Source organism: Triturus cristatus, chromosome 2_1, assembly GCF_964204655.1.
Source record: "Triturus cristatus chromosome 2_1, aTriCri1.1, whole genome shotgun sequence".
Lineage (NCBI taxonomy): Eukaryota > Metazoa > Chordata > Amphibia > Caudata > Salamandridae > Triturus > Triturus cristatus.
In genome coordinates, this window is record NC_140581.1 from 803,300,593 (window position 1) to 803,444,771 (window position 144,179).

A 144,179-nucleotide genomic window follows, 5' to 3' on the forward strand; every position below is an offset into this window, starting at 1 on the left:
AATAGTGTGTTCTGTGGCCCCAGGGCAAAAGCATGTCCAGTGTGCAGAAATATGACATTTTTTGACTTAATCAGTGAAAATGGGATTCAGAAAATACTTTGTGCCCTGTGGGGGGGATATGGGGGAGGTGAGGTGTGGGGGGAAGGATGGGGGAGAGTGGGGAGGTGAGGTGTGGGGGTAGGATGGAGGGGAGGGAGAGGAGAGTGGGGGTATGGAGGGGGTAGATACAGGGGGGAAGATAGGGCAGGTGAGAAAGGGGATGGGAGGAAGAGGGGGGGTTGGTGCTGGTTTTAGATTTTATTTGGGTTTCGGTTTCACTTTATTACTCTTTGTGTGCTGGATAAAAACTGTACACATTGCCTCTAAGTGAAACCTGGCTGCTTAATGACAGTTTAATTCGGGGTTTGTTTGTGTTTCACCCTAATAGGAAGTGTGGTTGCTGCGTGAGCAGGGTTTCACCCCCCAACCAGGGACCCAATTTCCTACAGCACCCATTTCTGAGACTTTTCTTTCAATTTATCCAAGCATTCTTGTAATGTGCCTAGATTGGCTTTTGTGCCAAGCTTCCACAGGGTTAAGCATAGGTTAATTTAGTGACTTGTTGTGGTTCACCCTAACAAGGATTTTGGTTGTTGCTTGAGCAGGGATTACACTCCCATCAGACAACAACCCAAATTCTTACGCTACCCATTTCACCATCTGCGACATAATTTGTAGATTTCAACCACCTTTCTAGGTCAAATAAATCAAAAGTTGATATAAGAAACTGCACTTCTGGTTCAAGTTTTGCATACACTTTGCTAAAGGTAACAAATTGAGAGCAAGTGGCAGTGGCAATATAGACCAGGTCAGCGCCTCCACGGTGTCTTCCAATGAGTTTAGGTATGCAAGTAAAAACGTGCTCAATGTAAAACACTGTGCCACTTAACCAGTGTTATCCTGTATAGAAAAAGACCTTCTCTATATATTTACAACCAAAACATATAATATAGAGCACAGCAACAAATTAGTTTAGCAACCGACCTTGTTGTCAGTTGGTTTTAATGAACATAGTACCATGCAATATGTACAATAGATCATAAGACAGTCTTAATACAGTAAACAAGAATATTTTTGGCTGTTTTGGCGCAAAGTGTGTAGCGTAGACGCAGACAGCCGACACGTGTTTCGTCGTGTGGATGTCAGTTGTGCAATGTTTACCTCAACGTTATTTAACAATTTGGAACTAGTGTTTTTTATAACCAGCTAAAAAGAAAGAGATAAGCACTGTGAAAAACCAAAAAGTATCAAAAAGTGCATGATAGAGATAACACTAACTTCATATGCAAAGATTTAAAGTAAACACCCCTGACTGTATTGGAAAAGGGGAAAAAACCACCAAAAATCACAACAGAGGAAGAAGATGGAGTACATGCTCAGAGATTTAAGCTTAGTAGTAAAGTAGTAAAGACGCTGGGTAATTTCAAAGATTCCCTTTATGGTATGGGAATTTACAACAGCAATGGCGGTATTCCAGACTTCCAATTTTTATATTGGAACAATGATGTCAGTATACGAATAAGATATGTTAGTTATATTTGCAACATCATAACTCGATAAAACCTCAAACAATCCATGTGTTTATCAAAAATAGGAATAAGTTGGGGGGGCGTGGCTAGCTGCCAGGCAAGATGGACGCAGCCTGAAGGAGCTCCGAGGGTGAGGCCGACACCCCTTTCATCCGGACACTAATCCGTCACACAAACTGTCCCCAAGCAACATGGGCTGTGAGCCTGAAAGTAGCGACACCGCCTGAGGTGTCTTGGTGGCTCCTCCGTGCTCCGGAGCTCGTTCGGTGCCGACCTGACATTTGCGGCCTGGGCTGCCGGCTGCGACCGGGGCGTCGATTTGGCTGGGGGCCCGGGCGCGGTGTAGAGGGCGTCCGGCCCGCCCGACGGAGGGCACAGTGAGATCGCACCACAGGCGTCAGGAGGTGGCCCTGGCGGGGGGCTGGCGCCGGCAAAATCTGGGTGAGAAATACTTGCCCTACCTTGGGGTCATGGTACACGAAGAGAGTGGATGAAGCACAATCAGTGGTCTCGCCAGCTGAAGAGGTCCTTCGCCCCATGCGCTGACGCCCTCATGTGGGCCACGTGGGTCGCGCGCCGCGATCGGAGTTTTTGAGAGGATACGCGCAGCGGCGAGCGGGAGTTTGGGGCCCCAACTGACCTGAAGGTGAGCCTGCAGCTGGACTACTGGTAAGGGAGGAGTGCTGCCGGTCGAGGGCTGCGATGTCGCTGCAATCTGATCTGTGTGGTGAACGAGGGTGTCTGCCTGGGGCCTCCTGCTCCCCCAACCTACCAGTAAGGCACAGAAGAAACTCGGAACGGCATCCACCTGCCCAGAAATGAGTGGCAGAGGGACTCGTACGCACCAGCAGGGTAAACTGAACAAATTTGCTTATAATAAAGACGCATCCACAATGTCGGAGAAAAATGGGCGAGCGGACAAGGCCGGAGAGGAGGCCGGGACGCCTAAAGTGACGCTGGAGGACATTATGGCAGCTCTTACTAAAGTGCAGACCACAGTGGGGTCCATCTCCATGGATGTGTCCCTCCTCAGAGCGTATCTCCAGAAAATGACGACCAGGGTCACAGAAGTGGAGCAAGCGACAGCCGCTCTGACAAAAGACACGAATTTCCTGCTCCACAAAGTGTCCCAACTAGAGGCAGAAAACAAGCGCATGGCAATAAAGATGGACGTTCAGGAGGGGCGCTCCCGATGCAATAACGTACGAATCACGGGAATTCCCGCTCCGTTACACACAAGTAATGTTCGGGGTTTGGGCTTTGAGCACTCTGCTGAGTTGGGGTGGCGGGCAGTTCAGAGTCCGTATGGCAGGGAGGCAGGGAGGGGGTGGGGTGGTATGGGGTTGTTCAAAGGTTTTTTACGAAAGTTCACGTTAATGATGCAAATGGTATTTCAACAAACAGTACGAGCACCAAACATAGCATGCACGATCTGCACTGATACATCCATAATGCCAGTTCTCCACTACCCCAGCTGCTGTGATAGCTGATATAGCGCAAGGGCAGTCTGATAAGATCCCTCTAACTCCAACACAGCCTCTCTCCCTGCTCACGTGGTACGTGCGCGGTTTAGGAGACAAAATTAAAAGGGGTCTGGTCCTGCAGAGTCTCAAGAGGTGCTCCCCAGCGGTGGTCTTGCTGCAAGAGACCCACCTTAAGAGGTGTGGCGCCGCAGCCAGGGCGACTGACTCCGGAATCTGGGGATCACGGTTCGCTCCCTGGCACCGGCGGCAGATTAGCCCAGCACCATGTGACTCTGGGCAATAGCTTGCTTAATCTTCCCGACGGCCCCCAGCGCCTAGAGACCCTTACGGGTGATTGTTCGCGCTTTACAAACGTGGATTATTATTATTATTATTTTTACCTTACAGGCACTACTAGTAAAGCAATGGACAGGTGGGGATATAAGATGGTAGCACACTCTGAATTTTCCTCCGGTTCCCGAGGGGTGGGCATAATGGTGAAAAAACAGTCCCCATTAATCATACACAAAGTTAAAACTGATGGCTCAGGGAGATTTGCAGCGATCCTCACCCAAGGGCGACCCTTAAATATTGTCTCGGTCTACATTCCCCCTGCACTACATGCCACCGCGCTCCCTGCGCTGAGCGGATTCCTGCTTGATCTGCCGGAGGGGGGAGCTCGTAGTGGGCGGAGACTTTAATGCGGTTATAGACGACCTAATTGATCGCTACCCGGCACGGGTTGGTGGCACGGGAACATCCCGCCTCGGGAGCTTCTTCGAAGCACTCTGGCTAACGGATATATGGAGGCTACATCACCCAACATTACATCAGTACATGTATCACTCTGGGGTGCATAATAGTTTAACAAGGATAGATTACTTCCTAGGTTCGGCTGGCGGTCTCCAGAATATAGATAGAGTGGAAATCAGGACCAGGGGCATATCGGATCACTCCCCAATACTCCTACAGTATACACACTATCACCTGACTAGACGCCGTATTTATTCAATCCACCCAGGTCATCTCCAGGTCCCCGCAATCCATAACACAACCGGGAAGGCGACAAGCCTTTACATTCAGCAAAATGCCTCTTCTGTTGACTCCCCAACTACCCTCTGGGAGGCATAGAAAACAGCCCTGAGAGGGCAAGCTATAGCCTCCATTGCAGCGCACAAACGCGAGAAACACCTTGAACTGCAGTCGTTAGAAATAGACCTAAATGCGGCAGAGACACAACAGGCCACAACACCGACTCCTGAGACTTCCCGCAGCTTGCGAGCGGCGCAGGCAAGGTATAAGGAGCACCTCGCGGAACGTACCAGACAGCAGTTGGAAGCCACACTGCACAAAATCTATGATGTCGGGGACAAAACTGGGAAGCTGTTGGCATGGTTAGATAGAAGGGAAAGAGGCACTAGGTGGATAGCAGAGATTAGCTCTGAGGGAGGGCAGGTAACAACTGACCAGCGCGAAATAGTGCACATCCTTGCAGGACACTTTCAAGCGGTCTACTCCTCCGCCTCCTCCATGACGGTGGAGGAGGCACTGACATATATTGCAGATCTGGATATGCCCAGACTTGCCCCTGAAGCAATGACGGCCCTGGAAGCCAATCTCACAGTGGAAGAAATACAGCTGCGGTGGGAGCGCTGCAGTCGGGTAAAGCGTCAGGTCCAAATGGCATACCGGTCGAGCTGTACAAGAGGGCGGTGGGGACACTTGCTCCTCACTTGCTCAACATGTTTTTGGACAGTCTGCAAAGAGGCGAACTCCCGCCTGATCAGCGCACAGCCACCATAGTGGTGATACCAAAGCCGGGCAGGCCGGCCGGCGGATAAGTGTACTTCTTCCCGCCCCATCTCATTACTCAATCGTGAGGCAAAGATCCTGGCAAAACTACTGGCGGCTAGGCTAACACCGCACCTGTCGGAAATCATACATCCAGATCAGTCTGGTTTTATGCCCGGCAGAAGTACGTCCCATAACCTGAGGTGGTTACACAGCGCGCTGGCTCGGGCGGATCGTGTGGGGGAACCAGCGGTGATTCTATTGCTGGACGCACAAATGGCGTTCGACATGGTCGAATGGCCCTTTCTATTTGCAGTGCTACAACACCTGGGATTTGGGCCAAAATTCTGTGCCTGGACTCAGCTTCTATATACCAAGCCAGTGGCTCATTTTATTGCCAATGGGGATATGTCTGAAGATTTCCCCTTGACGCAGGGCACGCGTCAGGGTTGTCCCCTATCGCAGTTGTTATTTGCCCTGGTGCTTGAGCCTCTGGCGGCGTGGATACGTTGGGAACCCATGATACGGGGACTCAAATGGTCGGACGATTGGGAAGACCGAGTTTCTCTTTACGCGGATGATGTACTGCTGTATCTGGCCTCCCCGCGACGCTCCATACTAACGCTGCTCAACATCTGTGAGGTCTTTGGCAAAGCATCGGGGTACACGATAAACTGGTCCAAGTCTGTCATGTATGTGTTGCGCGGCCCTCCACCGCAATTACCGGCAGACTGCCTGCTCAGGTTGGCAGAAGGGTCATTTAAATATCTGGGTATATACATCACTGTAGACCAGGCGGATTTTTTCCCAAAAAATCTTCGGCCCCCATTGGATCGTCTTAAGCGAGATGTACGTCATTGGGGAGCGCTACCGCTGACCCTGTTGGTGAAAGCGGCGCTCTTTAAGATGATGGCCTTGCCTCGCTTCGTCTACGTGCTGGAAAACACACCGTACCAAATACCGCCGGAGTATTTTTGCACAATTGCGGCATAGGTGACTGGCCTCCTGTGGAATAACGGGCCGGCACGTATTGCGCAGTCCAAACTGACCCGCGGTTGGTACGACGGAGGGATAGCGCTTCCCGACATCCAGCTTTATTATTGGGCAGCACAGCTGAAGGTTATCAACCACTGGCTCCATGTCTCACAATCCGACCCAGCATTTAAGGCGGACAGGGACATACTGGGCGCAAGGGGTATGTTATCGCCCTTGTACGACGGGAGGCTAACCTCAGAATGAATTGGCCCTCTGAGGCAGACTGTGGCCATATGGCATGCAGCCCAGGCTAGGCTGGGGTGGAGAGAAGTTTTGACCCAGCTCATGCCTCTGTGGGATACGAAGTGGCTTGGGAGGCTTAGGAACAGCAAGGGCTTCGATAATTGGGACGACATCGGAATTTCCACGGTGGGCGACATGTGGCATGGGGGTGCAGTAGTTTCCTTCACACGCCTGCAACAACAATATGAACTGGCGCCTTCGGAATGGTTCCGGTGCACGCAAATCAAACACGCCTTACTTTCAAAACTAGAGCCCGGCACTGCGGTTCCAGAGGCATCGCCAATGGAGGACAGGTTGCTGACAGATTATATGCCAAAAAAGGCCACATCACTCACGTATCGTGAGCTAATAAACAACCTGCCGGACCCTATGGGACCCTTGCGAGAGAAATGGTCCAGCGATGTAGGAGAATTCGATGACCCGGAATGGCGGGAGGCATTGGCGTCGCCACGGGAGGCGGGGATACCTTCTAGGCTCAGGCTGGTACAGCTCCGGATTCTGCATCGTTCATATTACACCAGGTACACTCTACATAGAATGGTAGGGCACCGCACCCATTCTGCTTACGTGGTTGCGGCGAGGAGGGTACCTTCTTTCACACCATATGGGAGTGCCCCATAATCCAAGAATACTGGAGGCGGGTGATGCAGACGCTATCCCAGTCGGGAGGAGTGTCACTGGTGCCGGAGCCTAGGCGCTGCCTGCTAAATGTGTGGGAACCCAATGACCTTAGCCGCCAGGCTCAGAGCTGGGCTACGCTGGGGATTGTGATAGCTAAACGGAACATAGCCCAAAAATGGGGGACGGGGGAGGCGCCGTTGCTGTCCACATGGGGAAGGGACATGGATATGGCTATGCTGGCTGAACGATCAGTGTTCATCAGGCGGGGGTGCCCCTGAAAATGGGATAAAGTGTGGGGGGCATGGAATAAATATAGAGGGGACATATGCGAACTACCACCAATGCAAGAAGATGAAGCCTCTGACACTGACTGATGAGAGGGATTCTGAGGCGAACATTTGGGGCGTGGATGTCAGAAGTGGAAAACTGTGCAGAAGTGCTGGATGTAGGGTCAAGTACGAAACTGTTATATGATGTGGAACAATTATGTACTTGAATACTAATGTAATGTACTGTTACAAACGAAAATAATAAAATTCTTTAAAAAAAAATAGGAATAAGTTGCTACTCAATGTGTGAGAGCAGAACAATCAGACCTCATTTGCTAAAAACCAAGTTAAAATCCAATTACATAATAATCAATAAATAACGAATAAGGCCGTAACTCGATTATCAATTTCTATATGTAGTGTCGGTAATCAAGCTAGTTCCTAAACTTCTTACAACTATATAAGTTTTTCTATTAAAATACTAAAGTGCTTAGTGCTACAATACACCGGGTGATTCCACTATACTATTAGATAAAGTGCAAAAAAGTGCAAAAGTGCTATAGTGCTTTTTAAATGTGCTTTTTCGGCACATAAAAAGTGCATCGTGCTAAACCGTCAAAGTAGTATAGTGAAAGAACTATAACATTTCTAGTCACGCCATAGTTTCTAAATTCTTAAAAAATTTCCAGACAGCCTCAAATTTTCCTGTAGCTCCTACCCTCATAGCATATGCTTCTTCAAATCCCATAGTGCATTTCATTTTATTTATCCACTTCAAGTGGGAGTGGACATCCTTCGACCTCCAACTCTGGAGGATTAAGGAGCGGGCAAGCAAATAACTGATCACAATAAAAGTCTAATTCTGAACACGTGAAAAAAGTATGGAGCCAGTCCCCTCTCCCCTCATATTGGCAATAGAAACGTTTATTTTTTACTTCCGAATATCTTTTACTAAGGGATTGGGGGGTGTAATATGCCAACCAACGGGAAAGGAAGGCCACCCTTTAAAAGTTGTCAGCTCTTAATGCCTTACTGCCCAGCTGAGATATTAACTGTCACTCCTGACTAGACAGCGTACAATTAGTTTCACGTGCTACTCTTCCTAAAAATTTCTCGACCACAGGGGACACATTGAGTTTTGTCAGCTGCGAATACCAGTTACCTACCCCCTTTAATTTGGCTTAGAAAAGGGCGCATACCTGGCTTGCTCGGGAGCCACTTGATGTGAGATTATATTTTTTTATAATGTTTGTAATCTGTAGATATAAAAAAAACCCAGCTTCTTATGATCACCATATCTACTTAGCACCTCTAGCCCGGTAATTATTTTATTATTCGTTAAAAAATGTTCCAACTCCTCTAATCCACAATCTTTCCAGTTTTTCAGGTGACTAGAAATAATTTGGAGACCCAGACTTTTACATTATATCAACTTTAAATAGTGGAAACCAGAGGAGCCAGCTTTTTAAAAAAAAGATTTCAATCTAAAAGCAAACTCCTGAAGCGTCTTATATCTAGCTCTTTTCGGCAGTTTAGCTATTTTTAAGAATGTTGGTATCTGCAAGCCTGATTCTTGTACCATTTTGTCAAAGAAAAAATGATATATAAATCCCTTTGGGGAGGAGCCTAGCGCGCAACCAAGATGGCGCGTAGGCTTGTGGCTCCCGAGGGCCTCCGCAACCTCCCACGTCTATCCTGTCATAATCCTGATTTTTTCGATGGGCTTTTGTTTATGATCTTGCGCTAAGGTGCCACTCGTTTTCCAAATCGAAATTGGACTCCGGGAACGTGTTTTTTGGCGATCTGAAGTTTGCAGCCTTCTCCGGCCTTGGTGCCGAACTCGGGTTGGTGAGGTGTCCGGCTGCGAATTGAACAACAGCGGCATGCCAGGCTGGGCCTGCCCCGGACCCCGCGCTTTCACTTTTGGTTTCGAGTTGAGCTACCGAGACTGATGCGTGGGACATTGGGAGAGCTGCGCGGAGTACGGAGTGCAAGGCCTAGTCTTGAACTGTAAACGGGCCTCTTTCAGTTAGCGGCCCGGATCTCCTGGCCTTCCTCCGGGTGCTGGAGGGTGCTGACCTTGCTGATCGCTGACGATGACGACGAGAGTGGACGGCGACAAACTGAAACCCAAATCTACCCGGAGGGGAGCCTATTCCCAGGCCAACAATATGGACCGCTATGCACAGCCAAAGGGATCCCCTAGTGGGTCGCGTAAATCGCCTGAGCCGCCCAGGGAGGCCTCGGGCGCATCATCCGAATTGACCCTGTTGGATGTCATGGGGGCCATTGAGGAGATGAAGGTGACTGTGAACCAGCAATTGGATACTCTGGCTAACAAATTGGACTCGGTGCTGATTGATGTCACCTTGGTCAGAGCGGACCTGTCGAAAACCAACGACCGGGTCGACTCATTGACCCAAGCAGCGTCGAGCCTAACGGTAGATGTGGCCGCCTTGCAGACGACGGTGCGGAGGTTGCAGCTCGCCAGTGACCTGACCGAGCGTCGCCTTGAGGACTCCGAAGGCAGGGCCAGACGGAACAACGTCCGCATTATCGGCGTGCCCGAACGGTCGGAGGAGTCTGCTGTGGATCTTTTTGTGGAGGATCTAGTGGTGACTCATCTAGCACCCAAAGGGCTGAGCAAGTTCTTCGCTGTGGAACGGGCCCACAGGATTCCGGGGGGTGCGCCCAAGGTGGGTGCCCCCCCGCGGCCTATCATTGCCCGACTTTTTAATTTTTGGGACAGGGACGCTATCCTGCAGGCGTCGAGGGTGGCTGGGCCATTACGACTTGAGAACTCTAATGTTAGCTTTTACCCAGACTTTACACAAGCGGTTCAAAAGCAACGGATGGGATTCTCGGCCATCAAACGGCGCTTGAGAGACATGGAATTCAAGTATGCGATGCTGTTCCCGGCTAGGCTGCGGGTCGAGCTGGATGGTCGCTCCCACTTCTTCGACCGGCTGGAGGCGGTGGGAGAGTGGCTGGATGCCCTGCCCAAGAGTCGGGATCGGGAGGGTCGGATGGCGGAGAGCAGAGAGGGTTTGACGGAGTAGGAATGGAACTGTGATCCTGGTTATGGACTGTATTGGTAACGTTTTGCACCTGTGGCTGCACTGGACTCCAGTTTGTAACGCTTTGCCCCGTGGTATTTGGAGGTTGCGGGGGGCTTGCTGGGGCCCTTTCCTCCTTCTGGGGTTTTTTCTTGTCCTTTCTTCATATTGGGGCGACAGGCACACTGCATGTTGGGGGGGCTGTTTGGGCGCACGCAGGGGTGCAGGGAGGGGGGAGTTTTGTTGGGGTCGATGGGGGGGGTTGGGGTTTGTTTGTTTGTTTCACCAGGCTGGGTAATATTTTTTGCTGTGCTATTATGATTGTGCTCCCCGGGAGGGGGATATTTTGTGCTGGGAGGGATGGGGGGTAGGGGACTGAGACTTCTTTCCTGGAATGTGAATGGGCTGGGGGACAGGATAAAGCGGGGGTAGTCCTGCAGTTCTTGAAACGTATTTCGCCTGACATTGTGTTCTTGCAGGAAACGCACCTCATAGGGAACTCTTTTCATGCCATGAACAGACGAGGATATCGCCTCCTGGCCCATTCTGGTTTCACCTCTGGCTCGAGGGGAGTGGGCATCTTAGTCAGGACCTCTCTCCCGCTGGTGGTGGATGAGGTGCTCCACGACGACAGAGGGCGCTACACTGCGCTGGTGGGGAGGTGGGAGGGTAGATTGTTTTCGCTGGTCGCGGTCTACGTGCCGCCGGGCCTGCAGACGGCCACCTACGCTGATTTGGGGCGCCTGCTGCTTAGGCTCCCGGGGGGGTGTTGGTACTGGGGGGGGACTTTAATGCGGTGGTTTCCGGTGTTGAGGATCGATACCCCCCTAGGGACCTCCCTCGGGCCCAGAACTGGCTGGGGGGCTTTCTGGATACCCTAGGACTGATAGATTGCTGGCGGTTGAAACACCCTGGACAAGCGCAATATACCTTCCACTCCGGGGCCCACGGTAGTCTTTCGAGGCTTGACTATATGCTAGTGCCTGCGGCCCAGGCAGGGATGATCGGAGAGGTGCGACACTTGGCGCGCGGTATATCTGATCACTCCCCCCTTTTGCTGCACCTAGATATCGCCCTGGGGGCTGAGGGGAGGGTGGCTCCGATCAACCCCTGGTACCTCCGGAACCCCACGATTCGTGCAGACCTGGTTAAGTCTTTGGAACACTATTTTAATGATAACGTGGGGTCGGTGTCGTCCGCCGTCTCCCTTTGGGAGGCCTTTAAGACGGTGCTCCGGGGCCAGGCCCTATCTCTCATTTCCCACACCAAAAAATGCGAGGCGCAGGAGGTTGTTCGGCTAGAAAATGAGATCACCGAGTTGGAGAGTGATTTGGAGCAAGGTGTTACGGATGACAGATTGCATGTGCTGGAGCTTAAGCAGGCCGACTATAAGGCGCTGGTTACTGAATCTGCTACGAGTATGAGCAGGGAGCAACAGGGGCGATTGTACGATATGGGTGATAAGGCAGGGAAGTTGATTGCCTGCTTGGATAAGAAGGAGAGAGCGAGTCGAGTGGTGCCGGAGATTGAGAGGGTGGATGGTGTGCGTGTGACGGACCCCGGTGACATTGTTGATTGCTTTGCGGAGTATTTTCACGGGGTCTACTCTCCGGTCTCAGAGCGATCGGAGGAAGACTCTCGACTGCTGCTTCGAGACATTACTCTGCCTTCCCTATCTGATGAGGATAAAGTATTGATGGATGCGGCCCTATCGCAAGATGAGATTGCTTTGGCCATTCGCTCCATTGCCCCGGGTAAGGCCATGGGTCCTAATGGACTTCCCATCGAATTGTATAAGCTGCGCCCAGATGCGATTGCCCCGTATCTCCGGGACATGTTCCTTGAGGCTCAGGCGGCGGGCTCCCTCCCTTCTGACCAACGTCTTGCTACTATTGTTGTTATCCGTAAGGAAGGGAAGCCGCGGGATCGGTGTACTTCTTACAGGCCTATCTCTTTGTTAAACGCGGAGCCCAAAATCCTCGCCAAGGTACTGGCCAATCGTCTGATCCGGGTTGTGGGCGACCTGATTCATCAGGATCAATCCGGTTTTATACCCCATCGCAATACCGCTCTGAACCTGCGGCGACTGCATGGCATCCTTGCTCGCGCCCCGTTCATTCGTGAGCCGGCCATCTTGGCGTCCTTGGACGCTACCATGGCGTTCGACACCTTGGAATGGCCATACATCTGGGCGGCGTTGGCGAAGTTTGGGTTTGGCCCGGGGTTTATCGGTTGGGTGAAATTGCTTTATGACAACCCACTGGCACAGGTAGTGGTCAATGGACGGGTGTCGGCTCCCTTTGTTTTGGGTAGGGGCACCCGACAGGGATGTCCACTGTCGCCTCTTCTCTTTGCGCTTTGCTTGGAGCCCCTTGCGGAATGGTTGCGGTGGCACCCCTCGATACGTGGCCTTAGATGGACGCCGGAATACGAGGATCGTGTTTCCCTGTATGCGGACGATATCCTCTTGTATCTCGCATCTCCGCGTAAATCGCTCATTGTATTGGTGGACGTGTTGGGCTCCTTTGGTCGCAACTCCGGATTGGTAATTAACTGGGCTAAGTCTTGTGTATACGTTCTCTCCGGGGAGGCCCCCCCCCCTTCCGCGGGGGTGCCCTATCCAGATTGCGGAGTCGGGATTCACGTATTTGGGTATCTTTATAACCCTGGATCCGGTGGCCCGGTATGAACGGAATCTTCTCCCCCCCCTTCAGCGCCTAAGGGCGGATGTGGAGGGTTGGCGGCGGCTGCCGCTCTCGCCGCTCGGCCAGGCAGCATTGTTCAAAATGATGTCGCTACCACGTTTTTTGTACGCCCTGCAGAACACTATGGACGTAGTGCCGGCCCGTTATTTTCGGGAGGTGGAGTGTCTCCAGCGTCGATTGTTTTGGGATGGGCGGCCGCGGATTGCTCTTGCCAAACTGACCCTACCGTGGTATGACGGGGGGATCGCCCTCCCTGACATTAAGCGATATTACTGGGCTTCCCAGTTGGCTGCCGTCAATCATGGGATGTATGGCCCTGCTTTGAACCCGGCTTTTGAGATGAAAAAATTGCTACTGCCAGGCGGAGACTATAATCGAGCACTATACTCGGGGTCCCTTGATGCGCGGTTGACGGGCCCGACGCGGGTCGTGGTGCAGGTGTGGCATGCAGCAAATGCGGCGATGGGGAGGAGGGATCGCTTGACTCGGGCTACGCCATTGTACGCGTCCCAGCGTTTGGGTTGTCTGTATACTACGAAAGGCTTCGAGAAGTGGGATACGATCTCTGGACGAAAGGGAAATTTAAGACGTTCGACATGCTGAAAACGGAATACCAGTTGAATGATAGGGAATACTATCGGTATGTTCAAGTTCATCATTAGGCCTGGGCGAAGCACTACGCTACGCTCGCGTAGTTTGCGAAGTTCGCGCTACTTCCCGCTACGCGAACTGCACGTAGCACAGTGCGAACACGCGTAGCGTAGTGTTGCGTAGTGCTGCGGTCATTTTTTGCTTGCTCGCGGTCCTCAACGTCAAGTTGGCGACCGCGAGCAAGCAAAATGACATCCTGGCGAGACTTTTTCCTTGTTCGCGATCGCGAGCATGGAAAATAAACCTCCCGGCGAGATTCCCAACGCGAGAAGGTCAGGTTTCTCATTGCGAGGGGTCGCGTATGCTCGCGACCGCTCGCGATGAGAAACTACCAGTTCGCGTTGAGAAAGCTGCAGCTCGAGTAAAAATCTACTCGAGCAGCAGAAAACTACAGCTCGCACTGTGCAAGATGCCATTTTCAATGATTGCACAGTGCCGGTTGCTTGTCCGCACTGTGCAATCATTGAAAACAACATCTTGCACAGTGCGAACATGTTACTTCGCAGTTCGCGAAGTGCTACGCGTAGCTCGCGTAGTGCGAACTTCACTTTGCGTAGCTTCGCGAAGTGCTACTTCGCGAACTACGCCCACCCTTATTCATCATGCCTTGTGTTCCGTGTTTTCAGACGTGGCGGCTATTCCGGAGCATTCCCCGTTGGAAGACAGAGTATTGGACGGCTATGTGCCGGATAGCACCATTTCGTTGATTTATAAAAAGTTTATCAATGATCGAATGGGTTTGCTGGCCTCATTGCGGGAGACATGGATTGCAGACGGTATAGAACTGGACGACGAGGATTGGGTGTCAGCGGTGGCCTCCCCGAAAGAGGTGGCTATCCCGGCCCGATTGCGGTTCGTCCAGCTTAAGATACTGCATAGAGTGTACGTCACGGGGCCTGGCCTGATGCGTATGGGGTATTCGGTGGATGGTTTGTGTAAGCGAGGCTGTGGGCTACTGGGGACTTTTCTCCATATCTTGTGGGAGTGTCCGGAGGTGACTCGGTTTTGGTGCAGAGTGCATGCGGTGTTAGAAGAAGTCACGCATGTTGCCTTGTTGCCAGAGGCACGTAGATGCTTGCTGAATGTCTGGGAGCCGACTGATTACAATGTGACGCAGATGCAATGGGTGACTCTAGGATAGCGAAGCGTGACATCGCACAATTGTGGGGCTCCCAGAGGCCGCCAACGGTCTCCGAGTGGAAGGAACACATGGACTGGTGTATGTTTAGAGAGAAAACGGTGTATGTGGCGAGAGGCAAGCCTGGGAAGTGGATTAAGGTGTGGGGTCCCTGGAACTCCTATCGTGGAGGTATTTGCGCCCCGCCCCAGACGCGTGAGATGGATGCCGCTCTGTCTCCCTAGCCCCCGCATTCCTTTATGCTCCTGCGACATGCGACTTTGTCGCTTCTGCCTTGCCCCCCTCACCCCCCCCTCTGTCTACCCGGGTTGGTTTACTCCCTCGATACGAGGAGCACATGTTTCTGCCATTGACCTCCTCTGCCTTGTGAGTTTGATGTTTTCTGTTTTTCAAAAATACGAAACCTTTCCTCCTTGTTTTGGGACTGCGGCTATGGCTGACTGCTATGATTAGCACTTTAGTAACTCTTTTGCTGCTTCATTGATGTGCATGTTAAGTCGTGCCTAGGTTTACACTGCATTTAGCGGCCGGCCTGTTGGTTGTAGGCCCATACTTGTATCTTTTCGAAATTGTAATAAAGGTTTTTAAAAAAATAAATAAATAAATAAATCCCTTTGGTTCCAGTAATCTCGCGCTGCGAGATTTAAAATCTCTGCTTCGTAATAAGTTTGCATTCTAGGCAATGCTAGTCCACCCTGTTTAATGTCTAACTGGAGTATTGACTGCTTAACCCTGGAGGCCTTTTTACTCCAGACAAATTCTCTAAACATTGATTCCAGCTCTTTAAAAAATTTAGCATTAATTTTCAAGGGTACGTTAATATAAAGGAAATACTAATAACGCAAATATGGACATTGTTATAAGGGCTACACGGTCTATTAGCATTAAAGGTCAAATTGACCATTTATCAAGCAATATTTAGATTTTATTCTGCATTGCTAGGTAGTTTAGCCTAAATAGTTGTTCATACTGACTAGAGACAAATACTCCCAGGTAACGTATTGGTTCCATACTTAACGCCTAGGATTTAAGGTTTGAGGGGAGAAACCCCAAGTCCGTATTTCACACTAAAATCTCAGTTTTATTTTGATTTATTTTGTAGCCCCCTATCCTTTCAAATTGACTAAATTCTAATAACACCCGGTACAGATTCGGTCTCTCAGGACTTAAATATAGAATAATATCGTCAGCGAATAGTTTTAGCTTCGTCATATCTGGTATTGGGGCTCTAATTTCCTCATTGTCACACATGCTCACCGCTAAGGGCTCAATAAAAAAGGTGAACAACAGGGGGGACATCGGGCACCCATTTCTGGTCCCAAGATTAATGTTTACTGTCCGTATTTGATTTGCATTATTGACTACCTGGGCCTGGGCACCCTGATAGATGTTTTTACACATATCTATCACCTGGCCGGGAACCCCAAATTTGCCCAGACCAAAAAAAGAGCATCCCAACTGACCAGGTCAAACGCCTTTTCGGCATCTACCATCATAATAAATGAGGGGGTTGAATTATTCTTAAAAAGTCAAGCACTTGAATTACAAATCCGGTATTCGAGGACATTGACATTCCAGAAACAAATCCTGACTGATCTTTATGTATCAGTTCCTGCACGAGTGGAATAAAACGTTGGGCCCAAACCTTCATAAGAATTTTATAGTTGACATTTAGGAGGCTAATCGACCTATAAGAATTTACGTCTTTATGGTTTTTGCCCTACTTAACAATGCTTTCAACCACAGATTCTTTAAAACTAACGGGGACACCGCCCCCCTTCTTAATTTGATTAAACAGCCTCGTCAAGAAGGGAATCAGTTCCCTAGAGAAGGACTTATAAAATTCTATGGGGTGCCCGTCGATAAAACACGCTTTTGCACAAGGAATTGATTTTAGAGCGATTAAAGTTTCCTCTTCTGATATGTCAACTTGAATTTATTGCCTAAGGACCTCAGACAAGCTGGAGATACTTATCTTCTCAGAGTATTCCTGGATTAAGTCCAGTTCAACTTCATAGCGATTGGTATAGAGATGTTGATAGCGCTTCATCAAAATTTGAGATCTATAATTTTCAGAAATAAGGGGTGCTTCCTGTTTGTTTTTAATGGCCCCAGCTAGCAGTTTCCCAACCATTTGACTGTCCTCGTATACCCGCTGTTGATAGGTCCTAGAGCTATTTATCTCTTTTAATAAAAATAATTCCCTTAATGCCTGTTTTGCCTTTTCAATCTGCCCCCCACCTTCCCTCTCCCACGGGATAGGGATATTTCGTAGCCTCAGGGCCCAATCCACTTCCTGCTGAAGGTTCTTAATTTTAGGACGTTGTTTTTTGGACTGGCCAGCGGAAAAAGCAATCAACTGCCCCCGTAATGTAGCCTTGAATCCCCCCACACAGAGAATAAATCTGCCGTTCCTTCATTAATCCTAAAATACTCCTCAATCCATTCCCATGTCTTTGCTATCCACTGGGCATCCTTTAGGAGATCTTTTCCTCCTTCCCTCCTCTATTGCCAGCTCAAGTTTCATAAAAGAGTGGTCCGAGAATGTATTCGCCCCTATTTCAGTACCCATATAATTCAGTGATCGAGAAGCAAGAAAATAATCAATACGAGAGGCCGATTTAAATTGGCAAGAGTAATATGTATATTTACTGGCTAACTGATTACTTTTACGCTGGGGGTCTAATAAATGGAACTCACGTTTTATAGTTTCCAGGACTTTTTTGGTCTTTGGATTTAATTGTTTTTTGCTTTTATTAGAAGTGTCTTTCCTTAAATCTTGAATAAAATGAAAATAACCGCCCAGAATAATAAACCCCAGTGTTCCCCTAAGTAATTCACTGACTTTCACTAATGGTAAGAGATCATCTACTACCGGACCATAGTAATTTACAAAATGTAATGTAGTCCCATTTAATTTTATCTCAACTCAAATCCATCTACCCAATGGGTCTCTCCAGATTTGACCAAATTCCCAAGGCACACCTCTACCAAAATAAATAGCTACGCCTCTTTTGGCCAGCCCAGCGGAGGCATAGAAAGCATGGAAAAAAGCTCCTGGAAGAAAAAGGTTTGGGTAATTAGTTTTTAAATGAGTTTCCTGTAGAAATACCACTTGCGGCGCAAAAGAAGCCAACCACCTTTTAAGCCCTCCATACTTTTGTTTGTTTAGAATTCCGTTTACAATAACCGAAATGGTGCAGCACTCACTGATCATATCTAAAATGTTTCATAGCAGAAAAAAACTCAATATCCTGCTTGCTTTACTCCATTTGCTGTTGCTCTTTTTACCGCTATACTCATCCCGACAGCTCACCCCCACCCCAGGACCACCTCCCTTGAGATATGTGGACAACCACACTAGCCACCTCTCACTCCCCCTGAATCTCTATTGGGTGTCATGGAATGACACCTTTGGTGACCCCTTCCCCCCAGCAATGGGAACATCAACAGTATAGGTGTAGGTCCCTTCAATTTGAGGGTGAAATTTCCCTCAAAAGATCCTGCGCATCTTCTAAATTTGTAAACATATGGAAATTGCCCTTGACCAACACACAAAGCTTTGGATGTTGAGCTATTGATGCCTGAGTTCCCTGCACTTTAAAAAGGTACAGAAGCTTAACAAATTGTTTACGCCTTCGCACAGCTACTGCTGACATATCCAAAAATATACGTTTGTGGTTTCATTTATGGGAAACTGCCTCTGTTGTATTGATTTTGCCAATATTTTTTCTTTAATCCGGAAGTCGGCAAAATTGACCAGAAGTGTACGTGGTATTTCTGAGTTAGGAAGAGGATGTGAGGAAACTCTATGTGCCCTTGTTATTGTCAGATCTTCTGTATATTCAGGCAGAACCTTCTGCTAGATAAAAGACTCCACCCACTGAAGTGTTTGAGATCCCTCACTTCCCTCGGGAACCTGTACTAGTCGTAGATTTGACTGTTGTGAGGGATTTTTGAGTTCCTCCAGCTTATTCTCTAAGTTCCTCTTGTCCTTGTGACTTCATTAGCTTTCACAAGCATAGAGTTCATTTGGTCCTCCACCTGAGAAATCATGGTCTCTGCCTCTTGGATTCTCTCAGGGCAGCAGGCCACTGCTTCTTCAATCTTACCGAGGTGCTAATGGAGAGAGGCAATCTCCTTTTCTTGAGATCGCTTTATCTCTCTTATTTCTTCTAGAATCAGGTTTAACATAATTTTAATATCTATTTGTTTAATGAGGGCTCCATCCACAGGGTCTGATATCTCCTGTTGTGCCTTCTCTTCTCCTTTCTGTTCCCCCAAGAGCATTCCGTTATGGCATTTAGCATTTAGCCGCTTTAACCGGCTTCGTGTTTTCTGTGCTTTGTTTGTTTTTTGTCTTCCGCTTCTGCAGGGGCCGCTGTCCTGACCTCCGCGCCTACACCGCTCGGAGATGACGACACTCCATTGCTTGGGGGCGGGCCGGCATCACCTTTGGCTAACCGGAGGCGTGGTACTCCGCAACCATCCCAAATATTTATTGACTATTATGTGATTGGATTTTAACTTGGTTTTTAGCAAATGAGTTCTAATTGTTCTGCTCCTCACACATCACATTGAGTAGCAACTTATTCCTATTTTTGATAAACATGTGAATTGTTTGAGGTTTTATCGAATTATGATGTTGCAAATAGAACTAACATAGCTTATTCTTATACTGACAGCATTGTTCCTATATAAAAATTGGAAGTCTGGACTACCGCCATTGCTGTTGTAATTTCACGTACCATAAAGGGAATCTTTGAATTTATCCAGCGTCTTTACTACTTTACTGATAAGGTATTCACCAACTCACTTTTTACTTCTTGCACATCCTTAAATCTCTGAGCACGTCCTCCGTCTTCTTCCTCTGTTGTCAGTTTTGGTGGTTTTACCCCCTTTTCCAATACAGTCACAGGTATTTGCTTTAAATCTTTGCATATGGAGTTAGTGTTATCTCTATCATGCACTTTTTGATACCTTTTGGTTTTTCACAGTGCTTATCTCTGTCTTTGTAGCTGGTTATAAAAACACTAGTTTCAAATTGTTAAATAACATTGAGATAAACATTGCACAACTGACATCTACTATTTAATGCTTAGTGTTGGACTGAATATTTCTGTCAACAGCCTTGAAAAAGTTGTCTACACGATGAAACATGTCGACTGTCTGCGTCTAGGCTACACACATCGCGTCAACGCAATCAAGATATTTTTTGTTTACTGTATTAGGACTGTTTTATGATCTATTGTACATATTGCATGGTGCTATGTTCATTAAAACCAACTGACAACAAGGTCAGTTGCTAAACTAATATGTTGCTGCGCTCTGTATTATATACTTTGCTAAAGGTAGTTGGTCACATTTCAGGTGGTAAAAGATTGCTGCTTTCAAGTAGTTAACTAGTTTTAATGACATGAAACAGTTGCCCAGACAATATAAATGTTCACAGTGAAGGAAGGAGTATGGGCATGTTGTTTGCATTATGAAGACGTCCTAACATATTTAATAGCAACTCAATAAGTTAGCAAAAAAAGATTTATTCTTTGACATAAAAATGTTTATTACTATTATTTTTTTTAATTCATGCTACACTAAAGATGCTGCTCATACGACTACAATTCACCAAAATGCCAGGGGTAAAAGAATTTACATCAAAGGTTCTCTATTCCCAGATGTCATCAGAGGAAATTACATCACAAAACCTTTGACCTGATGACATTACATTTGAGAGAACCAATAGCTCACCGAACATCTAGAATGCAACCACCTACTCAACATATCACAGTTAGGATTCTGCTTCAAGCTCAGCACCAAGACCACACTAATCGCTGCCACAGAATACATCAGAACCCTACTCAACCTCAGAGAAAGTGTTGCCCAAATCCTTCTCAACCTCTCGGCGGCCTTTGACACCGTATCCCACCACACCCTGATTGACAGACTCCACAGCATGGGCATCCAGCAGAATTCCCTCAATTGGATCGCCTAATTCCTTACAAGATGCACACAGAGCATCCGACTGCCTCCCTTTACCTTCATTCCCAAGAACCTCATCTGCAGCGTCCCCGAAGGTTCATCCCTCATCCTCACCCTCTTCAACATCTACATCACCCCCTCGCAGACTTGGTCATATCCCAAGGACTCATCATAAGCTCCTACGATGACGACACCCATCTAATCGTCTCATTCACCGAAGACCCGCCAACACCAGAACCAGCTTTCACTACACAATGAACAATGTAGCCAACTGGATGTGAGACAACTGCCTAAATCTCAGCTTGTCAAAACAGAAGTGCTGATATTCTGGAAGAACACTACTGCATGGGACCACACCTGGTGGGCAGAAGACCTCGGACCAAACACCCATGCCAACAGACCATGCACACAACCTGGGCATCATCACCGACAGCCAACTCACCATGAAACGCCAAATAAATACAGTCGCCTACTCCTGCTTTGACACCCTCTGCATGCTCCACAGAATTTTCAGATGGATCCCACTCAACAAGAGAAAGACCATTACTCAGGCACTCTTCACCAGCCACAAAAAACACAAACAACTTCTCGGGTCTAAACAAGCTTCAAACATAAGCATGGAAAGGAAGAATGCAATGGTCAATCTGTGTCTAGAATAACAATACCCTAATGAGGAAAGAATCCCTTTCAAGGATGAATGCCCTCACTCACCAAAAGGTGACATGCTTTATTATTTGGGCTTTCTTCTCTCAGTGGGAAATCCTAGTCCCACTGAGGGCTACAACCACCTCACTGAGAGGTGGGAGCTTAGGGATGTTTTCAATTGTGTGGAGAAATAGGATGCTAAGATCCCAAAGAGTAGCAATTATGTGATGTGAGGGTGCAGCGCAAAAAAAAATATATTTTTTTTATATGAATCAGTGAATGTGATCTAAAACTGGCTAGTGCTAGTGAAAAATAATTTTTATTGGCTCATTAACCCTGCCAGGAATAAAAAACAGTGCAAAGCAGTAACTATTGAAAACTGCTTGATGAAAAAGGTCAACATGTTTCAGCCAACAACCATCTAGAAAGTATGTCTGGCTTTCGTCAGGACCAAAACAAAGCTGCTGCAATGAAGTGTAAAAATATAACAGTCAGTCAGTCAAAAAAGTCTTTATTCGATTTGCATCATAAAAGACATACTACACATATTAGGCAATTCGACTAAAATTGAATTCATATACAAAACAAGACAGACTATAAAACCTTTAAAATGTTACATAAAATGGTAGATTAAAAATAATCGCAGGACATTAAAAAATACAATAAAATGCAATTAGGGACGCGCCATTTGGCCCAAGGACAAAAATGAATGCTAATTTTTGACAGCTTAATAGCACAGATCACAACTTGAGTTTCCTAGCCCTAAGGATCCATGCCCAACTGATAAATTTGGCAACACCAATTACTATAGGTTTTGAGGTATCTGTTTTCAGGATTCTACTAGCAACCTGTGCAGAACGGGTGCTCATTAATCTGCAAACAGGTCGAAGCCAGATACGTCTAGGAAGTTGGTAAATTGGGCAACAAAAAAGGAAGTGATCCATAGTTTCAGTCATGTCTACACAAAAGGGGCATTTGTCACTACCAAGAGGACTCCAACTTTTGGTGAGTCCTCGCAGTGGTAGAGCGCCCACTCTAAACTGGTGATACAATTTACGATCAAGAACTTTCAAAATAGTATCCCAGTAACTTTCGTAGACAGAGTCGTCCTTAAAAACTAGGAAAGTGACAGTCATCGTGGAACCTATAAGGGAAGCACATCTCCTATTCTTAATATAACTCCAGTACGCATCCTTAAGGACCTTTTTTTCCGGGAAGACTACTGTATCAGGGTTAGTCCATAAATCGCGCATCCCAAGATCAAACAACAGAGTTTTGATGCTAGACAACCAGGGAATCCTATACGACCCCTCCATTCCTTTGATCTCCAGGAGGGCTTTTGCATAGTTAATTAGTTCAGGAGTCGTCCACAAACGACGCCAAAACGCCAGGGGTCTGTACCCTGCCCAGTCCTCTATAGGCTGAATTCCCAGGTCATACAATAGGGGGATACGCGGGGTGGATTGGGGGAGCCCGATAGCTGACCGGAGGAATTTATTCTGGGCGGTCATCAATTTAGACAAGTTGTTAAAACCCCAGATCTCAGCTCCATATAAAATTGCAGGTAAAATCTTGGAGCCATAGATCTTCATGAGTGGAGCTATTGGTCTTGTTAAAGAGTGTTTGTGCTCTTTCAGCAAAGCTCCTCCCAGTTGAGCATGTTTAAGAGCGAGAAGATCCAGCTGGTGGGACCAGCTGCATGTCTCGCTAAAGGTGACCCCAAGATAGGTAAACACTGCCGTTTGGGATAAGTTGACACCACCCAGACACACCTCCGCCTTAACCCGCCGGGGGCCACGAAAAACCATGAACTTGGTCTTTCCAACGTTTATCTCCAACTCATGCTCGCGACAGAAGATTTTGAAGCGAGACAGTGCCAGCTGCAAACCCTGCCTTGTCTTCGAGATCAAAAGGGTGTCATCCGCGAACATGAGCAGGGGAATTTTCATTCCTGCCAGGGTAGGTGCATCAGTAGGGCTATTTGAGAAATAATTTACAACCCCATTGATAAAAAGTGAAAACAAGGTGGGAGCGAGTACACACCCTTGTCGAACACCTTTAGATACTTTGAATCTATCAGTCAGCTCCCCGGGTTTGCCCCATCGGACACGGGCGTACGTGTTTTCATGAATGGTGACCAAAAAAGAGACCAGTTCTTTTGGCATGCCTATATCCGAGAGTACTTTCCATAGCTTGTCCCTCGGCACAAGGTCAAACGCAGACCTTAGGTCTACGAAGGCCGCATACAACTTGCCTCCCCCCAGAAAAACGACCTTCCAGTACAGAAGTACTACCCTGAATACTTGGTCCAGGGTCCCAGTGTGTGATCGAAACCCTGCCTGAAGGGGAGACAACACATCGGAGTCAGACATCCAAATTTGGATACGACCCAGAACAAGGCGGGTAATAATTTTTTGTACTGCGTCTATTAAGCTAATAGGTCTATAATTGCCCGGGGCAGAGCGATCACCTTTCTTATAGATCGATAATATCTCTGCCCCGAGCCATGAGTCAGGGACAGCAGCACCACCCGCAAGGGCATTAGCCAGCAGGGTCAGGTATGGAATCCATGCATCTTGCTCCTGAATAAATAAATCGGCAGGAATACAGTCAGGTCCTGGGGCCTTGCCACTTTTGTTCGATCGTAAGACTAACTTAACTTCACCCGGGGAGAATTTTAGTGTGTTTTCAGCACCTGGAGGACAAGAGAACTGCTTGTCCGTCGAAGTGCCAACCTTAAACTGTTCCTCAAAATACGCTACCCACTGTTGTGGTTCTACTTGATTAGAGGGGCGGATATCAGAGGGGGAATTACCCCATTTGAGGAGATGCCAAAATTGGATCATGTTACGGTCGTGGCAAGCCTGATATAGATCCCTCCAACGATCTTCATCCCAGTTTTGCTTGGCCTTAGATTGGGCCGTTTTATAATCAAGTCTACATTTTTGGATGGTATAAAGAGAGCCAGATTTAATGGCCTCTTTCAAAGCACTTAGGGCCACTCTACAATCCTTGTTGTACCACGTACATGGTCTCAACTCTTTACCCCTGCCAGTGGCGGGAAGACTTTTCACAAAAAAGGATTTTAGCTCGGCAAAGAGTTTGTTATGGGTATCCCGGAAATTATCCTTGATCGAATTTTGAGATTCCATTTGATTAAGTGAGGCCAGGGTACTATTAATTAGTTTTCTGATGGCCACACGTGAGGATTCGCAAGTGGCAATTTTCGGCCATCTCACCCTTCTGAGATCATTAGTAAGGATGACGTCTATGGGGGAACAGCCATCTGAGAGGGTGGGGGAGGCTACAAAGCTATTATCCTTGATGCTCAGTGCAAGGGGATTGTGGTCGCTCTCGATTCTACTTATTACCACCATGTCATCTATGAGCGGCCACAAATCCAAGCTGACTAATATATAGTCAATTCGGCTCCCTGATCTACCATTGTCAAATGTCATCTTCCCCATCCTATCAGATTTAGTTCGCCCATTAACTGCTCTCATGCCCTGATTTAAACATAAACCCTTCATAAAAAGGGCAGCATGAGACCATTTGCTTACTGGTTCCGACTCCAGCATGGGAACACCCCAAGTTGAGTCTTCTTCCTCAGTGAAGTCCCCACAATCGGCCCCCAAGGGCTCAAAACAAACATTAAAATCGCCAGCTACAATCTTATTAGTGGACATAGGAGCGGTCTCTAGATAATTCTCCAATAGAAGACAAGTGGGAGAGCATTTGCCTCCCGGGAGACCTCTTACATAGATATTGATTATAAGAAGGTTGCGGCCGCTACGGGATTTGACCCTAATGATCAAAATATCAGAACTATCGATTGGAACCTCTGTCACGGTGACACCTTCACATTGACGGATCCAGGTGGTTAAGCCCCCCATAGGTCTGCCTCTATGACTCTTAACAGCGGGTTTGTGGAAGTTCAGGAAGCCTGTACGAAAGTGGGGAAACAATGCCCAGGTCTCCTGAAATGCCCATATTTCAAACTCATCAACGAAGTCTGCCCAATCAGGAATCTCAAGCCTTGACCCCAGCCCAGCAATGTTCCAAGAGCCCAATTTTAGTGTAGACTTTTCGACCCTGGTTTCAACTACTTGACCTAAGACAGACTGGGGGTCGATCTTTTCAACAGATGGTAACAAATTATAACCAAAAGAATTTATCAAACAGGAACGATCTTTAGGAGAGGGGGTCATAATGATTGTATCGTGGCTCAGATCACAACTAGGACCCAACAACCCTGGAGCGAGCGCTGGGATATGTAGGAAGCCATCCATATGTCAATCATTATCCTCCAATGAAGAGAGAATTTCAAAGCGATTACGAGTCGGAATAGGCATAACAGACCTGACGGGAGTTGTAGGAAAATTACAATTATCCCGTAAAGGTTGTATAAGGCCTGGCCTATAAAAAAAGCCCAATGGGAGGATCTTAATTGAGTTAGAGGCTGGGGGAAGGTGATGGGCTACTTCCAGTATATATTTAACTAAAGCTGGAGACTTGAAGCTTAACACAACACAATCCCCAGGGATAGACTTATGGGACTGACCAATCCAATTAATGCGCCTAACCATGTTAAAATCGTCAAATAGGGCCTTGCTATTTCTAATCTTGGAGCTCAAATAATGAAGGGATTTGTTCTTAAGGTTGGACCAGTGTTCGTAAGATCCTTCCGGGAGGGGTGGAACATTTGCCAAGATAATCGTGTAAGGGGTGGCTTGGGGAGGAAGATGTAAACTAGTGGGCGGTGAAAAGAGCCCTGCACCCACCCCTACACTGCCAACCCTGTTAACTAGAGAAGGGCGTCTTTGCAGGTCATGATGAATATTAGTACCCCCGTCATCAACAACTTCATGGCCTAAGACGATGTTATTCTCTTCCCCTATAGATGGTAGCGAAGGCATAGCCCCCACTGGCCTTGGTGGTCTAGTACTGCCAGCCTCTTTAGGCACCTCCACTGACGTCGTCCCGCTCAGCAGCGTAGGGGGCCCTGGGACTAAGATCCTATTGCCTGGAAGTCTGGCTTCCAATTGGTCCAACCTTTTGGCTACAAGGTCTAATTTTTGGTGTACAGGGATGAGGAGACAAGTTAGATGATCTTTGAGGCCAACAAGAAGTAAATCCAGAAGAGGTTGTAACTGGGCCTGACTAGAGAAGATGGTATTGTAGTCCAAGTGACGCCCTTCAACAGAAGGCCCACTAGATTTGGAAGGAGGCGGCTCAACAGTAGGATCACTCTTCCCTTGACCTCTCGGTTGTTTTTTATTGACTTCTTTTTTTTATTAATACCTTTGTCTTTATGGGCGAACCTCCCTCTTGTTGTAACCCTGGAAGGGCTCTGTATGGAAACATAACCCTGAGCAGGAACCGAAGACTCCTGCACAGGGGGAGTGTGTACAGGAGGAGAAATGTTACCATCAATTGGGCTGGAATGAACAGAGGTAGGCGAACCAGTCTGTCTCTGGGCACATGGGAGGGAGGAGTTGGTAGGATCTAGGGAGAGTCTACGTTCCACCGCTAGAATGTCAAGGTTCAGTGCTGACTCTGCTCTTATTAAATAATCGTCAAGTGTCCCCCCCCGGCTTGTCACCAGCCCTCCTTTTAGACATACTACAATTGCGAAAAGTGCCTAGCTTCTTTGCAAGCACCCCGCCTTCCCTTGGAATAACACAGCAGCTAGTATGGTACACAACTAAAAGAAAGGCAACAAGTCACTCTGACAACTCACAGTTTCTTGAATTGAGCCACCCAGACGCCAAACCCCCTCACGGCAGCGTCGAGAGGCACTGAGGCTGAGCAGGGTCCAACCGCATATGTTAGGGGGTGGGCCCAGCCCAGCCTTATCCGGGCTTTGGCTTCGCCCGCGCGCGTCCCGCGCTGCGGTGAGCGTCCCGGGTTTATGAGGGATTCCCCTCAGCTGTTCAAAATCGCGCTGCGGCGCTAGGCCTTCTGGGGGTTGTAGGCAGGATGGTGCAGCCGGCCAAAGCTGTTTCCTTCGTGACCCCTTAGACACCAGCACGGTTAACCAAAGGACAAGGGCAGCAGCACAGGGTAGAACCGTTCCCCTCACGGTTTGCCTGGAAACTCCTTCGCGCGTCCCGCGCTGCAGTGAGCGTCCTAGGTTTATGAGGGATTCCCCTCAGCTGTTCAAAATCGCGCTGCGGCGCTAGGCCTTCTGGGGGTTGTAGGCAGAATGGTGCAGCCGGCCAAAGCTGTTTCCTTCGTGACCCCTTAGACACCAGCACGGATAACCAAAGGACAAGGGCAGCAGCACAGGGCAGAACCGTTCCCCTCACGGTTTGCCTGGAAAAATATAACTAAACGTGAAGATATAGTTTGAAAAAACCAAACCAGTTATCCACTTGCGGATTCAATCTCGCTGGAACTTGTCTGGAAGTAGAACAGAAAAACACAGAAAGAAAACAGTATAAGCATTTTGATCTCTTACTGAATCATAATTCTGTTTGAGGATAATAATGTAAATGCCTCTTCACCAGCCAGCACGACTATGGCAACACCATCTATGCTGGAATTTACACCCATCTCCTCAGAGGACACCAGGCCATACAGAACACAGCAGCCAGTCTCATCTTGGAACTGCCCAAATGGGCACACATCACATCACACCTCAGAAACTTCCACTGTTTGCAGTTAAGAAGAGATGCAAGTTCAAGATCCTCATGCACGCCTACAGTGTCCTACATGGCCAGGGACCGTCCTACATAACCATAGACTGAACTTCAACCAGCCCTCAAGACACCTACGTTCCACCTTACTCATCCTTGAGCACACCCAACTGATCTGGATCTGGAATAACCACAGTGAAGGCTGCTGCTTCTCCTACATCACTGCCAAGACCTGGAACAACCTGTCTCTCCACCTCTGGACAGCACCCACCCTGGAAGATTTCAAAAAGAAACTCAAGACCTGGCTTTTTGACTGAGCTCCTGGATCCTCAGTGCCCAGATACCCCCCCCGGGTAACTGTTGGGCTAAACAAATAGTGATTGATTGATCGATTGATTGATTGAGAGAGAGAGAGACACCCCCTAACCCACTGATTTCACAGGAGGTGACATTGCAAAAACTAAGAATTCCAATTGCTCACAAAAGAGAACCCTGGCTCACACAAAGACAAAAATGTATCATACTTGCTGAATGGTAGACACATGATAGTAGAAGATCTTGATGGAGTAGAAACATATTCATGATGCCTCTGTTGATTAATGCTGGCCATTGATATCTGCTCTTATTTGCAAGTCACAAATCAGAATCATTTTAAGGTCAGCTCATCATTCCACACTCCTGGGTTTGAGGCACCGAGTGCCCTTACAGAGGGTAATAGTAACACATGTTATGTAAAACGCTTAGAAACAGCTGATATGTGGTTTGGAATGCTGTAAAAAAACAAAAACTAAAAAACCTTACGTCTATGGTTTAAGTTCAAAGTTGAGCAGTTAATAAACTCCTCGAGTGGCACAGCACTTCACATCAGAGCACACATTGTCCACGTTGCACTACTGTAAGTGATGACGAAATACCCCAACTTCGAGAAAGTCTTTATTATGAAACTGATGTTGATTAGCTGAATTGCCTGAATGCAACTCCCTTCAGCTGCTGGTGTGATGATCTTTGTCACTGACCCAGACAGATTTGTTCAGTAGATCACATTTATATTTCAACTTTAGCAGCCCATACGCACTCTCACAATCACCTGCAGTACACAACATTTGTTTTTTTTATCTCAAAGCAAAAGCCAGTCCATCATTGTTGTCTAACCTTATTTTAATTTTAATTTACCAAATCTAACCTCAACCACCACTGTCCTGCCAATTATTGGAAGCCACAGGACTCAAGCAAAGTGGAAGAGTTCTCAATTGGTTGCTTTGAGTCACAGTTGCTACCCCTGGTGAAACCCAATTGATGCTGGTCGCTGTTTGCGGATCAGCAGTTATTCAAAGAGGGCCCACAGCATTCAAGAAAACCCCAAACATTTCACTTCGCAATTTAAGGTCTAATGTCTCGTATTGAATGATGCCACCTAGCGAGAAACTTCTGCAAATAAATTTACAAAAATGTTCTGCAGCACTCTAGATAATGGCAAGAGTTGCTTCCCGAGGTCCGTATGTGGATCCAGAGCAAACTCAAAACTGAAGACCAGCCCTAAAAAATAGATGGATATACATAATAAAACAGCCTCACATCTTGTTATATGAAATAGACATTGTTTTCTGCTGAGGGTAGTAGTAGCAACTTCCCACCCCCTCTTTAATAGCTCTGCACAGGGGAGCGAGAAGATGGATTTCGGAGGACCCTCAAAAAGACTGAATCCCGTCTGCAGTACTCGGACACTTTGGACTTGGGCAACTTGGATATAAACTCTGTTGATCATCCTCTCTCCATAGCCATTGGCAATGATACCCTCGGAGGGGAAGTAGAGTGATGAACCTGCTAGGGCACCCTGCAGGAGAAGGATTGCCCTGTATCGTCCGAGTAGTGGAGCTGCAGGGGTAAACTTTGTTAGAGGTTAACCTACTGACTTCTACCATTACATGGATGCCCTTAAAGTCAACAAAGGAGGCCATGGGACCTGACGAGTGCAGGAAGGGATCAATCAATCAATCAATCAATCAGTGACACTTGTAAAGCGCGCTACATACCCGTAGGGTCTCAAGGCGCTGGGGGGGGGGGGGGGGAGCCGCTACTGCTCGAACAGCCAGGTCTTCAGCTTCTTCCTGAAGGAGAGGTGGTCTTGGGTCAGGCGCAGGTCGGTCGGGAGGGAGTTCCAGGTCTTGGCGGCCAGGTAGGAGAAGGACCTTCCTCCTGTAGTCGCTTTTCGGATGCGGGGGACGGCGGCGAGGGCGTGGTTGGCTGATCGGAGGTGGCGTTTGGGAGCGTAGAAGTTGACTCGGCTGTTGAGGTAGCTCGGGCCTTGGTCGTGTAGGGCTTTGTGTGCGTGGGTGAGGAGGCGGAAGGTGATTCTTTTGTTGACGGGGAGCCAGTGAAGGTCTCTCAGATGTCCGGAGATGTGGCTGGTTCGTGGGATGTCGAGGATGAGTCTGGCTGAGGCGTTCTGGATCCGCTGGAGTCTCTTCTGGAGCTTGGCGGTGGTACCGGCATAGAGGGCGTTGCCGTAGTCCAGTCGGCTGGTGACGAGGGCCTGGGTGACGGTCTTCCTGGTCTCGGTGGGGATCCACCAGAAGATCTTCCGTAGCATGCGTAGGATGTTGAAGCATGCCGAGGAGACGTTGTTGACTTGCCTGGTCATGGAGAGGGAGGAGTCCAGGATGAAGCCCAGGTTGCGTGCATGGTCTGTCGGTTTGGGTGCGGTGCCCAGGGCGGGAGGCCACCAGGAGTCGTCCCAGGCGGAGGGAGAGGAGCCCAGGATGAGGACCTCCGTCTTGTCCGAGTTCAGTTTCAGGCGGCTGGTCGTCATCCACTCGGCTACCTCTTTCATCCCTTCGTGCAGGTTGGCTCTGGCGGCGGCGGGGTCGTTGGTCAGGGAGAGGATCAGCTGGGTGTCGTCGGCGTAGGAGATAATGCTGAGGTTGTGTTTGCATACGATGGCCGCGAGGGGGCTCATGTAGACGTTGAAGAGGGTGGGGCTCAGAGATGATCCTTGGGGGACGCCGCAGATGACTCCGGAGGCCTCTGACTTGTACGGTGGTAGGCGGACTCTCTGTGTTCTTCCGTCGAGGAAGGAGATGATCCATTCCAGCGCCTTGTCCTGGATTCCGATGTTGCTGAGGCGCCGTACTAGGGTGCGGTGGCAGAGCGTGTCGAAAGCCGCGGAGAGGTCTAGGAGGATGAGGGCCGCTGTTTCTCCATTGTCCATCAGGGCTCGGATGTCATCGGTGGCGGCGATGAGGGCGGTCTCGGTGCTGTGGTTGGCTCGGAAGCCGGACTGTGAGGGGTCGAGGGATCCGTTCGTCTCGAGGAAAGCGGCCATCTGCTTGTTGACGGTCTTCTCGATGACTTTGGCTGGAAACGGGAGGAGCGAGATGGGGCGGTAATTCTTGAGGTCGGTGGGGTCCGCTGTTGGTTTCTTGAGTAGAGCGCTGAGTTCGGCGTGTTTCCAGCTCTCAGGGAAGATGGTGGTGTCGAAGGATGTGTTGATGATGTCTCGCAGGTGGGGTGCGATGACAGCGTCGGCCTTGTTGAAGACGTGGTGAGGGCAGGGGTCGGTCGGTGATCCGGAGTGGATGGAGTTCATCGTGCGGATGGTGTCTTCGGTGCTGATCGGGGTCCAGGCGTGGAGGGTGGTGGTGGGGGGTGGTTGCTCGGTCATGGTGTGCGTTGGTTGGTTGTTGAAGCTGTTGTGTATGTCCGCGATCTTGTTGTGGAAGTATGAAGCGAGGGAGTTGCAGAGGTCTTGCGATGGGGTGATGTCGTTGTTTCCTGCGCTGGGGTTGGAAAGCTCTTTCACGATGTTGAAGAGTTCCTTGCAGTTGTGTGCGTTGTTGTCCAACCGGTCCTTGAATGCTGTTTTCTTGGCGGCGCGGATCAGCTGGTGGTGTTTCCGGGTGGCAAGTTTGAAGGAGGTCCTGTTGTCCGGTGTCGGTTCCCTTCTCCAGACTTTCTCGAGGGCTCGGCAGTTCTTCTTGGAGCTCTTGAGTTCGTCGGTGAACCATGGGGCTTTCTTGCTGCCGGGTCTGCTGGGCGGGGTCCTCAGTGGGGCGAGTTCGTCCGCGCAGTTGCTGATCCACTTCGTGAGGTTGTCGGCGGCCTGGCTGGGGTTCGCTGAGCTGGCAGGAGGGTGCTGGCTCAGGGAGGTGGCGAGCTGGTCTGCTGTGATCTTGTTCCAGCTTCTGCGGGCGGCCTGTTGCTGGTGTTGGTGGGTCGTCGTTTCCTTGAAGGTGAAGTGGACGCAGCTGTGGTCCGTCCATTGAAGCTCTGTGGCGTGGCTGAAGTCGATGTCCTTGCTGGATGAGAAGACAGCGTCGAGTGTGTGTCCGGCGAGGTGGGTGGGGGTGGACACCAGTTGCTTGAGTCCCAGGTTGGCGAGGTTGTCGAGCAGGGTGCTGGTGTTGCGGTCGTTGTTATTCTCCAGATGGAAGTTGAGGTCTCCCAGGAGGATGTAGTCAGCGGAGGGGAGGGCATGCGGGCTGACGAAGTCGGCGATGTCCTCGCTGAATGGTGTGCGTGGTCCCGGGGGTCGGTAGATCAGGGTGCCTCTGAGGGTGGTGTTCGGGTTGGTGTGGATCTGGAAATGCAGGTGTTCGGCGCTGGTCAGGGTGTTGTCGGTGCTGGTCGTGAGACGGATGGTGCTCCTGTGGATGATGGCGATGCCTCCTCCCATCTGGTTGGCGTTTCTGTCTCTCCGGACGATCTTGTAGCCCTCTGGGATGGCGGTGGCGATGTCGGGAGCTGAAGAGGCGTTCATCCAGGTCTCCGTGAGGAAGGCAACGTCTGGAGCTGTGGTGTCGAGGAGGTTCCAGAGTTCGATGGCGTGTCTGTGGACGGAGCGGGTGTTGAGCAGGATGCACTTGAGGTGGGTGCTGCTGGTGTTCGGCTTGGTGGGTGCTGGTGCGAGGCAGGTCCGGATGCAAGTGAACTTGCAGGCGTGGCAGCTGAAGGGTCCGTGGGTACGTCGTGGAGTGGCTTGATGGCATTCTGGGAGTCGGCCGGTGTTGAGAGCGGTGAGGGTGGCGGCGGAGTACGTCAGGCGGGTCGGTCGGGGTCCTCGTGGGCCAGGGGTCCTGGCACTGGGCGCGGTCCAGGCGCGGACGGGCGCAGACGGGCTTACCTTTGGCGCGCCTTCGGCGCGCAATCGGCGAGCCCGCTGCGCGTGGCCGCTGCGCGTTCGCACGGTCGCCATTTAAGGCGAAGTGCGCGGGTGGGCGGAGCAGCTGGGAGGCGGGAGCGGGGAGGGTACAGAATAGAAAAAGGGGCGGGGAAGAGCGGCGGTGGCGGGAAGGGAGGGCGGAGGGGTAGGCGGGCAGCAAGGAAGGAAACCACAACACGGGGAAAATAAAAATTAAACAGAACAGGCACAAATTCTCGACAAAGCAAGGAAAAAATAAAAATTAAACAGAACAGGCACAAATTCTCGACAAAGCAAGGAAAAAATAAAAATTAAACAGAACAGGCACAAATTCTCGACAAAGCAAGGAAAAAATTAAAGTTATACAAAACAGGCACAAATTCTCGACAAAACAAGGAAAAAAAGAAAGTTATACAAAACAGGCACAAATTCTCGACAAAACAAGGGCAAAAACAACCGCAGCGGCGGCAGCCGGCAACCGGCAAACGAGGCAGCAGTGAGGCAGAGGGCAGGCAAGGGGCCCACGCAGCAGCTGGTGGCCGTGCGGCGCGGGGGTGTCCCACAAGTGGGTCACACTCACCTGCGTCGCACGGTCGCCATTTAAGGCCAAGTGCGCGGGTGGGCGGAGCAGCTGGGAGGCGGGAGCGGGGAGGGTACAGAATAGAAAAAGGGGCGGGGAAGAGCGGCGGTGGCGGGAAGGGAGGGCGGAGGGGTAGGCGGGCAGCAAGGAAGGAAACCACAACACGGGGAAAATAAAAATTGAACAGAACAGGCACAAATTCTCGAAAAAGCAGGGAAAAAATAAAAATTAAACAGAACAGGCACAAATTCTCGACAAAGCAAGGAAAAAATTAAAGTTATACAAAACAGGCACAAATTCTCGACAAAACAAGGAAAAAAAGAAAGTTATACAAAACAGGCACAAATTCTCGACAAAACAAGGGCAAAAACAACCGCAGCGGCGGCAGCCGGCAACCGGCAAACGAGGCAGCAGTGAGGCAGAGGGCAGGCAAGGGGCACACGCAGCAGCTGGTGGCCGTGCGGCACGGGGGTGTCCCACAAGTGGGATGGCATTCTGCTTTGAAGGATGCATGGTGCCACTGGTGATGACCACAGACTGAGGACATCACCAGGTGCTACACAGAGCACAGGTTCCTACCAGGAGCTAAAGGGCGGGCAGGAGGAAAGGCCGCGAGCTCTCCCTGAACAGTGGAGGAGCAAAGAAAAAATTGGGTTAAGAGAGTGTCCCCCTAGATATTTCCACTTGCCAACTTGTATACATTTGCTAATTAATGCATAGAATTGAGTAGGGTGTACATAATAAAGTGTTTTCTTCCCTTTTTAAATGCAAAACCTTTGTCTAGACAATGATGTATTGGGAGCTGTTTGCTGCATGCCTGTGAAATAGGCTATTAGTGCACACAACGTCCTGTAAGTAGGCATTGAATCTTTTTACCTTCCTACCCTGAGAGAGTCAAAGGGGTACCTCGTTCCCAGCAGATGGAAGGTTGCCGACTTACTACTTGTGAAAGACTGACATGCTTCCCAACTAATTACCCACTTTCTTAATGCCGGTCAATAACCTGTCCAATAGGATCTGGTAAATGAGTATTCTTTCATTTTATAAGAAACTTTGCATTTTGCATAGTTTTTGGGATTCTTTGGAATTTCTGTACTTGTCATATATTTAGGCCAGCATAGATGGTCATACTGAAATCCCATTCTGATAAGACTCAGGATGTTGTAAGTGCAATGAAATGACTGGTCTGTAGAAGGAGCAACACTTCTGGAACTGAAGGTGAGTAGTATGTTCAAGAACTGATTCAAATTCATTAGCTTGAGAGTGCTGAATCTCACAATTTAGGTAGATGAGGTCAGCGGAGGAAAAGGTGATGGTTGCAAATGGCGATAGCTTCACGGAGGTTGGAGATATGTGACTGAAAGAAGAAGAGCACTGGGGTTTCAATGTTCCCCATTTGTTTAGGATTTCTACGTTAGATTCTTGGCATTTAAAATTTCAGAAGTCAGGAGTGGGGCTGATTTATACGACAAAACCTGAAGCTTTTCCTGGCACACGTAATGGATTTGTGGTTGCCCCGTATACGAACTTTGCATTTTCCACTTTTAGACTCAGAGTTAATTCTTCTCTATTTTTATGGCTCCACCTACATGTTGGGACCCAGGAGTTTAGATTGGGAAGAAGTGCTTACCCTCTAACCAGCTGTGATCATTTTGTATATTTATCCTGCTGCCTGAACTTGAACTTTTTAAGGGGCACACACGACACTGTAATGCACAGATGGGAGGAGGGCAGTCATTTACCTAACTGGATTTTTAGGTCTGGCTTGACAGTGCAACTGTGCCCTGACCTTTAAACCTACACCACTATTATTGTACAGTTCTTTGCTTCCACACAAATACATATCTATTCCACTGTTGTCTGCTTGTAATGCTTCACATGACCACACAACATTCTTCTAAATCCCTACCAATTGGAATTGCCAATGCTTGTTGTTCTAGAGTGTGCCTAAACCTTTAAACTTTGCCATGTAATCAATGAACCATTTGTTGGCCACCTTTATTGCTGGCTTGGGGCCACCTTTATTACTGGATAGTGGTGGACAGTGGTGATCATTTTGGGCATTGCTGTTATGTCAAAATGAAGAATGTTTATCGATTGATCAGATGAAGATCCTCTATAAGTGGTGGATTATACTGCCTTGAATGTATGGTCGAAGGCCACAACATTGAGTTTATTCCTCTATGCCTCAGTAAAAACTCGACTGGCCAGGACAATCATGACATGCTTTAACTCAAGAATAAAGATTATTGCTATCCATCTGTTCATATTGTTGTTTTAGTTGGTGACTTTGAACAGGCTTGATGTCATGGTGAACATACGAATCTTGCACCTCGAGTGAAAGTATGAGAATTACTCTTCTTTTCACAGCAGATCTTTTACTGGTTTTACTAAGCAATGCACTCAGCAGGGAGGAGAAAGCTGGCTCTTTCGTTGCCTGAGTTCATTGGTATAGTGGAAAGATATCGTTTTTCTTCGGTGTTCATTGTAAACGAGAGGGGACATCAGTTCTTTTCAGTTTCCTGTGGTAGTGGTAGGGCCATTTAAATTAATAGTTGGCTCCAAGTAAAAAAACAATGAAAGGACATGCCGTTGTGACTGTATGAATATACAAGATGTCTGTTCTAAAGATTGCTGCCACCCTTCATTGAAGTGATGTTTGGAACAGCAGGTAACACAAAGATCAGGTATCATCTGAGCCTTTCCGAAAGAGTAAAGCGAATGATGCATGGCACTAAATGTCACAATTAGAGGAGATTATTTGCTGACCCTAATAAAAGAAGGAGTCAGCTGTACAGAGTGGTGTTTCTTCTAGATGACTTCTCAAGAGTCCAGAGACAAGGGCCCAGATTGATGAAGTGCTTGAGTTTCCCTCGTGTCATGCAAGGCAACCCAAGTACTTATGTCAGATTTACTAAGCCACGCAGGGCCACCATGTGTGTCTCTGCATGGTAAAGTATCAATAAATCAATATAAACTTTATGCACAACATATCTGTTGCATGAAAGTACATATATCATCATAATTTAAAAGAAGCATCTATCATCATAGTGCGAAAAAATACAATAATTCCCAAATTCTTATATTTAAAAAAGCAACATAGTTAAAAACATACAAAAAAAATTAAATTTCCACGAGTTTTCCTTTATAATCTATTCAAAATTGATATAAAATCCATTAAAATATTGCATCTCCTAAAATACTCAAGAACCAAATCAGTAAAACCAAATAAACGAGGGCAGTGGATAGCCCTATATTACATTGTTTAGAAGCATTTGTCTGTCTGATGACCTAGAGATAAATATAAAAAAATAAAAAAAACTACAAGTTGCTAGACCCTGTCCCCTTTCATATAATTAAGGGGCTCATTATGATATGGCGGTGGAATGCAGACCGCGGCAGAGGCAAAGCCTGTCCGCCACAGGACCGCCGATTGCCCGGTGGAGCGTTCTGCATCCACAAAGTGGTGGCGGTGCCTAGCAAGCACCGTCCGCCAAATTATGATGAGGTCTCCAGCCAGCCTTGGTGCAATTGCCGTCGAAAGGCAGGTAGAGTTTGCTTTTGGGGGCCTGTTGTGGGGCCCCTTGTGGTTGAAGGGAGGTGAGTGTACACTGGAGGGGTACCCACAGTACCCGCCAACATTCCACTACACCAAGTAGCAGGCACAGTGTAGTGCCTGCCACGTAGTACAGTGAAATGCACGACATGCTCTATTTGACATCGCGGCGGTGCTGCTGTCAGCAGCCACCGCCTCAATGTTAAGGGTGCGGAATGGGGTGTGCGGGACCGCCGCATGCATGGCAGACGGTCCTGGTTAACACCACCATGGCGCATCGTAATGAGACCATTAGTTCTTTCCTTCATTTCCATACTATGCACAAAAATGTAGCCATTACAAAAAAAACAAGGGGCTTTTCAAGGCTTGGAAGATGTTGAAACATTCCCTATGATCCATTAACTTCACACTGCACAAATAGGGAGCCAAATTGTTTCCCTTTGCTAGCTATACATTGGGCAGAACAAAAATATATGCTCAGTGGGCTGACCGGATACCCTTCACAAACACATTGAGTTAAATTCTTCTGGGAATGAACATTTCTCGGAAAGCCAAGCATCAGTAGAAAAAATTAAATCGGAATCTAGTCAAGATAAAACGATGCTGTATATTATGGATGAAGCCCAGGTAAGATCGTATACCTTGTACCAGTGGTGGGATAGAGAAATATAAAATAACACTTCTCTTTGTTTTTAACCCATCTTTCATTATAAAGGAGTGTTTTAACTTTGTTTTGGAAAAGGTTGTGCAGTGTTTCTGGAGCCTCAAATAAAACACTTAGACCCAGTTTGGACAGAATAAATCCCACATATTTTATCCATGATATCTCTCTCAGTCGATCCAATTAATATAAGGTTAACTGTTCTCATGTATCTTGTAAGTAGCTGCTCAGCCAGTGTGAGTGTTCCATGTGGAATGATGACGTGACTGGAATGTTGGTGTGGTGAGAGACAGTTGAGAGGATGGGCTGAGCAGCTAGCAGGCTGCTCCTGGTGGGGCTATACTATGGACTTTACATCTTAATAAATAACCTAAAGATCTATCCCATCCTCGTCGCCAATTGAAGTGACCTGGTTCCATAGGTTGATGTGACACAGCAGACGTAGCCAGGATAGATCTTTAGGTTATTTATTAAGATGTAAAGTCCATAGTATAGCCCCACCAGGAGCAGCCTGCTAGCTGCTCAGCCCATCCTCTCAACTGTCTCTCACCACACCAACATTCCAGTCACGTCATCATTCCACATGGAACACTCACACTGGCTGAGCAGCTACTTACAAGATACAGGAGAACAGTTAACCTTATATGAAGATACTACACAGTCCCATAGTACAGCTTGAGTCAATGACACCGACAGCCTTCTTTATATGGAATGCCACAATAACAGTGGAGCCAACCGTAATAAATCGCCAGTATATAAAAGTCTCGTTTCGGTATGACATATGTAATTTCTGCAGCTTTTAGGGAGCGAAAGCAGTCTCTTAAGAAATGCGTCCTCTAAGCATTGCAATGGCTCTACACCTGCCATGCCCCATACTACTGTCCCATATGTGTCTATGGTTTTTTCCTTTAGCTCATAGATAGGTTACATTTCTGGTATGAGTGCATTACCCACTTTTCTGGAAAAGTTAAATAAGGCTGTAATACTTTTTTCCATATGAAGTACTCTATTTGATACCATATCTTTCCAGAGGCATCTACCATCAAAAATAATGCTCAGATATAAAAATGAATCCACTACCTCACTGCTCTACTGTGATATATGAAAACCCAGTTGTTTTCTCAGCGATGGACGAGCGATATTTGATTTGAGTTGTTAACATGTGGACCCAGCGAGGTCATAAAACTAGTATTCTCCTCTATGACTCTCTGCAGTGCTCTTGGAGTTCTTGTCAAGAGCACTGCATCGTCCGCATAGAGGAGAATCAGGAGAAGGGATGCCTCAATATATGGGACATCTCTTGTGCACTCCTTTTGAACCTCTTCCACCTTGTTGGTATAAAGGGGAAACAGGAATGGGGCAGGCACACATCCTTGTTCACTCCTCGCTCTATAGAAATGGTTTCTTTCCCCCTCTTTACCACATCTAACAGAGGCTGTGACTCCTGCATAGAGCTGTCTTATAAAATGTATTATCTGCAAATCTACATCCATGGCCTTCATGATGTCCCACAATTTACTGTGGACCAAACAGTCAAAAGCAGTTGAAAGGTCCATATTAGTCATGTATAAGTGACCCTGGGGCATATCATCAAGCTAAAAGCGGCGATAATTTTATCGCTCTATTAGCAAGGACAGGCTAGCGCGTGTTTCCTTGCCTTGGCGCCTGGCTTCTTTCTGCCTAGCCTTGCATCGCTAAAGAGATGCAAGGTAGGCGTGCCACGTAAAACAGCATTGTAAAATATCGCTAATGGGCCTTCGCGATATTTACAAGGTGGCCCTCAGGATTTTAGCAGACGTTAGTTTTTGGCGAAAACCACGGTTTTCGCTAAAAACTAACATCAGCTAAAATCCTGACTTAGCTATACTTACCATTGGGGGTGGATTATGCTGATATAACCACAGGGTCGTATCAGCAAGGTTATCGCCATTTTCCATGGAACATCGCTGGAAAACCAGTGATGTTCCATGGAAAACAACGCTGTCACTGGAAAATTATCACCATTGCGCTATGCGTTGTTAATACAGCGCCAGCATGGCGATAATTTCCCCAGAAATAATATATCTCTGGCTAAGAGCGGCCAGTGATAATTATCACTGCCCCTTGATATTATGCCCCCCCCTCTTTTGCTTTCGTATATTTGGCCACCACCAGGCTCAAATTCAGGCATTGATCGGTTGCCCCTCTACCTTTCTTGAATCTATACTGCACCCTGGTCAATCCTTTTTTGTCCTCAAGCCAATCTTCCATCCTATTTAACAATGGACGACCCATCAACTTAGTAGTGTTACCTCTGACCCTGTTTACCAGGCAGGTCGCTCCCCTCACCGCCACGCAGCCCCCTGTGTGACCACTGACCGCTGCTGCATTGTGTCTGCCTGCGTTAGAGTGACTGTGCCCTCCTTCTCTTCTTTACCCACGAGTGAGTGATTCTCCCCCACTGTACCTGTGTATTTTGCTGCCTTGATTGTCCCCCTCTCCTTTGGTGCCCAGATTGTGTCCCTTTTTTCTTCTGTCATTCCCCGCGTCTCCCGCTCGCCGCCCGTTTCCCGCCGCCGCGTCCCGTAGCTCCGCCCCCTCGCACCCTATTGGCCGCCACAACCCGTAGCTCCGCCCCCTCGCACCCTATTGGCCGCCCCGCTCCCACCTCCCAGCTGCTCCTCCCTCCCTCTCCCACTCATATGGAGGCCGCGCAGCGGTAGAGAGAGCGACCTCTGACCCTGTTTACCAGGCAGGTCGCTCCCCTCACCGCCACACAGCCCCCTGTGTGACCACTGACCGCTGCTGCATTGTGTCTGCCTGCGTTAGAGTGACTGTGCCCTCCTTCTCTTCTGTACCCACGAGTGAGTGATTCTCCCCCACTGTACCTGTGTATTTTGCTGCCTTGATTGTCCCCCTCTCCTTTGGTGCCCAGATTGTGTCCCTTTTTTCTTCTGTCATTCCCCGTGTCTCCCCCTCGCCACCCGTTTCCCGCCGCCGCGTCCCGTAGCTCTGCCCCCCTCGCACCCTATAGGCCGCCGCGTCCCGTAGCTCCGCCCCCCTCACACCCTATTGGCCGCCCCGCTCCCACCTCCCAGCTGCTCCTCCCTCCCTCTCCCACTCATATGGGGGCCGCGCAGCGGACGCGCCGAAGGCGCGCCTAAGGCAAGCCCGTCTGCGCCCGTCCGCGCCTGGCCCGTGCCCAGCGCCAGACCCCCTGGCCCCCGCAGATGCCAGCCCACCTGCAAGACCTACAACGCCACCACTCTCATCGCACTGAACACCGGCCGGAGCCCCGGCTGCTGCAGAGCCACCCCAAGACGCACCCACGGACCCTTCACCTGCCAATCCTGCAAGTTCTCCTGCATCCGGACCCGTACCGCACCCGAAAGCCAAGCACCAACAGCAACCACCTGAAGCACCTGAAGTGCATCCTGCTCAACACCCGCTCCGTCCACAGGCACGCAGTGGAACTCTGGAACCTGCTCGACGCCACATGCCCAGATGTCGCCTTCCTCACGGAAACCTGGATGAACGCCTCCTCAGCACCCGACATCGCCATCGCCATCCCGGACGGATACAAGATCACCCGGAGGGACCGCGCCAACCAGAATGGAGGAGGCATCGCCATCGTCCACAAGAACACCATCCGCATCACGACCAACTCCGAAGACACCCTCACAGCCGCCGAACACCTGCACTTCCAGATCCACACCGACCACAAGACCACCCTCAGAGGCACCCTCATCTACAGACCCCCGGGACCTTGCACATAATTCAGCGAAGACATCGCCGACTTCATCAGCCCGCACGCCCTCCCCTCCGCTGACTACATCCTCCTCGGGGACCTCAACTTCCCCCTGGAGAACAACAATGACTGCAACACCACCACCCTGCAACTGGTCCCCCGCAGAAGCTGGAACAAGATCACTGCCGACCAGCTCTCCACATCCCTGAGCCAGAACCCCCCCACCAGATCAGCGAACCCCAATCAAGCCGCCAACAACCTCACGAAATGGATCAGCAACAGCGCAGACGACCTCGCTCCACTGAAGACCCCCCCCCGCCAGACCCAGCACCAAGAAAGCATCTTGGTTTACCAACGAACTCAAGAGCTCCAAGAAGAACTGCCGGGCCCTCGAGAAAGCCTGGCGCAGAGACCCAACTACAGACGACATGACCACCCTCAAGCTCGCCACTCGAAGACATCACCAGCTGATCCACGCCACCAAGAAATCCGCATTCAAGGAACGACTGGACAACAACGCCCGCAACAGCAAGGAACTCTTCAACATCGTCAAAGAGCTCTCTAACCCCAGTGCTGGAAACAACGACATCACGCCCTCGCAAGACCTCTGCAACTCGCTCGCCTCATTCTTCCACAGCAAGATCGCAGACATACACAACAGTTTCAGCAGCCAACGCACCCTACGACCGGAACAACGCCCCCCACCACCACCCTCCACGCCTGGACCCCAGTCAACACCGAAGACACCATCCGCACGATGAACTCCATCCACTCAGGATCTCCAACCGACCCCTGCCCTCACCACGTCTTCAACAAGGCCGACTCCGTGATCGCACCCCACCTGCGGGACATCATCAACGCCTCCTTCGACACCGCCACCTTCCCAGAGAGCTGGAAGCACGCCGAACTCAGCGCCCTACTGAAGAAACCATCAGCAGACCCCACCGACCTCAAAAACTACCGCCCCATCTCGCTGCTTCCTTTTCCGGCCAAAGTCATCGAGAAAACCGTCAACAGACAACTGGCCGCCTTCCTCGAGACGAACGGATCCCTCGACCACTCGCAGTCCGGCTTCCGGGCCAACCACAGCACCGAGACCGCCCTCATCGCAGCCACCGACGACATCCGAGCTTTGCTCGACAACGGGGAAACAATGGCCCTCATCCTCCTGGACCTCTCCGTGGCGTTCGACACGGTCTGCCACCGCACCCTAGTGCAGCGCCTCAACAACATCGGTACCCAGGAGAAGGCACTGGAATGGATCATCTCCTTCCTCGCCGGAAGAACACAGAGAGTCCGCCTACCCCCGTTCAGATCCGAGGCCACCGAAGTCATCTGCGGCGTACCACAAGGATCATCACTCAGCCCCACCCTCTTCAACGTCTACATGAACCCCCTCGCAGCCATCGCACGCCAACACAACCTCAACATCATCTCCTACGCCGACGACACCCAGCTGATCCTCTCCCTCACCAACGACCCCGCCACCGCCAGAACCAACCTACACGAAGGGATGAAAGACGTAGCCTGAAACTGAAGTCAGATAAGACGGAAGTCCTCATCCTGGGATCATCACCCTCCGCCTGGGACGACTCCTGGTGGCCCCCTGCCCTTGGCAGCGCACCCAAACCAACAGTCCACGCACGCAACCTGGGCTTCGTCCTGGACTCCTCCCTCTCCATGACCAGACAAGTCAACGCCGTCTCCGCACCATGCTTCAACATCCTACGCATGCTACGTAAGATCTTCCGGTGGATCCCCACCGAAACCAGGAAGACCGTCACCCAGGCCCTCGTCACCAGCCGACTGGACTACGGCAACTCTCTCTACGCCAGAACCACAGCCAAACTCCAGAAACGACTCCAGCGCATCCAGAACGCCTCAGCACGCCTCATCCTGGACACTCCCCGACACAGCCACATCTCCGTACACCTGAGAAACCTGCACTGGCTCCCCGTCAGCAAGAGAATCACGTTCCGACTCCTCACCCATGCACACAAAGCTCTCCACAACCAAGGCCCAAGATACCTCAACGACCGCTTGACCTTCTACACTCCCACCCGCCAGCTTCGATCAACCAGCCACGCCCTCGCCGCCGTCCCCCGCATCCGAAGAGCCACAACAGGAGGAAGATCCTTCTCCTACCTGGCTGCCAAGACGTGGAACTCCCTCCCCATCCACCTACGCCTGACCCAAGACCACCTCTCCTTCAGGAAGCAACTCAAGACCTGGCTGTTCGAGCAGTAGCGGACCCCCCTCCCCCAAGCGCCTTGAGACCCTCCGGGTGAGTAGCGCGCTATACAAATGCTTGATTGATTGATTGATTGATTGATTATCAATTAGGGATATCGCTCTGTAATTCTTTGGATTACCCTTAACTCCCTTTTTATACCTCAGGATAATTATAGAATGCTTTCTCAAGTACAGGGGGCCCACATTTGCTATAGCATTAAAAACATTCAAAAGCAAGGGGATTCATAAATCTTGTGTTTCCAGGAAGATATCTAATGGGACCCCATCTGGGCCTGGAGCTTCTAAGAGGCTTGATTGTGCAATAGCGCATGATAACTCAGCCAACTCAAAATTCAGAAACCCATTCTTAATCCCTTCAGGAGGATTCACATTAGGGGCATTATTTCATTTAGGTTTTTAACAATACTTTGAAAATAAGAAACCCACCCTTCTTCTTCAATTTGGGGCTCTAAGGAGGGGCCATCCACCTCATTTAAAAATAAGGTATTCACAACCTTCCAGAAACCTCTGATCTCCTTTAAAGAAGTAGCTTGTCTCAGATCTTGCCATGCTTCCTTGCTCAAAGTCTTTATTCTCCTCTCGCTAACCTGTTTGGAATTATCCCTTAAGGATTGGGTCATCGAGACATATCCAGGGACTTTGTTTAGGGTCTTTGATAAAGTAGATAATCCTTCATACACGAGGTATCAAATCATCAAACTAAAGGTGGATTGTTATTGGAGTGTGGTCTTACTACTTGGCATTTAATTTCTATTAAGACATTTTTAAACACTTGCCTCATAGGGCCCAGGGTTCCAATAAGGATCTAAACATGTAAAGACTTCCTCCTTTTTCCTTTGCATCACCTTAGCTTGGAAATTTTCTTTATCCACTTTGGCCCATTTTCCCTTGCTAAAATTGGTATAGGTACATTGGCCCTTACTCTTACACAAGTTCCTTCCCCTCTCATAGTGACCTTGAGGATGGTGTGATCACTAACCCCTAAAAATGAAGCCTGGGGTTTCATTATTCGCCCACTGAGTACTTCTGAAGTGATTACATCTCAATTGTTGAAACCTTGTCTGAACTACCAAACGTTGCATTCCTAGTACAGTTATAGGATTAAGAAAATTAAAAATCCCCAAATTCCACTCCACCAGTACACTATTAAAAGCATTCTCATATAAACTATGGTCATAGTGGATCATATTTTCCCCTGCAGGATCTTTTAGCCCACACACTAGTCTACCTTTATTTAAACAGGTTCTAACACTAAAATCCACGATATATCCACACCATTGTGATGTTTAGAAATAATGTCACTCAATGACTTTTCTAATGCTACCACCACTTGTGCTTTACCTCCCTCAGAATTATTACAGAAATTTGCAAGAATCATATCACTATCCCCAGTATTCCCCTCACATATCAACAAGTGGAAGTATGTAGATGGTGTTAAGGAATGTATTACTTTAATCTAGAGTGTATTAGCAATTGAGTTTCCCCTTTAGCCCGCCCACACTGTGACAGGTATGGCTGGTGACTGAAAGGAGTGAACGCCATCAACAAAGGCCTGACCTACCTCCCATGTTTCTTAGAGCCAAACTATATCATATTTTCCTGTCTCCATTATCCAGTCCAGGCTATCTGTTTTCTTTTTTAAATCTACTATGTTCCAGATTACCATCCTTGTGAGATCTGAAGGACTGCCCACTTTAATCCTATCCCTCAGGGGAGCTACCCTAGATTCCACAGCTTCATTATCCTTATTACCATAAATGGTCAGTCAATCACAGTCCTCCAAATTTGATAGTGGAGCATACCTATTCTCTAGCAATATCAAGTTGCAGGCAGTTACAAAGCTGGTCAGGATAACCCCTGGAATTCAATGTGGAACTTTCTTTACAGAACTTAGTTCATAAAAGTGGGCTAATGGGAGAGCGAATATCTGGGAGTTCACAGCTGGTGCAATCGGGAGTAGATAAAGAATATTGTTCACTAGTATAAGGCTATCTAAATTCACCACAACACAATCCCCTAATATGTATTTGGGGGATGCTTCCACCCACATTTCTCTGCTAGGCATGAGAATATGCCTGTGCAATTGAAAAGCTCCGCTTGTAAACTTTGAAAGCCAATGTAACTCCTTACCCATTAGTTGCTCTGTAGTCTAAGCCTGCTTTGGTGTACGCTGTGGGACATTAGCCAGGACCACAACATATGGACAACTGGTCTTTGGTAGATTTAAAACCTTTTTCCTTCTCCGCTCCCCTATATCTCCCCCCATGGCTCTAACATGCCAGGGCTATTTTCTTCCACCTATAGCTTGGAGCATGAATCTAACTGTACTGGGTAGGAGTTAACTGGATTTAAGGGTTGGTCTTCTTTAGAATGAAATATTGACAAGGACGCGATGAAGTTACCATGACATCTATGTATTTGAGAGTCCCCTTTTTCTTCCTTAGAATGTAAACCCTCACTAGGGTAACCCAAAGTGTCTAGCTGGGATGGTGCAGCTTCATTCACTCCCCTAATTGCATCACCCTGATCTGGAGTTGGCACAAAGGGATTAGCTAGCGGGTTCATTAGTGTGACCTTGTTTCCTACTTATTCAATCTGAGGAGGCCCATTATGATTGTGAAACTGAGTTAAACGCTGCTTTATTACATCCAATCTACTCAATATGGGTTGTAAGTGTATGTTCAAAATGGTCTCTAGTCTGCAACAAACCTCTTCAATGTTCACAATAGGTGGTGATTGAAAATCATGATCGTCTACTGCCATCTTCTTTGGTTGCTTAGATTTGGGCAAACTACTTTGATTAGACCCCCATCTTGTCCTCTTCAGTGAAGGGCCTCCTGAACTCTGGTAGCCCCACTGGTAAAGGCAAGCAGTTATCAGGGGGAGAGTCATTTGGAGCCCTCTCCCTCTCAGCCCCCAAGACCACCTCAGAGTCCACAGAGGGGGGAACTTCATTGATGAACTGGCCATTCCTTTCCTCCTCAATTGAGAGCCTCCTCTCCGTAATCTCAAACTCTTTGGATAATACACTTGCAGCTCTCACTAAGAAGGAATCATGGGTGTTAATTAATTCTCCTCCCATGTCCTGACACTTATCCTTTTTCTTACCCATAGATCTTGTTTGAGCCAGACTGGACCTTAGATGATATAGAGGTGGTTCAGTACAGCCTCTTGTGGGCTATGACGGGCGCGGACGTGCCCGCCCTTGGCCTTTGTCTGGGTGCATCTCATGTGCCTCTTGCACTGCAGGAGTGCTTGGTCCCTTTAGCGTGCTGGGTGGAGGCACGGCACCCTTGCAGGACGAGTCTGCCCCCAAGCCTCCAAGCACAGTGACTAATGGGGAAACGAGTCCCCTGTTCTCCTCTGGGGTATTGAAGAGTCACAAAGCCCCAAAGTCACCTCACAAATCCGTCCTGCGCTGTGGGAGTGCTGGGCGTCTTTAGAGTGTCCGCTAGATGGTCCGTCCCCTTGTAGGACGAGTCAGTGCCCACACCTCCAAGCACAGTGGTAGATGGAGGAACAAGTCCCCTGTTCTCCGCTCGGGTATTGAAGAGCCACAAAAAGCCCCAAAGTCACCTCACAAATCCGTCCCACACTGTGGGAGTGCTGGGTGCCTTTAGCGCATTGGGTGGAGGCTCCACCGCCTTGCAGGATGAGTCAATGCCCATGCCTCAAAGTGCAGTGGCAGATGGAGGAATAAGTCCCTTGTTCGCCTCTGGGGTATCGAAGAGTCACAAAGCCCCAAAGTCACCTCACAAATCCATGGCATAGTAAATCTTGAGTAAGGCAAGGCAGCACAAGTCACTGCCTTGTGTTACTCTGCATGGGGAGGTTGTTCTATTGGTAAGGCTTGAGTTTTCCCACTCATCTACCCATGGTTTTGCCTCATTCCCTGATTTACTAAGACTATTAAACCTGGGAATGTGTCAAAATGCTACACATTCCCAGATGAGGCATAATGGGAGAAATATGATCTTCCTCTGCACTATTGCTTCTTTCTACGTGTGCTGCATTCTGAAGCAGAAAAAAAAAGAAGAATTTCTTCTGGGACTGTTTTTGTGCAGCAAGACGTACCTACTTGCACAAAAACAATCCTGGCTGTAATGCAGACACTGTTGCACCATGGCCCAAGGATGCCAGCGTTGGTGCTTGGCAGCCACAAGTGCACCAGCAAAGGGAAAACAGGAATATGTTAGTAATTATGGTGCATTCCTGCTCTCTCCATTTGACGCAGCTCAGCAAGTTTTCTTGTTGCATTGCTTTGCCGTTGCTGCCTGGATGAAAGACAGCTGCCTGAAGCTTAACTTGGACAAGACAGAAGTCCTCATCCTGGGAGCCTCCCCCTCTGCTCTAGTAAGTCCCTTTACCCCATGAACCACACACAAAACCTAGGCGTCGTACTGGATTCCTCACTCACAATGGATTGCCAGATAAACACCGCATCCTCTGCCTACTTCAACACACTTAACATGCTTTGAAAGACCTTCAGATCCCCACCAAATCCAGAAAGATAGTCACCCATGGCCTCATCAGCAGCTGACTCGGCTACAGCAATGCACTCTACACCGGCGTCAACCTGAAACTCCTTCAAAGACTCCAGAATGTCCAGACTCCTGCAGTAAGACTAATCCTCAACCTCCCCCATCACACCCACATCACTCAGCACCTCTGCAACCTCCACTGGTTCCCTTCGACAGAAGAATAACCTTCAAACTCCTCACCCAGGCATCAAAGACCCTTCACAATGCCGGAATTGCATACCTGAATCAGCACCTCACATTCCACATACCCATCAGACACCTCTGCTTTGCCCACATTTCCCTGGCTACTGTCCCATGAATCCACAAGACCAGAACCGAAGGGTACTCCTATCTCGCATCCAAGACATGCAACACCCTGCCCATTCACCTGAGGAAATCACCCTCACTGACGCAATTCAAGAAGGACCTCAAGGCCGGGCTCCTCAGATGAACTCAGAACTTAGTCTGATCCACTGCACCCTCCCTCCCCCACAGCACCTTTAGACCCTCATGGGTGCCGCTTTACAAACCCTAATTGATTGATTATAAATCTGGCTCAAGGTGTTGACTAGCTGTGAGGAACCTCACTGAAGAGTCATCAATGATTTCCCTCTGGTGCACAGTTCCTCCGGTCTTCAAGTAACCATGGAGTCAGTCAGTGCATCCTGTCAGCGAGGCCTTGTCTAGCCGTCGTAGCTCCAGCAGCCAACTCAAATGTGTATGACTCGGACTCAGCACACATCATACAGTGAATTTCGTGACACCATTTCACTAAGGGCATTTTTTACTTCTTTTGTTTTTTCAGCTTTCAACAAAAAAAGTAATTTTAGATAATTTTGAACTTACAACTGAAAACGCTATTTACCTTTGTTATTGCCCTTTTTGAATTACTGTTACGTAAAACTATACATTTTTAGAATTTGTTGTCCCCTCTTTATCATGAAACCAATATGTAAATATACTTTTATTTGATTTCTTAAAATCTTAAAAGGGTGGAACATACCGCCATGTGATATACAATGTAACGTAGATGAACTATATAAAAATTGCAATAATTTTTTTTTTATAATAATGACCCACACGTGGTGTAATTAATTCCAAGGTCCAACAGTTTGTAATAAGATACCTCAACCACAGGTCTTTAAAATTAGTTATAAACGTGTCTATGCCTCCTGCTTCGGGTAAAGTGCTTGTGCTGAAAAGCGGAAGGGGAGAGAAGGAAGGTGCAAATTAAAAGTTCTGGGGAGGACTCAGACTGACTGCATGATGGAGTGCTGGTCATCTGTCCTTCTTTACGAAGTCTTTTGTCGCTGAGTCCTTCTTTTCAAGTTCTTATGCTGCTAAATTCAAGAATGTAATTGTCTTGCCAGACAATTGGACCACTGAGACATTTTATGACTGCTGCTCTGCAAGTCCTTATTTCTTCTTCCCTCAAGATTGGCCGTAAACGGATCTTCCTCGTATTGTGTAGAGCCGGACAGGTGCATAGTAGGTGTAATAGAGACTCTACTCCATCACCACAGAGGCGGCAATCCATGGTTGACCAGGACCGCAGCCATTTTGGAGTAAGATTTTTTGTCGGAAAGGACCCCATTCTAAATAGGGTCAGTTTCCGCTTCTAGTGATCTGTGAACCCTTCTTGTAAATATGGTTGCAGTTTCAGCTGTTTGTAAGTAGGCATCACCATCCATGCATGATTTTTGCCGGCAAGTAAGGTTTATCTGTTTGCAACGATAGTTGTTTGATTGTTTTATTGGTAATTTGTTTTAATGCGGAGTATGGCATTGGTGTGTGCCAGGCTTCCTCGAGGATTAATTTTAAAAGAGCTTGCTTTAAAATTCGCAATATGGACTTGTTCTGCCTTTATTGTTTTTCAACGTCCTCCCAGCAATGATGGGCTAACGTGTTATCTTCAGCTGCCCTCATTCTCCAGTAGTATTTGACCAGGACTCCTTGTCTAGCGGGTATCTGTTTTTTTAGACCGTATTACAGACGTATCTGAGACTGGGAGATGTGACGTGGGATTGTGAACAGTTTCACAAATATTCTGGACTGGGCTAAATTTAAAGTTGTCGAGTCCTTGGTGTTTAGCATTTCAGAGCCGTACGTACTTGATAGAAAAAATTTAGCTGCTACGACCTTTAGTATGTGGTTTGTTGAACTACTGATTCATTTTTTCTGCAGTTTTGAAGGCAAATAGTAGTTGTTTTGCTTTTGTTTGCCCAAGGTCTTGATGTTGTTTGTAGCTGAGTTGGCAATCTAGATGAATCCTCAAATATTTGTAAATGTCCACCTGCGATAGGATGCTGGAATTTATCCTCCAAACAAATTTGGGGCATTTTTTATGGGTACTGGAGAAGCATAAAACATTCGATTTTTTCAAGTTGATAATTAGTTGTTCTTTTGAGATACATAGCGCTAGTTGAGAGATCAGCCGCTGCAAACCAAGAGGTGTTTTGGAGAGCAGCACAATGTCATCCGCATATTGCAGGCTCACTATTGGGGTCTTTCGCAATTTGGGAGGGTTGCCCTGAGTAAGACAAAGGTTGCTCTCGAAGTCGGCAATGTACATGTTGAATAAGCTATGCGCCAGAACATATCCCTGCTTTAGCCCGTTGGTTGTCAAGAATTTCTTAGCCATTCCCTTGTTTTATTTGAACCCAAATTTGCGAGTACAGTTTGACGATTGCTCCCAATAATTTCGAAGGGGCTCTGCAAGCTTTCATTTTGGCCCACAGCTTGGATCTTGGCACTTTGTCGAAAGCTGCTTTGAGATCTATGAAGCATGCATAGGGGATGGTTGAGTTAACAATCGCTTGATTGGCTAAAAGGGTAACTGCCGATATATTTGTTAAGGTGCCCATACCGGCCCGGAACCTAGTCCGTGTTATCGGAACCAGATTTATGCTGCTGACCCAGGTCTCAGATCTGCCAATAAGTTTGATGCATAGATCTTTGACTCTACATCAACGAGGGCTATCAGTCTATAGTTGTTTGGGTCTTGGCCCTGATTTATATATGGGCTGAAGAATGCTGTCCGCCAGCATGAAACCATTGGAAAGATGTTTGTTATTTTTCTTGCATGTAATTTGATGTAATATAATTTCTGGGAATGGCTATAGCATAATGAAGTTACTAGCTCTTTGAATTTTTTATTTTAATTTATGGAGTTTCAGCTCTGTGCATTTTCTATCAATGCTTGAAACGTCATGTTTCACACAGCACTTGCAATTGTGCACCCGCTTCACAAATGTGCATAATATCACTGCTTTTTAATATTGTTTTCTTGCTTATCTAATAGATCAATAATTGACTTTAATGATGAATCCGTGAGATATGTTTTGTATCAATTGGCTCTTCAGATTTTTAATCAAGTGTATGCAGTACCTTTGTGAGTCAGAGAGCAGCTTTATTTTCACCTAATGAAATCTCCACTAGTACTTCCATCTGTTTCTGCCCATTCCAAATCTTATGAAAGTAGTTGACAAAGCCCAAAAACACATAAAACTCGGCAGATTATTAGTTTTTATTTATAGGTGAACGATTGTATCAATTGGTGACTTCCAGTGTGGTGGATAAGAGCTGGATATCAACGGTTGCATCATGATTAATGAATGAATATATAAGTGAACAAGAAAGAGGGTGAATGGCTGAACGAGAGATTTTCTACCGATTAATGGATACATGGCAAAATGAGATGGTGAGGGTAAATTGATATTTTAAGTGCAAGGACGAATGGTTGCGAGCATGAAGGTGAATTGAATAAATAGTTGATTAAATGAATGAATGAGTGTGTGAGAGTAGATGGATGGATCTATAGATGCGCAGCAGCGACTCCTCTATTAGGGCATCGGGTAATTGCCCACCCTCATATTTTGCCCCCTAAGCCCCTGAATTAAATGTAAATGAATATTTTATTATTTTTTCCGTCTGGGGGCTGGGCTGCTTAGTTCCTGCATCATGATCTCCTGCCCTATACAATCCTGGCACCATTCTTAACAAGAGAGCAGTTTCTGAAAAGGTCAGTGTTAGACCTGGCCCTTTTTGACAGGTTTATCCCAAAACTATTTGCCTTTTTCCTCCTAAATTCCTTATCCTGTTTTTGTTGGCTATAGGATTATGGGCACTTTACTACTGCTGACCAGTGCTAAAGTGCATATGCTCTCTGTATAAATTATGACAATGTTTGGTTATCCATGATTGGCATATTTGATTTACTGGTAAGCCCCTAGTAAAGTGCACAGTGTGTGCCATGGCCTTTAAATCAAATGCTACTAGTGGGCTTGCAGCACTGGTTGTCCCACCCACAGGAGTAGACTTTAAAATGTATCTCAGACCTACCACTGTGGTATCTGTGCCTGCAGTTGCATACTGCCATGTTGTCCTGGCAAAGTGCAACCCACTTGCCAGGCCCAACCCTTCCCTTTTTTTACATATAGGGCATCCCAATGGTAGGCCCAAGGTACCCCCCTGGCCAGGGTGCAGTGTATGTGAAAGGTAGGATATGTACTGGTGTGTATAACATGTCCTGATAGTGAAATACTGACAATTTTGTTTTTCACTATTGAAAGGCTATCTTGCCCCTTAGGACAGAATGGGGAATGCTTTGTAACATTTTACAAGCGTATATTCCCATAGGGATGAGATGGAGAAATGGGGTTTAGTATCCTTGAACTCAGGATTTAATATTGCATCATTTAGTAAAGATGGTTTTTAAATTGTGTGTTTGAAAGTACCACTTGTAGAAAGGGGCTATTTTCTTGTTAAATCATCCTATGTGCCTCTGCCTGTTTGAGGATTGTCTGTCTGGTTTCAGTGTGACACAGCTAGAGGATGTGCATTCCCCCTAGACAGCCTCTGGGGGGGTTAAGGTGTGCCGAGCCCTTCCTGGATGACCCAGCCCTGAGCTGAATAGACCTTGGCTGCATATAGAGTGGTGCAAGATTTACCTTGCACCTGAATGGAGCCTGCCTCCCTTGCTCAATGCTGTCTCCACCACCTGTGGTCATGCTGCAGCAGCAAAGGCAGAACTGGTTTGAACTGGGCTCAGAGCCCCTTGCACAAAGAGAACAAAAACATTTTGGGGTATAAGTATGTGACCTAAACCCCCAGTAAATTAAACTACTTCTGGAATCAAGAGGAACCTTTGCCAAGGAGAGGAGCTGGAGAAACTGGAGGAGGAGTACTGCCCCTTTGCTGTGTGCTCTCTGGGGTTGGCCTGCAGTAGCTGTTTCTGCCAAGGAAAGGACAAGGACTTTGCTGTGTGCTGTGCCCTCCTCTGCTTGAAGAAGGGCTCTCCAAGGGCCTGGTTGTGCTGGCCTCCCGTTGTTGGAAGACTCAGGGACATCAAAGTCTTCATTCTGGTGCCCCACTGTCGTGTAGTTCCTATATTACCCATACAGGATCTGCACGTTTGGATAACATATATGTAGGATTGGTGGCAGACTGACTTTGAGCACCATCACCGCGAATGTTAGCGCTTCTGTTTTAGCTAGCTCACAGTACCACTAGAATCTCCTCTTATCAGGGAGAGGCTAGTTCTTGGCAACCTCAGAACATGACCACCCTGATCCCAAAAAATCATGGAAACAATGTACTACCTTTCGCTCAGTCACTCGTTCTCACTTATTCGGTCTCAGAGAGTTACACAAAAGAAACAGTCGAGAGTGTTACAATAAGAATTTATTGCACAGTTGTTCTTCTAGTGTAAAATAGATGTGCTGCAACAACCGTTAGACAGTAGCAGATATGTATGATTAGCAGTACAGTGAAAATAAAAGGATAGTACAGTTCTACCATCTTACAATAATCATAAATACATACATGAATATAAAATGCATGATAAAAAGAGCACATACTCCTACGATGCCTGTCTAGATGTACCTAAGTGTCCCTAGCATGTGAGTAGGTGTGAAGCCAAGAATCCCTCTAGGATTTAGTCTAACCCCATTACCTGAAGTGAGAGAGTGTAGGAGCCAGTCCTGGTCTCGAGTTGGACACCCCGCGAGGGATGTGTTAGACCACTGTCAGCTGGAGTGTCTGCATGCAGGATCCTCAGCGTCTCTGGTCAGTGTGTCGGCTGGGAAGTCTCGGTCTCCTCTGTCTAACACTGGCAAGATGTGCTGTATTCATACAAAACATATCTAGGGATTCTTTGTCCCTTGTTACTTGTATTAGCCATTGTTGCATTTGAGAATGATGTATGGGATGAGCCTTGTACGTATATATTATGCAGGTGGTGTAGCCTCTGCCTGGTTTCCAAGAACCCTTATGAATATTCATTCATACTGTATGAGTTCATTGATGAAGGTATAGGACACTATTTTTTCAGGGAAAAACCCTCCTTCTGAGCCCAGGACTAGAACTAGGTAAAAGTTCAATTCTAAAGGCTCGTTAATGTGTAATATAAGGAAGGTAATGTAGGTGAGGGTGTATGATATTACCCAGGCCTATATTAGGGTACCTATATGGAACACAACACCCACTCCTCTCCTGAACAGTCAACAATAATAAAATGCTAGTGAACTTCTCTATTTACTAGGTAGCAGCACATAAAACTATAAGTGAGCTTCATGTAGGCGAGGTGTGCCCAGATGTTGTACCATGCGTTCACGGTATTTACGCTCCAGGAGAGCTTTTGCAATCTCATTCGTGATTGGGCCATCCAATGCGTAGCAGAAAAATAACAATCAGGATACCTGCTATTGAGAGCAGGATCAGCGGAAGACCTCCAAAAATGCTTCCCAATTTGGAGTGTATAAAATTTGGAAAAACTCCGAGGACTGTCTGAAAGGTGCTTAGGAATCCTGACCCCATGGTCTTAAATAGGTGTACAATACCATTCGTATCAGACATATTAAAAGATACGTCCCAACATTTCTGTGAAATGAGAGGGGCAGTTTGTAAATATGAGTGCCTGTATCTCAGCCGAGGTCTTTGCGATTTGAAGATCAAAGGTCTCCCGGGCTGAGGTTAAGGGCACAGTTTGCTGTAAAAGCATGTCTTTCATTCTGCTCAAAGTATCAAACTGCATAAAGGAAACATTTAGCAAAGTCCATAATGGTGCCTCCCTGACTGTAATTATTGGGGGAAACAATACTTGCATACAGCAATTAACCCTGGAGTTCACCGTGACCAGATAGGCAATACCTGGAAGCATCCCACAGTAATCTTGATTATTCAGCATCAAATAACTCACATTCGAGAGCAGCTTGAATACCGGTGTAATCACGGCTGCTGGAGTCCCTTTCAGGTGGCAGGACACGCTCGCTACTGAACCATTACAAGCTCTGTGTAGTAAGATATCCTGGCATATTAGAGAACCACTCAAAGCGTTCTTGCAGTTTGTACCGCTTAGAAACACCTCTCGTTCCCCACTCCGGCATCGAAATCTGTATTGTAATTCCCAAGATTCCTTAATGTATTCCGTACAATATTGTAACTGAAAAGTAGTGACCGGTAGAGTTATGTGGCCATGTATTAGCCATTCCGTGGATGGTGATTCTGCTACCGTAAATGGTAATCTATCCAGTTTTTCGATTCGCAGCATTGTATATTTTGCTCCCCTTTGTGCTATTTCTACCTGTTTATCCGTTAGATTGTATTCAGAAAACAGAGACGTACTGTTGATAAAACGCCAAGGTACATAGCCTGCACACAAAGATTGCATAGACCAGTGTAACAACATAATAGAACGTAACTGAGATTGACCCTTTTGTAATATGGCCACATATTGCCCCAGTATATCTACTGCAGAAGATCCAATGTTGCCAAATAAATATATCCTGGAGGTCAAAGTTGTTAACCCATTGTCTACCACTGCTAGAGATTTTTTTAGATTTAAACGGTCTCTTTCCCGTAGTTTCTCTGCGGCCTCTTGTTGGGATATTTTCCAGATTTCATTGTAGGCAGCATAAATGCCAGCATATATGAAACATTTGTGGCGTTGTTTCCTGGGACCTAGTAAAAAATCCAAAAGATCCATGGTTCGAGTGAGTGAGGATAAGTCCTGTTTCACTTCTGTGAGTGTTGAGGATTCTAGCCAATCAAGGCACAACTTCCCAACACAATAGGATGTCACTACCCCTGGATGCACATAGCATGGGTCTGGCCTATGGATACTGAACCCTTCGGTGGTACCCCAGAATCTCTTCTGACATCTGTTTGTGTCTATGGGCCAAACAAACCATCCTTTCCAATTAGGGTCTGATAAATTGTACCGTAAAATGTCATCTACTTTTGCCTCTTCTTGTGAAGTTGAATTCTGCCACCCCTTCATCTGGGATGATGTTGGAAACTGAGGTGTGTTCAGGTCCTTGTTCTTGGTTAGTCCAAGACAGGATGTCTGTTGCACAGTGTCATTTATAAATATCATCTGCTGTAGAATGAGGCATGCTCTAAATAGTGCTTCTGTTCCCTGGACTTGCCAGTCTCTAGAACCCCAGACTGATTTTAAGTCTATTGTGTCCTTCCATAGGTCAACACCCTGTTCAGACAATTGGGCGATAAAGGAAGCAGAGTAAGTCTGTTCGGTGTTTGTCAATATAATTTTCAGTGCCGATGTGGATGCGATTTTATAATAAAATGACGTCGGATCAGAAGTGTTAAACCCTGAAAAATATGAACATTTCTGTGCAAATGTTTGCAAACTACTTTTTGGTGGTGTATAGCAATGTTCCCACTGGTGGTACTCAAAAACATTTCTAGGTGTTATAGATTTGTGCAAGAAATGATGACCATAATGTTGGTAACAGTACAAAGTGTCATAGTCTGAAGTACTTTCTAGCATTTCAGTGTTCGGAAATGTGGCAGTTTCTCTAAATCAGACAACATGTTATTAACAGTTTCAGAGTCCCAATCATCAGAAAGTGTACTGGAGGTAATGATATCACTCAATGAAATTTAAAATACATGAGAACATTTTTAAAGTTCAGTTGGACCGAATATTAGGGGTGGGTGGAATTTGCGTAGTCGCGCTATGCAAAGCTCTGCGAAACGGTAAAAAATGTCCACGAGCACGCAGAAATCCCGCCAACATGCTGAATTGCTTGTTCATGATGCTTTTTTCCTATTCGCGAACGCTGTTTGCGTGCTCGGGGAAAATATCTTGCGAACACGCATTTTGAGAACGCGAACAAGCACAAAATTCAGCGAAGCTGCAGAATGCAGAATTTTGGGAAATTTTGCGTTCTCCGCGAACGCGAAATTACCCAAATTTTGCACATTCCACGAGTGGAAAGGAATTTACCGCCCAGGCCTACCAAATATATCGAAATTAACCTTGTCCCAAACTATACTGTCCAGTATAGGAACTCCTGTGATGTTCACCGATGACAAGTCTTTTTGTTCATGATGAGAAGATTGATGTGGCTTCAGAATCAAATTTACTTTTTGGGCTGCAGGGCTGTGTCGAAGGTATCGTCTATTAACAATAATTTTAAAAGTTATAACTCAGCCTAGTCAGAAAATAAAGAACAGTATCCCAGTAATTACCCAGAGTTCTACCCAAGGCGATACTGGGTAAGTCTTTTTGAGAAATTTCAGAAAGTCCATAATCTGCTGCTTGCGTGTTTGTTGGGCTTGCGTCGTTTCTAGTTCACTTAGATCCAAAGAAAACGTATCAAAATCAATGAAGTAGTCAGACGCAGTTCGATCAATCTTTGGTATTTCCGCAGAATTTGTAGAAACAGTAGCTTGCTTGCTCTTCTCGAGGCATGTTGATGTAGACATCAGTGTTTGGTCGGATTGATATTTGAGTTTCATTTTCATTTTGAATTATTATTTCTTGTTCAAATGGAACAAGTTCCATAGCATTGTTGCTTAGTCCTTCATTCCTTTGAGAGGACTCTTCAAACGTGATGAGTCTTTCTGTTTGAACTTCTTGGATTGTAGCTAGAGGAGGGCATCTGCTACAGCGGAGTCCACGAGGCCTACTGTTCAGTATCGGCCACATAGTGTGAATTATGCAGAAAGAGTAAAATCTTTCTTCAACTTAATAAAACCTGACTTTTCAGTTAGACATTGGACACAGGAACACACAAACATCCTACATTCCGTACAAGAAGACATGATAGCTTCCAAACACTTACAGACACGTGTAAACGTATGCAACTTGGTGATCCGTGTAATAGCGGGTAAATGCGGGTACACTTACTTAACCTTTAATGAAGGCAAAACGGTCCCAATCGCATACAAATCACACTTGTACACAAACGCAGAAATGCGTTTCACTTCAACAGAAAAAATCATCCTGATAGCAGTTCAGACCGCTGTAGCAAGAGAAAGAGCACTGGCTCATGGGAAACACATAATTGTCACAACTCCGGTGCCAGCTTTAGAAGCTGTTACAAAGGCTAGCATTCCAAATGCAAAAGCCTTACATCTGAGATGGATACAATGGGCTAATTCTCTTACTGCAACAGATGTTGAATACACATTTGATCCAAGTCTAAAAACACAAGTATATCTGCAATACAAACAAGAATACCAAATGAAATCTTGCTTCTTGATCAGTATGAATATATTTTATTTACACTGACGGATCGGCTCAACTGGCCATAGGGAGTAAGCAACAATACAGCGCAGCATGTGCTATCGTTAAAGGTGGCATGCAGGATGGGAAGTTCCATCCATGTTGCACCAAAACGCAATCTCTAGGAGACTGCACGGCACAGTTGGCAGAGTTAAAAGCACTGATATTGGCACTTGTGATTACGGATCACGAATTCCCCACACTAATTGTGTGTGATTATTTTTACTGTGTGCAGTCATACAAATAATACTTATATCATTGAGAACAAAACGGGTTCAAGGACGCAAAAGGTGGCACAAGTAAGCATAACATGCTATGGGAACAGCTAGTTGAGTTGAAAAACGAAATACCAAGGGCTCATGTGATACACACACAGAGTCATCAACGTGATGGCATTCACGTTGAAGGGAATTCATTGGCTGATGAAGCCACGAAGGGGGCTGTACGCACGGCTTCAGTAGCTGCAATCACTCATTCAAAAACGAGAATAGACGGTGAAATAATGGTGGCTGTCATTGCATCGCGCAAAGTTAGCTCAGCAGTACCTAAGAAATTTCCAATCTAGTCCCACAAGTTAGATGCAAAAAACACTCCATATGCTCAGGGTTCTGGAGTGGGGGACAGAGTAATACCAAATATGATTCGCAGGCAAGGTTTAATTCTAGCATCAAATGAAGGGATAGGTTCTGCACATGCAGGAGTTTTGGACACAGTTTCTTCACTGAAACAACGCTATTGGTGGCCAAGGTTAACAAAGCAGACCAAAGACTTTATGTTAAAGTGTGATATCTTTTGACAGGGTAAGGGGTCTACCGTAGCACAGCCAGCGCATATCCCATTGTTAGACAGCATCAGACTGTCCATTCACGTGTGTTTATCTGAACAACTGCAGCCCCTTACAAACTAATAGGTGCATTGGATTCATGCTCCAGGTTCCTATGGGTTTGGCAAAATACTACTAGAAAAAAACACCTGCCTACAAGCTTAGGATATATATGAGCTCAAGATGGGTCAAAGCAATATAAACAAAACAACACCAGAGCTGACAATGGGACAAAATCAAGGCAAGATTACAGACAGACTATTGATTACAAAATAGCAATTACAAAAATTAATCAGTTCGTATCAACTTTCTCATAACAATTAAATAAATACACAATACAGAAAAGATATATATAGGTCCCACACTAAACAATCCAAAAGGTCAATCATACCAACATTCATTCACACAACATACTCATTTGCTCATCATTTACTCAACATAATCATACATAGTAATTCATAAAAAAGTCTAAATGGGTTTGGCCTCAGCGCTGGGCTGAAGCTTGAACTTTTATCAAAGATTTGCAAGTCTTTATAGGGACATACGCAGTTGGCACGCTACATTCTGACCGTGGCGTTTAGCTCTCGGGCTTACAAAGAGGCCATGGAAAGTATGGTCGTAGCATTGCGGTACTCCGCTCCGTACCATCCTGAGGGAAAATCGGTTGTGGAGAGGAAAAACCAGGACTTAAAGCAATCTTTAACAGCTAGGGTATTAGGCAAGGGTGGTAGTTTGGTCAATCATCTATATGGGGTACAGCGAGCACTCAATAACCAGGCAAGAAGTTTTCTAGGGGTGTCACTCCATATGAGGTCTTATCTGGGACAAGAATGTGGGTACCTGATCTTGATTGTAAAGGCACAATGGCAGATGAGAAACCATTTTATATCCATGATCGTTTGGCTGTTTTACTGGATCTAAATGAATCCAGGACACAACAAAGTAACGTCCACCTGAAACAGACCGCCACTGAGGAAGTCAAGGCAGTCACGGCAAGACCAGTCTGGATCCCAATAGCTGTGGATCTGGTCAGAGAGAAAATAGTGGCCAAAAAAGAATTTGGACCATCATACAGAAACCCTGTACCTGTTCTAGCAGTTCAAGGAACAAGGACTGTACTTTTGCTGCCTCTTGCCGGAAAAAAGGAGAAACGATTTGTCTCAATCGACTTAATCAAACCACACTATGTTGCCAATACTGAACAGTAGGCCTTGTGAACTCCACTGTAGCATACGCCCTCCTCTAGCTACAATCCAAGAAGTTCAAACAGAAAGACTCATCACGTTCGAAGAGCCTCCTGTACGGAATGAAGGACTATGCAACAATGCTATGGAACTCGTTCCACCTGAAACAAGAAGTTCAACTTCAAAACCAAACTCAAAATAATTCACAAGTTGCAATAAGACCAAATACAAAGGTCTACGTCAACATGCCTCAACAAGAGAAAACTACAATTTCAACAAATCCTGATGCAATTCAAACAATTGATCGGACTGCTTCTGGCTACTTCATAAACTTTGATACTTTTTCTTTGGATCCAAGTGAACCAGAAATGACGCCAGCCCAAAAATCACACAAACAGCAAGTAAACGACTTTCTAAACATTCTCAAAAAAATTTACCTGATATCACTTTGGGTAGAACTCTGGGTAGTTACTGGGATACTGTTCTTTCTTTTCTGGCTAGGCTTAGTTATAACCTTTAGCATGCTTATTAATGGACAATACCTTCAACAAAGCTCTACAGCCAAAAAAGGTAATTTGATTCTAAAGCCACATCAGTCCTCACATCATGAACGAAGAGACTTGTCGTCAGTGAACATCACAGCCGTATTGGACGATATAGTTTGGGATAAGGCTGATTTCGATAAATTTGGTCCGACTGAAACTTTTAAACTATCTCATGTATTTAAAATTTCATTAAGTGATATCCTTACCTCCAGTACATTTTCTGATGATTGGGACTCTGAAACTGTTATTAACATGTTGTCTGATTTAGAGAAAACTGCCGCATTTCCGAACACTGCAATGTTAGAAGGTAATTCAGACTCTGACACTTTGAACTGTTACAAACATTATGGTCATCATTTCCTGCACAAATCTATATCACCTAGAAATGTTTTTGAGTACCACAAGTGGGAACATTTCCCTACACCGCCAAAAAGTAGTTTGCTAACATTTGCACAGATATTTTCATATTTTTCCAGATTTAACACTTCTGACCCTATGTCATTTTATTATAAAGTTACAACGACATCTGCACTGAAAATGATTTTAACAAACACCAAACAGATTTACTCTGCTTCCTTTATTACCCAATTGTCTGAACAGTGTTATGACCTATGGAAGGACACAATTGACTTAAAATCCATCTGGGGTTCTAGAGACTGGCAAGTCTAGGGAACAGAAGCGCTATTTAGAGCATGCCTCTTTCCACAGCAGAGGATATTTCTAAACGACACTGTGCAACAGACATCCTGTCTTGGACTAGCCAAGAACAAGGACCTGAACACACCTAGATTTCCAACACCATCCCAGATGGAGGGGTGGCAAAATTCAAATACACAGGAAGGGACAAAAGTAGATGACATTTTACAGTACAATAGGTCAGACCCTAATTGGTTGGTTTGGCCCATAGACACAAACAGACGTCAGCAAAGATTCTAGGGTACCACTGAAGGGTTCAGTATCCACAGGTCAGACCCACACTATGTACAAAGAGAACATCCAGGGGTAGTGACATCCTATAGTGTTGAGAAGTTGTGCCTTGAGTGGCTAGAAACCGCAACCCTCACAGAAGTGAAAAAACACTTATCCTTACTCATACTTTACTTGGATCTCAGGGATTTTTTACTAGGCCACAGGAAACCACGTCAGAAGCGGTTCATATATGCTCGCATTTATGCTGCCTACAATGAAATTTGGAAAATATCCCAACAAGAGGCCGCTGAGAGAATACGGGAAATAGACCATAGTAACTTAGAAAAGGCATTCGCGGTAGTGGACAATGGGTTAACAACTTTGACCTCCAGGATATATTCCTTAGGCAACATTGTATCTTTTGTGATAGATGTACTGGAACAAGATTTGGCCATATTACAACACGGGCAAGCTCAGTTACGTTCTATTATGTTATTAAGCTGGACGCTGCAATCTCTGCGTGCAGGCTATGTGCCTTGGCATTTTATCAACAGAACGTCTCCAAATACAATCTAATAGATAAACAGATAGAGATGGCACAAAGGGGAGCAAAATATACAATGCTGTGTATTGAAAAACTGGATAGATTACCATTTACGGTAGCAGAATCACCATAGAGGGGCTTATACATGGCCACATAACTCTACTGGTCACTAATTTTCAGTTTCAATATTGCCTTGAGCAAAGTCAGGCAGGCTGATATGAAAAGATGGGTAAGGAATACATTAAGGAATCTTGGGAGGTACCATATAGATTTCGATGCCGGAGTGGGGATCGAGAAGTGTTTCTAAGCAGTACAAACTGCAAGAGCATTTTAAGCAGTTCTCTCCTGTGCCAGGATATTTCCCTGCATGGAACGTGTAATGTTTCAGTGGCGAACTTGTCCTGCCTCATGAAAGGGACTCCAGCAGCTGTGATTACATTGGTATTCGAGCTGCTCTCGAATGGGAGTTACTTGATGCTGAACGATCAAGGTTGCTGTGGGATGCTTCCAGGCATTGCCTATCTGGTCACTTTGAACTCCAGGGTTACTTGCTGTATGAAAGTATTGTTTCGCCCAACAAGTACAGTCAGGGAGGCGCCGTTATGGCCTACGTTGAATGTTTCCTTTATACAGGTTGACACTTTGAGCAGACTGAAAGCCATGATTTTACAGCAAACCGTACCTTTAACCTCCGCCCGAGAGACCTTTGATCTTAAAATTGCAAGGACCTCGACTGAGATACAGGCACTTATACGTACAAACTGTCCCTTTCATTTTGCAGAAATGGTGAGTCATATCTTCAATATGTCTGATACGAGTGGTATAGTGCACCTATTTAAGACAATAGGGTCAGGATTTCTAATCACTTTTCAGAAAATCCTGGGAGTAATTCCAAATTTCATTCACTCCGTGTTGGGAAGCATTTTTGGAGGACTTCCGCTGATGCTGTTCTGTACAGCAGGAATCCTCTGCAATGGACGGCCCAATCACCAACGAGATGGCAAAAGCGTAAATACCGTGAACGCATGGTACAGCATCTGGGCACACCTTACCTACGGGAACTAAGCGCCTCTTGGTTCTTATCATTTAGACCACTCTGGATGGACGGCATCTTACCTGTTCTTCGAGGCCTGTTTTGCGGTGAAGAATGCATGTTGGATCTCTGTCTGACACTTGCATCGGACACGCCTTTGGACTTGAATACCAGGCTGGAACCCTTGAGGTCCCATGCTCGGCAGTGTTCCCAGTGTATTCCTATACTGATGGTTGCATTCCTCGAGAACCTGCAGGTGCCTTTCACTACAACTGGGTTGAGCATCAGCTCCACCACTAGCACTCACGTATCGACTACAGCACCAGCTGCCTCAACACCAGCTATTGGCAGTTCTGAATATCATCTGTGCTCCGTTGACGTACTCTGTGAGGTGTTACAGGGACCGTCATCTGAAGTGGCAGGCTACAGCGATTTTGCGTCTCACAGCCAGGACATTTAATCTATAATTGACTCATTGTGTGGTGGGAAAGAATTCAGTATTTTTCCTTTTTTGTTTCAAAAGTCATCTAAATTTGGAACATTTCCTCAAATTGACACATTCACAGAGAAAGCATGGCTTTCTATCGCTTATAGTGGTTCGAATTATATAGACAAACTCGATTAGGACTTTTGCTTAGAGTGAAATTTCTAGCTATGAACTTTTGAAATGATTTTTCTTGTTTCCCGCCTATTAGACTGTTTTTTTTTCAAAATCTGTTTATTTGGTTTAATAACTTCTCAGACATGCATCACATAAACAACATACAATCATGGCAAGTAAAGGGGAAAAGCCAAGAGTTATAGAAAGCGCCTGAAAATAACATCTTCGTCACAAGTTCTGTGGCTTGAAATCCCAATCCTATAGACAATCTCAGTCTATTGTTGTGTGCAAATAGCTTCCGAATCGCCCACTATATCTGGGGCGGTACAGAAGAACCTTACCAAGTATAACAGAACAGAAAATGCAACAAAAACAGTGGTGTCATGGTGCCAAAGTATGATAGGTGTAGTGGGGGGACGAGCCGTTTGGTTACTCATGTTGGCTCCAGCACGGTGCCAGTGTGTGGTTAAGATTCTGGAGCCCTAGATAAGGAACATGTTGAGGGCCCTCAGCCGCGGTGAGCAGGCTGTCAGTGGAAGGCCTTCAGAGTGATAGCTCACTAGTGGGGACCATGTATATTCGAATTCCTTCCTGGTGTCATCGACTATGTCCGCCATGCGCTCGAGAGCTAGTGCCCTCCATAGCCTTCCATGACATTGAGTTAGCGAGGGCGCCTCTGGTCGCTTCCAGGCAGCTGCAAGTGCCATTTTAGCAGCCCCCAGGCATAGCCACATAACAGAGCGATCGCTCTGTGTTTGGCGTTTTAAAAGGGGATCTCATGCTCCTAACAGGATGTGTTCTAGGGTCTGAGGGATCGCGTATCCTATAATAAGCTTGATTTGGGACATAGACTGTTTTTTAATGGTTTTTAAAGACAATATTTTTATGAAACTTACTGATATTTTTATGTGCTACTACTATGAATAGTTAACTAGCATTTTTATCATTGTTGATTGTTCGGTAGAGGAGTGGGTGTTATGTTTCATATAGGTATCCTAATATAGGCCCGGGTTATATCATACAAAATGCTACAATAAGAATTTATTGCACATCTGTTCTTCTATTGTAAAATAGATGTGCTGCAACAACCGTTAGACAGTAGCAGATATATATGATTAGCAGTATAGTCAAAATAAAAGTATAGTACAGTTCTACCATCTTACAATAATCATGAATACATACATGAATATAAAATACATGATAAAAAGAGTGCATACTCCTACGATGCCTGTCTAGATGTACCTAAGTGTCCGTAGCATGTGAGTAGGTGTGAAGCCAAGAACCCCTCTAGGATTTAGTCTAACCCCATTACCTGAAGTGAGAGAGTGTGGGACCCCGTCTTTTCTTGAGTAGGACACCTCGTGAGGGATGTGTTAGACCACTGTCAGCTGGAGTGTCTGCATGCAGGATCCTCAGCGTCTCTGGTCAGTGTGTTGGCCGGGAAGTCTCGGTCTCCTCTGTCTAACCCTGGCAAATGTGCTGTATTTATACAAAACGTATCTAGAGTTTCTTTGTCCCTTATTTCTTTATTAGCCACAGTTGGAATTGAGGATGACGTATGGGATGAACCTTGTACGTAGATATTGTACAGGTGATGTAGCCTCTACCTGGTTTCCAAGAACGCTTATGAATATTCATATTGTATGAGTTCATTGATGAAGTTATTGGATGCTATTTTTAAGGGAAAAACCCCCCTTCTGCTCCCAGGACTAGAACTAGGTAAAGGTTCAATCCTAAAGGCTCGTTAATGTGTAGTATAAGGGAGGTAATGTAGGTGAGGGTGTATGATATTACCCAGGCCTATATTACGGTTCCTATATGGAACATAACACACACTCCTCTTCCGAACAGTCAACAGTAATACAATGCTAGTGACCTACTCAATGTACTAGGTAGCAGTGCATAAAACTATCAGTGAGCTTCCTGGTGCTTCACATGGGGGAAAATTCCCTTGTGCTCTTTCCTTTACAGAGCTTTGTGTGCTGTGCTCTGTCAGCACTGTGTGTGCTTTGCTTCTGCACAAACGCTGTGTGTTCTGCCCCACTTCTTTTTGTTTAGCATTGAGGAGCAAGTAATCCCAGCCATTGGAGAACAATGGTGAAGGGGCGCTGTTTGCAATGCAGTGAGTACAGGACTGTCCTTGCCGTGTGGTGAAGGGAGGAGAGAGCCAAGGTGCAAGGAATTGCTCTTCCCCTCCCTGGCGACCGGTGTATGGTCTTTCGTTCACTTGCAGCTGGGGCACTGCTTACATGGCCACAGGCTATGCAAGAATAAGGCGCAGGCACCGCAGGTCAGAGTGTCTTGCCTCAAGGCAGCACGACGCTGAAGGCCGTGGTCAGAGCTGCCGAGAGAACCGCCCATGCAGGAAGGAATGCTGATCTGGAGTCCCCCGCGTTACTGGGCAACACCGAAGTCCAGGTGGGTTGAACTGGTTGAAGTAGGAGACCCATAACACCGTGGTGAGCAACTGGGAGGCGGGGCTGATGAGGAAGTCGGCGCCCGCCCTTCCCAGCCAGAAAAAGGAAGTCACCAGCAAGGACATTAGAGCTCGGACTGCAGGAGGGAGATCACGGTGCAATCACTACACCGTGAGGTAACCAGCTGCTGGTTCTCTAGCTAGGGGAGGTCTCTTCACCCACGTGGGCAGTGTGGGAGCCTCCTCCCCCTGGAAGCACTACTGTGGGGGCATTGCCATTATTGGATCAGGGCAGGGGAGGGGAAGCAAGGTGCTGCCTCCTCCCAGGTCAACCATACGAGACTGGGAGAGGTCTCCAACGAGTGTGGCTTACTAGTAGCTGAGCCGCGTGATCGCGGGCAGCTGCGGATCAGTGCATTATTGGGGCACTATCTGGCTGCACCAACACGGGGAGGACCGGGCGAGGCCTCCTGTGGTACTTTAAAGTTTGGACCCGTGTTATAAACATCGTCGTATCATGACGATTTTGGTATCAGCAGACCGCAAATGATTAGGATACTATGCATGAGCATTTTCGCCATGTTCGGGTGAAGAAATCACCCTGAAATCATAGTTTCCGTTCTGATCCCTCGGGTTCCATTTTAGAACGACAGCCATTTTGTTATTGCCCTCACATAGGCCCAGAACTAAAGCCAAGCATGGGTCTGAAAAACACGCACACCTTCGTTGACACTTCGGTGACCTGGGCAAGCTGACTCCACTGCCCGAAGTCAAACCTGTTCGGCCAGTTCCTTTCCCAGGGGTCGAGCTAGATTAGTATCAAGGCCCAACATATCGTAAAACCTTTGATCACACACAAACCACGGTTAATCTTCTACATACCTGTCCCTGTTTCCCTTTTATGACTTGTTTTACGAGGAGGAGGTGACCGGTTTTATTGAGGATCTGTCGATATCTGATGGAAGCAATAAGCCGCGCCGGGTAATTGATTAAGGGCTGGACAATGGGCTTGTCATCATGACTTTGCTTTTTCTTTGTAGTGGAAATATGTGAATGGTTTACTGTAAAATAAGGAATGTGTGCCTGAAGCATAATATTTTGTATAAAAGAGAAGGCCGGCTTTGTAAGTTTGAGCAGTCTCCTGAGAATATACACCGTGTTGTACTTCTAGGATATCTGTTACTGGCTGCAGCCAATAAATTCGATCTTTGACTTCACCTAGAAGACTCTGTGTTTCTGTAGTCTGAAACAGGAAGAACTCGAAGTCTTTGGGTGTGTCCCCTGGCACCGCTGGGTTCCGAAAAACCCAGTACTTCAGTTGGCGCCCAACGTGGAGCGATTTCAGCGGTACCGGTCCAAGTCAGAGGTTCGTGAGGAGCTTTGTGTGAAAATTCTGGAGGAAGGCCGCCACTTCATCGACCCCTGTATGTCGACGTGGTCCGAAAGTCTTTGCTGCGAGGTTCCCCGCTTCCCAACGGCTACGAAGGACTGTTGCCCTGACTATCGCCCTGTTTTGGACCCTTGATTATTTGGTAGAGCGAAACGATAGAAGAGTCTTCTGGTGACGTCATCGATACCTCAGTTAAGTATAAGTGGAGCGTCTCCCAGTCCTTAGTTTGGTTTTTGGTTTGGTATCCCCTTGGGATCTTTGATTTGGAACTTGCAAGTACCAAAGCCGAGGGACTCGTGTATTCACGAGACTATCGTATTCGATAATCCTTTGAAGTTTGGAGCTAGACTAGAGAGCGAAGATGCCTGGTCTTAGCAGACTTGGAAATTTGTTTTGTCTTGGTTGTAATAGGGATTCCCGATTGGAGGACTCGTGTCCGGTTCCTCCGATTGGAACTCCAACTTATGAACTATATGTGAAACATATTTGTCCCAAATTACAACGCCTTGTATGTTTTGTTTCTGACAGCCACGCAAATCAATGTGGGTATTTATAAATGAGGTAATTTATAAAACTTCTGAATACCCTGGATGGTCGTTCTATGTGTGTTGTTTTTGATGTTCTCATGTAAGTAAACAAATGACTGGACTAGTAATTTAAAGAGATAATTTGTACTCGACAGAACCAATTGTTTATATTATACGTTATTGCCCAGGTTCTGAGGGATACTGGGTTACCCCATTGTAACTATATCTATATGTGAAACATGGCGTAGGCCCCATCACATATAATGAAGTATGGATCCGATACACCAGGAAAGATGGTGTTTTAAAGTGGCCCCAAAATGGTAGTTTTGACACAGAGATTCTGGATAATCTGGAGGTTAAACTTTTTAAGAAGAAAGCCCGGCCGGCGATGTTTGACTCTTTCCGCCTATGGCGTAAGGAAGCCAAACAGAAGGAAATTAAATTAGTGAAAAGAAATAAGAGAGAAAAGGGTATTACGGTAATGCAAGCTGCTATGCAGTTTAAAGATAATGAAGAAGAACAGATAAGTGAGCAGTTGCACAGGCAACGTAACATGGTGATCAATAAATGTTATCCAGTTTTGCCGCTTCTTCAGCAAGATGCGTCAAAAGAAATGGAGAAAGACCCTTTTATGTCACACTTGTTGAATTCACCGCCCCCTTATGTGCAGAGTGCTACAGCACCTCCGCAACCTTTGGTTGTGCAACCCCCAAATATTGTGCCTCAAGTTCTTCCACAACCACCAGCTCCTCTTCAGCTGGCTCCTACTCCTATGGTGCAGCCCCCTCAAGGGCCGCCGACTTTGCTGCCTACTCCACCTGTACTTCCTACGACTTTGCCTATGGAACCAACCGACTCTTCTGGTGGTGTTCCTGATACTGCCTCTGCGTCTGCATCTGCATTTGCCTTGTTTCCCTCTGTTTTTCCTCCCGTTCTTTTGTCAATTTCTCCTTCTATGCAACAGAGAATGACTGCTACTGTTGCTAGCATTATATCTCCTCTCTTCGGGTCCACTAGTGTGACCCCTGATTCAAGACGTAAGCAGACGTGTAGCCAACTGCCTGATTCTCGAGAGAAAGAAATGTTCGACCGAATGGCGCGTAGATGGGTTATCTACCCTTCACGGTATGATATGGATTCTATTATGAATGCCTTCCGTCAATGGGAAGCACCGAAACAGAGATACGTTTTTGAAAAGATGTGTGTTTTTCTTTGTGAGGAATTGGAGGATAATGATTTGGAAGCGAATCCACAGGAGTTGTGCCGTGTACGGTTTGAATTTGAAAAGGGCACAATTGTGGGTCCCGATGTTGAGAAAGCGGTTGCGACATTGTTGTCTTTTAGGATTGAGGGTCCTTCTAAGTCATTGTTTGAACATGACCCATCTGATAAAAAGGTGAGACAATACCCTATGAGAAAAGTCCCTCCGGTATGGAAGAAAGCGGTTGCGGCTGATGCCGCTCGAGGTATTGTTGCTATGCCAGCTCATTTCCAGTGTGTTTGGGTACATGTTCCTTGGAAGCGATCTGAAGTTTTAGCCCTCAAGCAGACTTTGCCTGACCCCCATAAAAATCCTGCAGGATATTATAAGGGATTAGCACAGACTGCAGACTCATGTGTTATGAATTTAGTGGACAAAGACATGTTATTTGGGAATGTTGTTCCACAGCCTTTGTGGGGAGTGATTCGCAATACAGATCACGCGCAAGAGCTAGGCGACTCATGGGCTAACATTAGTGCTGCAAATGATAGACAAGTAGGTGGTGCCAAGCCTGAGCCTTTGGTAGCGGAACTTCCTGCTAGGATCATTACATAAATGAAGACTTTAATGCCTGCGATGCGTGGGAATTGGGATAAATTGTCTGCGTGTAAGCAGAAGAAAGATGAAACAGTGTCTGATTTCTTCACTAGGTTTGAGGAAACGTTTATCGACCACAGTGGTCAAGATATGAGTACAGAAGGTGGTCAACGATTATTTGTTGACAAGTTTGTGCACAATTTGCTTCCCGAGTTGTGTAGGAAATTGAAAGATTCAGAGAGCTCTTGGGCCGTTTCCTCTCCGGCACAAATATTGGCTACTGCACAGTATTACGAAAATAGGGATAAAGATGAGAAGGATAGAGCAGACAAGAAAACTAAAGAACTAAAGACGAAGGTTCTTTTACAACAGGCTTACCCGCCGCGTGGTGGTCAAAGTAACTATCAACAACCTCAGCAGTTTCAGAGAAACTCGCAAAGGTTCGAGTTTTCTCGACCACGTGTTCCGGTAGGTCCCAATCAGTGTTCATCTTGTAAAGAAGAAGGTCATTTCAAGTATAGTTGTCCTATTTTGTTACAGCGTACGAATGGTGCTTCTGGCGCAAGAGGTCGAGGTGTTCAACAAGCTCCTAGAGGTAGAGGACGTGGAAGTGTTCCCCAGAACGCCCATCCCCTTCCATCTCAGAATTCAATGAATAGTTTCGACCAGCAAAATAATGCGTCTGGTAGGACGGCTCAGTACTATGCTGACGATTATTATGCGGAAGATGAGAATATGGAAGGTAATGATTGCTAGGGCAGCCATAGAGAAAGAGAGGGAGTTGTTTCAGTTCCAGTAGATCAAGGTGGACCGTATGTTAAGGTGACTACATCAGGTGTGTCAGAACCTTTTCTGTTGGATACTGTTGCTGCAGAGAGTTCTATTATGCACTCAAAACTCCCTGGCGCACCTTTGTCTGGCAAGATGAATGTTTCAGTAGGATTTTCTGGCGCCACGGTTAGGAATCCGATCTCTAGTCCTATGTCCCTTTCTGTTGGACCTTGTGAATTGGAAGCACCCCTTATCCTGACGACAGGTTGCGGTGAAAACCTGTTGGGATTGGATTTGTTGAAAAGATTGTATGCAACATTATATTGTTCTCCTTCGGGAGTACAACTTACACTGGGTAGGAAAGTGACCTCTCCAATGTATTTGTCGAAGGATAAACTCCCGACCGAATTGTCGTTTCTTCCTGATACTCTTTGGGCTACTGGTCCTAACGATGTGGGTCTTTTGGAAATACTGCCATATGTTGTGACATTGAAAACCGATGTTAAATTGCCACGCATTCCCCAATACAAGATCTCTAGTGAAGGTGAAAAGGCGTTGCTAGCAATCATTTATGATTTAATTGAAAAAGATGTAATTGAAGAGACAAGAGGCAATGTTTGCAATAGTCCTGTTCTGCCTGTTTTGAAACGTACTGACCCTTCTCAGCCACCTGTTTACAGGTTCGTGATCGATCTTAGAGAGGTCAATAAAATAGTTGTGCCACAATTTCCAGTTGTTCCTGATATCACTGCCCTATTGACTATGATTCCAGCTTCCGCCACTTGGTTCTCGGTGATTGACTTGAAGAATGCTTTCTTCAGCATCCCGATCGCCGAGGAGAGCAGAGATATTTTTGGTTTTAGTCTAGGAGGCCGAAGCTTCCGCTTCAAACGCGCTCCTCAAGGCTACTGTGAAAGTCCGTCAATATATAGTCAGGCTTTAAAAACACAGCTTGATGAAATTGTTTTACCTCATGGTGCTACCCTCATTCAGTACGTTGATGATTTACTAATAGCCGCAGATACTGAGGAAATTTGTAAAGAAGCCACCTTGTCGTTGTTGCGTCATTTGTCTGATTTACATCACAAAGTGTCTCTTTCAAAACTGCAATATTGTCGACAAGAAGTGACCTACTTAGGTCATCTCTTATCGAAGGAGGGAAGGAAACTGACCCCAGAAAGAATTCAGGCAATTGCAAAATTGAGTGTGCCAAAAACACAGAGAGAAGTACGTGCTTTCTTGGGCATTACATCATACTGTAGGTAGTGGATACCGAATTTCTCTTTGCTGGCCAAACCTTTAGTAGCATTAACCTGTAAAGATACACCAAATCCCGTTCCATGGTCTGAAGATTGTCAGAAAAGTTTTTCCGAATTGCGTAATGCATTGTGTTCGGCTCCTGTGTTGGGTACCCCCGACTACAGTAAGCCTTTTACACTGTATGTCCATGAGAAAGAAGGATGTGCATTGTCAGTGCTGACAAAGTCTTTTGGAGACAAGCAGCGTCCATGCGCGTATTTTTCGTCGACTTTGGATCCGGTAGCGAAAGCATTGCCGAGTTGCTTGAGAGCCACAGCGGCAGCAGCTGTTTCTATTCGACAGTCTGCTTGGTTAGTGATGAATAGCACGTTGATTGTGATGGTTCCACATGCAGTGGACACGTTGTTAAGCAGGACCAAGACACAGCACTTAACTAGTGCTCAATTGTCAGGTTACGAGTTGACACAGTTAGCGAGTCATGTGCACATAAAGAGGTGCAATACGTTGAATCCAGCCACGTTATTGCCGATTCCAGTAGAGACAGATGATGTTGAACAGCATGATTGTTTTCTTAGGACAGAAGAAGAAACGAAAGGGAGAGTGGATCTTAAAGATACTCCTCTTGTAAAGTGTGATGGTACCTTATGGGTGGATGGTTCATGCTTCAAGCTTCCGAATGGTGATACGACTGCAGCATATGCTGTCACGACTTTGCATACGATTGTTGAAGCTGCACGTATACCAAATAATTCAGCTCAAGCAGCAGAGTTGATTGCACTTACGAGAGCGTGTGTGTTATCGAAAGAAATGAAAGTGACCATATATACTGATAGCCAGTATGCGTTTGGTGTGGCTCATAGTTTTGGACGATTGTGGAAAGAACGTGGGTTCCTGGCTTCACATGGAACTAAAATACAGCATGGTCAGTTGGTGAATGAGCTTCTTGAGTCACTGACCTTGCCATTACAAGTCGCAATTGTGAAATGCAGTGCACACAAGAAGGTTACCGATGATGTTGGTCGTGGTAATGCATTTGCTGACGAAATCGCTAAAGAAATAGCAAAGGATGTGAAGAATCGAATGTATGTTGCGGGCCCTGCAAGATGGGTTGGTGATGTTGGAATGTGTGAAGACACGATAGAGAATGTGAAGTCCCTTCAAGCCGAAGCTTCAGAGAAAGAATTGAGTATGTGGAGAGAAAGCAAGGGTAAATTGGACTCGAATGGTTGTTGGATTGACTTATCAGAACATCAGCGATGGTTGTTGCCTGATGCGTATGTACTTCCAGTGGTTACGATGGCACATGGAATGGCTCATATCAGTGTGAAAGGGATTTGTAAGTTGTTGGCTCCAGTATGGCAAAATGCTGGAATTCCTAAGTGTGCAGAGAATGTGGTCAAAAATTGCATGGTGTGTCTGAAATACAATCCTGGCAGGGGAACCCCAACTCCAGCTGGTCATTTCGCGCCTCCAACGTATCCGTTCGAGGTTTTGCAGCTAGATTTCATCCACATGGAAAGGTGCAACAATTTGAAATACGTACTCGTTGTTGTTTGTGCCTTTTCAAGATGGGTAGAAGCATATCCCTTAAAAGACAACACTGCTTTATCCACAGCTAAAGCCCTTGTCAAAGAATTCTTCCCCAGATTTGGAATGCCGAGAATGGTCTGGAGTGATAATGGGAGTGAATTTGTGGGTCGTGTGATGAAGAAAATATGTGAAGGGCTAGGTATTCAGCAGAAATTTTCCGCTGCAAATCACCCCCAATCAGCTGGACTAGTAGAGTGCTATAATGGCACTTTAAAATTGAAGCTGGCCAAGATTCAAGCGAGCTCTGGTCTTAAATGGCCTGATGCCCTGCCTTTAGCACTCCTATCAACTAGAATGACTGTGCATTCGCGAGTGGGACTTAGTCCTTATGAAATTGTGTTCGGCCGTCCGGCCAACATATGGGGAGTGCCAAGGCCGACAAAATTCAGTGAGATCGAACACCCCGTATTACTTGATTATCTGTATGAATTGACGGCTAAATTGCGTGTTTTACACCAAAGGTGCATGATACTTTGCCTCAGGTCTCTGAAGCTCCAGGACATCCTATCAACCCTGGATCATGGGTGCTGGTCAAAAACTTCAAGAGGACAAAGAATGATGAGCCCCGTTGGACCGGCCCCCACCTCATCCTTCTCTCAACGAGGTCAGCTGTTCGAGTAAAAGGGAAAAAGAACTGGATTCACGGCGTACACTGCAAGAGGGTCCCTTTGCCTCTACCATACGACCGGTGGGTCCAGGAGGGAATCGCTGACTCCGAAACTGAGATTGTGCCTCGTTTTCTGCCTTTTAGCAATGCACATATACAAGGAACAATTTCTGAGAAAGAAAGTGACGACATTCTGCAAGAAGCTGTGCCACCGTCAATTCGATTAGACACTACAGAGCCTGAACTCTTGTTCCAAGACCAGACAGTACCGGGAGAGAGTCGCTACAATTTGAGGTCGAGAACTATGGACAAATGAAATTCCTTTTTCTTTTCTATTTTTGAAAATTGCAGCTCTCCCATTCTGAGAAACTTGCTTATTTTTTTGTTTTTTCGAACCGCCATCCGGGTTCAGCTGCAGGGTCGTGGTTGCCCAAGTCTTTGGAGTGCAGCTGAAGACGTTAGGTCGACAGTTCTGGTCGGTCTAAGGGAGTTGCCGTGGACTGACAGAAGCATTCCTTAGCATAGAACACCCTACCACCACGAGCAGCAATTAGAGAGGATGGAGTTTTTCGAGAATGAGAGGCCTGCCAAACAGATGAACTTTAAAGCCAGAATGTGTACAATGATGACAAAGAAACGATTTTGATAATATGTATTTTCATGTTGCTTAGTATAATGACGTTTTTAATAGGATATATTTTATTCTCTTTTCAAGTGACGTTTGCACCCACTGCACAGCCCATACCTCCTTCTACTGTTTCTTCGCATTCTTTTCACCCTCTGCCTGAACACGAATCTGCTAGAAGATTGGAATTCGTCAATAATTCATTCATTCAGCTTCTACACCAACACCAATTGGTAGTTAACACAACTAACTGTTGGGTGTGTGGTCTTATGCCTCATACTACTGATAAAGGTATCCCTTATCTAGTCCTACCTTTCAGCCACAATGGTTCTGTGTGGGCATATAGAACGATATTCATATACACTCATGAAGCCAACCCCCTACGTTCTGTGAAAGATAAAATGCTAAGAATAATGCTCTAGTTAAGGGTATAGTAGATATGATTAAGGAAGACATCTCCTATGAGACTATCCCGAGAGATGAGACACTAGCATATATTGGGTGGAACATAACAGGATATGGAGCTGCTCTGAGTGAGAACCAGCGAGAAAGGGGATCGTCCCCGATTTGGATTGTACCACATCAGGGTCACCTATGTCTGCAAGGTAATGGCAAGAATCCCAGAGCTCAGTTAGAGAGAAGTATCTGCACTGAGACATTTGTCTTTACGTCTCAGACTTCCCCTTCGTTCCTAGCAGCTAAGGGCACCTATTTCATCTGCCATAATAGAGCCTATACATGGTTGCCCCCTGACTTCTCGGGCACATGTTTTGTTTCGTTCCTGTTGCCTCCCACCTACACGGCCGCGGCAGATTACCATAAGACAAGGATAGTTAGAGGTGTCATTAGTCAAGGTGACACTGCAGGACAAGAGTTTGGAGATTTCCTGAAAGGTTCTCTGCCGTTTTGGGGTCCAATGGTTAACAGCAGGAACATAAGGCAATTGACAAGGGTGGTTGAATCCACGGTAGTTGAAACCGCCGGTGCCCTTAGTAATTTGACTGCTGAGCTCCAGTCGGATCGCCTTATGACTCTTCAGAACAGGGTCGCATTAGACGTCATACTTGCAGACCGAGGTGGGGTATGTACAGTGATCCAATCAAGTTGCTGTGTTTTCATTCCAGATAACGCTCCGACAGTTTACCAGGCCATTTCCAAACTGCATAAGATCTCCGAATCTATTCACATGGATAAAGGAGATTGGTCATTGATGGGGTGGTTCTGGGAACTAATATCCACCTGGGGATGGAAAATTCTGATATTCATTGAGATGATCTTAGCCATTCTTTTCCTGTTCTGTCTGTGTATACAGTGTGCTCCTGCAATATGTGGCCTCTGTGCTACATTGAGTGTAAGGAAACCTGTATCAAGGGACGAGCTAAGTAATAGGATGATGCTACAGAAACATCTCAACGATTTTATGAATATAGACCTGGACTCAGACCTGGACTCAGATTAACGTGAGTATAGGTTATTTGCCTATGTAAGGTATGTCTGTGGTACTTTAAAGTTTGGACACGTGTTATAAACATCGTCGTATCATGACGATTTTGGTATCAGCAGACCGCAAATGATTAGGATACTATGCATGAGCATTTTCGCCATGTTCGGGTGAAGAAATCACCCTGAAATCATAGTTTCCGTTCTGATCCCTCGGGTTCCATTTTAGAACGACAGTCATTTTGTTATTGCCCTCACATAGGCCCAGAACTAAAGCCAAGCATGGGTCTGAAGGACATGCACACCTTCGTTGACACTTCGGTGACCTGGGCAAGCTGACTCCACTGCCCGAAGCCAAACCTGTTCGGCCAGTTCTTTTCCCAGGGGTCGAGAGAGATTAGTATCAAGGCCCAACATATCGTAAAACCTTTGATCACACACAAACCATGGTTAATCTTCTACACACCTGTCCCTGTTTCCCTTTTATGACTTGTTTTACGAGGAGGAGGTGACCGGTTTTATTGAGGATCTGTCGATATCTGATGGAAGCAATAAGCCTCGCTGGGTAATTGATTAAGGGCTGGACAATGGGCTTGTCATCATGACTTTGCTTTTTCTTTGTAGTGGAAATATGTGAATGGTTTACTGTAAAATAAGGAATGTTTGCCTGAAGCATAATATTTTGTATAAAAGAGAAGGCCGGCTTTGTAAGTTTGAGCAGTCTCCTGAGAATATACACCGTGTTGTACTTCTAGGATATCTGTTACTGGCTGCAGCCAATAAATTCGATCTTTGACTTCACCTAGAAGACTCTGTGTTTCTGTAGTCTGAAACAGGAAGAACTCGAAGTCTTTGGGTGTGTCCCCTGGCACCGCTGGGTTCCGAAAAACCCAGTACTTCACTCCTCGCTGACTTGGCTATACCTATGGGGCTCGGGTGATGCAAAGCCCAGTGTGTACCCTGTAAGAAACATAGGGTGGCCTAAGGTGTTTTTGCCTATATGGACAAGCAATATTCCATGGGTAGGGTGCTAATGATGACTCATGGTTAGTTATATATTTTCATCTCATGGTGAACTGCATTTCATGCCCTAACATTGTGATTTAACTAGGGTCCCAAAGTGGTACTGGACACCTGTGTGATACCTATGATACAAAAGGAAGCTATGGTCCATGCTATGTTTAAGCTCTTATAGCTGCTGCCCTCTATAAGTAGGTACTTTTGTGGCTTTCCCTGGGATGTGGAGTATAATATTTTTATGGGGGTTCATGACATGTGCAACATATTAGTATTTACTATTGCACCAAATATGTGATGACAATTTACTTATGACAAAGTAATGATGGTTTATGATTGATGCATTCTTATGACCAGTGCCTAGTAGCACAGTGATGAATGTAATTGTAGTCTTATGTGGTGTATGTGCATCTTCATGACAAGCACCTAGTGGGGCAGCAATTTATTATATGTGGTCTGAATGTGTTTTAAATGCTACTCAGTGATTTAGGGTCTAATGTGTTTTTATGTGCAATACAAAGGATATTTTTAATATAACCTTGTGTGGAGTTTCTTTTGTAATGTGCCTCATGTGTTACTGCTGTGTGAGTGTGTTGCACAAATGCTTTGCACATTGCCTCTGGGATAAGCCTGACTTCTCTGCCAAGCTACCAAGGGGGTGATCAGGGGTTATCTTCAGCATGTAACTCCCTTGCCCTGACAATAGTGGTGGTTTCTGCCTGGCTTAGGCACCTGCCCTAGCCAACCAGAAATCCCCTTTCTAACAGTCAGGACACATGGTTAAGCCTCTGACTGAATGGTTCCGCACAGAGGGCAGTGCGGGGTGAGGAGGTTCAGGTCCATGGAACACATGGCCAATCACTGCATGACTTTATTATGAAGCTATGCAGTGATTGCCCATTTTGTCCCTTTACTCTCATCCATCCCTCTTTGTGTGCAGCACCGTTAACTGCATTGCACAATAGGGAGTCGTGGAGAAGAGTCATGGTTTCAACCAAATCACTGATCGGCTAATTCACTGAAAGGCAGCACTGAGAGTCGGACAGACATACCACTGTGTAAGAAAATATAAGCAGTAAATGCTCCCCCTGTTAAAGTTCTCCTGTCCAGCTTTCTAGCAGTCCACTACTATCTGCTGCCTACCAACCTGCTGCCCTCTGTTTGTGTCTCCTCTGCTCGTTTCTTGCGCTGTTCGGCATTTTCTGCTATTCTTTCTGTCCTCTGTTTTGCCTTATCTGCTTGTGTTTCTGCCCACTGTTTTGCCCTTTTCTGCTCATTTTTCTGCAATCTGTTTTACCGTCTTCTGATTGTTTCTTCCCTCTTCCAGCTGTGTCCCTCCTCCCGCTGTTTCCTTCCTACAGCCACCAAGGACCCCATCCTCCCCCCTGGACCTTCTTAACAGAGGACGCTGCACAACCCCATTGAGCAGATCCTCATGCCAGCTCCTCCTGGAACAGTTTTCCTGTCCAGCTTGCCCGCAGTCCACTACCTTCTGCTGCCTGTCTACCTGCTGCCTTCTGCATGTGCCTCCTGTAATTGTTTCTTTCTCTGTTTTGCCATTTCTGCCTGTTTTCCTGTCCTCTGTTTTGCCTTTTTCTGCCCTCCATTTTGCCTTTTCTGATTATTGTTCTGCCCTTTGTTTTGCACCTTCTGCTCTGCCTTTTTCAGCTTGTTTTTATGCCCTCTGTTTGGACTTTCTGGTCGTTTTTCTGCCCTCTATTGTGCACTCTTCTGCTCCGTTTTGCCTTTTCTGTTCCTTTTTTGCCCTCTGTTTTGTCTTTTCTGCTTGTTTTTCTGCCCTCTGTTTTGCCTTTTCTACTCATTTTTCTGCCCTCTAATTTGCCTTCTTCTGCTCGTTTCTTCCCTCTGCAAGCCATTTCCTCAGGACCTGGCTTTTTCGACTGAGACCATCACCCAGATACCCCAGGGGTGACAGTGCCACACTCTACAAATGCTGTTTGATTAATTGATTAAAACTGTGAATTCCAGGAAATTGGAAGTGTTTGGTTAACTGTGGCATGCTTTGGCCAGTGTCAAGTATGTTACAACCTATATCATTTTGAAATATTATGAAAAAGACAACAGTTACAAGAGTCTCCTAAGCATTTGTAGGTAATGGAAACAAATGCTTGTGTTTTGCTTGATCTGATGGAGAAAAAGGCAGCTGTGGATCAAACAGAGAACATTGATCTAGGAGAATTACCTTTGTAGTAGGCGGGGCTCACAGATTGGATGTCCATTAGTTATGAGAATATCCTTTAGGTAGGCACACACAATGAGCACCTCGGTGTTGCTTGGAATACATTTGAAGCACTTCCTCTACATCCATTCTGCATCCACAGCTATGCAATACAGAAAGTTAGGTTCGGCGGACATGACATTACCATCTAACTTTAGAATACTCTGTTTATCATATGCATCATTGATGAAGTAAAAACCAAATGATCAAATGAGAGTGGCCCGGAACCAGCATATATTGAATAATTTCAGTCTCATGGACTGCAGGGATTTTGACCCTACAGAATTCCACATGAAAGGAGTCAAAAATGGTATTAAAAACAATAAATTAACAGCTTGTGAGTGGCTTGAATGAAACAATGTGATGCAAAACAACAGTTGATGGACGAAATGCAGGACAATGTTATACATTCACCCCAGTACAGAGATCTGGGCCTAAATCCATCGTTTTTTTGCTCACCATGCCATTCCAGTTTGAACCCAGCATTATGCTAATCAGTCTTGACCCTGTGCCTCATGGGAACAGTCCAGCCCAAACTGCCAAGCCAGTTCCTCCCTGAACTGGAACCAAGCATCCTAGGACCGGTTTCAGGGTTTCACCCCTCTTCAGCCAGGATAGCTTGATTCCAGTGGCATGGAGAGCACGGGACTCACGTCTGGGCATACCCGTCCCACTCGGGGTGACAAATGCAAAACAACAGTTGATGGACCGAATGCAGAACAATGTTATACATTCACTCCAGTACAGAGATCTGGGCCTAAATCCATCGTCTTTTTGCTCACCATGCCATTCCAATTTGAACCCAGCATTATTCTAATCAGTCTTGACACTGTGCCTCATGGGAACAGTCCAGCCCGAACTGCCAAGCCAGGTCCTCCCTGGACTGGAACCAAGCATTCTAGGACCGGTTTCGGGATTTCACCCCTCTTCAGCCAGGATAGCTTAATTCGAGTGGCATGGAGAGCACGGGACTCACGTCTGAGCATACCCGTCCCACTCGGGGTGACAAATGCAAAACAACAGTTGATGGACTGAATGCAGAACAATGTTATACATTCACCCCAGTACAGAGATCTGGGCCTAAATCCATCGTTTTTTTGCTCACCATGCCATTCCAGTTTGAACCCAGCATTATGCTAATCAGTCTTGACCCTGTGCCTCTGCAGTGCTGTGCCGCTGTGTTCACAGGGGGCCTGTGTCAAGGAGGCCTGCGGTCATGGCGGCAGCCACATGGCAAGGAGAGGGCCGCCGCTCTGGCAGACGCATTGGACTTCACACAAGTGAACCACGCCCAGAGCCCCAGCCTATTTATTCACACTTCTACGCTGGAGTGGCGTACTTTTGACCAGCCCACTGCGCTTCCTTTTACATGGTACAACGACACAGGTACATGACCGAGATCTTCCCCACTGCCTGAGGTAACATGGTTGTGTCCACTGTCCACAACGCTACAAGCACCAGCAGTATATGTGCACATGGAGAGGTTTGTGCTCTGCATGGTGAGGTCTGTCCAGCACATCGCCGCTACACTTGGTATTGTGTGCATTATTATTGAGGGTGACTTGCGTCCTTCACACATGTTTGGTTGCTACATCTCCCAACATTCAGCTATTGTGCAGCTGGGAGCCATGCCGTTTTTGGAAAGTCCGCTGTCCTGTTGTGCACTGCCTCAGTGGTAGTGGGGAGGTGGTTCGGTGGGGGAGGTCCTGAGGGTGGTGGCAGTGGTTTTGTGGCCTTCTTGGGGGTCGGAGGTGCATGATCAGTAGCTCTATGACATGTGTTGGTCTTCAGATGTGATTCTGGGCTGGGCTCCTTTTCACACTGTAGGTAGTCATCCTACTTTACAAAAAAAATTCTCTACAGCATAATAGATACAGGTACTGAAAATTGAAAGGGATGGGGATAACAAAAAGAAAGAGAAGACGAATTAAGAAGAAAAAAGAAAAAACAGGAGCAATAAACCGAAATTATGTTGTTTGGAAAAACTAATCTTTTCTCACCTAGTCAGTGGTGGCCTGAAAATATGGTTCCTCCACCAAACATCGCGGGCTCAGCTCGGAATTTAGGAATTGTATTTGATCATTCTTTATCCTTCCATTGACAAGCATCAGCAGTGGCAGGCATGTGTTTTTATACTATAAAAACTTTGAGAAAGTTTCTGGACCTATTGCCTGTTCATGCTAGGAAGGCAGTTGCAGTGGCGCTAGTGCTTTCACGCCTGGACTACTGCAACAGCCTGTATGCGGGTGTAAACAAATCCATTATAAAAAAGTTACAAGTGGTCCAGAACACAGCTGCCAGGCTGGTGCTTAGGCTTCCTCGGAGAGCTTCCTCTTCGTCAGCACTTCAACGTCTACATTGGTTGCCCATACATAAAAGAATCCTGTTCAAAATCTTAACTATCATCTACAAAACTACTAAAGCACTAGGGCCATTCTGTCTTAGAACTCGAATTCAGCGTTACACCACACAACGCTCTCTTTGGTCATCATCTGGACACTTTCTGATAGTCCCCCGTTATCGACTGAAAACAAAAGGCGGCAAAACTTTAGCGGTTCTATGGACAAAGGCCTGGAACAGGTTACCGGCTCAGCTGAGACTAGCTCAATCAGAATGTCTTTTTAGAAAGCTCTTAAAAACCTGGATTTTTTCCATCAATGATAGTGTCGTGTTTTCTCTGCTATCATGCTAATCACCTCTATCTGTCTCTCTATTGCTTTTGTTACCGCTATGTCCTTTGTTTCGGTCTGATAGCGCCAAGATGCTCCTTGGAGTGGACGTAGCGCTCTATAAATAAACTCATTCATTCATTCATTCATTCAATATAACAATAACATGCAGGAAAGCAATACAATTGACAGTCGATAACACTCATAGCTGCTCATTGAGAAAATTAGCACTTAAAGATTTAGCTATTCCATGTTAGCCACGAGTTCCCAGATATGATAGAATTTTTGGCCAGATTGGACCCCCCTAGTTTTTGCTATGGCTCTCTCCCTTTCAATTTAGCATTGCCCACCACTCTGGTGCCCTGGGTGCCACTTTCGAAATCCATGCTCTTGCAATACAGAGACGAGCTGTGACTATAATGACAGAGAGAAAATGTGTTAGCCCTTGATCAGGCATCATCTTATAACCAAGCATCCTCTCAACCTCGGTTACTTGCAGGTTGAGAACAAGCCTATCTGTGACTATCCGATCGATCTCTTTCCAAAACAGTGCCAATCTGGACAAGTAACACACATATGCAGACTATCGGCAGCAATTAATCCACATTTTGGGCATTTAGTCTTATCGCCCATAATAGCACCCCTACTAGCTGACCAACGAGCTATTCGCTCGGGGTATAGTGAAGCATGCAAATAGGTTTAAATTGCTGCAGTTTTAAGTTAGTGGAGCAAACAGTCTCATCTAGCGTGGTCAATGCATTTCCGATATGCACAGAGGTAACCTGCTGCTCCAGTAACTCATACCATTTAGATACCAGCTTCAAATTATCATTGCCCCAAGTTTGAGAGAATAGCTGGTAAGCCTGGCTGATGGTTAGCTTTGTTGATGAGTGTAAATAAGTCATGATATCAGATTCTACAAGTGTTCTTATACCTCTATGTCCTCGAAGATAATCTCTGATTTGAAAGTATTTATAAAACAATTGTTTTGGGAGACTCGCTCGCAAAGGGCGAAAACCCTTTGTATCATATAGATGCCCTGATTCGCTCAGCCCGTGACTAGCCCAAAGCTTCGCTTGTGCGTCATGAAATATTTCCGAAAATTGTGGATTGCCACAGAGTGGTATACTACAATGTATTTTGGGTAAGGAGCAGTCACACACTATTTCTTGCCAGATGTAGGTTATGTTGCGGAGGGTCTTAAATCGAACTCTTTTAAAATAGTTCGAGTCATTAACCCTATATAAAAATACTCTGCTATCTGCACCAATTGCTAGGTTATAGAGACATCATGGAGTATCAAAAGAAAGAAGTCTACGAAGTCGCACAGCAAACGAGGGCTAGAAATAATATTTAAAATCAGGTAATTGAAGCCCTCCCTGTCTAAATGAAAACTTCAAATACTTTATTGTACGGCGCGGTTGTTTATAGCCCCAGATAAAGCTACTGACTGCCCTCTCTAATTTCTTAAAAACGAAATTCGAGACACGCAGTGGGATTGCTCGAAACAAATAAAGGAATTTGCTCAAAATAATCATTTTAATAAATTACAGCGGCCTATAATGCTGATAGACAATGAATGCCAATGATTCATTTTTAAAACAATTGACTTTAAGAGTGAATCGTAATTCAACCGTATGATTTGTTCAATTTTCGGAGAAATCTGCACTCCCAAGTATATTGCAACCGAGCAGGCCCCAGAAACTATCTGGTTAGTATGAAAATTAAGAAGGACCTGAGTCTTATCTACATTTAGTTTATAGCCTGAAAAAATGCCTAACCTTCTGGCTTCCCCCTGAATTACACCTACAGCTGCTATAGGATTCGCAGAGAAGACAGCTATATCATCTGCATATGCCATTATTTTCAGTTCACCTGATTTTAATTGCACCGGAGGTATGAGTAAGTTAGCCAAGAGCGACCTTATAAATGGTTCTATGTATAAAGCAAAAAGAAGGGAGAAAGGGGACAGCCCTGGCGAGTACCTCTTAATATCGGAAAAGAAGTAGGCTGTGTTTGTTGATAGACTAATTTTGCTTTTGGCTGTTTATAGAGAGCCCTAACCCAAGTGTAAAATAAACCTTGAATATTGAAGCCCGACAGGGTTGCCCAGAGACATTCCCATGTAACTCGGTCGAATACTTTCCCTGCATCGAGCATGACTATTACCATTTCCAATTTTAGCTTCTTCGCTGCGTCTAAAGCTATTATGGTTGAATTTACATGTGCTGCGATATCTCTATCCAGTATAAAACCGTGTTGATGTTGTGAGACCAGTTGTGTCATAAAAGATTCTAAGCGAGATGCCAGTGCTTTTGCAAATACCTTAACATCTGCATTGATAAGTGAAATGGGGCGATACGACCCACATTCGTCCGGTGGTTTATTTTTTTTAAGAAAATTACAATATTTGTTGTCTCCCACGAGTTAGGTGCATCCCCATTCTCACTCATACATTGTATTACTTTGATCATCAATGGCACCATACAGTCCTTAAATATTTTCTAAAACTCAACAGGTATGGCATAATCGCCAGCAGCCTTGCCCGACGGATGAGCCATTATTGCATCAAATATTTCTTCCCTGGTAATAGCCATATTCAAGGACCATACTTTTTCTTCCTCAAGCTTAGGTAAATCACAGCTTCCAAGGTATTTAAGACATTTTCTTTCATCAAACAGGCCCGAATTGCCATATAAGTTTTTATAATAGCGGGCAAATCCTTCTACTATTAACTGTGGTTGTGTATACAATTGTCAGCCTTCCCCTTTGATAATTTTTATCTCCTGCCTCGTACTTTTGTCAGAAAGTTGATGTGTTAGGACCTTGCCGACTTGTTCCCCATACTCATACTGCATAGTCCGATTTTTATTGTATCTAGCCACTATTTTCTCCTTGAATATCCTCCCCAGCGCCACCCTTCTTTCAATCAGAGGCAGATAGATAGGCAAGTGTGCCTGCGTCAGCCCATGTATCCTGACATTTGCAGCATGAGCCATTTCTAGCTGCAGAATCTCTTCACTAGCCAACTTAAGAGCAGCGTTTTTACTCTCATTCTGTTGAAGAATATACTGCTGAGTGACCCTTATATAAGCATTGAGTGTATCCCAAACTACTAAAGAGGAAACAGTGCCCTCGTCGTCGAGCAAAAAATGTTATTTTTAACAGATGGAACATAATCAAAATCAGCCAGTAGATATCGCGGAAAAGAAAAACAAACACGGTTGTCTGCTAATAAAGCCAATTGAAAATGACAATAAAATAGGGTTGTGGTTCGATACAATTTTAGGGTACACCTCATACCGTGCCGTACTCAGAATACTGTTATTAACAAAGGCCATATCAATCCTGGAATAGTGCTTATGTGGTGCGCTATAATAGGTGTAACCGGGCAACGAAGGAAATAAAAATTGCCATGTATCTTTGAGATTAAGCGGGCGGGTCATCTCTAAGATTGCTGCTCTGACTTTCCTCATCCAAATTAAGGCAGACCGATTGGTAGAGTCTATTTTAGGATCAAGAATACAATGAAAATCGCCCATTACAACTAGATCGCCTTGCCAGTCTAATAGTTCCAGTGCTAAAGTATCAATCATACGAGGGTCATCAGAATTTGGTCCATATATTGTACATAATACAAACATTTGATTTTTAATCAAAACCTGGACGATTATCCACCTGCCTCTAATATCCTTGATGAGGGTACAATTAAATGATTTGTCTATCAAAATGGCAACTCCTGTAATAGAGACGGTCTGAGAGGTACAATCAAGTACCTTATAACCTAAATATCTTTAAAAATGTCTATCTTTGTGAGCTCAATGAGTCTCGGTGAGGGCATTTATATGAGGCTTGTAACGTCTAAGCTCCTCCCTAACCATCTGATGTTTATTGGCAGAGTTTAGGCCCGTCACATTCCAACATAGGCACTTAATCAATTCCTCAAAGGATTAGATTAACAAATCCCCAAAACAAGAACATACTTAGCTCCCCAGCTCTCATTAATACCTGAACAAAAGATAACAAAAGATTTGCATTCAGTCGAAAAATCCTACTTGAGACTGTTTCAACCATTACAATAATCAAACGTAGGTCCATTCCCTTCGATCTTTTATTATTGACATCCCCTCCTTCTTCACTTTATCAGTGACTGCTGCCCTCCCTACCACCCCAAAGGGAACCCACCAGTTTCCTGAAGGAGAAATCACCCCATGCATGCTGACAATGACCTGACAGCTAATAGAGAGAGCAGAGGTACCCCCCATGCTACCCATTGTGAAGATTACCCCCAAGGCATGAAAAATAAAACCCCTCATGGTCTCAAAATCCAATCAATTAATCCTTGTCTCACGACATATAGTGAAAGAGAAAAAAAGACCAGAGACGGTGGGACGCCACATAGGCAATGCAACAAAGACACACAGCTCTCAGTTAGGAAAGCCTATTTTAAAGCTGCTACATTCTGGGAAAGCTACGGATATTTTACAGATTTGTGGATTAACAAGACCTACTTTGGAGCAGACGATGGAAGATGCTTTATTGGAGGCAGTTCAGCAGGAGGTCCCTGAGGGTAACAATGTTGCTACTGGTTTTTCTGCAACATGAGGAGCAAGGAGAAGGATGATCAGGCTCGGGATGCTGAGAATAACATTGAGCTACAAAGTAATTCTTCTCTGTATTCTGCTTCGATTTTAGGTGTTACAAACACTGCTGCTGTTAATGTAAAATCCCTCCCTGGCAATTCCTTTCCGCTTGGTGATTCCTCTGATCACAGCGCTTTATCTACCTCCCAGATAGGCCCTACTATGGAAAAAATAACTACTGGGTCAAACAAAGGAGGGCTGGTACAGGCTACTCTTGCAATCGCTGGAATAAGCCTTGGGTTTGGCTACTCACAGATGCATGGTGGAAGAGCCGACATGGCTATGGAATCTAATCTTGAGAGTCATGATATGAATGAGGTAGAGGCAGAGGCCAGTGCTAGTACACAAATAACTAGCTGGACCTCGGATTTAAATAGTGACTCTAATGGCAGCATTAGTACACTAGGTGAGGTCAGAAATCCATCTTCACCGATTTCAGCTTCCGGTGCCGTGAAGTCTATATCTGATGTTACCACCAAGTCTACTAGGAGCACAGCAAAAGGCAAGAATCATTCAGTGATATCACAGCCAGATAGCAAATCATCTGATAAAGCAAGTCTTATTCGCAAATGGGTAGCTGCTAAAGGGGAAGTGGGAGCTTTAATATCAAGGCTGTCTGGCTCATCTTCTGGTGGTGGTAATCCTACACCTGCATCCCCTGCCCCTTTAAATTCCACTTCAGGAATTGAATTACATGGGCAGGAGACACCTAATGGATCTGAATTGATGGATGAAGAAGGGGTCTCCATATGCCCGAAATCGACTGTAACCGCGATTCCATCGATCCCATCTAATGATGAGTCTGGCAATGAGCCCTCGCTCAAAATGATTCTATAGGCACTTCACGCTCAGAGGACAGAGATACAGGAACACTTTAGCCAAGCTAAGGCAGATAGTAGCTTAAAACAGCAAGCATTGTCTGAAGTATCAAGCAAAGTGACTGTCCTGACACAAGAGATTTCAGAATTAAAACAACGTGTGGTACATACAGAAGATCAATGCGCAGCTACAGCTAAATCTGTTAAGTCACATGATGATCAACTGGTATTTCATATGGATAAGGTTGAGGATTCAGAAAATCTCCAACGAAGACACAATCTGAGAGTATTTGGTATAACTGAGGAGAAAGAAGGGTCTGATCCACAGACATTCATGGTACAGCTTTTTCAGAATTCGTTCCCTGACTTATCGGACTGGGAATACAGAGAGCGCATAGACTTTCACCATTTATAAGTCAGGAATCTAGAGCTAAGAGGCAACATCCGCGTCCTATGAATATTTACTTTGGTCATTTTTTGTTACCTCAAGCTGGGTTTTTTCGGGCTCGTCCAGGTATAGCCAGCTCGTTATCATTCTCTGTTAAGTCGGATCCCTGCAAGGAACCCATGGCAAGGCGCTGGAAACTTCGCCAGCTGATTGATCTGATGAAAGCTGCTGGGGCCCAAGCTTTCCTTCAAGAACCTGCACGCCTAACGGTTATGCGGAATGGACATACATGGACTTCATATTCAGTGGATGAGGCCCAGCACAAACTTAACTCTTGGGGGGTATCTGGGTAGGTAGGACTATTGACAAAACTGGCCTTCGAATTATGTTTATTGATTATTGGCAGTTGGTTTATCTTTCTCCTCCCATTAAGGTCTTTTTTTGCTGATCTCCATTTTCCCTATTTCTGCTCAATGCTGGCCTCTATTTTGCCTCTTTCTGCTTCTTCCTTGTCTCTATTTTCCCTCTTTCTGCTCATGTCTGACCTTTATTTTGCCTCTTTCTGCTAGTTTCTGACCTGCATTTTGCCTCTTTCTGCTCGCTTCTGCCCTTTATCTTGCTTCTTTCCTCTTGTTGCTGTCCTCTATTTTATCTGTTTCTTCTCATTTCTGACCTTTATTTTGCTTCTTTCTGCTCATTTCTTACCTCTATTTTTTTCTCATTTTGCTAATTTCCAATCTCTGTTTTGCTTCTTTCCGCTCATTGCTGGCCTCTATTTTGCCTCTTTCTGCTCACTGCTGACCACTATATAGCCACTTTCTGCTCATTTCGGGTCTCTATTTTGCCTCTTCCTTCTTGTTCCTGCCCTGTATTTTGCTTATTTCTGATCATTTCTGACCTCTATTTTACCTCCTTCAGCTTGGTTCTGATCTCTAGTTTGCCTCTTTCTGCTCATTGCAGGCCTCTATTTTGACTCTTTCTGCTCATTGCTGATCTCTATTCTGCCTCTTGCTGTTCGTTTCTGACCTTTATTTTTGCCTCTTTCATCTCATTGCTGATCTCTATTTGGCCTCTTTCTGCTTGTTGGTGGCCAGTATTATGTCTCTTTTTTTCATTTCTGACCTTTTTTGCCTCTTTCTGCTAGTTTCTGATGTATTTTGCCTCTTTCTGCTTTTTTTCTGACCTTTATCTTGCTTCTTTCCTCTTGTTGCTGTGCTTTATTTGCTGACCTTCATTTTGCCTTTCTGCTCATTTCTTATCTAAATTTTTCCTTATTCTGCTCATTTCCAAAATCTGTTTTGCTTCTCTCTGCTGTCCTTTATTTAACCTCTTTCTGCTCACTAACTGACCACTATATAGCCACTTTCTATTCATTTCCGATCTCTATTTTGCCTCTTTCTGCTTGATGCTCCCCTTTATTTAGTCTCTTTCTGCTCATTTCTGACCTCTATTTTACCTCTTTTGGCTTGTTTCTGATCTCTACTTTTCCTCTTTCTGCTCATTGCAGGCTTTTATTTTGTATCTTTCTGCACATTTCTGATGTCTATTTTGACTCTTTCTGCTCTTTGCTGATCTCTATTTTGACTCTTTCTGCTCATTGCTGATCTCTGCTCGTTTCTGACCTTTATTTTGCCTTTTCCAGCTCATTGCTGATCTCTATTTTGCCTCTTTGCATTTGTTGCTGGCCATTATTTTGTCTCTTCTTTTCATTTCTGACCTTTATTTTTCCTCTTCCTGCTCGTTTCTGACCTAGAACTTGCCACTTTCTGTTTGTTGCTGCCCTTTATTTTGACTCTTTCACCTTGTATTTTGATTTTGCCTCTTTTTGCTCATTTCTTATATCTATTTATCCTCAGTCTGCTCATGTCCGATCTCTGGTTTGCTTCTTTTTGCTCATTGCTGGCTGTTATTTTGCCTCTTTTTGCTCATTGCTGATGTTTATTTTGTCTCTTTGCACTTGTTTCTGATCTGTATTTTGCCTCTTTCTGCTAGTTTCTGACCTTTATCTTGCCTCTTACTACTTGTTGCTGACCTGTATTTTGCCTCTTTATGCTCATTTCTTACCTCTATTTTGCCTCATTCTGCTCATTTCAGATCTCTATTTTGCCTCTTTCTGCTGATTGCAGGCCTTTATTTGAACTCCTTCTGCACATTTCTGATCTCTATTTTGCCTCTCTCTGTTCGTTGCTGATCTGTATTTTGCTTGTTGCTGGCCACTAGTTTGTCTCTTTCTGCTCACTGCTGGCATTTATCTTCCTTCTTTCTTTCCTTTCTGCTAATTACTTACCTTTATTTTTTCTCATTATGCTCATATCTGATCTCTGTTTGCTTCTTTCTGCTCTTTGCTGGCATTTATTATGCCTCTTTCTACTCCTTGCTGACCACTATTTAGCCTTTTTCTGCTAATTTCTCAGCTCTATTTTACCTCTTTCTGCTCTTTTCCGATCCCTATTATGTCGCTTTCTGCTCGTTGATGGTCTTTATTTTGCCTCTTTCTGCTAATTTCTGACCTCTATTTTCACTCTTTATGCTCGTTGCTGATTTCTATTTTGTCTCTTTCTGCTTGTTTCTGACCTTTATTTTCATTCTTTCCTCTCCTTCCTGACCTTTATTTTCCTTCTTTCCTCTCCTTCCTGACCTCTATTTTCCCTCTTTCTGTTCATTTCTGACCTTTATTCTGCCTCTTTCTGCTCATTTCCGACCTTTATTCTGCCTTTATTCTGCCTTTTCTGCTCGTTTCTGACCTTTATCTTGTCTCTTTATGCTTGTTGCTGACCTTTATTTTGTCCCTTTCTCCTCATTTCCGATCTTTATTTCGCCTCCTTCTGCAGATTTCTTACCTCTTATTTGCCTCATTCTGCTTATTTCTGATCTCTGTTTTGCTTCTTCTGCCCATGTCTAACCTCTTTTTCCCTCCTTCAGCTAATTTATTTTCCCTCTTTCTGCTTTTTCTGACCTTTATTCTGCCTCCTTTTTCTCGTTTCTGACCTAGATCTCGCCTCTTGCTGCTCGTTTCTGACCTTTATTCTGCCTTTTTCAGCTCACTTCTGACCTTTATTTTGCCTTTTTCTGCTGATTGTTGACCTTTATTTTGCCTCTTTCTGCTTGTTCCTGGCTTTTATTTTGCCTCTTTGGTTTGTTTCTCACCTTTATTTTGTCCTCTTTCCTCTTGTTGCTGACCTTTATTTTGCCTCTTTCTCCTGGTTTCTGCCCTTTCTTTTGCCTCTTTCTGCTTATTTCTCACCTCTATTTTTCCTGATTCTACTCATATTTGATCTCTGTTTTGCTTCTTTCTGCTCGTTGCTAACCTTTATTTTGCCTCTTTCTGTTCCTTGCTGACCACTATTTAGCCTTTTTCTGCTAATTTCTTACCTCTATTTTACATCTTTCTGCTCTTTTCCGATCTCTATTTTGCTTCTTTGTGCCCTGCCCATTGCTGGTCTTTATTGTGCCTCTTTCTGCTAATTTCTGACCTCTATTTTCACTCTTTCTGCTCATTGCTGCTCTCTATTTTGTCTCTTTCTGCTCATTTCTCACCTCTATTTTTCCTTATTCTTCTCATATCTGATCTCTGTTTTGCTTCTTTCTGCTCATTGCTAACCTTTATTTTGCCTCTTTCTGCTCTTTCTGCTCCTTGCTGACTACTCTCTAGCCTCTTTCTGCTCATGTTATACCTCAATTTTACCTCTTTCTGATCTTTTCCGATCTCTATTTTTCCTCTTTCTGCCCTACACATTGCTGGTCTTTATTTTGCCTCTTTCTGATAATTTCTGACCTTTATTTTCACTCTTTCCGCTCGTGGCTGATCTCTATTTTGTATCTTTCTTCTCCTTTCTGACCTTTATTTTCCTTCTTTTCTCTCCTTTTTGTCCTTTATTTCCCCTCTTTCTGCTTATTTCTGACCTTTATCTTGCCTCTTTCTGCTTGTTGCTGACCTTTAATTTGCCTTTTCCTGCTTGTTGCTGAACTTTATTCTGTCTCTTACTGCTCGTTTCTGACCTTTATTTTGCCTCTTTCTGCTCATTGCTGATCTGTTTTTTGTCTCTTTCCACTCATTGCTGGCCTCTATTTTGCCTCTTTCTGCTTGTTGCTGGCCTTTATTTTACCTCTTGCTGCCCGTTTCTGATCTCTATTTCGTCTCTCTCTGCTTGTTGCTAATCTCTATTTTGTCTCTTTCTGCTCCTTTCTGACCTTTATTTTCCTTCTTTCCTATCCTTTTTGTCCTTTATTTTCCCTCTTTCTGCTAATTTCTGAACTTTATTTTGCCTCTTCCTGCTTATTTCTGACCTTTATCTTGCCTCTTTCTGCTTGTTGCTGACCTTTATTTTGCCTTTTCCTGCTTGTTGCTGACCTTTATTTTGACTCTTACCACTAGTTTCTGACCTTTATTTTGCCTCTTTCTTTTCATTGTTGATCTCTTTATTGCCTCTTTTCATTTGTTGCTGGCCTCTATTTTGCCTCTTTCTGCTTGTTGCTGGCCTTTATTTTACCTCTTTCTGACCATTTCTGATCGCTATTTTGTCTCTCTCTGCTTGTTGCTGATCTCTATTTTGCCTCTTTCTGCTCGTTGTTGGCCTCTGGGTTGTCTCTTTCTGCTCACTGTTGGCCTATATCTTCCTTCTTTTCTTCCTTACTGACCTTTATTTTACCCCTCTCCGCTTGTTTCTGACCTTTATTCTGCTTTTTTCTGGTTGTTTTTGACCTTTATATAAACCAGGTGGATGATATATTCCTTTACAGAACTGCATAATCTGCATGACTTTGGGCTGTTATATTCCCACTTTGGTTGGTCACCCAAGGAATGAGAGAACCAAATTGGATACCTATTAGTTTTCTCTTTAGCAAAACCGAGTATGTCATGCTTAGATATGCTGCCAGCTTCGAGTTCTTCTAAAATTGTAATATCATCCAGGCGTGTGTGTGGCTGGTTAGTGAATGTGTTGGACTTGGCCCTTCTGGCAGGTTCACCTCTGAACTTTTTGCTTTTACTGGTGACCTGGTGGTAGTGATTTTTGGTTTCTGCGCACTTTCCCTGTGTCCCAGAGTAAAGTGCGTGCGCACTCTGAGTGCATGTGGTGAGATAGGCCTGCCCTCCCATAGGAATGCATGGGGAATGTATGTGTCCCTGGTAGTTCCTGATGCGTGAGGTGTGCAGGGTCGAGTTTGGTATGTGCTGACTCATGTGATCGAATGCTTCGCAATGATGTATAATGCGTGATTATGTCATGTGCGGAAGTGCCACTTCTAGGAGTTGGCATATTAGTGTAAAATGTGTCTGGCGTGTGATTGGCTGGAGCTGGCTAGTGAGCCTGGGTCCAGGAGTCTGGGTGGGTCTGCCCCAGTGGTGAGTGTGAGATTAGCATGCTGATGGCTGGGGAGGAGTGCACCTCGGACATGAATAGGGCAGGGCTTTCCCTACACAATGCTGACTCCGCCCCCTGTGGTGCGACTGATGACCCTAGCCCTGCCAGTGAATAGAGTGAGGGGCTGAGCACATCAAGGGTGCTCCCCAACCAGCTGCGACTGGTTTTGCCCCTCACCCTGAACCAAGAACAAAGGGAAAAGGTGTATAAGAAGGGGCTTTGTCCCCTTATAATTTGTTCTCTTCCAGGATCCTGCCTGAGGGGGGCTGCTGCTGTTGCTGGGCCAGAGGACCGCCACTTGGACTACCTCTCTGCCTGGAGGCCCAGTGAGATGGCTCTGGGCCCAGCCTTGCCCCCTGCCTACCTTCCTAAACTTTGCTGGACTTGCCTTCTCCCCTAAGCGCCTGGAAGCGCTTTTATTTTACATATAGCGCTAGGAGCGCTTTATTTGGTGCCCCAGCGCTTCTAGAGCGCTCCTGTGTCACCTCTGCAACGCCGAACTGCTCCTCCTATACGAGGGAATCCCCGGCGTAGGGATTCCCCCTCTGGTTGCCAAGAGTTGAAGCGGGTGCCCACCCCGCATTGCCGTGGTCGTTGGCGGGTGCCCACCCCGCTTATTTGTTGTAATCTCACGGCGGGTGCCCACCCCGCCGTATATCTCTTATAACGAGGGAGCCTACCCCTCTTATTGCCGAAATCACCGCCGCGGCCGGGCTCGCAGGAAGTCAGGCAGGCCGGGGGCGGGACTACGGGACAACCGGAAGTAGGAGGGCGGGAGCCTACCCCGGCTGTGGTGAGCCCCGGAGACTCCCCCGCACTGGTCAACGGCCTGAAGCGCTAAGGCCCGCCACATCCAAGGACCTGGGAGGTTGCCTCGCCGGAGGGCTACCGGCGACAGCCAGCAGAGAGCGGAGACGACGCGGGAGCCCCCCGAGCAACAGCCCGGTGAGTTGAGCAGGGCTGGGGGACTCCGTGCGCGTGCTGTGGTTGCCGGTCTGCTCCAACGCGGGGCGCACTATAGTGCAGAGCCTACGTGGCTCCAGCTTCTGGGGGCATTAATATTTAGTGTTCTCAAGCACGAGTGGCGCTCCAACGAAGGGGCCCATTGTTTTAAGAGCCTGCGAGGCTCGCGAGTTCCCCGAAGCGGGACTCCAACTGCGGGGGCATTTCTGTTGTGCCTGAGCAAGGCACCAGGGCATCTCAGGTGTTGGGCGGCCCCGGAACGTGTTTGGGGCCAATTGTTAAGAGCCCAGAGAAGCTCTAACATCAGGGGGCCATCAGTATTGTTAGAGAGAGTCCCCCGAGTGGGACTCCAACGAGGCGGGCATATCTGTTCTAGAGCCTGGAAGGCTCCAACGTCCAGGGGCATTTCTTTGGTGTGGTGAGCCCACGAGACTCCCACGCAGCGCAGTGGTTGTCCAGAGCCCCGAGTAAGGCTCCAACATTGGGGGCAGTGTTCCCGAGCCCCTGAGAGGCTCCAACGTATGCCATATTTGTTCAAAAAGGCACCGTGGTGCCCAGGCTCATCTCTCCAGCGGCCCAGCACTTAGTGGGCAGCTGCCACGTTTATGTTTTGCCCCTGTGCGCATTGGCCTGCGCAGTCCAGCCCTGACTTTGTGGACGAAGGGCGTTTGAGCCCCTGAAAGGCCAGTTGGCCTAGGGACTGCCACAAGTGGTGGCTAATGTGAGTTTTGCGCTATTGTTCCTAAACCTGCACCTCTGAATGTGTTTTTATGCGTCAAAGCGACCCTTTTAATATTTATGTTAGACCTCTGGCTAGTCAGGTGCGACGTCACGGCTTCACGCTGGTCTCCTATGCGGATGATTCGCAGTTAGTAATATCAACTGTGGATCACCCCGACCAAACAGCAGCCAAGTTTCATGCTTGCTTGATTGACGTGATAGATTGGATGCGCCTGAGTTTCTTAAAAATTAACACCGAAAAGACGGAAGTGATGGAGTTTGGAAAGGGTTCCTCTATCTGGAACTCCCTTTGGTGGCCAGCGGCGGCTGGGCAATGCCCCCTTCCGGTCACGAAGGTAAGGAATCTGGGTGTGATTCTTGATGACAAACTGGATATGTCTGCCCAGATTAATAGCTTAACGTCATCAAGTTTTTATCTGCTAAAAACTCTCCGGAAAATTCTCCCTTACATCCCTCAGGCGCTCCAGAAGACTGTGATGGCTGCTTTGTTTATGTCTAGACTGGACTACTGCAATGCCATGTTCTTGGGGATGGACAAGTTTCAGGTGGGAAAGATCCAGTCCCTACAGAATGCTGCTGTTCGAGTTATCCTGAACTTACCCAGGGGCTGCCCTACCTCTGAAGGGAGGAAATCCCTGCACTGGCTTCCGGTCCAGCAGAGGATAGAGTTTAAGGCTCTCTGTTTGGTTCACCGGGCCTTCTTTGGGGGTGGTGCCAATGATGGAAGAGAGAGATTCAAACCTTATCTCCCGCCCCGTGCCCTGCGGTCTGCTAATCAGGGCCTTATCTGTACTTCTAGATTCAAATTGGCTAGATGGGGTGGTCGCTCTTTTGGCAGGCGTGCAGCAAGTTTGTGGAACCTTCAGCCTCTGGAACTACGACTTCAACCTGATCATGCCCTCTTCAGGAAAATGCTAAAGCATCACCTATTTAAGACCCAACCATAATTTGATTTGCTCTCCTGCCTCACTACACACACCACAGCGCCAAGACACCTCCGGAATTAGAGCGCTTTAGAAATTTCTTTATACTTATACTTTATGTGCCTTGTGTTTACACCTCTGAATGTGTTTTTATGCGTCATGTGTAATGTGCTTATACCCCTACAGGTATTGTGATACTTAGGTGGTTGTTTTCTCCCAGTACAGGTGGTGCTAGGGAGGTCCTGGTTCCCTGCGTGACATTTCCCTAAGGTGATTAGGGTTGCGTAGGTGGTACTTACCTGTTACCAGTAGTTACTGGTTGTGTGCTACATGTGTTATTTTGTGCTACAGTAATTTTATATCCTATGCTCTAAGTGCTAAGTTCTAAAAGTGCTACTTCCTGACAGTGGTCCATGTGGCCCTGTCCCCTGTACATATAATCCCTTGTAAAATTCTGCCCAGTGCCAGTTGGCACAGTGTAAATTGTGTGAATACTATCTAATGTGTTTGGTATAATACAAAGGCTATTTTTATATAATACCTCGTGTGGAGTTTGGGCCTTGGGTGTTGTTGCTGGGTGCGCGCGCAAACGCTTTACACATCGCCTCCGAGATAAGCCTGACTGCTCGTGCCAAGCTACCAAGGGGGTGAGCAGGGGTTATCTTTGGCGTGTAACTCCCCGGCCCTGACTAGAGTGGTGGTTTCTGCCTGGCTTTGGCGCAAGCCTTAGCCAACCAGAAATCCCATTTCTAACAGTATGCTTGTTGTTTATGAGTGAGTGCATTTTTGCAGCTGTATTTATTGTATGGCAAAAGGCAGGGTGAGATAGGTTCAAGTCCCATAGGTCGATTCTGTTTGTTTCTTCCGATGATGACTGCAAGTATTCACTATAGATGGAATGAGGGTCCTTTACAAATGACAGCAATAACGCATTAATTAGTTGACTTCTTTCGTTTGCCTATATTTTGTACCATGTTTTGATGGTGGTGTAGCTTCTCACTATGGTTTGTTGCATGAGTCCGAATTCCAAGCACACTTGTGCGGTTGAGGCATTCTGAGGCAGAGGAAAACTCACTTACATGTGTTAGTTTGCAGTTTATCCAGAACCAAGGCATCTTTACCTTGCAAAGCGGTACATGCATACGCCACCATTGGGAGTAGTTTAGTCACTATAATTAACAGTAATTGCTTGAAAGAGTGACCGTCCAGCTTCTTGGCCAGAGCACAAAAAGCATTGGTCAGTGTATTTCCTTTATTCAAACCACACTGTTAATGCACTTGGAAGTTTAATTTCTTATCTATGTACAGTCCCAGATATTTATAACTGATGAGGTCCTCTAGGATCTTGTATCCAAGCTTGATATTGAGTAGAGGGCCAGGTCAATTCCAGATAGACATTATTTTGAGATTTTTTGTATTCGTTTCTAAGTTGTTGACCTTGGCGTACTCTGCTAGTTCTGAGCGTGATCTTTGCATCCCACTCTCTGGGTAAGTAAGTCTATATCGACTGCATAAGAAAGGTGAGTCAGGATTAAGGGTCCCAGTCGCAGCAGGTCGGAGTTTAGCTGATCATGCCTTTGGAACAAGTCAGCCATAAAAGAGGTGTAGAAATGTGGGGCTAAAATACACCCGTATTTAAGGCAAATGTCTGTAGGAATTCTCCTTGATAGTCTTTTACCATCAGCCAGTTTAACTTGAATCCAAGTGCATGCGTACAAATGCTCGATGGCGAGTGATATTCTTTCTGGGAGCCCCCACAGCCTTAGTTGTCCCCACAGAAGACCTCGTTCTAACCGATGAAACACTGCTTTAAAGCATAGATTTAGCTTTTTCTTTAAGCCCTTACATTTGTGTGTAAGTATATATATGCATATATATATATTCACTGAAAAAACCATAGGTTTCACACACGTTATAGTTAGGAATTAGCATTTAAAAAACCTTGCAAATTCACTTAAAAAACCATAGGTTTCACACATATTATAGTTAGCTGAACATTTCACTCGTGAAAAACCATTGAAATTCCCCCGTTATAGTTAGTGCAGGCAACTATAACTCACGCGACCGCAATCCTCTGCTGATGACGTCAGATATTACATCACTGTATTTAGACACTTATTTACCCATGTCTTCTTCCATTAATTTTTAGCTATACATATATTACAAATATTTTTTTTTCAGAAAGACACATATGTCATCAGTGATGTAATATCTGACGTCATCAGCAGAGGACGAGTGAAATGTCCAGCTAACTATAACATATGTGAAACCTATGGTTTTTTAAGTGAATTTGCAAGGTTTTTTAAATGCTAATTCCTAACTATAACGTGTGTGAAACCTATGGTTTTTTCAGTGAATTTGTACGGTTTTTTAAATGCTAAGTTATGTATTTTTTAAAAAAAAATTTAAGGTTTCGAAGCGCACCGTGCGCGCGCTGTGGGCGCGCGGTGCGCTTCACGCACCGCGCGCCCACGTTACGCAATTTGCGGAATTTTTCCGTTTCTACCGTACGCGCACGCTACGCGATTTTTCGCAAAAAAATTAAAGGAAATTTTGGCCCTTGGGGGTCCTTCTGGGACCCCCTAACAAAGGCTAGAGGGTCAGGAACTGTCCACCCTGCCCCCTTTTCACGTTCTCCACCTTTGTTTTTCACCCCCTCAGACTGCGAGAGACAAAATGGCGGCCGACACTTCCTGGTTTCGACCGATTCGAATGTTTACTAAGATCTAACAACCAATCAGAATCGTGCTCGCGCACGGCAGCGTGCGCGTAAGGTAAGTTTTACCGTACGGTGCGCGCTTATAGATATATATATGCTTTTAAATGCTATTTTCTCAGGAAATACTGAACAGATTTACACCAGACCTGCAAAAGGCACATCCCTGACCTGAGGACTACCTCTCTGCCAAATTTCAAGTAATTCTGTTCAGCCGTTCGGGCTGTAGCTAGGACTAAAGGTCCTATGGAAAAATGCATGGGGAAAACGCGTTTTGGGACCCCCCTTTTTCTCAGCCCCCGCTTGACGAATCCCCCCGAGACTTTCAGAGAAGGAGCGGAGCGGAGCGCCCCACCTATTTTGAAAATATCGCGAGGATTCGTCAATTGGCGCCAAAGTTATTGCAAATAGAATGTTGCGGATTTCCTATGGAAACACGATCCTAACTATAACTATCTACTGGCGACCGCCAGTAGATAATATAGATATAGAGAGAGAGAGAGGGAGAGAGAGAGAGAGAGAGACACACATACATAAATTGCCTACTGGCAGTCGCCAGTATTTAGTTATAGTTAGGACCTAGCTTACATTGGAAAAGCATTTTTGACTTGACAATAACGTTGGTGTAGTTTGACCAATCTTCATTACATTTTCAAAAAAAGTGGGTTCTGGTTGTAATAGAAAGTTTGGTGGTGATCGGTGCAATGGGGATCGTGAATTTGAGGCATGAAATAAGGGTGTGTTTGTAATGTGAATTCCTATAGGAACCGTTAGCCACACCTACAGCCGAACAGACTTACACCAAATTTGGCAGGGAGGCAGATTTTGATTCAAGGAAGTGCCTATTGCCTATTTGGTGTAAATCTGGTTAGTAGTTTTTGAAAAATGTAAGGCAAAAATTATAGTGATATCTCTGGTCATGGATATTTCATGTAGGTTTTGCGATGAATTGCGAATGCACGCGCCATCGGGAATGCTGTGATTGGCTGTACGTAACGTGAACAGAAAGTTGCAGCAGCCATTTTTATTGATCAGGAACGAATCCCAGGGCTGAAAATTTCAAAAAATGCTAACATAAGAGGTCAGAGTAGAAGTACTCTTACCCCATGTTTTAGAAATCGGGGTGTTAGTGACACAAATTATGTGTTCAAAAATCATTGTTTTAATCATGCGCGATATTCACATGAAGTACTGGGAATTTTAAGCCCAGCGGTGCAGGGGAACACACCCTATGACTTCGGGTTCTTCCTGTTTCAGACCTACAGAAACACAGAGTCTTCTGGGTGAAGTCAGAGATCAGTTTATTGGCTGCAGACCAATTACAGGTATCCAAGAAGTACAACAGCGTGTATGTTCTTAGGAGACTGCTAAAAATTACAGAAACGGGCTTCTGCTTAAATACAAAATATCATGCTTCAGGCACACATTCCTTGTTTTATGGCATGGTCATTCATAGGTATACATTACAAACGAAAAGGCAGAGTCATGATGACCATCCTACATTCCAGTCAAGCCAGCCCACAATTATTTACCCAGCAAGGCTTAGATCCCACATCAGATATCGATAGGCCCCAATAAACATGAGCATCTCCTGTTTGGAAAACAAGCCATAAAGCAGGAACAGTCAGGTGTGAAAGAGATTAGCTGTAGGCTCGTGTAGGATGAAAAGGCTTTATGGTGTGTCAAGCCCTGATGCTAATCACAGGTGGCCAGAGGACGGGAAGCTCGTGAGACCGGACTGACCTGGGGCAGCGGAGCCAAGCTGCCCAGGTCACAGAGAAGTCAAAGGAAGGCACATGTGCTCTAAAAGGCCCGTATTTGCTTCATGATATGTAGCCTATGTGAGGGCAACCATAAGATGGCCACCGCTCTAAGATGGAACCCACGAAGTCAATGTATAATAACGTATACACAGTGCATTCATAGCTAAAACGTTACACAAAGCACTTGTACATACCGCATTGACCATTCGCGTTTCGCTAATACTGGGATAGACAGGGGTAGGGCCCTGCCTCCTACGCGGTCCCAAATTGCAAAGTACGACAGACCCTCCTTTTGCCCTTACATAGGCAATAACTATACTCATTTCAATCCGAGTATAGGTCAATATTCATGAAGTCATGGAGATGTTGCTGTAGCATCATCCTATTACTTAGCTCGTCCCTCGATACAGGTTTCCTTACACATAATGTAGCACAGAGGCCACATATCGCAGGAGCACACTGTATGCACAGACAGAACAGGAAAAGGATGGCTAAGATCATTCCAATGACCATCAGAACTTTCCAACCCCAGGCAGATATCAGTTCCCAGAACCACCCCACCAGTGACCAATCTCCTTTATCCACGTGTATGGACTCAGATATTTTATGCAGTTTGGAGATGGCTTGATAAACTGTTGGAGCGTTATCTGGTATGAAAATGCAACAACTAGATTGGATAACCTTACATACCCCACCGCGGTCTGCAAGTATAACGTCTAGAACAGGGGTCTCCAACGAGTAGCTCGGGAGCTACTGGTAGCTCCCCAGTACCTTCAAAGTAGCTCTCTGAGGTGAAGTCAAGCCCAGTATCAATTTCAGAGTAGGTGTCTATTAAAGAAGGCAGCACTGATCATCTCAAGGCCCTCAGAGTGCCAGCCAGCCAAACTTATAACAGTAACTCATACTAACACTCAAACACACACTGTGCAGCTTATAGGACCTGCTACATGATAGTCTGTATCCAATCTCAATATAATTAAGCCACAAGGAGATTGACCATGTTGCAGTCCCTCCTTTATCAGTCACAACATGTGTGTGAACAGTGCACAATCAAAAAGGTATGGCAGCAGTAGCCTGAGCTGTAATCAGTGCTGACCCACCAAAGTGCGGGACTGCAGGAGTCAGAGTGAAAATGTGTCAGTTAGATGCATGATCAGCTCAAGACCTGAGGAGAACAGGGTATGATCCAGACCAGAGAAAATTAAGAGATTCTTCAACTTTATGTGTGTCCATAATAAACACTATTGCTTCCTGAAACTATGCCTGGTACCAAGAACCGCCAAATATATATGCTAGGCCCATCATAAGAGTGTTATATTTGGCATAATTGTGTACATTCCTGACATAATAGTGTTAATGGCATAATTATGGTCATCCTTGACTATTTTAGTATTTTTGGTCTAGTTGTGGTATGCTTGCAGCCATCATAGACCTACTCTGAGCATGACTGGCCTATATGTACCTATTCCTGGCATATTAATGGTCATGACTGATATGTGGTCTTATCCCAGATCCTTCTGGTTTCCAGCCTTGGCACAACTGTGACCCTAGTATAATGGTGGGCATTACTGGCATAATCCAGGCATCCGTGGTGCTATGGTGAGCATCCATTATGATATAATGTGGTAACCCACAATTGTCCACGGACCTGGGTAATGATTGGTATAGGAAACAACGGTCCTAGACTTCTTTAAAGCTACAATTCAGCTATGAAAAACATTCATTAGTCAAAGGACATCCGGTACATATAGTCACTATTTTACAGGTATAACATTTTCTAGTAGATCAGGAAGACTTTCCTTGAGCAGAAGTAGCTCTGACTACAGAAAAGGTTGGAGACCCCTGGTCTAGAACCATGCGGTTCTGCAAAGTCATGAGGCGATCCGCTTGGAGCTCAGCTGTTAAATTACCAAGGGCACCAGCCGTAACATTAACAGTGGATTCAACCACACAAGTCAGTTGTCTCAGGTTCCTACTATTGACCATAGGTCCCAAAAAACGGCAGGAAACCCAAAAAGAAGTCTCCCGCTTCCTGACCGGCAGTATCATCCTTACTAATCACGCCTCTCACAACTCTGGTCTTGTGATAGTCAGAGGCAGCAGTAAATGTTGGCGGTAGCAGATTTGCAATATAGCATGTGCCCGAGAAATCAGGGCGCAACCATGTATATGCTCGGTCATTGCAGACAAAATATGTGCCCTTGGCAGCCAAAAACGCTGGGGAAAACTGCGACGGAAAGGTGTACGTTTCAGTACAGTCACTTCTCCCCAGCTGAGCTCTTGAATTCTGACCATTACCTTGTAAACAGAACCGACCTATGTGGGGTACGACCCAGATTGGGGATGAAATTTTTCGCTGTCTTTCACCCAGACTAATACTATACCCCGTCGCGTTCCACCCTACATAAGCTCTCAATTCTTCCTTGAGTATAGATGAGTATGCGTCGATATCTCTGCTCATATCGGCAACTCCTTTCATTAAAGCTTTATTATTTGTGCTAGGTCTGATGGAACGCGGTTGTCGCGGGGAGTACGCATCTAGAGCAAAGAGAAACATGGTCTGGAATGCCCGTGACGATCCATTGTAACTAAACGGCAGCACTAGATAAGGAATACCCTTATTAATGGTATGTGGCATTAAACCACACAACCAACAATTGGTTGTATTCATGACTAGTTGGTGCTGGTGCAGGAGCTGAATAAATGAGTTGTTTACAAACTCTGATCGTCTAGCTTGTTCGTGTTCAGGCAGAGAGTGAAAAGAGTGTGAGGAGACAGTAGAAGGAGGCATAGGCTGTACAGTGGGTGCAATGGGCTCTTGAGAGGAGAAGAATACAAATCCTACAGTAAACACTACCATACTACATAATATAAACAAACATAAAAATACAAAACGTTTGCTCTTCATTATTTTACACATTCTTGCTTTAAAGTTCATTTCCTCAGCGAGTCTCTCCATCTTGAAAAACTCCATCCTCTAATCGTGCCGCTCGCGGCGGGTGAGTATCTTCTGCTAAGGAGTACGCCTGTCAGTCCAGGGAACGCCCTAGACCAACCAGAACCGTTGACCTAACGTCTTCGGCCTGTACCCCAAAGTCTTGGCACCGCGACCCTGCGGCTGAACCCGGATGGTGGTTCGAAAAACAAAAATCAAGAAAGTCCTTCAGATGGGAGAGCTATGGTATCAAAAACAAAAAGGTAAGGAAAAAGAATATTTATTTGTCCATAGGCCTTGGTCTTAGATTGTAGTGGAAACGGCCAGGTACTGTCTGATCTTGAAACAAGAGTTCAGGCTCTGTAGTGTCCAGTCGAATTGACGGTGGCACAGCTTCTTGCAAAATATCGTCACTCTGTTGTGCTGAAGTTGTGCCTTTTATGCGTGCATCACTGAACGGCACAAAACGAGGTACAGTGTCTGTTTCAGAGTCAGCGATACCCTCCTGGACCCAATGGTCATACGGCAGAGGCAAAGGTATCCTTTTGACGTGAGCGCCGTGGATCCAGTTCTTCTTCCCCTTTACTCGAACAGCTGATCTTGTAGACAGAAGTACGAGATGAGGGCCGATCCAACGAGGCTCATCGTTGCTTTTGCGCTGGAAATTTTTCACCAGAACCCACGTGCCAGGGTCGATAGGGTGTCCTGGAGCCTCAGAGGCCTGGGGAAGAGTATCGTGCACCTGTTGGTGTAAAACACGCAATTTAGCCGTCAATTCGTACAAATAATCAAGCAGTACTGGATGTTCGATTTCGCTGAATTTCGTCGGTCTTGGCACACCCCATACATTGGCCGGGCGGCCAAAAACCACCTCGTATGGGCTAAGTCCCACTCGTGAGTGTACGGTCATTCTGGTGGACAGGAGTGCTAGAGGCAGACCGTCAGGCCATTTAAGACCTGAGCTCACCTGGATTTTTGCCAGCTTGAGTTTTAGAGCGCCATTGTAGCGTTCTACTAATCCAGCTGATTGGGGGTGATTTGCAGCGTGGAACTTCTGCGTAACCCCTAATCCATCACACACATTCTTCATCACTTGACCCACAAATTCACTCCCATTATCACTCCACACCATTCTTGGCATTCCAAACCTAGGAAAAAATTCCTTCCCAAGGGCTTTGGCTGTGGATAGAGCAGTGTTGTCTTTCAGGGGATATGCCTCTATCCACTTTGAAAAAGCGCAGACAACCACCAACACATATTTCAGGTTGTTGCACCTTTCCATGTGGATAAAATCTAGCTGCAAAACTTCAAATGGATATGATGGAGGCGCAAAATGACCAGCTGGAGTTGGGGTTCCCCTACCAGGGTTGTACTTCAAGCATACCATACAATTCTTGACCACATTCTCTGCACACTTGGGAATTCCAGCATTCTGCCATACTGGAGCCAACAACTTACAGATTCCTTTCATACTGATATGTGCCATTCCATGTGCCATAGTAACCACTGGAAGCACATATGCATCAGGTAACAACCATCGCCTATGTTCTGACAAATCGACCCAACAACCATTCTCATCCAACTTAACCGTACTTTCTCTCCACTTGCTCAACTCTTTCTCTGTGGCTTCAGCTTGAAGGGACTTTACACTCTCTATTGTGTTTTCACACATTCCAACATCACCAACCCATCTTGCAGGGCCTGCAACATACATTCGAGTCTTCACATCTTTTGCTGTTTCTTTCGCGACTTCATCAGCAAACGCATTACCACGACCAACATCATCAGTGATTTTCTTGTGCGCACTGCATTTCATAATCGCAACTTGCAACGGTAGGGTAAGTGACTCAAGAAGATCATTCACCAACTTGCCATTCTGAATCTTAGCTCCATGCGAATTCAGGAACCCACGTTCTTTCCACAATTACCCAAAACTGTGCGCCACGCCAAAGGCGTACTGGCTATCTGTATATATGTTCACTTTCATTCCTTCAGACAACACGCATGCTCTCGTAAGGGCAATCAATTCTGCTGCTTGAGCCGAATTTTGTGGCACACGTGCAGTTTCAACAATCGTGTGCAAAGTCGTGATAGCATATGCAACAGTCGTATCACCATTTGGAAGCTTAAAACACGAACCATCCACCCATAAAGTACCATCACACTCAGTCAGGGGAGTATCTTTAAGATCTACTCTCCCTTTCGTCTCTTCTTCTGTTCTGAACAGACAATCATGTTGCTCAATCTCATCTAGGTCTGCTGGAATTGGTAGTAATTGTAGGAGAGTAGGGTCTGCTATCCTATGGTCACCCCAAATTTTTGCTTTTGCTTCACTGGTTTTTGACATATTGAGGCTGTGGGCCTGCCAATCAGACCCCCAGCCTGCTGTTCTCTCTACTAAATTAAAACTATGCACCCTAGGTGCATAACCAATTGGAAGTGGATCACCCTGTCAGCCCCTGTACCAGTGTACACTAGGTACCCAGGGCATTGGTGTACCCAAGGCCTGCCAAGGGCTGAAGCATGTATTATGCCACCCCGGGCTTGGCCTAACAATTTGACACAACTGGCTGATCACTCAGCTGGGGTAAGTTGGTGTAATCACCTCTTACTTAGGTGTAGTATACCTATACCTAACCTTAAATGGGACACCTGGTAACCTATAAGTCACTCCTATGGCAGGCCTTAACAATCCTGAAGGCAGAGTGCGTGGTTCCATGTGAGATGGTGCTCTGGCATGAGCTGAGCCTGTCTGCAGTGGTCGGAACAACTTCCTTCTACTGTTTCCAGATATCGTCATACCATATACTCTTAAGTGCATTATGAACCTCGCGGTTAAATGCTATCTTTGGTTTGGCTTTATCGAAACATGTCGAGTAAGGTGTCATACGAATTGGAATACTAACCCCTCGCCAATTCTGGCGACGGGGTTAGCATTCCACCCTTCTAGAGGGACACGACATGTACAGTACCTGAAACCCGGGTAAAATCAGACATAGCCTCAGCTCCACAAAATGGATGCTGCCACCACAGACACAAGTCTGCCCTCCTGCTGCTGGGAGTCCTTCCAGCTTGGGAGGTGTGGACAAAGGGTTTCCTGCCAGGGGAGGTGCGTGCACCACCCCAGACAGGATTTTGTGTATTGGTCAGGTAGGGCTTGAAAGAAACCAGACATGCCTGTGGCTCACAAGGAGCCTCGGTGCATATGCCAGTTCAAACCGGTCCTGGGGCACACCAGTCCCGAGCCTGGGGCGGGCTGGACAAAGGATTGGGGGTGTAACCACCCCCCTTCCTGGTCCCACCCATAGGGAGGGACCTAGCAGGTAGTCCGGCCCCTAGAATCCGCTTAAAGGTAGGAGCTGTGTCCTAAGACTTCAGACATCCTGGAATCAACTTAACACTAAGAAGAAGACGGGAACTTCGACGCTCTGCTGCACAGAGGACTGAAGCCAATCTCCCCTGTGGTCAGGGAGTGACCACCTTGCTAACGCAAGCACCATCCAGCGAATCAACGTCTGCTTTGCCGCCGCCTCCCGCCGGAGCCCGAGCCCAGAGACTGACAAGACCTGGACCTCCAGACCTCTCACCGCCCGATCCACAGTCCCTGAAAAGAGGAGACCCGTGGAGGTACCGAGACACGTGGAGCCAGCCATCTTGAAACGACCACGACAAGCTGACAAGTGCAACAACCGAGGCTCCCTCCAAGTTGTGCTTTGGGATCTGAGGAGCCCAACACCCGAGCAGCATCTGCACCAAAGGTGAGCCCTCCAGCATCTCCACGATCTGCGTGGGGCCCTTCTGCATTTTGCCACTCAACGCGCCTAACCGGTTGCTGGCCCGCTGGCTAGTAGCCATCTTGGCGACGAACTCTACGAAATACACCGCTGGTCTGGTTGCTCCAGACTGGCCCTTGCTCCCCTCCAAAGGAGCAGTCCTTCTGACCTTGCTGGTCAGAACCATCAGCTTATTTCATCTCCTACAACAATTGCTTTTGCCAAGGCTTGTTTGCTGCGATCAAGTCGCCGACACCGCCGACAGCGAGAGCCTGCGTGGCACAGCTCGTGAACCGACTCCTGGACGTTGTTGACCTCCAGGGACCACGTGGCTGCAGAGACAAGCTACACCTTTCTTCCTGTTTGCACCCGACATTGCCTGGTACCCACCTGGTGCCACGCCGGTCACTGGCTAGTGACTGTGAACACTGTCCCCTCTGCTTACAGGTCTTCAACATCTCCGATCCACTCTTGGATCCACTGCATCTCTCCCGGACCGACCGCCTGCAGCATCTTTGTCCTCAGGCTCCACGGAACAGATAGAAGAAACCCAACGCACTTCGAGGCCTATGCACCCGCTTCCTGTGGGTGAGGTAAAGCTGGCACACCTGTGCCCAAGTGTAGTATTACATCTCTAGTGCCTGTGTTCCAAATCTTGAGTTCCTAGTCCATCCGGAAGATCCTCTTTGCAGTAACTTTGTACTTTTTACGCACCCATTGAAACCTATGGGAGCACGCGTGTGACTATTTGCTCTGCACACGCCACCCGTGGACCTCCTGGTCACTAACTGACGTTAGCTCCTTGTAGGCCCAGCGATTCTAGAGGCCCTAGGCCTTTCCCCTTTTCTGTTCGTGGTACTTATACCACTATTTTAGTATATGGTTTGAGCGGCCACCAGGGCCTATCCATATAAAGTGCAACTTCTGTGTATTCTACTGTAATCTTGTTTGACGATTTGTGCTCCTGTGCTCATAAAGAGACTAGGTTTTACTTTGAGAAATAAATACATATATATTTTGAATATATATCTTTGTGGTGTCCTTTCATTGGTATAAAAGGGGGTTACATTTGGTAAAACAGCCGGCTTAACACGCTTCACGAGTTTAGCCTCAAAGACTGCTTAGCCTACGCTACCACTAGGGCAGCTAGTCCGAAAAGGTTGACTTACAACCACACCATAAGGGTTGCTTGGCATGGTACAAGGTGATCACTTTAACTAGTGAGCATCATATACCAGGCCAACTTCTCACATTGGTGAGCAGCGGTTGGATTTGAGCTTGCTGTGTTTTACCATTGTAATCTCTTGGTTACCAATTGAAAGATCACATAGGTACCTGTAGGTACATATAAAACAAGATTAGATATACATAAGTTCTACTGAACTTAGTTGTTGTAGAGCAAAGGGAGTAGCACACCCTGACTACAACTACTAGATAGGTTTAGTAGGTAAACCCAAGTGTAGGTAGATTGCAACACATCCACCCACACTTAAGAGCAATGGCCGGGGCAGAGGGGTCCACTGTACCCATCTCTGTTGAGAGTGACCCCCAGAGGGCACCATCCAGCTTTGCTACCCTTAACCAGAATGAGCTCAGGCATTTGGCAACTCTTAGAGGCCTTAAACAGCCCAAGAACCCTACCTCTGCTGAGCTCAGAGAACTCTTACAAAATGATGAGAATCAGAGAGAACTCAGGAAAGCTTCCCAGTTAGCCCCCTTAGGGTCAGGAACAGGAGGCCCCCCTTCTGAAGATGCGACAGAGGTACCCAGTTCCAATAGCCATCCCTTAGATGAGAATCATACTACAGGGGAGGAAAGTGGTGAGGATACAGAAAGTAGTGATGATGAAGGGAGAACTAGCCCAGTGCCAAGTGTTATACTTGGCCCAGCTAAACTAAGGCTATTGGGGATTGACAGTGGGTTTACCCCATTGGATCTCCCCAGTGGACTTAACACAGGGCTTGGGAGGCCAAGGAATCGCTCAGGTGACTCCAATGCTTCCCATGGCTCTAGAGGCTCTCAAGGTCACTCCAGGAAAAGGATGACCACCCCTCAGAGGAGGGAACATGAGGCCAGAATGCAGGAAGCCCAGCTGAGGATCAGGAAGCAGGAGCTAGAGGTAGCCCTGATGGAAGAAAAACTGAACAAGGCTAGGCAACCTAGAGAGAGTGGGTCTATACCCACTGGTGGCAGCATTGTCCCTAAGGACAAAGATAGGGTCTTTGATAATAGGAACCTGTCTAAGGTTGTGCCCCCCTACAAAAGTGGGGATGACATCCACAAATGGATAACTGCTCTTGAGAGAGCCTGCAAAGTACAGCAGGTTCCTGAAGACCAGTGGGCAGCAATCCTCTGGCTCTCCTTTGAAGGAAGAGGCAGAGACAGACTCCTCACTGTTAGAGAAGAGGATGTCAGAAATTACAGAGTCCTGAAGAGTGTTCTGGTAGATGGGTTAGGCTTAACCACTGAACAGTACAGGTTAATGTTCAGAGACACCCAAAAGACACAGACTCAGGACTGGTCTGAATATGTTGAATGTGCCACTAAGGCTTTGGAGGGTTGGTTGCTGGGAAGTAAGGTATCTGATTTTACAGGATTGTATAATTTGATGATGAGAGAACAGATTTTAAATAACTGTCAAAACCAGCAACTGCATCAACACTTGGTTGACTCTGATCTGACCTCTCCCCAAGAATTGGGAAAGAAGGCAGACAAATGGGTCAGAACCAGGGTTAAGCAAAAGAACCAGAACCAGGGCCAAGGGGGTGATCAGAAGAAAACAGACCAAAAGGGTGGAGATCAGAAATCTAAAGACCAGAAGTCTTCAACAGGGCCCCAAACTACTGCTAAGGAGGGTGGGTCCCAACAACAGTCCAAAAAGAAGAAAGAAGGTCAAAAGAAACCCTGGTGCAATCATTGCAAAAATACAACTCACTGGACTAGTGATTGCAAAAAGGGTGGAGCCCCCAACACTGTTGCCCCTAAGGCACCTGCTCCCAGTACTACTGTTAGCAGTGTTGGTCCCCAGACAAAGGGTGTAGTGGGAATCACTATGGGAACTGAAGGAGATTCTGACTTAGACAGAACCCTGACACAGGCAGTCTTGATCTGTGATGGGGACATTGATTTGTCCCTGACTGTGAGCCCCAGTAACCTGGGCAAGTACAGACAGACTCCTTTAATTAATGAGAAAGTGGCTCAAGCCTACAGGGACACATGCGCCAGTGTCACTATGGTGACACCAGGCTTTGTGGACCCTGGACAGTACATACCAGGTGAGAACTACCTGGTGACCAATGCCAGCAATGCCACTACTTCACATAGTGTGGCAGTTGTTAACTTCTCATGGGGAGGGGTAACTGGCCTCAAAAGGGTTGTGGTTAGTGCAGACCTCCCAGTAGAATGTTTGTTGGGCAATGACCTAGAGAGTTCTCTATGGTCAGAAGTGGAGTACAGGACTCATGCAGAGATGTTAGGTATATCATCACATGTCCTTGCTGTGACCAGGTCACAGGCCAAAAAGTGCCTCACTGAACCTCAGGTCTTGGATCCTGGAACAATGGACCAAGCACCTACCAAGAAGAAGAACAGGAGGGTCAAGGCTGTGCCTTCCCCCCTGCCTCAGAGTGATGATCAGCCTTCCCAGGAAGCTGATCTAGAGGACCCTGAAGGAACTGTCCCTGAAGAGCTTGAACCTGATCAGGTTGAGTTTCTGGGGACAGGGGGACCTTCAAGGGCTGACTTGAGGCAGGCTCAGTTATCCAGTCCCTCTCTTGAACCCCTCAGACAGCTGGCTGCTGCTGAGGCTGCTGGGAATGCTCAAGGTACTTATAAAGTGTATTGGGATGAAGGGCTCCTTTATTCAGAGGCTAGAGACCCCAAGCCTGGTGCTACCAGGAGGTTGGTTATACCTCTGCAATTTAGGGGCTTCCTTCTTACCTTGGCCCATGATATTCCTTTAGCAGGACACTTAGGCCAGAACAAGACTTGGGACAGGCTTGTCCCTCACTTTCACTGGCCTCATATGAATGAAGATACAAAGGAGTTTTGTCGCTCCTGTGTGACCTGCCAAGCCAGTGGCAAATCAGGTGGCACAACAAAGGCCCCCCTAATACCACTACCTGTGGTGGGGGTCCCCTTTGAAAGAGTGGGAATAGACATAGTGGGTCCCATGGATCCTCCCACTGCATCTGGGCACAGATTTATACTGGTGGTAGTGGATCATGCCACCAGGTATCCAGAGGCAATTCCCCTTAGGACCACTACAGCTCCTGTTGTGGCCAGGGCCCTGCTGGGAGTATTCTCCAGAGTGGGGTTTCCTAAGGAGGTAGTATCTGACAGAGGTACCAACTTTATGTCAGGATACTTGACAGCTATGTGGAAGGAATGTGGTGTCAACTACAAGTTCACCACCCCTTATCACCCACAATGCAATGGGCTTGTTGAGAGATTCAACAAGACCCTAAAGGGTATGATCAAAGGATTACCTGAAAAGCTCAGGCGAAGATGGGACATCCTTCTACCCTGCCTTCTGTTTGCTTACAGAGAGGTCCCACAAAAAGGAGTTGGCTACAGCCCCTTTGAATTGTTGTTTGGGCACCCTGTAAGAGGCCCACTGTGTTTGGTGAAGGAAGGATGGGAGTTACCTCTCAAAAAGCCTAAGCTAGACATAGTAGACTATGTACTTGGTCTCCGCTCCAGGATGACTGAGTATATGGAGAAGGCATCCAAAAACCTTGAGGCAAGCCAGGCCTTACAGAAAGCTTGGCATGACCAAAAGGCTGTCTTGGTTGAGTTTCAGCCAGGACAGAAGGTATGGGTGTTGGAGCCAGTGGCCCCAGCAGCACTCCAAGACAAATGGTCTGGACCCCATACAATCCTGGAAAAGAAGGGAGAGGTCACCTACTTGGTCGACCTAGGAACTCCCAGGAGTCCCCACAGGGTACTCCATGTTAACAGGCTTAAAGCATATGTTGACAGGGCAGACATGGGCTTGCTCATGGCTACAGATGAGGGACAGGAGGAAGAGAGTGACCCTCTCCCAGACCTGTTGTCTCAGAACCCTGAAGATGGCTCAGTTGAAGGAGTGACCCTTGGAGGCAACCTCACTGCCCATCAGCAGACTGAATGTAGACAGGTTCTACAATCATTTTCACATATGTTTTCCTTGATACCTAGTCAAACTAACTGGTGTACCCATGTGGTGGACACTGGTGACAGTCTGCCTGTAAAGAACAAGCTTTACAGACAACCTGACCACGTCAGGGACTGTATAAAGGCTGAGGTACATAAAATGCTGGAATTAGGTGTCATTGAACCCTCAGAGAGCCCCTGGGATAGCCCAGTGGTTCTGGTCCCCAAACCTCACACCAAAGATGGCAAGAGAGAGATGAGGTTCTGTGTGGACTACAGGGGTCTCAATGCTGTCACCAGGACAGATGCACACCCTATTCCAAGGGCAGATGAGCTCATAGACAAACTAGCTTCTGCAAAGTTTTTGAGCACATTTGACTTAACAGCTGGCTATTGGCAAATCAGATTAGCTGAGGAGTCTAAGGCCAAAACAGCATTCTCAACCCCAGGTGGGCACTACCAGTTTGTGGTGATGCCCTTTGGTCTGAAGAATGCACCTGCCACCTTCCAAAGGCTGGTGAACCACGTCCTTACTGGGTTGGATGACTTTTGCGCAGCATATCTTGATGACATTGCTGTCTTTAGCTCCACCTGGGAGGATCACCTGATCCACCTGAAGAAGGCTCTTGAGGCTCTGCAAAGGGCAGGCCTCACTATCAAGGCTAGTAAGTGCCAGATAGGGCAGAGTAAGGTTGTATATTTGGGCCACCTTGTAGGTGGAGGCCAAGTTCAACCCCTGGAGAGTAAGATACAATCCATCAAGGACTGGTCCCCTCCAACCACCCAGACTCAAGTTCGAGCTTTCTTGGGCTTGACTGGGTACTACAGGAAGTTTGTTAAGAACTATGGGTCCATTGTGACTCCTCTTAATGATCTGACATCCAAGAAGATGCCCAAAAAGGTTCAGTGGACAGTAAGCTGTCAAAAGGCATTTGATGACCTGAAGGAGGCCATGTGCTCTGCACCTATCCTGAAAAGTCCTGACTACTCCAAAGAGTTTATTGTCCAAACAGATGCTTCTGAGTTGGGTGTGGGAGCTGTGCTGTCACAACTTAATGTAGATGGTCAAGACCAACCCATTGCTTTTATTATCAGAAGGTTGACCCCCAGAGAGAAGAATTGGTCAGCTATTGAGAGGGAGGCCTTTGCTGTGGTGTGGGCCCTGAAGAAGCTGAGGCCATACTTGTTTGGCACTCACTTCAAGATTCAGACCGACCATAAGCCCCTCTTGTGGCTAAATCAGATGAAGGGTGAAAACCCCAAACTGCTTAGGTGGTCCATTTCCCTACAGGGGATGGACTTTACAGTGGAGCACCGGCCAGGTACTGACCATGGGAATGCAGATGGTCTCTCCAGGTACTTCCACTTAGGACATGAAGACGAGACTGGTCAAGGCTAGTTTAATGTCCCAGCGTTTGGGGGGGGGGGTTGTGTAGGAGAGTAGGGTCTGCTATCCTATGGTCACCCCAAATTTTTGCTTTTGCTTCACTGGTTTTTGACATATTGAGGCTGTGGGCCTGCCAATCAGACCCCCAGCCTGCTGTTCTCTCTACTAAATTAAAACTATGCACCCTAGGTGCATAACCAATTGGAAGTGGATCACCCTGTCAGCCCCTGTACCAGTGTACACTAGGTACCCAGGGCATTGGTGTACCCAAGGCCTGCCAAGGGCTGAAGCATGTATTATGCCACCCCGGGCTTGGCCTAACAATTTGACACAACTGGCTGACAGCTGGGGTAAGTTGGTGTAATCACCTCTTACTTAGGTGTAGTATACCTATACCTAACCTTAAATGGGACACCTGGTAACCTATAAGTCACTCCTATGGCAGGCCTTAACAATCCTGAAGGCAGAGTGCGTGGTTCCATGTGAGATGGTGCTCTGGCATGAGCTGAGCCTGTCTGCAGTGGTCGGAACAACTTCCTTCTACTGTTTCCAGATATCGTCATACCATATACTCTTAAGTGCATTATGAACCTCGCGGTTAAATGCTATCTTTGGTTTGGCTTTATCGAAACATGTCGAGTAAGGTGTCATACGAATTGGAATACTAACCCCTCGCCAATTCTGGCGACGGGGTTAGCATTCCACCCTTCTAGAGGGACACGACATGTACAGTACCTGAAACCCGGGTAAAATCAGACATAGCCTCAGCTCCACAAAATGGATGCTGCCACCACAGACACAAGTCTGCCCTCCTGCTGCTGGGAGTCCTTCCAGCTTGGGAGGTGTGGACAAAGGGTTTCCTGCCAGGGGAGGTGCGTGCACCACCCCAGACAGGATTTTGTGTATTGGTCAGGTAGGGCTTGAAAGAAACCAGACATGCCTGTGGCTCACAAGGAGCCTCGGTGCATATGCCAGTTCAAACCGGTCCTGGGGCACACCAGTCCCGAGCCTGGGGCGGGCTGGACAAAGGATTGGGGGTGTAACCACCCCCCTTCCTGGTCCCACCCATAGGGAGGGACCTAGCAGGTAGTCCGGCCCCTAGAATCCGCTTAAAGGTAGGAGCTGTGTCCTAAGACTTCAGACATCCTGGAATCAACTTAACACTAAGAAGAAGACGGGAACTTCGACGCTCTGCTGCACAGAGGACTGAAGCCAATCTCCCCTGTGGTCAGGGAGTGACCACCTTGCTAACGCAAGCACCATCCAGCGAATCAACGTCTGCTTTGCCGCCGCCTCCCACCGGAGCCCGAGCCCAGAGACTGACAAGACCTGGACCTCCAGACCTCTCACCGCCCGATCCACAGTCCCTGAAAAGAGGAGACCCGTGGAGGCACCGAGACACGTGGAGCCAGCCATCTTGAAACGACCACGACAAGCTGACAAGTGCAACAACCGAGGCTCCCTCCAAGTTGTGCTTTGGGATCTGAGAAGCCCAACACCCGAGCAGCATCTGCACCAAAGGTGAGCCCTCCAGCATCTCCACGATCTGCGTGGGGCCCTTCTGCATTTTGCCACTCGACGCGCCTAACCGGTTGCTGGCCCGCTGGCTAGTAGCCATCTTGGCGGCGAACTCTACAAAATACACCGCTGGTCTGGTTGCTCCAGACTGGCCCTTGCTCCCCTCCAAAGGAGCAGTCCTTCTGACCTTGCTGGTCAGAACCATCAGCTTATTTCATCTCCTACAACAATTGCTTTTGCCAAGGCTTGTTTGCTGCGATCAAGTCGCCGACACCGCCGACAGCGAGAGCCTGCGTGGCGCAGCTTGTGAACCGACTCCTGGACGTCGTCGACCTCCAGGGACCACGTGGCTGCAGAGACAAGCTACACCTTTCTTCCTGTTTGCACCCGACATTGCCTGGTACCCACCTGGTGCCACGCCGGTCACTGGCTAGTGACTGTGAACACTGTCCCCTCTGCTTACAGGTCTTCAACATCTCCGATCCACTCTTGGATCCACTGCATCTCTCCCGGACCGACCGCCTGCAGCATCTTTGTCCTCAGGCTCCACGGAACAGATAGAAGAAACCCGACGCACTTCGAGGCCTATGCACCCGCTTCCTGTGGATGAGGTAAAGCTGGCACACCTGTGCCCAAGTGTAGTATTACATCTCTAGTGCCTGTGTTCCAAATCTTGAGTTCCTAGTCCATCCGGAAGATCCTCTTTGCAGTAACTTTGTACTTTTTACGCACCCATTGAAACCTATGGGAGCACGCGTGTGACTATTTGCTCTGCACACGCCACCCGTGGACCTCCTGGTCACTAACTGACGTTAGCTCCTTGTAGGCCCAGCGATTCTAGAGGCCCTAGGCCTTTCCCCTTTTCTGTTCGTGGTACTTATACCACTATTTTAGTATATGGTTTGAGCGGCCACCAGGGCCTATCCATATAAAGTGCAACTTCTGTGTATTCTACTGTAATCTTGTTTGACGATTTGTGCTCCTGTGCTCATAAAGAGACTAGGGGTTACTTTGAGAAATAAATACATATATATTTTGAATATATATCTTTGTGGTGTCCTTTCATTGGTATAAAAGGGGGTTACATTTGGTAAAACAGCCGGCTTAACACGCTTCACGAGTTTAGCCTCAAAGACTGCTTAGCCTACGCTACCACTAGGGCAGCTAGTCCGAAAAGGTTGACTTACAACCACACCATAAGGGTTGCTTGGCATGGTACAAGGTGATCACTTTAACTAGTGAGCATCATATACCAGGCCAACTTCTCACAGTAATGTAGCTGGATTCAACGTGTTGCATCTCTTTATGTGTATATGATTTGCTAACAGTGTCAGCTCATATCCGGATAATCGCGCACTAGTTAAGTGCTGTGTCTTGGTCCTGTTTAACAATGTGTCGACAGCATATGGAACCGTAACAATCAATGTATTATCCATTACTAGGCCAGCAGACTGTCGAATAGACATAGCTGTGGCGGCTGTAGCTCTCAGACAACTTGGCAATGCCCTAGCTACTGGATCCAAGGTTGACGAAAAATATGCGCATGGACGCGGTCTGTCGCCAAAAGGCTGTGTTAACACTGATAATGCGCAACCATCTTTCTCATGAACATACAATGTAAAAGGCTTGCTGTAGTCAGGGGTACCCAACACAGGAGCTGAACACAATGCATTGCGCAATTCCCAAAAACTTTTCTGACACTCTTCAGACCATGGAATAGGATTCGTTGTGTCTTTGCATGTTAATGCTAACAAAGGTTTTGCCAGCAAGGAAAAATTGGGAATCCAATGCCTACAGTATGAAGTAATGCCCAAGAAAGCGCGCACTTCTCTCTGTGTTCTTGGCACACTCAACTGTGTAATGGCTTGAATTCTTTCTGGGGTCAGTTTCCTTCCCTCCTTCGATAAGAGATGACCTAAGTAGGTCACTTCTTGTCGACAATATTGCAGCTTTGAGAGAGACACTTTGTGATGGAAGGCAGACAAATGACGCAACAATGACGATGTAGCTTCTTTGCAAACCTTTTCAGTATCCGCGGCGATTAGTAAATCGTCAACATACTGAATAAGGATAGCGCCACTGGGTAAAACCAGTGCATCAAGCTGCGCTTTTAAAGCCTGACTGTATATTGATGGACTTTCACAGTAGCCCTGGGGAGCGCGTTTAAAGCGGAAGCTTCGGCCTCCTAAACTAAAGCCAAAAATGTCTCTGCTCTCCTCTGCAATTGGGATGTTAAAGAAGGCATTCTTCAGATCGACCACCGAGAACCATGCAGAGGAGGCTGGAATCATGGTTAACAAGGCAGTTATATCAGGAACAACTGGAAACTGTGGCACAACATTCTTATTAACCTCTCTAAGATCAATCACAAATCTGTAAACAGGTGGCTGTGAAGGGTCCGTTCGTTTTAAGACAGGTAAAACAGGACTATTGCAAACGTTGCCTCTTGTCTCTTCAATTACACCCTTTTTAATCAAATCACTGACAATTGCTAACAATGCTTTCTGACCTTCATTGGAGATCTTGTACTGGGGAATACGTGGATTTCTGACATTGGCTTTTAAAGTGACCACATATGGCGGTATTTCCAGGAGACCCACATCATTGGGACCAGTAGCCCAAAGGACATCCGGAAGGGACGACAATTCAGGTGGCATTGCATTCTTAGACAAATACAATGGGGAAATCACTTTCTTACCTAATGTAAGTTGTACTCCTGAGGGAGAACAATATAACGTTGCATGCAATCTTTTTAGCAAATCTAATCCTAGCAAATTTTCACCACAACCTGTCGTTAGGATGAGGGGTGCTTTTAACTCGCAAGGTCCAACAGAAAGTGACATAGGACTAGAAATCGGGTTCCTAACTGGGGCGCCAGAAAAACCTACTGAGACATTCATTTCGCCAGACAAAGGCGCGCCAGGGAGTTTTGAATGCATGATTGAACTCTTTGCAGCACCAGTATCCAGCAGAAAAGGCTCTGTTACATTTGCTGTAGTTACTTTAACATAAGGTCCGCTCTGATCCACTGGCACTGAAACAACTCCCTCTCTCTGTCTACGGCTGTCCTAGTAATCGTTATCTTCTACATTGTCATCTTCTGCATAATAATCATTATTGTAGTACTGAGCTGTATTACCAGTCGCGTTGGCTTGCTGATCAAAGCTATTTATGGTATTTTGAGGCAGAAGAGGACGCGCGTTCTGGGGAACATTTCCACGCCCTCTGCCTCTAGGAGCTTGCTGACCACCTCTACCTCTTGCGCCATACGCATTACTGTTACGCTGCATTAATTTAGGGCAACTATATTTAAAATGACCTTCCTCTTTGCAATATGAACATTGGTTGGGACCTACAGGGATTCGTGGTTGATAATACCCATTCATTTGCTGATTACTCTGAAACTGTTGGGGCTGCTGATAGATACCTTGTGTTTGCCTATAATTATTCTGTCCTCCACGTGGCGGATAAGCCTGCTGTAAGAGGACCTTTGTTTTCAGTTCTTTCGTTTTCTTATCTGTTCTATCCTTCTCATCTTTGTCTCTATTTTCATAATACTGTGCAGTAGCCAGTATTTGTGCTGAAGAGGAAACAGCCCAGGAACTTTCTGAGTCTTTTAATTTTTTACACAACTCGGGAAGTAGATTCTGCACAAATTTATCAACAAATAACCGTTGGCCACCTTCAGTGCTCATGTCTTGACCACTGTGGTCGATAAACGTTTCTTCAAACCTGGTGAAGAAATCAGACACTGTCTCATCTTTCTTCTGCTTACATGCGGATAGTTTATCCCAATTTACGCGCATCGCAGGCATTATAGTTTTCATGTAGGTAATAATTCGACCAGGGAGTTCTGCTACCAAAGGATCAGGTTTCGCGCCACCAACTTGGCCAGCATCTGCATCAATGATATTAGCCCATGTGTTACCCAATTCTGCAGCGTGATCTACATTACGAATGGATCCCCATAAAGGCTGTGGAACAACATTCCCAAACAACATGTCTATGTCAGCCAGATTCATTACACATGATTCTGCAGTTTGTGATAACTCCTTATAATAACCTGTGGGGTTTTTACGGGGGTCAGGCAATGTCTGTTTAAGCGCTAAGACCTCAGAACGCTTCCAAGGGACATGCACCCAAACACGCTGAAAATGTGCTGGAGCAGCAGCAATACCTTTAGCGGCATTAGCCGCAACGGCTTCTTTCCATACCGGAGGGACTTCTCTCATAGGGTATTGTCGCGCTTTTCCATTCTTCCCCACAGGGGATTCCTGTTCGAACAATGATTGCTGACAATCCCCATTTCTGAGGGACAGTAAAGTCGCAACTGCTTTATCTACATTGGGGCCCACAATTATACCTGTTTCAAAATCAAATCGCACTCGACACAATTCCTGTGGGTTTGGGTTTGCACCATTATCCTCCAATTCCTCACAGAGGAATTCACACATCTTATCAAAGACATACCTCTGCTTTGGGGCATCCCATTGGTGAAAAACGTTAACAACTGATTCCACATCATAGAGTGAAGGGAAACCAATCCACCTACGCGCCAGATGATCTAACACCTCTTTCTCGTCGGGACCAGGCAGCTGACTGCGCAATTGCTTACGCTGTAAGCCAGGAGTCGCACTAGATGACCCAAAGAGAGGCGACATTAAACTAGTAACTACATTAGCTAGTCGTTGTCGTGCTGAAGGAGAAGTTGAGGCGAAAACAGGGGGATAGACAGAGGGAAGAAAAGCGGATTCAGATACAGGTACCTGGGTAGTGTAAGAAGGAGCGCCAGGGGAAGCCGCTGGCGTGTTTGACAAAGTCGCAGGAAGCGCGGGGGTAACAGGTAGCAAAACTGGCAGCCCTTGAGAGGGCTGCACTGCAGGGATAGGAGCCAGCTGAGGAGGAGCTGGCGGCTGTGGGAAGGCTTGCGGCATATTTACTGGAGGCTGCACATTTACAAGCTGTGGAGGTGCGGTGGCATTTTGCGCATACGGGGGTGGCGAACTTAACAAATGGGACATTAGGGAATCTTTTTCTTTCTCTTTTGTCTCATCTTGCACAAGGGGTGACAAAACAGGGTAACATTTATCAATCCCTAGTTTGCGCTGCCTGTGCAATTGCTCAATCATTTGTTCCTCCTCATTATCTTTAAATTGCACAGCTGCTTGCATCACTGACATACCTCTTTCTCTCTTATTTTTTTTCGCTAGCTTAATTTCCTTCTGTTTGGCTTCCTTTCGCCATAGGCGGAAAGAATCAAACATCGCCGGCCGGGCTTTCTTTTTAAACAATTTCACTTCCAAATTATCTAAGATATCTGTATCGAAACTACCATTTTGGGGCCATTTTAAAACACCGTCCTTTCTGGTATATTGGATCCATACTTCATGATATGCAATGGGGCCCACGCCATGTTTTACATAAAGCTCATAAGTTGGAGTTCCAATTGGAGGAACCGGACATGAATCCTCTAACTGGAAATCCCTTCCACAACTCAAACAAAACAATCTTCCAAATACACTAGCACCAGGCATCTTTGCTCACTATCGTCGGAGGACGGCTGTGGGGCAACAAGAGAGAGTGTCTCTTTGGAGTATGTGTGACGACAAGAGCACCTTCCCCCGCCGTTCCCGGTTCAGAATCTAAACTGTAAACTCTTATGTATAAATCCTCTTGGAAATCCCATTAGAGAGGAACGCTGGGGCAACACCCTGAGTACCAAGGTAATATATACCCAAATAGTGGGTTAGACCAGACAACAAGGGACCAATACCCTGACGAATGCCAGAGTGACCCTGTTGGGCACAGAGAATACTGGCAGAAACATGTTGGTTTTAGCAGTGGGGATTACGGGGTCGTTACCTGCCCTTGATACCCCATGTCATTTATTTTAACCCTGCCCGAGGTTAACAGGAATAAAATTGAGGGTGAACCTCGAGACAGTTTTATACTTTCTTTTCTCTGCACTTTTCTTTGGTCCCTTTCTTTGGGAGACTACTCGTTCCAGTACTGTCAGAATTTCACTGCTGTGTTTATTCTGTCTATTTGTCATTTATACTGTACCCTCACCACTTGACTTCATCATATACCACCTTTCTTTCCTCTCTAAAAAATTTGCGCTCCACCCAAGGTGTTGGTCTGCACCTGGGTGTATGATGCGGCCCTATGATGAAGCATGACACTCTCGGGTGTGTGAGGGCAGTATTAAAATCTTTATAGATTTTCCCACCTACTATGGCTAGTGCTTCGCTTTATTCTTTATGATTGCTTCTCTGTCATGTGTGATTAAAAGTTTTCTGAGGGAGTCAGAGACAGCCTCGCCCCCTTTCTTTCCCTCGTCTCTCCTACGTTGTGTTTTGATCTTTGCTCACTAGTCTAGTTCCAAACTTCAAAGGATTATCGATTACGATAGTCTCGTGAATACACGAGTCCTCTGGCTTTGGGGTTTGCAAACTCCAAATCAAAATAATCCCGAAGGATACCAAATTCAAACTGGGAGACGCTCCACTTATACTTAACTGAATATCGATGATCAATGGCGTCACCAGAAGACTCTCTCGATTGTTTCGCTCTACCAAAATCGTCAAGGGTCCAAAACAGGGCGATTAATCAGGGCAGCAGTCCTTCGTAGCCGTCGGGACGCGGAGAACCTCGCAGAAAAGACTTTCGGACCACGTCGACATGCAGGAGTCGATGAAGTGGCGGCCTTCCTCCAGAATTTCCACACGAAGCTCCTCACGAACCTCTGGCTTGGACCGGTACCGCTGAAATCGCCCCGAGTTGGGCGCCAACTGAAGTACTGGGAATTTTAAGCCCAGCGGTGCAGGGGAACACACCCTATGACTTCGGGTTCTTCCTGTTTCAGACCTACAGAAACACAGAGTCTTCTGGGTGAAGTCAGAGATCAGTTTATTGGCTACAGCCAATTACAGGTATCCAAGAAGTACAACAGCGTGTATGTTCTTAGGAGACTGCTAAAAATTACAGAAACAGGCTTCTCCTTAAATACAAAATATCATGCTTCAGGCACACATTCCTTGTTTTATGGCATGGTCATTCATAGGTATACATTACAAACGAAAAGGCCGAGTCATGATGACCATCCCACATTCCAGTTAAGCCAACCCACAATTATTTACCCAGCAAGGCTCAGATCCCACATCAGATATCGATAGGCCCCAATAAACATGAGCATCTCCTGTTTGGAAAACAAGCCATAAAGCAGGAACAGTCAGGTGTGAAAGAGATTAGCTGGAGGCTCGTGTAGGATGAAAAGGCTTTATGGTGTGTCAAGCCCTGATGCTAATCACAGGTGGCCAGAGGACGGGGAGCTCGTGAGACCGGACTGACCTGGGGCAGCGGAGCCAAGCTGCCCAGGTCACAGAGAAGTCAAAGGAAGGCACATGTGCTCTAAAAGGCCCGTATTTGCTTCATGATATGTAGCCTATGTGAGGGCAACCATAAGATGGCCACCGCTCTAAGATGGAACCCACAAAGTCAATGTATAATAACGTACACACAGTGCATTCATAGCTAAAATGTTACACAAAGCACTTGTACATACCGCATTGACCATTCGCGTTTCGCTAATACCGGGATAGACAGGGGTAGGGCCCTGCCTCCTACGCGGTCCCAAATTGCAAAGTACGACACACAACGACGACGCACCTCTCAGCAAGGGGACGTCACGACTATCACTCACGATGTCTTTGCGAATATTGGTGAAAATATAAAAAATATATATATACATATATATTTGAACACACTAGCCGGTGACTGTCACAAACTTATGTGCCTTCTCATATATTTACACTTATACATCCATTCACATACCCACTCACACATTTACACATTTATATATACAGTCACATACCCACTCAGATACTGATGTACCCACTGTCAGGTACTTATGCACACACTTTCAGAGTCATTTGGAGAGTGTACAGGCCCACTCTAACACTCATACACCCACTTACAGAACCAGTGTGAGACTTTTGCTTCCTCAGAGACACTCACTGATAGACAGACCCACACAGACACATATGCACCGACTCATAGATCCAGTCTCAGGCTCAGGTACCCATTCATATGCACAGTTACAGACTCATACACCCACTCACAGACCTATTCAGATACTGATGCGTTCACTCAGAGACCCACTCAGACACTAATACACCCAGTCAGACATTCATGCATCGACTCACAGACCCACTGAGAGACTTATTCTTCCACTCATACATTCACTGATAGAGAGATGCACTCAGAGACTTATGCAGCCAGTGGCACACTTACTAAAAGACTCATGAATCTACTCTGATATATACTCTTAGACATATATATGGAGTGACAGACCCACTCAGAGACTTATGCATGCACTCACACAACCGAGTGAATCATTAATACAGACTGTTGAAGAGATGTGGAGATATTGATAAATGTTTTTATAGAGTTAATTATATAGTGATTTATCTGGTGTGATGGTTAGAATTAGTAAGATAGTTATAATTGTTGAATGTGGTGGTGGCTATTGAATTCCTGCTTTTGCTTTGCATTTTCATGAAGTGTTCTCCAGTATCGTGATTACCGACATCATCGGAATCTCCGGTGTCACCGCGAACACAGAAAACAAGTTTTAGAGATGGTTTTATAGAAACTCTCTAGAAAAACATGACCGTCATGAGCACCGAAGGGGTTAAGGAAAGGCTGCTGTACAACAGACGTTGGTACTGCACTCTTTCTTTAAGACATAATATAGGACTTTCAGTACCATCATTACATGATGCTCTCTCATTTCTCCCAGTGCACGGATCCCCAGTAATATCCAAGAACTCTACAGCAAAGTTCACTGACTCTGGGTAATACAATTTAAATATTATTATTATTTATTTATTTTTTTGCAGAGTTTTATATAGCTCGAACTTGACCCGAATCCAAATAGGTATCAGAGCGCTTTACATAGCACCAGTTACGTTACATTAGGACACACATTCAATCTTTGTTAGGCACGGGTAGATTAAGTGATTTGCCCAGAATCACAGGATGTTCAGCATCATTGCCGAGACTCGAAACAAGTTCCCCAGGTTCGAGGTAGAGCGCCCTAGTCGTTAGGCCAACTCCTCTCCCCATGTCTTCCGGAAAGGATGCAGTACCACAGGCTGTTACTTGGTGACCCTGGGACACCAAGTAACAGCCTGTGGTATTGCACCCTTTCCTTAAGACCTAATATAGGATTTCCATTACCATGAGGTGTATCAAAAGAGCATGATCATTTCCGAGCATTTTCTTTAAGCTTTTGTAGCCTTTGCAATAAAAAAGAAATTCCACTATTGAAAGAAAAAAAGCTTGTGCTCGTTCATTAAGCCGCATGATAATGGAATTCCTAAATTATGTTTTAAGGAAAGGGTGCAGTACCACAGAATGTTACTAGATGTCCCAGTAAAAGCCTGTGGTCCTTCACCCTTTCCTTAAGACATAATATTTCAATTCTATTACCCAGATGTAGTGGGCTACAGTAATGAAGCTCAGGAGCAAGAGCTCTGTACTCGAGGAAGCAGCGGTATGGGGCAGCACTCGGAAAAGCTGCAGGGGCTGAACAAGAGAGCACCAGAACAAGGCTTCCCTTTGGGTGAAACTGCCTTGGAACGAAGCAGCACTAGAGTTACTCAGGACTCGTACGAGTAGCCACTTGGAAGCGTGAGAATGAGGCTGCACTGGAAAAGTCAGCACTAAAACAAGGCTGCACAGTGTCTGTAGTGAATAAAACTTGCGGGTGTGGCTTCCGAATGCAGGGAAATGTTCACCGAAGCACAACACCATCAGGGGCTGGCAGGGTGTGCAAAGGAACAGGCAGCAAGGAGAAAGACAGTGAAAGGAGAAACATAAAAGCGGGCGCTGTGCTTAAACAAAGTGCAGCGCCCATGCACATATTAAACTTATGATGGTAAGACAACAAAAAAAGGAATAGTCCCTAAACGAAACAGATGCAGCCCTGCAGCGTAACTAAACTGTAGTTGGTAGGCACTGCCTGCCATGAAATGGAAGTGACGTCTCGGAAGCGCCAGCCAATAAGAAGCCAGGAAAGCAGAGCAACACCGGAGTGACCTAATGGCAAGCAGCAGGCAGATTATACTCCGTATATCGATTACACCCGGTCTTGCAGACAGCACATGTGCGCTGCCTAGGCTCGACCTACAAAGTAACCTTTATTGAGTTCATTTTCTTTTCACACAATGGATTGGGGAAGAACTGTCAAACTTTGCAGTCTTTCTGCCTTCAGTTGCCCCATGATGGCTCACCAAAGCACTGCATTTCTTTCTTTTACTGCTGTGCAGCTTGACGTTCAAGGAAATTTTTATCACCTGAATCGGCCATTCCGGCAGTGAAATTCAGTGAGGTCCAGTGGTATACTTCTCTGGTATTGCTTTCTTCCTTAATCAGTGCCTTTTTCTCCTGTTTGCAAGGGAAGTTATTGGTTTCCAAATTAAAAGAGATCATGGACCTCATTGCTAGGTGAGCCAGATCCACGGTGTCACAAGAGGACCTGAGGATTGCGGGCTTATTTATGGGAATTTGGCACAGGGCAGCACAGCAAGGCACCTTGCTGGGCTGCCCTATGCCAAAGTGAAAGGGCAGAAATGCACCGTATTTAGGCAATACAGTGCATTCCTGTCCTTTCTCCCTGCACTGATGCTGTTTCGGCAGCCTAGCGCTAATTTAGGCACCCTTGCACCATGGTGCAAGGGTGCCTTCATTGCATGCAGGATTTACTTTTTGCAGGAAGGAGCACATCCTGCACAAAAACAATCCTAAGACGCGTTTTCCTCTTTCTATGTGTGCTGTAGAATGCAACACACATAAAAACAGGAAAAATAGCTGTATTTCTCCGTTTTACGCCTCACCTTGGAAGGCATTCAGATTTGGAGCTTCTCCAGGTTTGCATGTTTTTGTACATCTGGGGCAGCGTCAAATTCCAAAGGTGTTGCGTTGGAAAACCCACCTCAATGCCCATGGAACACCTCCCAGGCGACACAGCGATTTGCAGTGCATTGCCTTACTTGTGATTTATGAGGCCACTCACAGCTACGCAAGGTAGCTTTGCGTGGCTTCATAAATCACATTGAGAGCCGTGTGTAACACATGTACCACTTTTGCTGGTGCAAAAATGACGCAGGGCTCTTATAAATTAGCCCGCTGGTTTCCTGAAACAACTGTTGAGATCGGTATGACCCAAACATTGTTTCAGAATACTGACCCAGGACAGAACTTAGGGAACTTTGTTATGAAGACAAAGAACCATTTTTTGTTTTTAATACCCCTCAAATGTGTCAGTGGTACACGGACCAGTTTTTGAGGCTATGGGAGCTGCATACCAAAAACGACAGAGAAAGTCCTCCACCTTGAGAACGAAGATAGGGGCATATTATCAAGACAGGCGATAAAATTATCGCCGCTTTAGCGGCAGAAAACTGCCGCTAAAACGGCGATAATGGGCTTGATAATATGCTCTATGGAATTCCAATTGAAGCTCAGGTTAAATGTCCTTCACATCTAACATGGACTTCAATTGGAATTCCATAGAGCATATTATCAAGCCCATTATCGCCGTTTTAGCGGCAGTTTTCTGCCGCTAAAGCGGCGATAATTTTATCGCCTGGCTTGATAATATGCCCCATAGCGCCCACAATCTGCTGTCTATTTTTCATGTACACGGACTGTGGGTGACTTGCTATGTGTATCAAGTTGGACACTTGAAAAGTTGCATAAAACATACAATATACACACTGCATAGTTCCATCCTAGAGAGAACACAATCCTTTTTGAAACATAACAGCAATAACGCCGATCGCAGCCTTTTAAGACTGCTAGATTATGGTTTCAAAATTGAGGAAATAAAATACAAAGCTTACAATGAAACCTGTAATAGCCCCATAATTATTGCAGCATTAAACTGTGAAGGTGTTAAAAATATCTATAAAGAATACATCAATATGTTGCCGTTTAATGTTAAATTGCAAGACTCCGCATAGTTCTCAGAATTTTGAAAGGTACTTAATATAAAAAAGCAAGGTCCGGGGCAATGTGCTCTTTACTGTAGGACTAAAATTATTGTTGAGAAAAGGGATTAGGGCAAAATGCCATATATAACTCCTGGGAGAGGAAAATATCAGCAAAGGCAGCCTCTCTTGAGTTTCCTACTTTATGATTGAAGGGCACCATAACTTTGGCTATTATAGAAAAATCAATAACAAAACAGAAGCTTTCTCCACCAATTTGTCTGAAAAGTTTCTTAAATCTATGATAAAGTTACACGAAGGTCGGAAACAGTATTTCAAATGAATGTGCCGGCCATAAATTCTCATGTTCTGTTTCGCAGTGTTTAATATTATGAAAAGGCTGCGACGGTTTTCGTGTTTTCTGACACAGTGCGTTCATTTGCTTAAATGGTTGCATATAAATGAGTGCATAAGAACTTGAATTGTATGCATGAACATCTATTAATAGTTCAACTCAACTCTGTTCAATTTGTAAGTGTTTTGTAGCCAGGTGCGTTCCTGTATCTGCAGCAGGTACCAAACTACTTGTGGAATTTAAGACGTCCCAACAATGCACACTTTTGAAAGTCTAATCTCCTTTAAATAGTTGTTTAAATAATACGAACATACTATATTCAATTTCGCACGTTATTAATTATTAAGGGTGTCGTGCGAGTTTAAATATGTATTAATTGGACTACATAGTAAGAAAGAAGAAAAAGCCGTAAACTCCAAAGAATACGTTTCTCGCATCTGGACTAAAATAAAGCAAATATTTGTATTTTTGGCACTTTTACATAAACATGCACTTGTGTGCAAAAGAGTTTGCCGTCTATGCGTGGATTGTGCTATCAATGCATACCTTTTCTCGCATGTTAATTATGAAAGGGTTTTAAAAGTATGGGGCCATATTCACAAGGGCCCATCTCCGATTTATCCCCACATTAACGCACCAAAAGTGGAGATAGAATTAAAATGGGAAACGGCCATTACAACGCGGCCGTTTCCACGCATAACCATAACCACGCATGCATTACAATGCATGCGTGGTTAGAACGAATAGCCTTTACCGCGCACACCTTTACTACGAGATACGTTGTAAAGGCATGTGTGCTAAAGATAAAAAAAAAAAGGGGGGGCTTGTGGGGTCTACCCCCCCCACAAAAAACAACAACGTGGGTTTAAAAAAAGGGGCTTAGGGGGTCACCCCCCTCCAAAATAAAGAAACACACCTGATTCCGTCAATTTATGAATCTGAATTAAAAAAATGTGGAGGCAATCGGTGTCGTTAGAGGAAACGGAAAGACACTTCCGTTTCCTCTGACGTGAAATGTCACCTCGGAAGTGCTTGGAGTGGAGAGGACATGGAGAGGTAAGGGGGAATGAGGGGGTGGTGTTGCGCAGGGGTAAATTATGAGGGTAAATTTTTAGGGTTAATAAATAGTGATGGGAGATATCCTTTAACATAAAAATGCCATAAACATGCATAGTTTAACAACGAAAATCGTAAAAGTGTGCGTGTTAAAGGCATTTTCGTGGTAAAGGATATGCGTGGAGAAGGTATTCGCGTTGTAATGCATGCGTGGTAAAGGCATGCGTTGCAACGGAATGCCTTGTAACGTCATACAACCAATTAACACCCCATTCACAATCCGGTTCAAACTGCAGACATCGCCAGTATTCACGTGATAACTGTCCCAAAACACCAAGGTGGACACCACCAACTAACACTAATGAGATGCAGAGTAGGCGTTCCCATGCAAAAACGCACAAAAAAACACAACACCACTTTCACAACGAACTGCCAGAACCCGATGCGAGTCAAAACCACATGATAAGCCGCGTTAGCCGCAGGTATTTAACACCTGCCTAAAGCAGGTGTAAAGAGGAACGACTGCAGTAGGCAACGGAGCCCCGCACACAGCCACACCCGAAGAACAAACGACGCCATGGAGCTACTCATCATGCAGCTCGGAGCCCGAACAGGGCCGCAACACCCACCTCCACCACCCCCGGGACCTCCACCACCCCCTGGACCCAGACCCGCCCCCCCCCCAGAACACCACAGAGGCTGCGCAGAGTAAGACAGCGGACCAACTGAGAACGCACCACTCTCACAGACCTAACTCCCGCGAAAGTCTTTGCCCACTACAGGCTCAAAAGGGCAACCATTCTCCACATCCTGATACAAATCACCCACAGGCTGACGGTCCCAACACAGCTAAGAACCAACATCCCTCCACAGACAAAGCTGCTGGCTGAGCTGCACCTGTTGGCCTCTGGTACCTTCCAACCAACAACTGCCAGAGTCAGAGGTGTCTCACAGCCAGCCCTATCAAAGTTCATCACACCTGTCCTGGATGCCATCCTCAGCTTCATACCCTAGTACCTTCACTTCTCCAACACTGCACAGGAACAGCTGGAGATAAACACATCACACACACCAAAGCCACCAACACACAACAGACAACTGTGGGAATGCACACATGACCAAACCACATACAACATGTCAAACTACACGACCACCTACCAGACACAGCAACACCACTCCATGGTCATCCTGGGCTACCCCTGCACACAATACAGACATTACATGTTACCACAGCCACACAACAGCTGAACGTGTGGAGTTGCGAAATGCAGCCATGTGTGAGGATACAGGTGACCCGTGAATGGGAATGTACATAAAGAGAAGTGAGGCGTGGATGTGCAGGAGAGACATGGCTATGCAAACCACAGACATGTCCATGCAGACCACAACTGCTGGTGACTGGAGAGTAGTGAGCAGTGGAAGCAACAATGTCGCTGCGTGTGTGCGTGAGCGTAGTGGGTTGGCCCTGAGAACGCCAGGGCTGCGCAGGGGTGTGGTGACAAACCCCGTTGCGCAGGGCATGGTCCACTCCCGGGAATGCCAATGTCACTGACTGTGCGGCGCTGTGCGGCCTGCAACGAGGCCGATGCCATGAGCAGTGGGGCCTGCGACCCTGTGCACCTACTGCACCCCAGGACGCTGATGTACAGACCAGGCCTACCCACCCCAGGGCACCACGGCTACACTGCTCAGCTGCTGACACCGTCATGTGTCAAAGAGGGCCCAAAACGTGCCGGTGCAAGCTCCAGGCCCCAGTCACGCGAGCTCAGCAGCCTCCGCAGTCCATCACTGGCCCCCCCGACGCTAGCCCACATCACTCCTTACTTATTGACATGCTCCACGGGCGTCCTCTTTGGACCTGTAGGTCCCACATGTGGAACAGTGTCCTGAGTCCTCAATGGCAGTGGCAGCGGCCACAGCACCAGACTCCCTTCGATCAGTGTGGCATAATTCCATTAGGCCTGCGACACTTGATGCCACTAACCCTGTGCGTCATGAGTGTCTGTCATCCGCCGGCAGTACATCGTTTGTGTCTGAGCCTGTGGCATGGGGGTTTTCATCAGCAACGGGCAGGTACGGACTTGGTGTAGGGCCTGGGTCTGTGGCATTCGTATGCGTCATGTTGGCGGACACAGCTGGCATGTGCCCTCTGCATCATGCCCTGGGTGTAGGACTTCCATTCTCCCCCGTGACACTCCGCGGAAGGCACATATAGCACAAACGAGTCCCTGCTATGCCCTCATAACCCTACCCCAGTCTCCTGCAGGTCAGCGTCCCATGGCGGTGGGCCCGTGTTGGCTGCTGTGCATCTGGGGCCACTAGCCCTGTGCGACTCAAGTCATTCCCCCTTGTTGTACTGCCATTGCATTTCTGAGTGCCTGATGACTTTTGGAGTTGTTGCCAGCACCAGCTGGCTTACACTCACCCCACCCACAGCCAGCACAGGCGTCACTGTATTGGTGGGCCTGCCATCACATCCTGCTGAGCCAAGTATTGACTCTTTTTTCCCTGCACTGTCACAGGTGATCAAGGATATGCACTGAGCCCTTGGATGATGACACCCCTCCAAGACCTGGACACACCCGCCCAGAGGCAGTACAATGTGGCCCACATACGCACCAGGGGCATCGTTGAATGCACATTTGGCTTGTTGAAGTCACGTTTCAGGTGCATGGATGGCACAGGTGGAAAGCTCTTCTACAGTCCGGACATCGTGTGCAAGATGATCGTTGCATGTTGTGTGTTGCACAACGTCTGTGTTTGCACCAATACCCCATGTATCCCAGTTCCAGAGGTACCGGTCGATGATGGTGATGATGGGGCAGGTGGCTCACATCCCACTGCAGCTGCGGCAGGAATGGCCCATAGGAACTCAATCATTGACACTTACTTCTCATGAGCATGTCTCATTGTGGCCATCCATGGCAATCATGGAACAATTGAGGATGTCCAATAGCGCTGCATGTGTGATTAAAACATATTTGCAGGTTACAGGTTGTACTTGTACATTGTCATGTTACATATTCCTGCGGTTTCAGATGTGATTTGCCATGGTGTGCACATTTGCTGAATCTGTAGTGTCCTGTTTTCTGTTGTGGAGGGGTTGCTGTTTGTACTGGGATGTTGTCAATGTCGAGGTGCACTTATGCTTATGTGCCTATGCTGCACGGTGAGCGAGTCACTCCTGTGGCTCTGATTTGTCTGCCACTGGTCTCTTTCATGAGTGTGCCTGTTGGTTCTGTTCTTCCACAATACTTGGATGTTGTGGTGTACATGTTGTCCTCTGCAGTCGATCAGGGTGCATCCTGTTGATGTTTTTTTTCTGTGGCATTTTCCGAATGCTGTTCTTGTGCTTTTTCCCACATTACGCGTGTGTATTGCTGCCCTCACATTGGTTGTCACTGTTTTCTTTTCGCAGTTTGGCCCATTGCAGGTTTTTTGGTGTTGTCGTTTGTGTTTTTATCTCCATCGAGGTGCTTGTATCATGGGCATTGTCCGCGGTCCGGCAGACTATCGCATGGTACTGCCTTGTTGTGAATTCCACGTTGACACAAGGTTATTTTCCAGCGATAGTCGGAGATGTGTAAAGTTGCGTTAACATTTTTTGGTGATGTTTAGCACACGTTCTTGTGAATATACCGCTGAGTGTAGCTTAAAAAATATCAAGAGACTATCCATGGAGTGGCTCATGGCAGACAATCTAAATTATTGTTGCAGATGCTTGCAAATGAACTGGTCTTATGATTCATCGAGCAGAAGCACAAGAGTTACTCCTGTGTAACCCCTATAAAGTTCTACAGGTAGATGTAAGAAAGTGCCTCTTTTGGGTGGTCTGCACATTTTTTGAACTCGAGCATCTGGTTTTGAACTCTGCACACTTATTAAAACTCCAATTGGAAGATGAAATATGGATTTTTTTTAAATATACATGAAAAGTGACTTTTAACCCCTTAACTGCTGGGTCAGATTTCAGGAAAAGGCAGACTTTAGTCCATTGATGTGAAACCAATAATGGATCCCAGAAGGCTATACATTTCTGAAAGTAGACATATTCTTGAATTCAGCAAGCAGTCATTTGTGTACATCATTCAAGGTTTCACTATAGAAAGTAACAGTTGAAATAAAAACATATTGAATATGAGTTGAAAAAAACATTTGTGCCTGTGTTTTCACCTGTACCTTCTTCTAAGTTTGGCCTATTTTTAAAAGCAATATACTGCTATATCCACTAGACCCTTATGGTTGCAAGGGTGTATAGGACTTGTAGGTTCACTTAGAGCCAGAAGTTCGCAGAGCCAATAACTGAGCTGCGCCATACTATAGTTTTTCATTGTGTACCGGGTATACACCCATTCACTTGGTAAAATATAAAGAGTGGAAAAGGTAAACTTTATATTTCTAAAATGGGAACAACACATGGAGTTTAAAAGCAGTGGTTAATTGCACAACTCCGAAGATGTGGGTACATATACTAGCATGTGAATTAAAGACATTTTTGAAAATTACTTTTTTTTACTCATTGTTTTACATTTGGAAGGCAGAAATGCAAAGAAAGTCAATTGGCAATAACACTTGTTCTACTATTCTGTGTTGCCCTAAGTCTCTCGATAAAAATGGTATCTCACTTGTGTGAGTGGGCCTAAAGCCCGCAACAGGAAATGGACCAAAACGCAACATGCACACATCACATTGTTCCAGTGAAAACTGACCCTTTTTTTCCAATGTGCCTAGCTGTGGCTTTTGGACCCTAGCTCAGCTGGCAACTAGGGAGACCAAGCAAATTTGTAAATGTTTGAAAACTAGTCCCCTAGGGGAATCCAGAATGGGGTGACTTCTGTGACTCTCACCAGGTTCTGTTACCCAGAATCCCGTGCAAACCTCAAACTTTGTAAAACAAAAAAAACAAAAATCGTTAATTTTCTGTGATGGAAAGTTCTGGAATCTGTGGGGAGCCACAAACTTCCACCATCCCAGCATACCCCAAGTCTCCCGATAAAAATGGTACCTCACTTGTGTGGTGAGCCAAGTTCCTACGACAGGGAAGGGCCCAAAACTTATTGTGGAGATATCAAAATGGTCTCTGGCAAAACAACCTGCTTTTACAAGGGGATTACCTGGATTTTTGGTCGTGGGCTCAACAGCAAACAAGGGAAACAGTGGCGTAGCTAGAGCTTCTGGCACCCGGGGCTATCCCTCAGATTGCCACCCATAGCTGGGGGAAAAATAGCGGCGAGCAGCGGGGGTGGACTGGCAGGTTTTAAGTTACAACGCCACTCTCTACTTCACTGTAGGTCTCCTCGCAGCCCATCTACTCTTGTGCCTCACACTCAGGAGGTTAATATCTTCGCTATAAAATATGTATTTTCTGCATCAAGAGAAAGCAGTGAGGAAACTGAAAGGCAGGGGCAGGGGAACATTTCACACACAAAGCACTGTTCCCATTCCTGGCTGAGGGTCACCAACAAGAAAACAATGGAGGGGTGGAGGGGGTGATAACAGACTCATCCATTACAGGTAATGTTAATGGCGGAAACTCTCAGTTAAATCTGGGATGCAAGGGCGTCAATGTAATGCATTCCGTTATTTACAGTTGAAAAAATACAATATTCCTATCTACCAAATGTCTAGTTCGCGCTATATAAAACTCTAAAAAATCCAGCAGAGGACTGTCACCTCAGGGTTAGATAGAGTTTAGTTGTAGGAGGGCCCAGTGCGGTTAGAGTAGTAGTAGGATAGAGAGAGAGTGCATGCTTCTGCATGCCAACACTGCAAAGAACAGTCAGCGGAATAAAAACATTTATGTTAGTGTTATTTTTTTTTTGCCGGGCTAGAGTTTTTAAGTGAAAGCCAGGATTGTCTTTGCATTATACCCAATATCTGAAATACAATCATTTTAGGACATTGCTTACATAAAACTGCTTCCAACATATTTTTCCAACAAATTATGAACTTTATATTGGTGTTCCTACTGGTGTGTTTTATTTCACACTACAGATTTCATATTTATTCTGTGTGTTATCAATCATAATATTTTTGGAAAAGGAACAAGCAACTAATGATTTATTATTTTTGGAAGAATGGTAAAGATGTGGCCATGTATTATGAGAAATAAACTACCCTCCGCCATAAGAATGCTGCAGATTACATCAGAGTTCTATGATTTCATAGCGCAATTCAGCTCTCAACCTTCTCTACGTACTTGGGAACTCCTTGGTGACTTGCAGACATATGTATGTCATCTTCAAACCACTTTTTAAAACTGAAAGAGACAACTGATAGGCTTCACCAATCTGCCAAAGAGATTTGTGCGTAACCTCCAGGCTGCAGAACAGAATTGTATGAAGAAGATGAAAACCCGAAAGTTCAGGGTTGGACTTTCAGTAAGACAACTCGGAGGGTTAATGCACCTTCCGCAGAGATCTCTTAGTCACCTACAGGTTAGAAGTCTAGTAGGACAACTTCATGAGTTAATGCACCTGCCGTAAAGATCTGAATGTAACCCGCAAGTGACAGCATCCAAATCCAATAATACAAACATGAGAGCCATGCCTTTGGCCAAAGGGAGCACACCTTGAGTGGTGAGAGATCATTTGCTTTGCAGCTTGCGCACTATTTCGGGGGCGGTGGGCACATGTGCAGCGGTGTTTCTGAGCAGTGAGGCCGTCACTGCATAATCTGCTCACAGCGATAGTATGCGTAAAAATCAATTTGTGCATCTCGACTCCAAAGAAGTGATCTTTAATTGTCAAACTCGGGCATTCAGAATGTGTGACAATTAAAGATCACTTCTTTAGAGTCGAGATGCACAAATAGATTTTCACGCATACTATCGCTGTGAGCAGATTATGCAGTGACGGACTGGCTGCTCAGAAACAGCAACCGCACATGTGTCCACCACCCCCAAAATAGTGCCGCCTGGGGTGGACCGCCCCCACCCCCCCCCCCCCCCCCCCAGCTATGCCAGTGAAGGGAAACCTACCAAACCCAGACATTTCTGAAAACTAGACATCCGGAGGAGTCCAGGGAGGTGTGGCTTGCATGGATTCCCAATGTTTTCTTACCCAGGATCCCCTGCTTGCCTAGCAAAGTAGTGGCCCACAGACAGTAGGTATTCATTCACAGCAATTGAAAGCTTTACCTAATGGCAGCTCCACCTCAGTCAATTTCCCAGTACTTTGCTTTAGTCTGATGCAACATAAAGCAAGTAGGAAAACAGAAGGCTGGCTAATTGGGCACTGGGGATAGTAAACACAAGTCTCCTGCCTCTTTCCCTGCGTCGAGCACACTTGGTTAATTAATAATTATATTAATTGTGTTAATGTATTGTAGGAGTGGGCTGTGAGTTTATAGAGGAATAGGGTGGGAAGTAATTTAATTTTATAAAAGTAATTATTAATTTTTATTTATTGGTATTCATAATGAATTTATTGTTAATTAATTATTAATTTGTTATTTAATTTAAATAATTCTTCATTTAATAAGCACGTTAATTTTAACCCTCTGCTATCCAACACTTTCCCCACAGTAACACTCTCTGGAGTGGGAATAGTCATTTTTATCCCTACGCTATCCAACACTTTCCCTTCTGTTGCACTCTTTAGAGTTGGAATAGTAATTTTTACCCCTACGCTATCCAACACTTCCCCTACTGTTGTACTCTCTGGAGTGGGAATAGTAATTTTAACCCCTTCGCCATCCAACACTTTCCCTACTGTTGCACTCACTGGAGTAGGAATAGTAATGTTTACGCCTATGCTATCCAACACTTTCCCTACTGTTGCACTCACTGAAGTGGGAATAGTCATTTTTACCCCCATGCTATCCAACACTTCCCCTACTGTTGCACTCTTTGGAGTGGGAATAGTCATTTTTACCCCTACGCCATCCAACACTTTGCCTACTGTTAAACTCTCTGGAGTGAGAATAGTAATTTTATCCCCTCCGCTATCCAATATGTTCTCTATTGTTTTAGTTAATGTAGTATATAATTTATTTTAAAAAGATGTAAAATATTGTAATTTTTTAATTTGTTATATATATTTTTTATATTTTTATTTATATTATTGGTGTATGTCTATATATATATATGTAGGTATAATTTGTAAAATGTGTTTATCAATTTATAAGTTATTAAAATAATTATTTATAAATATTAAGTATATATATAATATTTTATACATATATATGTTTCATTTATGTTTACATTATATGCATTAGTTATCATTTTAAACATTTTAAAATAATTTTAACTGTTTCTTTTAATTATATGTATTATTTACTTTATTTTACATTCTTTTTTAAACATAAAAAAAGAGATTTTTAACAACAATATTTTTGACAATGATATATTTTTTCTCGATATTTTTGTACTTACCATTATGTAGATAGGACTTCAATATTCTTGACATCGATATTTTTGCACCTCGATATTCTGTCTGTCGATATTCTGTCAGTGATTCCCATGACCTCCAACGAACATGTTTTTCAGCACTAAGATGCCCGCGGGTGAACGTGCACTTTACAAGGCACATTATGTTATGGCCTCCTTGGATTCACTTACAACCACCCAGCAAATGTGCCCCTCATCTCTCTATAACCCCTCTCTCACCTACATTTCAATTGTTTTAAAGCATTTGTATTACCTGGCTTTACTAATCCATATGAAATACAGGTCTGCTTTTCCAGCAGGCTCTCTGCACTTCTTTATGGTGTCAAAACTGCCACTAGACAAAAGTCCGATCTCTCTCTCTTTCTCTCTCTAGCAGGAACATAATCACAAGCATTATCTTGACATTTTTATCACTGCCTGAAAGCTGTGTGTGTGCATGTATATATATTCACTGAAAAAAACATAGGTTTCAGGGACGTTATAATTACAAATTAGTATTTAAAAAACCTTTGAAATTCACTGAAAAAACCATAGGTTTCAGGGACGTTATAGTTAGTTTTACATTTCACTCATAGAAAACCATAGAAATTCCGCTGTTATAATTAGCTGAGCTAACTATAACTCGTGCCCCCGCAATGCACTGCTGATGACGTCACATATTACATCATTCATGACATGGTCAGTGACGTCACTGATGACATCACTGATGACATCTCAAATGACATCACTGATGACATCATCCAATGAATGAGTTTTTCTATAAAATGCAAATATGTATTATATAAATACCAAGCTGTATTGAAGAATAAGTGAATGTATAAGTGTCTGGATGGAGGATTTACTAGGTGTGTGACTGTTACAAATGGGATTTCTGGTTGGCTAGGGCTTGCGCCAAAGCCAGGCAGAAACCACCACTCTAGTCAGGGCAAGGAAGGTACACGCCAAAGATAACCCCTGCTCACCCCCTTGGTAGCTTGGCACGAGCAGTCAGGCTTATCTCTGAGGCAATGTGTAAAGCGTTTGCACGCGCACCCAGCAACACCACCCAAGGCCCACCACAAAGGAAACTCCACACAAGGTATTATATAAAAAATAGCCTTTGTATTATACCAAAACACATTAGATAAAAACACACACTTTACAATGTGCCAACAGGCACGGGCGGAATTTACAAGGGATTATATATACAGGGGACAGGGCCACATGGACCACTGTCAGGAATTAGCACTTTTAGAACGTAGCACTTAGAACATAGGATATAAAATTACTGTAGCACAAAATAGAACATGTAGCGCACAACCAGTAACCACTGGTAACAGGTAAGTACCCCCTACTTACCAGGACCTCACTAGCACCACCTGTACTAGGAGAAAACAACCACCTAAGTATCACAATACCTGTAGGGGTAAACGCACATTACACATGATGCATCACAACACATTCAGAGGTGTAAACACAAGGCACATGACGCATAAAAACACATTCAGAAGTGCAGGTTAGGAACAATAGCACAAAACTCACATTAGCCACCACCTGTGGCAGTCCCTAGGCCAACTGGCCTTGTCGGGGCTAGGACGCCCTGCGTCCAGCAGAGTCAGGGGCCTAAACGGAACAGCTGCCCACGAAGTGCTGGGCAGCTGTAGGACAATGATGGGGCCAACGCTGGAGCCTTGCAGGCCCTGTCCAACTGACTGTCCCCTGAGCCCCTCTGGGCTCTAAACAACAAAGAAATGCCCCCGTTGGAGCCTCTGTGGCTCTGTAAACAAATGTGCCCCGTTAGAGCCTCGTGGGCTCGAAAGGAAGGGTGCCCCTAAAACGTTGTAGCGGCCAGCTGCCTTCCGGGGCCGCTCTGATTGCAGGAAAAATGCCCCCGTAACGTTGGAGCCTTCTCGGGGCTCTGGGCACAGAAGAATAATGTCCCCGTCGTGGGAGCGCCACAGGCTCCGAACAAAGAATGCTGGCCGGCGTGGGAGTCCCTCTGGACTTCTACAAAATACTCATGCCCCCAGCGATGGAGCGCCGGCGCTCTATACAAAGTGCCCCGTTACCCGTTGGAGTCCCTCTCGGGGGGACTCAGGCACTGGCGTGGGAGTGACCCCCCCCACTCACTGGGGCTCAGCAGGACTCCTCTCCTCGCTGCCTCAGCCGGACCGGTGGCGCGGGGCTTTCCTTGCCGATGGGGGCCTCGCGCTGCTCCGGAATTTCACCCGGGCCCCCTCCTCACTCATCGGGACTCTGCAGGCACTCGGGGAGGCGGGGTGGGCTCCCGTCCTCTTCCGTCTTCCTCTTGGTCCTGGCGCGGACTCCTTGCTTCCTGCTTCTAAGTCCCGCCCACGTCTTCTCCACAGCTGCCTGGCTTCCTGTTCCACCCGGCCGCGGCGGTGATTTTCACAGCGGCAACGAGGGGTAGGCTCCCTCTGTAGATGCGATATACGGCGGGGTGGGCACCCGCCGTAAAATAAACAAATAAGCGGGGTGGGCACCCGCGAGCACACCACAATGCGGGGTGGGCTCCCGCTTGATCGGCAAAATAGCAGGGAATCCCTACGTCGGGGTTCCCTCGCTAATAATTGCAGCTCCGCGCTGCTGGCCACAAATAAAGCGCTCCCAGTGCTATAAGTGAAAGAAAAGCGCTTCCAGGCGCTTTAGCAAGTCCAGCAACCAAAAGTCCTGGCAAAGTTCTCCTCCTGGGTTATGCAGCAAGGCAGGGGGGCAAGGCTGGGCCCAGAGCCAGCTCACTGGGCCTCCAGGCAGGGAGGTAGTCCAAGTGGCGGTCCTCTGGCCCAGCAACAGCAGCAGCCCCCTCAGGCAGGATCCTGGAAGAGAACAACATCAGTGGGGACACAGCCCCATTTTTATACACCTTTCCCCTTTGTTCTTGGTACAGGGTGAGGGGGAAAACCAGTCGCAGCTGGTTGGGGAGCACCCTTGATGTGCTCAGCCCCTCACTCTATTCACTGGCAGGGCTAGGGTCATCAGTCGCACCACAGGGGGTGGAGCCAGCATTGTGTGGGGAAAGCCCTGCCCTATTCAGGTCCAAGGTGCACTCCTCCCCAGCCATCCGCATGCTAATCTCACACTCACCACTGGGGCAGACCCACCCAGACTCCTGGAGCCAGGCTCACCAGCCAGCTCCAGCCAATCACACGCCAGACACCTTTTACACTAATATGCCAACTCCTAGAAGTGGCACTTCAGCACATGACATAATCACGCATCATACATCATTGCGAAGCATTCGATTACACGAGTCCACACATACCAAACTCGAGCCTGCACACCCCACGCATCAGGAACTACCAGGGACACATACATTCCCCATGCATTCCTATGGGAGGGCAGGCCTATCTCACCACATGCACTCAGAGTGCGCACGCACTTTACTCTGGGACACAGGGAAAGTGCGCAGAAACCAAAAATCACTACCACCAGGTCACCAATAAAAGCAAAAAGTTCAGGGGTGAACCTGCCAGAAGGGCCAAGTCCAACAGTGACTCACTGTTTAAGTGAGTCATTAAATTTGTCTTACTGAATACATGGGTTAGTGACTAAACAGTGTGAATGTCTGTATCAGTCTGTCTGTTGTTGTATAACCTGCTGCATCAGTTGGTCAGTAGCTCCACGGGTGTCTATATGGGTTATTGATTAGTTGCCTGAGTAATTGTATATGGGAGACTGATTGTATGTGTGGTTGGGTGGGGGTGTGTGACTCTGTGTGAGTGGTTGATTGACTGGGTGTATGACTTTTAGAGTGCACGTGGAAACAGTTCTATGGGTGAGTGAGTGTGTGTATTTATGTGTTGGTGGGTGAATGGATGTCTCAGTGGTAGATGTCCAAGTAAGTACAAAAGTAAAAGGCAGTGTATGTGAGAGTTGGAGTATATAAATGACTATAAATGACTATATGTGAGAGTCAGTGATTGTGGGAGTGGCTGTATGGATGAGTGTATACTTGTATTAGTGATTATATAAGAGAGTAAGTATGCGTTAGTATCTGTATGAATAAATGAGGTGGTGTGTGTATAACTGAGTAGGTGAGTAAATGGAACTGTGATTGATTCTTTGCATGACTGACTAGGATAAGTGCATGACTGACTAGGATGAGTGGTGGTGTGTGAGTGTCTGTATAGGCGTATGAGTGCATATGATAGTGTTGTATTGATCAGTGACTACATGTATGAATGGTTGTATGGATGAATGAGTGCATGTGTCTGTAGACTAGGAATTAGTGAGTGTGTTTATAGTAACTGGTATTGGTGTGTCGATGGTTTGAAAATGGTAGTCTGTCTTTTACAGGGGGTGTATCAAAGGTTATATTAGGGTCTGAGGAGATGCATCAGATTGTCACATGGATGATGTCATCAGTGATGTCATCAGTGATGTCATTTGAGATGTCATCAGTGATGTCACTGACCATGTCATGAATGATGTAATATGCGATGTCATCAGCAGTGCATTGCGGGGGCGCGAGTTATAGTTAGCTCAACTAACTATAACGGCGGAATTTCTATAGTTTTGTACAAGTGAAATGTTCAACTAACTACAACGTCCCTGAAACCTATGTTTTTTTCAGTGAATTCCAAAGGTTTTTTAAATGCTAATTTCTAATTATTTTCTTCTTTAAACCTATAGTTTTTTCTGTGGTTTTAAATTATCACTTCATTATCAACCTAGTGAAAACAGCCAACATCCCCAGGCTTCCAGCAATAGCTTCCACACAAAAAATTTGTCACAAATGAAAACAACAACTAACGGTAATAATATACAGAGTAGACGTCCCCGTGCAAAAATTAACACAAAAGCACCAGTTCCCGATATTTTCAACGAGCAGCAAAATCTGTGGTGCGATCCAAAAACAGGGAATAAGCCACGTTTGCAGTAGGTATCTAACATCTGCATTTTACTGGTGTAAACCAGGACAACTACCTACAATGTGAAAGGGATCGCAGCCAAGAATCACATCTGAAGTGCAACATATGTCATAGAGTTACTGATCACGCCGCTCAAACACCCATGAAGGCCACAACACTCACTGCCACCAGCCCCAGGATGTCCGCCCGCACCAACCCCCTCCATACTACCACCGAGGCAGCGCAGAACAGGACAGCGGGCCTTCCAAAAATGGCATGGTCACTCAGCCACACAATACTTGAATGTTGGCAGATATGGCAAGCAAATATGTGTGAAGGACGCAACACATCCATCAATAATAATAATGCACACAATACCAAGTGTAGTGGTGATGTGCTGGACAGACCTCACTATACAGATCATAAACCTCTCCATCTGTACACATACTGCTGGTGCTTGTAGAGTTGTGCACAATAGATGAGACCATGTTACCTCAGACAGTGGGGAAGATCTCGGACATGTAGCTGTGTTGTCCTCCCCTGTAAGCGGAAGCGCAGTGGGCTGGTCCAACGTATGCCACTTCAGCGTAGGAGTATGAATAAATAATCCGGGGCTCTGGGTGTGGTTCACTTGTGAACTTTGATGACCGAGTCTGCGAGAGTGGCGGGCCTCACCCTGCCACGTGGCTGCGGCCATGCTCGCAGGTCTCCTCGACACAGGCCCCCTGCGAACCCAGCGACACAGCTCCGCAGACTTATGTCTGTACAGACTACTGCCTTCGATCTACACTGAGGACAGCAGGCATCACAATTCAGATGGAGTAGCGATTGCAGATGACGCAGTCCAGTAAGCAAGATGCATTGCTCCCAGTGCAGCCTCTCGGACCACGCATCATCGCAGGGTGCGCACACGCTGAGTGCTTCAGGTGCTACTAACTCAGTGCACCACAAGTCATCACCACGTGGCCTTATTAAGGCAGAATTCAAAAGACATTGGTCCGAGTGCGGCCCCCCGGACCATGCATCATCGCAGGATACGTACACACTGAGCGCCAAAGGTACTACTAACTCAGTACACCATAAGTCATCGCCACGTGGCCTTATTGAGGCAGAATTTAATAGACAAAAGACATTGCTCTGAGTGCGGCCCCCCGGACCACGCATCATCGCAGGGTACGTACACGCTGAGCGTCAAAGTTACTACTAACTCAGTGCACCAGAAGTCATTGCCACGTGGCCTTATTAAGGCAGAATTCAATAGACAAAAGACATTGGTCCGAGTGCGGCCCCCCCGGCCCACGCATCATTGCAGGATACGTACGTGCTCAGTGCCAAAGTACTACTAACTCAGTGCACCATAAGTCATCGCCACGTGGCCTTACAGAGGCAGAATTCAATAGACAAAAGACATTGGTCCAAGTGCGGCCCCCCCGGACCACACATCATCGCAGGGTACGTACACGCTGAGCGCCAAAGGTACTACTAACTCAGTGCACCATATGTCATCGCAAGGAAGAGTGAACAGTTTCATGTCAGCAGTGAGGCATACTATCACTCGAAAATCACCCAAAAATACTTATAATATAAAAAGAACAGAAGAATCGAAGTACATTAGTGTTACGGAAAATATAAATGAAGGAAAATACGCTCTAATTGGATCTAAAGGATGTTTTTTAAAGCATGCCACAGGAAATCTGATTAATCACAGGAAACTAAG